A 122417-nucleotide genomic window follows, 5' to 3' on the forward strand; every position below is an offset into this window, starting at 1 on the left:
TGTTCCACCCCTCAGTGGCTCAGAGAGACAGACGTTGCTCTCAGGGGGTCACATAGTTTGTCTGTACACAACAAGCAGACAGAGCCTCCAACAGACACCGACAGAATGGAGACAGGGGACCTGGCCCAGGGCAGGACACTGTCACAGGGATGTGCCGGAGCCCTACAAGTCCCTGTGTGCTGACTGGTGCAGCCCAGACAGCAGAATGCAGGAAGACCTGCTCTCTGTTGACAAGGATCTACAAGAGAATGGGGGAGGGGGAACAGCCCACTCAGGAGGCAAGCAGGTCCCATGGTACCTAGAGGCAGATATGGGCTCCACTCCCTGAGGAAGCTGCTGGAAGCATCCACCCCAGGAGAGTTCTCTAATCCAGCAAAAAGCTAACATGGAATAACAGAACTGAGCAGCCAGACCCCCAGGTAGCTCCAGCTCTGCTACCCTCCCCCCCCCCCCCCCCCGTGGCCTCCTTTGTCCTGTCCCTAAAATGGGTATTTCCGTGTCCTCTCTTTTTCTAAGGCAGGGGATGGGGGTTATTAAGACACTTCAGATGAGAAGCAAAGGAGACAGAAATCAGAACAAGATTGTGTGTGGCAGCAAGACGGCCTGGGAAAGAGCAAAGAATGTTCCAGACTGACAGAAATGTGCTAGGTCTTGACTAGAGGAAGCCGAGCTCTTACATACATGTATTTGTCAACATTTATCCAAGTGTGCATTTAAGTACACTCTAATGTATGTAAATTCTATTTCAGTTTTTAAAGCTTGGCCACGGTGAAGTTTACGTGCCAAGGAAGTGAGAGGGACATGGGCCACAAGGGAGTCTTTCCACCTGCTCTGACCAGGACACTCCCAAGTCCACCAAGTCTCACATCGCCTCGGATGGGAGATTATTTTGAAGTTCAGGTCCAGTGGTTTTAGAAAACACATATGTTTGTGTCTAGTTCAAACTGGTTTGGTAGGTATTTAAGAGAAAACATTCGTGGGATTCGGAGTGCAGTCAAAAAGTAATAATACTTGGGTTCAGTTTGGGGTTTGGTGAATTGGAGCCGTGTTTCCCAATTTGGGGTCATGGTTCAGTTCAGTTCAAGTTCTTGGTGGGATACCCTGGTGCACACTGTCTGCACACTGACCCCCTGCAGACAGCCCAGTGTGGGGGTGACCCCCAGGACACTGTTTGCACATGGCCCTCCCTACAGAGAGCCCAGTGTGGGGTGACCACCCCCCCCAGGACATTGTCTGTACACTGCCCTCCCTGCAGAGAGCCCAGTGCAGGGTGACCACCCCCCCAGACACTACACACTGCCCTCCCTGTGGACAGCCCAGTGTGGGGTGACTACCCCCCAGGACATTGTCTGTACACTGCCCTCCCTGTGGACAGCCCAGTGCAGGGTGACCACCCACAGGACATTATCTGTACACTAACCTCCCTGCAGAGAGCCCAGTGTGGGGTGACCACTATCCACCCCCCGCCAGGACATTGTCTGTACACTGCCCTCCCTGTGGACAGCCCAGTGTGGGGTGACCACCCCCCCAGGACATTGTCTGTACACTGCCCTCCCTGTGGACAGCCCAGTGCAGGGTGACACCCCTGGGACACTGTCTGTACACTGCCCTCCCTGCCTGATCAGCCCTTCCCAGCCTTTCCAGCACCTTCTGAAAAAAGCTGGACTTCAGAGGAGAAGACTCCAGCCCTTGGTCAGGCTGAGGGCCGTGCTTTGGTATGTGGGTAGAGCAGAATTTGGTCTTTGAGATGACCCACCCGCCAAGTCAAAGAGAGCCAGTAACCTACACCCAAAGTCCCTGGCTGGCGGCTGCTGTGCCCTCCTGCAAGTGGGGGGCACTTAGGAAGGATGGAAAGCTTGGCCCAGGCCCGGGTTAGGATCAACTTGAGCACACAGCAGAGATGTAAAGACCCCGTGCAAGACCAGCACCCTCCCAGGCCACACACACCCATTGAGGGGCTTGCTCCTTCCAAGCCTCGCTGTCATAGCCCTGGGTCCGAGAGTCCTCTCAGCACTGTATGGAGCTGTGTGCCCCGGCCAGCGGGGTCTTCAAGGGAGGGCCAGTGAATGAGAGGGACAAGAGACACAAAGAATGAGAGCAAGAGAGATGTCTGATCAAGCTCCAAATTTTTATTTTCCTCTTAAGGCATATATAGGTGGGGGGGGGGAAGGGGGGTGCAAGCAGGGAGGGGACTTTAATCATGGGTTGTTCGGCCAACAGGGAATGTTGCTATGGGGATTATCTATCTATTCTTGCCTAACTGCAGTGCCGTCACCTGATTTCTGAGAAGAGGTTCTGGTATCTGTGGGAAGAGGTTCTGGTGCTATGGAGACTTAAGCAAGGTCTAGATCTAGAAAATGATCAACAGTGATGACCTATGGTTTTCACTGTTAAGACTAAGAAGAGAGCAGCCCAAATATGGCGGCATGTGTGTCAAGGGCCACTTAGGCTTAAGGCTCCCATCAGCTGTGACTTTCACTTCGGGTTCCAGGACTCCAAACAGGAGCTGGGACAATGGACAGAGGACAGTTCAAAACTTCTTTTTCTAATACATACAATTTATTTATTTTTATTTCATGTACATTCATGTTTTGCCTGCATGTGTGAGAGTGTCCGGTCCCCTGGAACGGGAGTTACAGGCAGTTATGAGCTGCCACATGGGTGCTAGGGATGGAACCCGGGTCCTCTGGAAGAACAGCGAGTGCTCTTAAACCGCTGAGCCATCTCTCCAGCTCCCAGCTCAGAATTTCTGATGGAAGTTTCCAGAAAGAACACTGATGTAGCATGAGAATAAACCTCCAGGAAAGCCTGTGAGGGGAAGGAGTCACCTCCACACCTGGCCTCTGCAGCTACTTTTGCGCTCGGGCCTGGCTCATTCTGGCCTGGGCCTGAAGTACGAGAAGCCAGGCCTCTCCCTCAGCCCCACTTCCCTGTCCCCTGTGGTCTGCACAGCCATCACTGTCCATCTGCCTCAAGGGTTTAACACACTTGTGCAAGGGTGAGTATGTTCCTTCACCCTGGGCCTTCCCTTGTCCTTGTCCTTCTGAGTAGCATGTCTGCGTGCTCTCCACGGGTACTGAGCGCTCCTTTCAGAGTAGACTGGCTGGGGAAAGTATCAGCCAGGTCGGGGTGTCTCCAGCTCACCTCCGTTCTGATCAATCCTCCCCCAAAGCTTATGGATCCTTTATAGAAAGGGGAGACTGTTGGCAAAAACACCCTGAACCGCTGTACAGATGATGCACTACGTAAATGGGCCACACTAAGGAGGTCAGTGGGAGCGAGGATCCTTTGCAGAGCTGTGCCCATCCAGACAGGGCATTTTTCTTTAATTGCCACCTGTGAAAGCAATAGTGGCCCTGCCCAGACCACATGGGCACATTGACCATCCATCTTGATGAAAGCATCACTGATCCTGATTGAAGGGACTTGCTGAGGAATCTGTCAGCTGTCCTGAAATCAGGAACACCATGCCGGCCTGACATGCTTGACACACACCCTAAACACACACTCTGCTTGGGCAGCTCACCCAGTGCCCAGGGCTGATTTTACAGAATCTGGGGCCTGGTGTGTCTCTTCACTTTGAACTCCATGCTCAGTGTCAGTCCAAGGACACACAGTGTCCTGGATCCAAATCTCAGCTCTTCCTTCCCCACGGTGTGTTGGACAACTTGCTTAGTGACTCTCGAGACACACACTCTCTCTCTCTCTCTCTCTCTCTCTCTCTCTCTCTCTCTCTCTCTCTCTCTCTCCCTGGCTGGGAGCCTTCTCTACAGCTCACTCTGTGAGGTTGCAGCCCTGCAGACCTCCATGGGGTCTTTTTAGGGAGACAAGGAAAGGGGTTCGCTCGTTCACTTATTCAGAAGTGCAGAGTGGGCAGGTTTTCTAATCTGTTGGAAAGGAAAACTTCCCAAGGTATTTGGAGAGGTCTGCCTTCTGGGCACCATGGTCCCCAGCCTGGGTGCCTTGTGCTGGGCAGCAGCGACCCCTGCTGGCCGTAGGCGTGGCAGCCCTGAGGAGGCTCCTGGAGGGACCACTGGGCAGCCCTGCGACTGTGGATGCGCACACAGTAGGTCTCTGCACCCTCAGAGAGGCAAGGATGTGTGGCCACTGCTCCAGACTACTAGTGGGAGCCTTCTCCTCTAATTTTTTCAGGAAGCTCATAGAACCCCCAAAACAGATGCCACAAAACTTCATACAAAGAACTGTCATTTTCCTCTGCTTCAATCAGATAGAATTTTTTCCCTCCAGAACCCAGTATTTTTGCAGCTTATGGGCATGGTGGGATGTGCCTAGAGGCTGTCAGCTGCCTCCCTGGAAGCCAGCTGCCCATACTTTATAGGGTTGAAGTGAAGGAAACCAGCCCTGAACAGTAAATGGTCACTAACAGGAGCGGGGACCCCAGCAGAAGGCCATGGCTAGCTGCTGGCCCAGGAGAAAGGGATCCAGGAAGAGGGACAAATGTCTCAGTGGCACTTCCCAGCCACATAGGGCAGCCGTGAGGGAGACAGCTTTGGGGCACAGAGGCAGGATCAGAAACTGGGGTGGCCCAGGCAGAGTAGGGATTTGAGGATTCTAAGGACAGATCCCAAGGACCTCAACTGTGACAGTGTTCATGTTGGGGGCAGGGGGTCCTGGGAGAAAGGGGCGACACTGGGTTTTTACTCATACATTTGTGTGTCCACATGTCTAACAGCCCGATGGAAATCCCCCTCAGCAACGGTAGTGTTCTGTTTAGGGAGCAGATCTGTGGGAAAAACCCCATGCAGGGATCAGTGGTCTAGATGCTTGTTCTCACCTCCTTCAAGAAGCCTTGCCCCAGAATTAGTGCTGTGGCTGAATGGCAGAGCACTTGCCTAGCACATAGGAGGAGGCTTGAGTTCCATCCCCAGCGTGAAAAGCTGAAGACACAGAGGAGGGCCGTCGGTAAAGTCCTTGCTGGGGAAGCACGAGGGAGGACCTGGGTCAGTCTCCAGAACCCGTGTGAAAGACCTGAGCACACCGTGGACACATATGAGCTCAGAGCTGGGAAGGTGGAGACAAGCAGATCTCTGGGGCTTGTCGGCATGTGTCGTCCGTCCGTCCGTCTGTCCCCCGCGCCCCCCCCCCCCCAGTTCAATAAGAGACCTTGCTCCAAAGCAGTAAGGTGAAGAGTAATGGAGGAAGATGCCTGTGTGACCTTGGGTCTTCACATGCACGTACACACACACACACACACACACACACACACACACACCTCATGCAGGCATAGAAGACATGGTCAGGGCTTGTGGTCACAACAAACTGATCTCCTCCTAGGCAGGGTGACCTGAGATGTAAGCCAGGTGAAGGCCCTTCTCAGGTGGTGGCCTCAGTCACCTCACCCACCCGCGCTTCGAATAGCAAACATTCAGTAAATCACCTGGGAAAGCAATGCGTCGAGCCTAACACCCTGGCATTCATAACTTCGTAAATGCTTTTTCTTTTCTTTTTTCATTATTAAAAAGGGGGAAAAAAGTTTAAGAAGAGAGCTGACTTCATTTCCTGCCCTCTCCCCATGGCAGGGGCAGGAGAGGTTTCCTTGAGGGTCACCGCAGAGTCTGTTTCCATCTGGGGGAGTCAGGCCTCGGGGGAGCAGCCCCCTTTAGGACTTTCCATGGGCTGGGAAATCTAATCCAGTGTTTTGCAGCCATCATGTAGCAGAGCGCTGTCATCTGGGTGGTTTGTTCAAGCCCCACGCTGCCTCCACCTCCCTCCCTCCCAGTCCCTGAGGACCAACTTGGTGACTCTCTTCATAGTTATGAACTAGCAGATCTGCTAAAACTTAGGAGGCCTAGGCTGAACCAAAACGTTTTCCAAAGAAACACTTTCCAGCCGAGAAAGGTAATATCCTAGAGGCCTGCCTGCCTTCCTGCAATTAACCAGAGCACCACCCAGCACGGCTTTTGTTGGCTGCCACTTCCCATGGAAATACCTCAAATGCTTTTCCTCAGCCCTAAAATGGAACCTTTGTCTCTTTCCTGTTCAAGCCACAGAAAGGCAGTGGGACCAGGGAGCCCTGCCTCCACCACCCACGGCAGCCAGGGCCCGTTGGCTGGCTCCCGGGTGGGCTCCAGGGCCAGGGCCAACCCCCAGGCCAGAAGGGGTGCTTGCCTGGAGGAGAGCCCTAGTGCATTCAAACCCAGCCTTGCCAGACCCTCCAGTTCTGGGAACCCAGGGCCTGCACCTTCCCAAAGCCTAAACTACCACCTCCTGGTCTGAGCCGAGAGAGAAGCGGAGGCTGCTGGGTGGTTGGGAAAGGTGATGTTTGCAAACTCCTGACACACAGCAGCTGTGGTGGCAGGGCCCCTGCTTCTCGCTGACACATGGTGCACTCATTAGCAGAGATTCTGGGGTGTCTCACAGAGTCAGTGTGTTACTTGGGGAATTCAGGTTCTCTCTTGGTGTTTGTAGTCCAAAGGAGGAAGATGGAGAAGAAAAAGAAGAGAACTGGCCAGGCTATTTGAGCCAAGATGGTGCGGCGCTTGGCAGGGATGGAAGAAAGAAGCTTCAGAGAAAGAGTAAGGAAGCCCAAGGCATTAGGGAAAGCAGGTTTAGATCAGAGAGAGAGAGAGAGAGAGAGAGAGAGAGAGAGAGAGAGAGAGAGAGAGAGAGAGAGAGAGAGAGGGAGGGAGAGGACTGGAGAGACGGGAGGACCCGGGTTCAGTTCCCAGCACCCACATGTCGGCTCACAACTCTGTAACTACAGTTCCAGGGCGTCCAACACCCACTGGCTTCAGCGGGAACCTGCACACACATATACAACATAAATAAGAATAAATAAATCATTTTTTAAAGTTTTTAATGGTAAATAACACCTTAGAAGGCTTTTTGCTATTATGTTTTGGTTTTTCCCAAATGCCACAGAGCCAGGCACAGGGAACCCAGAACTTGAGAGGCTGAGGCAGAAGAATTGTGAATCTGAAGTCAATCTGAATTATGTAGCTAGTCCCCATATCCAAAAAATAAAATATATAATTAATCAATCAATTAATAAAATTAAATAAATATAATAAAATAATAAAATGTCATACTGTTAAGTCTTTCAAAAATATTTTGGCTAATCCCCATTTTCTCTGAGGAATTTTAAAATTCAAAATAGAGCATGTGGAGGACTACCTGGCTAGAGTCAGATACAACAGACAAGGCTCACCTGAAAATTCCTAAAACTTAGCACAGAACTTGGAAACGGTAAGATTTGCTTGATGGACCACGTGTACTGTGACTTAGAGGATAAAGGAGAATATATTTTAATCATTGGTTACTTCCAGACTATGTGGTTTACCATGCTGCTGTACTGTTCACGGTGCCCCAGAAGCAGAAGCGGCCTAGATGCCTGTCAGCCAGCAAGCAGATAAAGGAACACACAATGGGATTTCATCCAGCCATAAGAAGAAGTGAAATCATGACATCTGCAGGAAAATGGAAGGACCTGGAAATTATTCTTTTAAAAAAAAAATGTTTTTCATTTGTTTATGTATAAGTGCTCTGTCTGCATATAGGCTTGCATGCCAGAAAAGGGCAGAGCAGATCGCATCACAGATGGTTGCGAGCTGTCATGTGGGTGCTGTGACTTGAACTTGGGTCCTCTAGGAGAGCAGCCAGTGCTCTTAACAGATGAGCCATCTCTCCCTCCCCTAGAAATCATGCTTTTTTTTTTTTTTTTTGGTTTTTGGTTTTTGGTTTTTGGAGACAGGGTTTCTCTGTGTAGCTTTGGAGCCTGTCCTGGAACTCACTCTGTAGCCCAGGCTGGCCTTGAACTCACAGAGATCCGCCTGCCTCTGCCTCCCAAGTGCTGGGATTAAAGGCGTGCGCCACCACCGCCCAGATAGAAATCATTCTTAAGCAAAGTATCCCAGACACAGAAAGACAAATTCTGCAAGTTTTCTCTCACACACGGATCCTAGACTTTAATTTTCATATGTGTATGGGTGTCTTTGCTTCTGTGTGGTTTTGCGTATATCTCTGTCTGGAAGTAAACCTGTGTTTGTGTGTGTGTGTGTGTGTGTGTGTGTGTATGTCTGGATTTCTGTGTGTCTGTGTGTATTGTGTGTGTGTGCTTCTCTGTGTGTCTGTGTGTGTGCCTGTGTGTATATTTGTGTATGTCTGTGTATGTGTCTGTATGTGTCTGTGTTTCTGTGTCTGTGTGCATGTGTGTAGTATAGTGTAGTGTAGTGTATCTGTGTATGTCTGTGTATGTGTCTGTATGTGTCTGTGTTTCTATGTCTGTGTGCATGTGTGTAGTATAGTGTAGTGTAGTGTATCTGTGTGTGTCTGTGTATAGATCATAAAGTAGAAAGGAGCACATGAGAGAGGATAAAGATGTCCTTAGGGAGGACAGGGGAGAAGAGAAAAAGAAGTGACGGGGTAACTTCATTATCATCTCAATTAACTGTTAGAAGAACAATTCCAGTCCCACCCAACTAACAAGAAAGTGTCACCGATGAGTGAGGATTTTTAATTATCTTATTAAATGTGTCATTCTGCATTCTTTTCTTTTTCAGTGGCATTTTTTTTTTTTTTAGACAAGGTTTCTCTGTGTAGCACTGGCAGTTCTAGAACTCACTCGGTAGACCAGGCTGGCCTTGAACTCAGAGATCCTCCTGCCTCTGCCTCTTGAATGCTGGGGTTAAAGGTGTGTGCCCCTGACACCCGGCTCAGCAGTACTTTCTAATTGCTGCAGAGAGGATTCTTTTGACACTCACCCACATCTTATTCAGCCTTCCCCTCCCGATGGACACTCAGCCTCTTTCCAACACGGAGCACTCCTACACACAAGCTGAAGAGTTGCTTTAGGGAGGAAAGATGGGAACAGAGCTGTTGGTCACAAGATATCAGCACCTCCCATTTCACAGAACTCTGGTGGATGACCATCAGCCATGTACATGTCCACCTTTTCCCTTTTGTGCCGTTGGTACTTGGTATTGTTACATTTCCGTTCTGTCTGGCAAATAAAAATAACATCTCAGTGTTGTTTTGCTAATTTTGGGTGGTTGATTGGTTGCTTGCTTGCTTGGCTACCTGGTTGCCTGGCTGGCTGAATGGCTGAATGGTTGGTGGCCACCTGATTGGTTGGCTGATTGACTGGTTAGTTGGTTGGTGGGTTGACTGGTTGGTTGACTGGTTGATTGGTTGGTTGGTTGGTTGGTTGGTTGACTGGTTGGTTGGTTGACTGGTTGGTTGATTGGTTGGTTGGTTGGTTGGATGGATGGATGGATGGATGGATGGATGGATGGATGGATGGATGATTGGTGGCTGGTTTCTCAGAGTTTCATTTTGTAGCCTAGGCTGTCTTGAACTCACTGTGGCCTCTCTAGCCCATAGTGATCCTCCTGCTTGAGCCTCCCAAGTGCTAGAATTACCACATCCAGCTTGTTTTAATTTTTATTTCCCCAATGACTGATGTGACTGATCATCTTTCCCTGTGTGCCTTAGCCACTGAGATTTGCTCCTCTGCAAACTTCCTGTTCACCTTTTTTCTACAAGGCCATTTGCCTTTCATTTTTCAGGTGCTACCTTTTGCCATTCTGAAAATGAAATCAAACAGACCACCCTTGTCCTTTGTGGTCAAGGGGTGCAGAGTGGTGACCTCTTTTAAGAACATCTCTCTGCCTGAGATCTTAAAAATAGTTTGCTATTTTTTTCTAATGGTTTCAAGGCTTGTTTCTCATGTTCAGTTTTTAAAACCACTGGAATTTGTTACTGTGTGTGGTGTGATGCAGGAAGGTTAAAAAGACAATAAAAGGAGATTTTAAGGGCAAGATAATAGCAATTGAAAATAATTGTTTGAAAAAAGTGCACTGTTATGAAAATGTGTCTGAGTGTGATAGTCTCACTATGTAGCCAGGCTAGCCTGAAACTCTTGATCCTCCTGCCTCTGCCTCCTGAGTGTTGGGATTCCAGGCATGTTCCACCACCCCTGGGCCCAGCTAGTTCTTCTTCATAGCTGTCACTGTGCTGTGAGGGTTTGAGACAAATGCTCAAACCTGGAAGACTCCCACAGAGTCTGGAGCATGCACTGCTCCCAGGCCTGCATGACTTTGCAGAGTTATGAACTTTCTGTCCAAATGGAGATGTGTGGCAAGTGTCAGGAGTCAGCTATGTGACTAAGCCCTCTCCGAACTGACTTCATGGCGTCCTTGGTGTAGCTGAAAGAAGGGGCGGAGGCGGGGTGGGGGGAGGTGGGGGGAGGGGGACAGGCAACACCTCCCTTTTCCAAACACGTGGGCCAGAACTTATACTCACAGGTTATTTGTTCATTCTTGTTGTTTTGTTTTTGTTTGTTTGTTGAGATCACGGTCTCATATTAGAGTCCAGAATGGCCTCAAACTCATGGCAATCCTCCCGCCTCAGCCTCCCAATCAAGTGTGCTACTGTGCTTGGCTCACACAGCTTTCTTTAGATGTGGCTATGGGTAGGCCAGGGGCATGAGGGACAGGAAGGCAGTGGAGAGGGCCTGGCTAGAGGACACAGAGCACAGCAGCTGGAGCAGGCCCTGAGGTGGAGGGCCACGGTGTCCCGTCATCTGTGGCTGCTGCGGAGCGTAACTCACTGGTGGACATTTGGGCTCCTCCCAAGCTTCACTAACAGTGCCATGTGGACTTTCCCTTGTTGGCACATCTATAGACTGATAGTAGCTACAGAGTTACTCAGAGTGTTCCTTAAGGGCTTCACATACACCCTACGTTGGCAGGTTAGGCAGAATCTGCTGCCCTGTCTTCACTGAACAGACAACCCAGTGCCCTTTGCAGCTCAGTAATGTGGTTATTTGCATCCGACTGTACATCTGAAGATACAGTAGAGAAATCAGGATCAGCGTGCTAACCCCTCACAGTTTCAACTGGGGAATGAGGAAAGTCAATGACCTCCCCACGGGCTTCTGGACAAGTAAACAATCTGTGTGTGTGTGTCTGTCTGTCTGTCTGTCTGTCTCTCTCTCTCTCTCTCAATGGGCTTTGTGGAAGTGTCCAGGTTTCATTTCCAGGGCTGGCTTAAAATAGTGCAAGAAGACTGGGTGGTAGTGGTGCACACCTATAATCCCAGCTCTGGGGAGACAGAGGCAGAGTTTGAGGCCAGCCTGGTCTACAAAGTGAGTTCCAGGACAGCTGCGGTGGGTACACAGAGAAATCCTGTCTTGAGAAACTAAGAAAAGAAAAAAAAAGGTGTATATATGTGTGTGTGTGTATGTATGTGTGTGTATATATATAATATATAGTGTTTATCTATTTATTTTTAAAAAATGGTGTGAGATATATTAGCCATCCTCAACAGGAACAGTCCTGATGGATGAATATGTATATTAAAAGGGAATTTATTAGACTGGCTTAAGGATATGGTCCAAGTAATCCAAAAATGGCTGTCTCCTGCGGAAAGGAGGAAGCTAAGAATCTAGCAGTTGTTCATGAGGCAGTCTCTCTCTGGTGCTGGAGTCCTAGATGTTCCTGGAGAGCTGCTGGTCTTCAGTCTCTGTTGGCATCCTGAAGAAGATGGATTTAATACCAACCACAGCAACAGGACAGATGAATTTGCCAGGAAGAGTAGGGAAGCAGGCAGGCAGCAAACGCTTACTTCTTCCGTGTCCTTTTAAGTGGCTGCAGCAGAAGGCAGCAGATTCAGGGTGGGTCTTGCTGCTTCAAGGACTCTAATAATCTGCTGGAGAAAATCCCTTGCAGGAGTGGCCAGCAGCTTGGGTTTTAGTCCATTCCAGATGTGGTCAACAACCCAGATTAGTCATCACAAGAGGACACTGGACTCTAACAGAAACCTGGATGTTCCCAGACAGTGGCGGCAAATCAGATACAATCCTGAGACCTTGTGGTGTTAGACACAGAGCTCAACTGCACTGGATTGTCCTAACCTCTTCCTCAATTGTCCCTGCGTTGGCACAGTAGCTACGGGACAAGAGGTCAACTGAGGTTGAAGCATGTTGGAATACACTTTCAAAGACCAATGCAAAAAACATTAGTCAGTGCCAGGACACTCACCAGCACACAGACTGGCACCTACAGCGCTGAACAGTGCATGGACAGATGAAGACCTATCTCCTGTTGACCAGTGTATGGACAGCTGAAGATCTATCTCCTGTTGATCAGTGCATGGACAGATGAAGATCTTTCTCCTGTTGACCAATGCATGGACAGATGAAGACCTTTCTCCTGTTGACCAGTGCATGGACAGCTGAAGACCTATCTCCTATTGACCAGTGCATGGACAGATGAAGATCTATCTCCTGTTGACCAGTGCATGGACAGATGAAGACCTTTCTCCTGTTGACCAATGCATGGACAGATGAAGACCTTTCTCCTGTTGACCAATGCATGGACAGATGAAGACCTTTCTCCTGTTGACCAGTGCATGGACAGCTGAAGACCTATCTCCTGTTGACCAGTGCATGGACAGATGAAGACCTTTCTCCTGTTGACCAATGCATGGACAGATGAAGACCTTTCTCCTGTTGACCAGTGCATGGACAGCTGAAGATCTATCTCTTGTTGACCAGTACATGGACAGATGAAGACCTTTCTCCTGTTGACCAATGCATGGACAGATGAAGACCTTTCTCCTGTTGACCAGTGCATGGACAGCTAAAGATCTATCTCCTGTTGACCAGTGCATGGACAGATGAAGACCTTTCTCCTGTTGGCCAGTGCATGGACAGATGAAGATCTTTCTCTTTTGTCCAGAGCCTGGACAGATGAAGACCTTTCTCCTGTTGACCAGTGCATGGACAGGTGAAGACCTATCTCCTCTTGACACAGAGGAAAACTACTAGGAACTTGTGCGCTGACTTTCAGGAAGAAACTATATGCACATTTTCTCTGTGTAAACCCTTCTTCATATAACACAAGGAGCTATATAAGCATAGTTTTATGTCAACTTGACACAAACTAAAGTCATTGGAGAAGAGGAAGCCTCAACTGAGAAAATAATCTGTGCCTGTATCACAACCCGGTGTGAATATAATATTGGAAGCTTGGTCCCCAGATAAGGGTGTTTGTTTTATCTGCAGCACAGCAGTAGGACCTGGACCTGCTTCTGCCTCAGCTGCTGACTAGACATCCATCCACAACTGCCGCCTCACTGCTGAGGCTGCAGCTGGGAAGCCATCAACCTCACTACCACCACACTGCCTCCACCTCTGCCGCTGCTCAGAGAGGCAGAGAAAGCAGCCAGCTGATCTTCCTTCTCTGCCAATGTCCCAGAAAGAGGGCTCTCCTCCACCATTTGAAACCAAACTCCTCCAACCCATGTCCCTTCTCCCTCCTCCTCCTCCCTCCTCCTCCCCCTCCTCCTCCTCTCCCTCCTCCTGACTTCCCCTGGTTGCTTGCCCCACCTCTTGACCAATGGTCAATTTAAATAACGCAATCTCAGGGTTCACAGTGTGATCAAATATGCTGCAACAGGTACTATCTGGGGAAGGTTCTGGAAACCTCAGAAAATGGGGCCTTGGAAGTGGGTACCTGGGGGTACGTCCTTGGGCACTGTGTCCTCCCCTTTCTCTCCTTGCTTCCGCCACATGCTTCTGCAGCCTCCGTGACATGCTGCCTCACCGCAGGCCAGTAAGCCACAGAACCAAGGATTATGGACTAAACTTGAGAAACGACGAGCGGAAATAAATCCCTTCTGGTCTGAAGTCGTTTCAGGAATTCTGTCACCACACCAGGAACGTGCCCACCAAATGACTTCCCAGACACAACCCAGCAGAACTTTCTGTGATGGTAGAGAGGCAGCCAGGGTGACTGGGGAAACTAAACATTGGACGCTACTTAAATTTAGATGCCCCTTTAAGCTGCACATAGCTGGCGGCTACCCTGTTGGAGAGCACATTTCCCAAAGAGCCAGCAGCTTCCCGGACCTGTCTTTCCCACCGGGTCTCTTCACCTTTGTCAAAGCACAGTAGTGGGGACTGCGGACATAGCTTGTCCCCTGCTTTCAGGCCTCTTCCACCCAACTTATCTAGTTTTCCAAGGCCAAATATTATTTCTAATAACAGAGCTTTCTCATTTCAGGTATAATTACCAGCCTCTCTGGGGAGAAGGTCTTACAGGCCAACAAATGGCCTATCCAAAGGTTTCAGGAATGACTTTTTTAAAAATGCTTTGGAGTGGATGACGCAGGGAAATTAAATAAGTATCACGTTGGTTTGAGTAAGTTATCGCCTCTGCCCGTGAGCTGCTGGGCATATTTGCAGAAGGCTTTTTTCTCTGCTTCCAAAGAAAGGACAAATTGTTCATGGGAGTGACTGAAGAAAGGGCCGAGCAGGAGCAGGAAGGCCACCACAGGGAAGAGAGTATCAATCAGATGTGAGGGACAACCAGAACAAACACATACTTCATTTTCACATATGCTGCAGCTTCTGGGTGAGGCCCGACAACATTTCCCAGATTTTAATACGCATATCACATATGCACACTCACGTGGACTTGTGTTAAAATGAGGCTCTAGGGCTGGAGGGATGACTCTGCAGTGAAGAACACTTGATGCTCTTACAGAAGACCAGTTTGATTCCCTGAACCCACAATAGGCACCTCATAACCACTTGTGACTCAGGGGATCTGACACCCTCTTCTGCCTATGCAGACACTAGGGGGAGAGGGTGTGGATGGAGCCACTAGCTGCAGCTGGGTTGGAGCAGAGCCTGGAAGCCCTCAATCCACAGAACAGTCACATAGGGCAAGTGGTGGCCTCTACACAGAATCTCAGATCCACCTCAGCATGTAGAGAGCTCGACTTTCTTGAAATGAGCATCTGGAAACCTGTCTCCTCCAAAGTATGCACATTGCTTAACAAACTCTCCCACTGCAACTAGTGAGCTGATCTCCAGGAAGTGGCCAGAACCCACCCAAACATGTTATGGAATATTTGTTTAACTATGCAAAGATGTGTTGCATCTGTTTAACTATGTAAAGATGTGTTGCTGTTTTACCTTGCCTGCCTAAAAAGCTGAATGGCCAATTTAAGCAAGAGAGGAGATATAGGTGGAACTTACAGACAGGGAGAATAAGTAGGAGGAGAAATTTAGGCTCAAGAGAGAAGAAAAAGAGACTCCAGGGAGATGCCAGGGGTCAGCCAGATAGACAGGGAAAAGGCAGGTAAGTAGGACATACAGAATAGAAAAAGGTAAAAAGCCCCAAGGCAAATCATAGATGGATAGAAACAGGTCAAATTAAGTTAAAAGAGCTAGTGGGACAAGCCTAAGCTAAGGACGAGCATTATAATTAATAACAAGTCTCCATGTCTTTATTTGGGAGCTGGTTGGCAGCCCAAAGAAAATTCCAACTACATTCGGTGCCCAACATGGGTCATGTATTTCTACACAGGGCCCGAGAAAGCTGGAAAGAAAAGAAAAATAGAAAAAAAATACATGGCTTCCTGGTAGCCTAGTGCTACCAGGCACAATTCTGCTGCTGCACAGCGAGCACCTGAGCAGCCAGCACGTTAAATAGAAACAAGCTAAGTAAAAACGCCTGCCACAGTGTGGGCACCAACTTCCTAGAGCTGGAGCAGTTAAATGTAGCTCCCAGTTAAATGCAGCTTCCAGTTAAACACAGCTCTCTGCCAGGCCCAAGGGTCATAAAGCTGAGCTCCCACAGACCAAGCGGGGTGGAGCCAGTACAAAGCCACACGGCGAGTTTAAGGTTTGGCTCACACAGAGAACACTACAGGTACACAGTAAAGCAGGTCCAGACTGAAAAATACCTCTGAACAGGTTACAGTGTGTTTAAAAATGTTTGTAGGCGCTTAAAAAAAAGAAAATGGGTATAGACAGTCATAGGAAAAAATAAAGTTTAAAAATGGTAAGTCTTTGAAGAAAGAGTAAAGTAATATAAAGGGGAAAGCCACATAAAGATGGGAAATACACAGTGAGTCTGGATCCTGTATGGTGTTGAGTTGACTTTGAACTTTTTGAATGCTAATGAGCAAATGTAGCTTCTGAGAGACACGGGATTGTAAAAGGAACAGCCTAGATACTTTAGGGATGTCTTAACTTTAAAGTGGAATTCAGAAAACATAATGCTGGGGGAGAGGTTATGCTTTTGTTTCCACAGGAAAGGCAAATGGTGGATTCCTTCAAGGTTAATACAGATCAGGTTTGATTGGGGAAGACCTCCTGAAAATCTTGACTACAGACATAAAGAAATAAACCAAGAAAATCTATAAGATGCGTGCATACTGATCCCTCTGCATGGGAACAGTTCTGAGACTGGACAACAAATATTACAAGTTTTCCAGGACTTGACCATTATCTTAATTTTCTCAGGGTCGCCTGGGGATGCTGCCAACCTTAGACAACAGAAAGCAGTCTAGAGAACACAACACCCACATTCCCAAGAGTTGGGGGTGGATAGTTTTTGGTCATTTGGTGGGCTATGGATGTTTGTCATCATTTAGTGGGGATATAGAAATACAGGATAAAAAGACAACTATTCATCTCAATTATTTTATATTGGTATGGATTTTTGTATATTGATACAAATTTAAGGTTATTTTTGTTATACAGTTATATGTTTCTACTCTTATTTAAGGTACTGTATCTATGCAGCTCATTTAAAAATGAATATAAATGCCGGGCGGTGGTGGCGCACGCCTTTAATCCCAGCACTCGGGAGGCAGAGGTAGGTGGATCTTTGTGAGTTCGAGGCCAGCCTGGTCTACAGAGCAAGATCCAGGAAAAGGCGCAAAGCTACACAGAGAAACCCTGTCTCAAAAAACCAAAAAAAAAAAAAAGAATATAAAGTTTAGTCCTTGAAAGCTATTAATACAAACTGTTTTGGTTAATTAAGAAATGCAGGTTAGTAGTTAGTCATCTACAACAATCAAACTTGCAGTCTTGTACTAGGTATGTTTTCAAGGTTAAACATATATTTTAGATAGATAAGTGATCTTCGAATGCTTCAGAGATCTAAAGAATATGGCATTTAAGATGTTTTAATAATCTGAGGCTTTTCATGACAGTGAGACACATCTGCTCCTGGCAGCACCAACTACTCCATAAAGGGATGGTGGGCATCAAAGAACATCCATATGGAGTTTGCTTTCAATGTGGCAGAACTAGCCATTTGGCCAAGAAACTGCCCTTGCCTCAAGTGCTGACAGTATACTGTACAAACTGGACAAGCAGGACACAAAAGAAGGCAACTGCCAAGACAAGGTGGGACAGTCCTTCAAAACTCCTGCTTCACAAAAAAGTCTGTCAGATATTCTAAGCCTGTAAGATGGATACCCCAACACTGCGGAGGAAACTTGGGTGACCATCTAGGCAGCCAAATGTCTTTGTCATTTCTATAGTTTTGGAAGTTGCTTGCTCTGCACTTCCTGTTTACTCAGGTAATATTATAGCCTTCTCAGGTCTCTGATGGTATTGAAGATGAGATAGTTATAGTTTTCCTTGTTACCAAAGTCAGAAAAGAAACGTATAGAAAAGATGTAAAGTTTATACGATTGAGAAACATAAAAGCTTAAATTGTTTATGTAAAAAAAAAGTTTTCTGAGGTCTAAAAAGATAATTTTGGGTTGGTAATACAAGTTAGGATAGAAAGTAAATTAGGTTCACAACTTTGGACTCACCAAGATAGGATAGATAATGGAGTATTTTCTCTGAATTTGCCAAATGCAAATGGACTGGATATTGTAAATGCAATTCTTACTTGATAATTGTTCTTATTATATAAAGTCTTACTATTTAAAGCTAAAACTTTTCTTTTTACTTAGACAAAAAGGGGGAAATGATGTGGAGTATTTGTTTAACTATGTAAAGATGTGCTGCATTTGTTTAATTATGTAAAGATGTGTTGCTCTTTTAGCTTGCCTGCCTAAAGAAACCTGACTAATAAAAAGCTGAACAGCCAATAGTGAGGGAGAAGATATAGGCAGAACTTCTGGGCAGGAAGAGTAAGTAGGAGGAGAAATTTAGGTTTGGGGAAAAGAAAAAGAGACACCAGGGAAAAGCCAAGGGCCAGCCAGCCAGACATGGAAGAAGCAGAAAGGTAGGACATACAAAATGAAAGAAAGGTTAAAAAGCTCTGAGGCAAAATGTAGATTAACAGAAACAGGTTAGATTAAGTTAAAAGAGCTAGTGGGACAAGCCTAAGCTAAGGCTTCACAATTACTAAGTCTCTGTGTCTTTATTTGGGGGCCAGTTGGCAGCCCAAACAAAATTCCAACTACACAAATATAACAGGACAGAAACCCGGAAGGACTTCTGTCTTAGTCAGTGTTCTGTTGCTGTGAAGAGACCATGACCACAGCAACTCCTATGAATAAGCATTTAATAGGGGCTTGCTCACAGTTTCAGAGTCCATTACCACCACGGCAGGAAACACGGTGGTATGCAGGCAAAAACGGTGCTAGAGAAGCTGAAAGTTCTACATCCAGATCCACAGTGACAGGAAGAGAGACAGTCACTGAGGCTTTCTCGGGCTTCTAAAAACCTCAAAGCGCGCACGCGCGCATACACACACACACACACACATTTCCTCCACCAAGGCCACACCTACCCAACAAGACCACACCTCCTAATCCTTTCAAACAGTGCCACTCCCTGGTGATCAAGCATTCAAATCTATGAGCCTATGAAGGCCATTCTTATTCAAACCACCACAACTTCCAAGTACAAGAAGCACACACACCTCCAATTTACAGTCTTCTGTGTTTCCCATGCTGTAGACACCAAGATGGCAAGCTCAATTCTGCCTGTCCCTAACTAACTCCCCACACTGGTCACCTTGGCCTTATCTCTCAAGTATGTCAATGACTCCTTTACCAATGCCACTGCTCTTGAATACTAACTTCCTTCGGGCGAACCTTCCCCACTGAGATATATCCATCACTTCACCTGCAAACGACACTTCATTGTATCAGGGTTAGGGTTTCCTATCTGTGGTGCATACCAGTTCAGAAAAATGAATAAATCAAACCGAAATCCAGCTGGCTACTTCTACCACTTACTCAAAGTGAACCGCTTCAGAAACAGACAAGGGGAAAGTAAGAAAAGGAGGTTAGGAGGCTGGGCAGTGGTGGTGCACACCTTTAATCCTAGCACTTGGGATGCAGAGGCAGGTGGATCTCTTGAGCTTGAGGCCAGCCTGGTCTACAAATGAGTTCTAGGACAGCCAGCAGCCAGGACTGTTACACAGAGAAACTCTGTCTTGAAAAAACAACAACAACAACAAAAAGAAAAAAAGAGTGAAGAAAGCCACAGCTAAGGGATGACATTCACAGTGCCATATGCTTTGTAAGGGAGTTGATGTGAGTGGAAAACATGACTGGGAGTCAGAACAATGCTCAGCAACCTTTAATCCCAACATTTGGGAGGCAGAGGCAGGCAATCTCCGAGTTCGAGGCCAGCCTGGTCTACAGAGTGAGTTCCAAGATAGCTGGGGCTACACCAAGAAAAGAAAAAAAAAAAAAAAGACACCTTACAGGGAGAACCAGGGAACTTGAAAAACTACAAAGAGCCATGTAGTGGGATATAACTTTAACCCCAGTACTTGGGAAGCAGAGGAAGGAGGATCTCTGTAAGTTCAAGGCCAGCCTGGTCTACATAGTGAGTTCCAGGCCAACTAGAACTACATAAAAAAGACCCACACTGTCTTCAACAATAAAAAAAAAAATCCAAAACTCAAAAACCTTCAATGGAATGTACATAGAATGAAGAAGAAAAGAAAATGAGTATTTTTTAAGGAACAAACAAACTTCAGTGGCCTGCCTGTAGGACATCAAACAGTCTGTTACATATCTAAGCCAACTCCAACTTAAAAAACTTTTAGAACTTTTAAATCTTAAAAAAAAAAAGTATTAATTCTTTGAGTTTCATACAATGTATTTTGACATTCACTCCCCCCCCCAATTCTTCCCAGCTCCAGATCCACCCCTTTCCCTATCTACCCAACTTTGTATCCTTTTTTCCCCCCTCCCTTTTTTTTTTACCCATCAAGACGGATTTGTGCTGTCCAAACATTCTTGGATGTGCCCTCTTCCACTAGAGTAGTCAACCTACCAGGGGCTACACTCTCAGGAAAAAAACAAAAAACAAAAAAACAACCTATGCTCCTTCATAAAGCAGCTACCAATTAATTTCCCATGGCTCCATGGTTGGGTAGGACTTGGGTCAACTCCCACCTCCGTGCTGGGGTTCGATCTGGTGTGGCTTGCACAATCTTGTGCGTGCTTCTGCAACCACTGTGCGCTCCTAGGTGCAGCTGCCCTGCTGTCTGGAAGGCTCTTCCTTGGGGCGAGCCACTGCCTCTGGCTCTCTTTCTGGCCCCTCTTCCGCAATGATCCCCGGACCTCGAGGGGAGGGGCCGCAGTGTGTACGTTCCATTTAGTGCTGGGCGTTTGGCATTCTTTCTCTGCACCTTGGCCAGTTGTGGGTCTCTACGTTAATCATCCTCTATTGGAACTAGAAGCTTCACAGAGAAGGGTTGGGAAATGCACTCATCTGAAAAGAGAGTGTCAGGCGCATGGTCCCAAGGCCCCAACCCCACATCTTTAAAAAGCACTACACCACAGAGAGGTGAGAAGTTAGGAGAACGGAAGAGCTACACTGGACAAATGCTAATCACAATATAAATGAAGACGGCTTCAGAACAAAGAATGCACCAGCTACATAATGGCTGGGGGGCAATTCCTATATAGTCGGTGCTGTATATATAGACTTTGTTTAGTTTTTGTTTTGTTTTGTTTTGGTTTTGGGTTTTTTTTTGGGGGGGGGGGGATTGTTGTTTTCAAGACAAAGTTTCTCTGTGTTAACAGTCCTGGCTGTCCTGGAACTTGCTTTGTAGACCAGGCTGGCCTCGAACTCACAAAGATCCACCTGCCTCTGCCTCCCAAGCGCTGGGATTAAAGGTGTGCACCACCACCGCCCGGTTGTATATACAGACTTGAAACTTCGTGATATCTGAGAAACCCTGACAGAACTAAGCATGTGCAAATACATAATAGTCTCTCGGCAACTTACAGAATAAATGGACAGGAAAAGCCAATTGCCATAAAGCTCAAATTCTACCCATCAATTTGACTTCAACCTTATTCCATTTAGAAAACACTGAAGCCTACAAAAGAGGCATTATTTCCAAGTGGACTGTGTTACCAAGACCATATACCAGACCATGCAAGTTTTGATCATTTAAAGCCCTGAAGTATTTAAAGCATTGAAGAACTCAGGAGTATGAGACAAGAGGACTGTCATGGGTTAAGACAGAAACCTGGGCTACATAATAACTTCTGGTCCAGCCTGGAGAGCTTTTCTCAAATAAAAAGAAAATTAAAACCCAGGAGGCTAGAAAGAAGGCTCAGTGGTTAAAAGGAACTTGCTGCTCTTCCCAGAGGACCCAGGTTCAATTCCCAGTACCCACACAGCAGCTCAGAACCATCTATAACTCCAGGTCCAGAGGATCAGACACCTCTTCTGGCCTCCATATGTACTGTTTGCGCATAGGACACAGTACATACATGTAGGCAAAACACCTATACACATAAAATTTAAGATAAAATTTTTTTAAAAATCAAAAGAATTGAAATCATGTTAAATCACATAAGGACTATTCTCAAACCATCATGCAATCAGAACTCAGTAACAAAATATTACCATAGTGTAGAGTACGGTAGATACAGAATATAAGCCACAAACATCATTTTAAAATGTACTACTACCCACAAAAGGGGAAAGAAACTGGTGAACCTGCTTATTCGGCCTAGCAAGATCAAAGGATCCTTTTTCACACCACGTCTCCAAACTCCAGTATTTGACAGTTAACAGTGCATTTCCATTGGAAGTAGCCCTGCTCAAGCGGCCAGCAGCTCTATCAGCTGGCTGGACAGCACTACTCTATACAGTAAACCAACATGTTACAGTCAGTCACTTTAATCCCACCTATTAGTAAGCTGTTACTGTATCTTTCCTCAAAGGGGGGGGGGGGGGAATCTCCCCTTATGACCCAAGAGGACCTTTAAAACAGTTAAGCCTCCCTGACAAAGCCATTCCACCAAGGGACATTGATAGCCTGTCTTCAACTCTCTTCTCGCCCACTGCTAGAGGGGGCAAAACCCCGTGTTTTTAGCCACGTGACCATGAGCACCTACCTGCTGGCTACTCTGGGGTCCTGTGGTCTTCAGGCTGCCACTCAGGGCACTGCTACCCTGCCTGCCTTCCCTACGCTGACACGAGTGACATGCAGGTCTTGGCATTTATATTACATTATGTTTATATTTTAAAGTTCGCCGGGCGGTGGTGGCGCACGCCTTTAATCCCAGTACTCGGGAGGCAGAGGCAGGCGGATCTCTGTGAGTTCGAGGCCAGCCTGGTCTCCAAAGCGAGTTCCAGGAAAGGCGCAAAGCTACACAGAGAAACCCTGTCTCAAAAAACCAAAAAAAAAAAGTTCGTGTCGTGTAGTTATGCCGCAGTTGTTATCCACAAGGCTGTGGCTGCTGCTTCTATACAGAGTGAGAAAAAAAGACAATATTCAAAACTATTCTATCATTTTCACAGAATTGGACTTGGTAAAATATACACATTTTATAGATTTCATAAAATGAACTTTGCATCCACCCTTCCCCCAAACCAGGGTCAAGGCTAGAACCGCTGAGCTATCTCCTCAGCCCTGCCTGAACTCCCTTCCTCGGCCTCATCTGTTAACATGTAGTAAAGAAAACGTGAAGAAATAATATCGAGCTGCAGGAAGGGTCCAAATAACAAGCAATCCCAACCCGAGAGGCTGGGCAGACATTAAACACTTGAATCCAAACACTAGGGAATTAAAATCGATTCAGGTAATCGCCATACTCTTAAAACTTCTGACGTGGCTTCTCAAACACTGGTAAGTGACAAGGGTGTCAGTCACTTCTGCTGCTGTGACACAGAGCTCTGATGAAAGCCACCGAAGGAAGAAAGGGCTCTGTCTTAGTTTGGGTTTTTGTTGCTATGAAAAGACTCTATGGCCAAGGCAACTCTTGTAAAGGAAACATTTAGTTGGGGTGGCTCCTACAGCTTCAGGTTAGGTCCATTATCATGGCGGGGAGCACGGTGGTGGCAGGCAGACGTGGTGCTGGAACTGAGTCCTACATCTTGACTCAGAGGCAGCAGGAAGTCAACTGACTTACACTGAGTGAAGCTTGAGAGACCCCAAAGCCCACGCCACAGCGACACACTACCTCCAACAAGGCCACACCTCCTAATAGTGCCACTCTCTCTGAGGGCCATTTTCTTTCAAACTACTACACTTGAAGTGGGCTCACAGTCCAGGTCTCAGTCCATTGTGACGGGGTAAGTTACAGCAGCTGGGCCTGGCAGCAGCTGGGCGGATGGCAGCCAGTCAGGAGACAAATTATCTTCAGTCTTTCCTCCCTCTTACACACTCCAGGATTGTGACACAAACTGCTAAACAGTCTTATTGATTAAAAAAAAAAAAACCCGGAGCCAGATACTGGGATGAAAGCCAGCCATAAGTTCTTATTGCTAGGAAATCCTCAGCCCAAGAGAGCTGCTTCCTGTATACTCACGCCTTATATATACCTTTCTGTGCTCTGCCATCTTACTTCCTCTCTCCACCCAGCTACATCACTTCCTCTTTCTACCCAGCTCTGCCACTTCCTGTCTGTCTGTACAGACCTCCAGACCTCTATGGTTAACTAGTGCTGGGATTAAAGGTGTGTGCCACCACGCCTGGCTCTGTTTCCAGTGTGCCCTTGAACTCACAGAGATCCAGATGAATCTCTGTCTCCCAGAATGCTAGGATTAAAGGCATGGGCTACCACTGCCTGACCTCTATGTTTAATAGTGACTGGCTTTGTCCTCTGATCCCCAGGCAAGCTTTATTTGTTAGAGCACAAATAAAATATCACTACACAGGATCCCTGTCCAGGGAATGGTGCCACCCGCAGTGGGAGGGTCTCTGTATCTCAATTAACCTAATCAAGATAACCCCCCCCTAGAGGCTCATCTCCCAGGTGACTGTAGATCTCATTAAGGGGATCATCATCTCTGGGTACCATGTCATCTTCACAGTCACCCTTTTGCTCTGCTTGGTCTCTGGGGCCTAACTCAGAAGCACTCCTACTTTGCAAAAGATCTCTCTGTTCCATGGAGCTGCAACAGCTACCCAAGACTGGGTAATTGACAAAGAAAAAAAAATCATTTCCTACAGTTCTGAAGGCCTGAAGGTAGGTCAAATGGCTACCTCCAGGGGCACAGACCTTGCTGGCCATCTCATAGCAAGAGATCAAAGGTCCAGAGAGCACATGCACATAAGGGGGATAAACCCATTCTTATCCTGAGCCCATTCTTATCACTTCCTTGGTTGTGGGAGCCCACAAAGGTTTCCTATTGAGATCCGAGCTTGCTTTACACAGCAGGGCTGCATTAGAGGATGGCTTGACCATGTGTGTGACTACCACGTGTTTGGCATGGTCTGCACTTGGCTGTGCTACAGGGAGGTCTTTTGCTCCACCCCTTGGCATTCCTTTAAAAGCCCTTGAGAAGAGACAGAAGGGGCTGGTGGGTTTTGACCCAGGCCCTCCCGAGCCTATCCTGTGTTTCTGTCTATCTCTCTGCTCTATATTTCTATCTAAATCTCTTATCCCTCACTCCTCAAGAGTCCCTGGGGTAAATAAATGTAGGAGCTGGCCCCCCACACTTGGTAACAGCATGAATTTGTGCATGAAGGCAGAGCTTAAAGGCCAATCAGCACTGTTGCAATAGCAATTTCATCTGCAAACCTTAACTTTAGGAAATGCATTCACGCCACAGCACCGGGGAGATCTACCTGTCAGGCACAGAGGAACACTGCTAGTGGAGCATTTCTCCTGTTCTAGCACCTCTTCTCACAGTCAACCAAATCACTGTCCACATACAGCCTTTTCTGCATTGAAGGAAGGCACATGCCCTTCAGAATTCTGCAGGTCTCCCAACAGGCATCAAATACCATCAGCAGCCAGGCAGGCTCCTCCATCTGCCTACCCTCTCCAGTGAGATGTGAGTTTCAATGTATGGGGGTAGGGAGGCGGCTCCTCCAAGCCTGTCCTTCCTGGGTACCCTCCCACAGTCCATCCTGCTAGTGCAGCAATCTTCAGAACTGGCTTTGCCCTCCCTAGAAGTTAACTATTAGTAACTCTTCCCACTGACAGGTCTCCAAATTCCCACTGTGGTTCCCATGTCCTCAGGGGATTCCAAACACTGATTAATGCTGTAAATACTTGAGAAGTTTAAAAGGATGCATTGTTTCCTAAATCACAAGGAAATTAAAGCCGGGAAATTACAGCTCCTTTAAGGAACAGAGAGGCTGGGGAGAAGGCACAGACAGTTTTAGAGGACCTGTGGGCAATGAACAGAGCCAACAGATCAGACCCAAGTAAACCGCACAGGTTCTCAACACACAACACAGACAACCCTACTTAAGAAATGAACAGAGCCAACAGATCAGACCCAAGTAAACCGCACAGGTTCTCAACAGACAACAGAGACAACCCTACTTGAGAAACCGTCCTTTGAGTGAGGTGCTCACGCCGCCCATCTCCATCTTGGGGAACAAAAGTTGGGAGAAGAAAGAACAAACCTCAAGGAGACAGACTCCCATCTCAAATCCCTACCCTAAAGGAATCAAAACAAAACAAAAAAAGCAGCTTTTCTAGAGAAGCAGGGTTAGGTGAAGCAATGGTGGAAAGTCTGTGTCTGGGCAGGGTCCCAGTCAGCCAGGGCTCTTCTTTTCTTGGGAGGGAGGGAGAGAGGGAGGGAGGGAGGGAGGGAGGGAGGGAGGGAGGGAAGGAGGGAGCGTGGCAAAGCACTCTGACCTCCTTGAACACAGGGTTTCTTGAACCTCCAAAGGATTAGAGGGTAGAAAAGCAAAAGGGAGGGAACCGGACAAGGGACAGAGTGAAGTCAATCCTCAGAAGAAACTGAAATGCTATGTCAAAGTCAGATGTAAAGAGGACAGACGATCAGACAAGCCATCATAAACATGAGAAATACTCCACTATCGAAGCCAAACTCAAAGCAAAAAGATAATCCACAGAGCAGTATCAAGATACACACAGCACAAGCTCTAGCTAGACAAACAGAAATAACTACAATAGATCTTACAATTGCACCACTAAGTGTATAATCTTTCAAAGATTAAATTAAATTTGGATAATTTAACTGAGAAATCTCATGTTCACTCACCACATGTAAACTGAATCCACAGGGGCCAGTAAGATGGCTCAGCAGGTTAAAGGCACTTGCTGCCAAGCCTGAAGCCCTGAGTTCGATTCCCAGAACCCAAGTGGTGAAAGGAAAGAAGCAACTCTCACAAGCTGTCCTCTGACCTTCATACACGTGCTGTGCATGGGCACACACATGCACACACACGCACGCACGCACGCACAGACATGCACACAAATAATGAAAAAACGTTTTAAATAAAGCATCCACAAAACACCGCTCAAAGATTCTAGGCCTCAAAATCTTAATACATTCTAAATAAACAAAAACTACTACATAAGCCATATTTTCTTTACACAATGTAAAATCGTATAAGTAACAAAATAGCAAAATATTTTTAAAGCTAGCCACACAGAAATATTTAAATATCCTTAACTGTTGAACCAATTTCTGAAACAGTGATAAGCTACCTAGAAAACAAGGTGACAGCACATGAAAATGGCCAGCATGTTCACACTGTTCAGAGAAAACCCAAAGCCTTCACCACAGCACTTCACACAAACAAAAGGAACCCCATACTCCCAGTGTTAAGAGGGGAAACAAACAAACAAACAAAAACCAGAAAATAAAGTAACATTAAATGAGAAATATATTTTAAAACAAAGCCACAATAAACCAAAACACCATTTTCTGCAGGAAAAAAAGGTAAGCTGTGATTCTTTTAGGCTCTAAGTAGGTGCACTCATCCAAATTTTAAGGACAGTGAATCTTTATTAATAGAGGGACAATTTAGCCCCATGTACTTCAAGTCTACATAAAACACAAATGAACTATGACTCTTTGTTTTCTACGAATCTAGCTGATTCCAAGAGTAGAGAGGTGGTTTCATATTGATCTATCAGAGTCAACACCACACAGCGTGAGAAAACGCCAAGGCCATCTTTGTTGTTGTTTGGTTTGGTTTTCTGAAGAGTTTCTCTGCATAGCCCTGGCTGTCCTGGAACATGCTCTGTAGCCCTAAAACTCAGAGATCCCGTCACCACTGCCCAGCTATGGCAAGGCTATCTTAACAGAAACTCAAGAGCTCTGCCCGACAAGACTCCACAACCTTCTTCCTAACTCAACCTTCTAAAAAGCTAAGACCAGAGAGAGGCTACCTCTCTATACAGTGCCTATGTCAAACCAGCCAACTTAAATGGGAAACAGTAGACATCCCCATTAAAACCAGAAACAGAACAAGACTGTCTGCCATTATCACTTAACATTGTTCTAGACATCTGAGTCAACAAAACATGCAAAAAAATTAAAATAGTATCACTATTCAAAGATAGTATCAAATATTTCCTAAAAAAAAAAATAAGCACTAAGCAATAGTGGTGCACATCTTTGATCCCAGCACTCAGGAAGCAGAGGCAGGTGGGTCTCTGAGTTTGAAGTCAGCCTGGTCTACAGAGCGAGTTCCAAGACAGCCAGGGCTACACAGAAACCCTGTTTTGAAAAAAACAAAAAACAAACCTCTGATAAAACACTGAAGATACTATAGTGATCATTTAAGCACACACGTAATCTAACTGTGCTCAAAACCAAATCACAGCCAGGCATGGTGATGTACACCTTTAACCTCAGCACTAGGGAGGCAGAGGCAGGAGATCTCTGTCAGTTAGACCTCAGCGAGTTGCCAAGGCTGTTGTTACACAGAGAACGAACAGAGAGAGAGAGAGAGAGAGAGAGAGAGAGAGAGAGAGAGAGAGAGAGAGAGAACACACTACATGACTAGATACCACCAACTCTGGACTCCTGGTCTAATCCTACAGAGCCTAACTGTCAAGTCCGCTGTGGATCTGCATCCCCAGTCCTGAGCCAGGCAGCTTCCTAGCATGTCTGGATTACTGCATCTGGCTCCTGTGGTGGCTTCCTGACCCCCATCCAGGTGAGACAGTTCACAATATGGCCACAGCAATGAATCAAACCCACAGCTGACCTGTCATCCCTCTGCTTATTCTCATGGCTTCTAATACTTAAATATTTCCAATTTCCTCCCTCATGGGTCCATATGGTCAGGCCCTGCATTAATGCCATTCCTGACACTCAAGCCACTTTCCTTTTTGCTCCCCCAATACACGGTGGCAGCATGGGGCTGGCAATCCACTATGGCAGGACTCCTTTCCCTGGACCTCACAAGGCCCTGCCTTTCTAAAATGGCGACCAAGTTGACTCTCGAGTTTCACCTCTAAAGAAGCTCTTTAATCACACCTGTGTCAGCCTTCCTCAGTTTCCTCAGAGAATCTAAACTTCATGACACTTCTTTCCCTGTGCACATCTGTCTCTCCTAACTGACGTCGCAGCAAGAGCTCTGCTCTAACAAACACTCATCTCCAACACCTGATTTTAACCATCTGTCACAGGGTGCATGGCAGCTCACGTCTGTAATCCCAGCACTCAGGAGGTGAGGCAGGAGGATACTTCACATTCCAAACCAATCAGGACTACAGAGTAAGTTCTAGACCAGCCGGGGATACAGAGCGAGACCTTGTCTTAAAAAAGCAAAAGTATCTGTCATTCTCATGAAAACAGGACAGAGCCTGTTTTATCCCTTGCTCTAGCGCCAAGGCTCTGGCACAGGACTATTTACTCAATAAATCCTGGTGAATGAATCAATGAACCAACGAACGAATGCTTCCTTCTCCCTCTAGTCCCTAATAGTCTACGGTTAGGCAAACATTTCTGCCAAGTCACACGCTGTTGGCCTACACTCTCGTGTTTGGTTGCTGGTTTTTTGTTTATTGTTGCCAGTGTTGGGGTCAACAGCCTGTAGAGTCTGCTACTAAGTCTCCTTATAGGAATTATTAAAGTTAGGTCTCCCTACATCTACCCATCCTCTAAGTTCCAAACTTACGGAAATGACATATTAAGCTAAATGCAAAGCTTTAAATAAAGCTTGATGGCCTTGTTGAAAATTAATCTTTAAAATGTCTTTTAAAAATTCATGTAAAATATTACAAGTCAAAAAAAAGCAAATCTTTCAAGTTATAATCCACAAATTTTCATGTCAGTAACTGGCAGAGAAGAAACACTCCCTAACATGATAGTTGGGAAAAACTGTTAGGTTTTAACAAGCATGTCCATCCTGCCGGTGTAGAGAAACCACCACATGGACTGCCTCCTAAGGACTTACACTTACACCGAGTCCATGTCATACAGCTTACCCAGAGGTGCTCATTAAGTGTGGCACACAGTGAATATGGCTGGAGGCTTGTGGGCACCCTAAGCTTCTAATTACTTCAAGCAAAAGGCTCCACTCTGTTTTTCACATGTTCTTTTTATTCAAGGGTTTACTCACAGGCAGTATTTTAAGTCAGGCTTTTTAAATTAAAGGCCTAAACTACGAAATTTTGCGAATGTGACACTGGCAAAGAATGAGCGTCTGGGTAATTTAAACCCTCATTATCCTGGAGTCCAAGTCTGTAACACGGAACGCGCAAGATCGGTATCATTCAAAACAAACAACTGAAAACCACAGGTGCTGGGTGAATTTGTCAATGAAGAGAAACGTCAGTTTCAGCCTTGCAGAGTATGAAACCAGCAACTAGTTCTTCTGTGGCGAGCATCAGCTGGGCTTCAGAACTTTGCCTGTAAAGTCTCTTTCTCCATCATCAGATCTGCGTACCTCTGCTGAAGCTCTTTCTCTCGATCCTGTTGCCGCTGCACATCTTCTTTCAGACACTTAAAGAGAGAAAAATAATCCAGTGACTTCAAACCTAAGTCCATCTTACAAACAGCTGTTTAACTCCCGGTTCTCGGGAAGGATACAGTTCCCAGACAAACAGTCTATATCTGCTATAAAACAATACCGCGCCATTCTTTGCTCTGCTGCTATCTCAATAACGAAGCCACTGCAGTCTTCTCAATACTCACAACACACTGCAAACAGCCCTGACTGCCCGAAGCTGGGCAGGGCCTAGAGTGCACACGAGTGAGTTAAATCTACACCCAACGGGGCCAAAGGATCTGATGTTCTGGACTGAGCAGCTAGGCTCTCGGCATCTTCAATCACAAACTAGAGAAGCTGCCTTCGCTTCCCCAGAGCCACATCGATGGCAAGCCATTAAGTCTCAGGGGAACCGGTCACAGATTTACTCATTATGCTTGAAAACAAAACAGAACGAGCAAAGTCTTCCCAGCAGCAATCATTTGCTTGTTACTAACTACACATAGGTGGATCTAGATTAGAGAGTCAGAAACCCACTTCTCACCAGGACCAACTTCAGAGACAACCTGCTCGAGCGAGGAAAAAGGGAAGTCTGAGTGAGTAAGCTCTCCACAGCTCTCCCTTCTGAGCAGTGAGGCAGCACATGCTCTTACCTCTAGCCTCCGGGGAATAGCAGAGTCTTCATGTTTCTTGAGTTCTTCAAAAGTGCGTAGCTCCAAGTGAGCCTGTTCAATTTGGTCCCATAAGTCATTCAACTGTTTCATGAGCCCCATAGCACGAGACTGGTAACCGCCAAGTAAAATTTTCATCTTCTTTTCCATCTTTGCGGCTCTCTTGGCTTCTGTTGTCATGTGACCCCTGTTTATCTGGGGAGTTGGGGAGGGAGTGGAGAATCACATCACTACACAGGAGGAAAGCAGATTACTAGCTAACAGGACTCAGTAACAAAGCACCGGGGCCCCTCTCACTTCACCGATAGAATACAGAACACAAAACTGGCCTCAGCAAGGGGTTACCTTACATCCAAATGTCCGTACCTTCACCCACAGTTCAATCCCAAAGCAGGTTCGACCTCTGGAGCGTGGGTAACTGCTGTCTACCTTGTGCAATGACTTCTGTGATCATTCTAGACTGCCACCTAGCCATCTTCTTTCACATCTCAAAATTCACTTCCGAATCACACATCCGTTCCCCTTTTATACTGAACAACATTCCACTCCTGTATAAAAGGCCCACTGGAAAAGTATTTTTATACCCACCCATCTCCCTCTTACTTTACTGGAAGTCAGAGTCAAGTAAGCTACCGGGTAGGGGAAAGAGTACTGCATGTATGTGCCTTGGAACCTAAAACGGAGCTAAAATGACTTTAAATAACGCTCCTTTAAACCCGCCATTCTTTCCACACTGTAGACAGCTCAAGCTTTCATGCTTCTGCAACTGACTTGAGCCCCCGACAACTGCTGCTGTGCTCCTGGCTTTCCTCTCGCAGTCAATCAAGTCAGCTCCACAGCAGGACACATCTGCCAGGAGGACAAGTACTGGTGCGGCAGGCAGCGTGAGCAGGCTAAGAACCACTGGACTGCCCACCATGCCACCAGCTGTTCTGATGGGGCAGGCCAGCTAACCTCTGCCTCCATTTCCCCGTCAGCAGTAAGATGGCAGTCACTGCTGACAGTCAACTGTGAAACTTCAAGTGGTTGAGACTGTACATAAAAACCCTCAGGCACCCATAACCTGCACAGAATAAGCAATCAACAACTGTGAGCTCTGATTACAATGATTGTTTTATAGATATGGAGAGCCCAACCATTTCACTCCTCTCTAATCACTAAAGGAATGAGGGAAAGACCTGAAAATCTTTACATTCCAACTTCAACAGAAGACAATGTAGACGTCTTGAGGACAAAAGCAGAGAGCAGTTGTGCTACTTTTAGGTGGTAATGTGCCTTCTGCAAACCACCATATCAAATGACATACACTGGACCTCTGTTCTACGGGGCAGTGTTATCAGAACATGGAGTCTTGGTACTCTTTGACTTGATGAAAAGGTTTTCTAACCATGAAGTTCAAACAAGGTGATGAATTCTTGAGTACTCTGAGCCAGTAATTTTCTTCCCAAAATATACCCAAGTGAAGATATGCCATGGCAAAAACATATACACCATGTTCACAACACTACTCATAACCCCACCACCCACCCACTGTGTATGGGTAAACAAAATGAGCTATTACCTACACTATGGAGCAGCACCCAGCCATAAAAAGCAGGGAAGTACTAGCACATGCTACAACTCAGTGAACTTGCAGAACTCAATGTTTAGTAAAAGCAGCCAGTCAAAAATGCCAACACACTACATGGTTTCACTTCCTTAAAGTATCAAGAATGGACCAATCTACAGCATGAAAAGCAACCAGTGCTGTCTACAGCTGCCCAGCTTAAGAAAAGGGAGTGACTGCCATGGGTACAGAGTTTCTTCCTGGGGTGAGGAAAATGTCCCAAAGGTAACTAACTGTAGTGCCATCTGCACAGCTCTGGGAGCACAGGACAAACAGCAGTCTGTTTACCCTAAGGAAGCTGCCTGAGCTGTGTGATTTACACCACAAAGAGTGCCCTATCAGTGAAAAGGTTATTTCCGAGTGAGAAATAATCCTCACCATTGGTCTGTCCGGGTATAAGCAGAACTCCCCCCTCTCCCTGAAACACAAAACAGAACTTCTGGATCTAGGTTCTAGAGAAGTGGTATGGAGAAAAATAAAACTATCCTTATGGACCTGAAGCAAAGGACCCAGCACCCAAGTCACACAGCTCACAACCTCCTCTTAAGTACCAGCTCTGGGTTACCCAATGCTTCTGGCCCCTGTGGGCACCTGCACTCAAGTACACATACCCACACACAGAATTAAAAATAAATTTTTTTAAAAAATTTTTGTTTTGGTTTCGTTTTTCGAGACAGGGTTTCTCTATGTAGCCCTGGCTATCCTGGAACTCACTCTGTAGCCCAGGCTGGCCTCAAACTCACAGAGATCCTCCTCGCTCTGCCTCCTGAGTGCTGAGATTAAAGGCGTGCGACGCCGCCGCCGCCACCACCACCGCCCGGTAAAAAATGTTAAACTCCTCCCAACTTCGACTCACTGCAATCAAGGAGAGAGACAGTATGTTACACTTACTCTCGCCCACATCAAGAGACTGTCTTCTTAAACTAGTGGTTTCGACCACGGCTAAACTTATAATTATTTGTGAAGCTTTTCAAACTGATCAGCCCCAGATCCTGATTCAGTGATCTCAGACCACTGTCTCCCAAGTCCCCAGAAAGTTCTAATAAGCAGCCAGGGTGGAGAATGGATCCAGCTGGGATCAGCAGAGAACTGGTGCCAGCTGTCTTCTCTGCCACACCCCCACAACAGTCCTCCTTCCACAGGAGCTGAGCAATGAATCCCACAGCTGCATCAAGGTCTGTACTGTATGTAACTCAACACGATCTAATACCCGCATTAGACTTCACTCACATGTGGCTTTCAATACACACCCAAAAACCCTTAAAAGCATAGAATTTCAAGTTAATATGGTGTGTCTTAAAAATTAGTTATACAAATTAACATTTTCATTGGTTAAGATATCTCAATTAGCTTTACATTGACCACACTCCATAGATATTCAATTTCCAGTTTGGTTAACAGTTTAATACCTATGTGCAGAAACCATTTAATTAGCCATCGTGGTCCATTTAGCACGGAGTCCCCTGTCTCTGGGAATTACCTCACTCATATAGTTCAGCTGTTTATTATTCCCAAACCACCAGAGACTTTAAAACTTCAAAGTTGTTAGTTTCCAGTTATTGCCAATAATTATACTTCATTCACCTCAAGCTTTATAAAAATCTTCTGGCTCAACTACAGGTTCAGATAAAATAAATTGAAACACAAGAAAAAAATTATTGTCACTAAGTAACTAAATATAGCTATATAAAGTCAGCCATCAGACATAAAAAAAATGAAAGATAGCTTTTAATATTAAATTTTAGCTATTGGACACCAGTTGTCTAATTATTAAGATGGGGAAGGAAGGTATCACTAAGACACAGCCTAGGACTGCTAAGCACACTAGAAAGAAAAGACAGCCCTCAACAACTCCAAGACCTGAAGTGCCAGAAGGTTAAGGCTGGTGGTGTACAAGAAGCCAGGTGTACAGAAGCCAGGCTGTTATCAGATCCATAACCTGAAGTCCTTTAGAAAACAGGCAAGCAGAGGACTAGGCGCAGACAGCAGGGGAGGGGCAGACAGCAGGGAGACAAACAAGAACATGCACACTGACTTGTGTATATAACTGTCATAATCAAGCCCTCTACTCTAGATGCTAACTTAATTTTTTTTAATTAGGCATCCGCAGCTGCCCTAATGAAAGTTGTTTTGAATGAACAATACTGGCTTAAGGAAATGCTACAGCCTCCTAGAGCTGATTTACCAGATGTTCTTCTAAAAGGGGCAGGGGGCTAGGCTTTCAAACCATTGCATCTTAAAGATCACTTATACTGCCAAATGTGATAGCACACAGAAGCAAGTTGACCTCTATGAGTTTAAGGTCATAGTGAATGCTCCAAGCCAGCCAGGGCTACACAGTGAGACACTCACTATATTTAAAAAAAAAAAAAAAAAGCCACTTATACTTATCAACATCTTTCAAAAACTGCTATTGAAGGGGGCTAGAGATGGCTCACCAGTTCAAAAGCTCTTGCTGCTGCTGCTGCTTCAGAGCACCTGCATTTGGTTCGCAGCACCCACCTGGGGGCTCACATCCACCTGCAACTCTCTTCTGGCCTCTGTGGGCACCCATACATGTATGCACACACTGACACATACACACTGACCAGGCAGTGGTGGTACACACCTTGGCCTTTAATACCAGCACTTGGGGGGCAGAGGCAGGCCAATCTTTCAGTTTGCCACCAGCCTGGTATACAGAGGGAGTTCCAGGACAGCCAGGGTTACACAGAAAAACTGTCCCAGAAAACCAAAGTAAACAAATGTTTTTAGTGCTATTCAATTATTTTTAAAAGATAAATATCTTCTAACTGAAAATAAGAAATATAAAATGTTCTAAACTCTAACATGTTCTGAGCACTGATATTTACCTGGATACATTTAACCTTATTTGACGGATCACAAAATTATTTTAACATTTAAAAAATACAATTCCCTTCAGGCTATTTGCATAGGATATAAGAAACTTAGAATTCCCATCCCAAGGCTTCTCACTGTGTACAAACAGAGACTCCACACTCTGCAACCCAAAACATTTGGGGTTCTAAACATTGTGGACGGGGGCACTGAGCCAGTATGCAGCAGGGCAAGGAGAGAAGCACTCTAGTTACGCCTCACTATTTAACCTCATGCCCCACCTTCAGAACAATGAGGTCAAGTTCGTTTTCGTTCATTACAGTGCATCTGGTGGCGGGCTTTTCGGCAGCTGCCCAGCCTGTCTGTTGGATCTACTGCAGAAACTGCACATGCACAAACTACTCAGGATGAGAAAAGCCCAATGAAATAATTGTCTGTCCTTGAGGTTTGCATCTTGTATAGCCAATTAGGATCACCCGTGCAGGTGGGCCAGGCTTCCACCTGTGAGAAAGTGCCCGGCAACAGGGAGCATCCATCTCTACACAAAGCACCACTCCGGCTCCCTAGAATGACAAACCTGGAGGCAGGCCTGTCCCTATGCAGGAAGAGGATTATAACTCAGTGAGAGCCTGTCTCAGAGTAAACAGCAGGCTGGAGACTACGCAGCACGCATAAGGCTCTAGGTTAGGTCAATGCCCAGGACCAACACCACCATAAAGGTGGACTCTAACAACAGGCTACCCTCTTGTTAGCCTGCTTCCTCAGCATTCCCTCTACTGGCCTGTACTGGAACACAATGCTGCTAACACACCAAATGTCCTCCCTGGGTTGAAATACAAACGTTCCTGAAGAAATTCAAACGGGGGGAGAGAGTTGCTTTATGCCACTAGACAACTCCCTTAAAAAAAAAAAAAAAAAAAAACACATTCCAGACACATAAACAAGACATGAACTTGTATGTCCCCCACATAACAAGATTTCAACGCCTGAATGAAGCTATTAAAACTTCTAGCCGGGCGGTGGTGGCGCACGCCTTTAATCCCAGCACTCGGGAGGCAGAGCCAGGCGGATCTTTGTGAGTTCAAGGCCAGCCTGGGCTACCAAGTGAGCTCCAGGAAAGGCGCAAAGCTACACAGAGAAACCCTATCTCAAAAAACCAAAAAAAAAAAAACAAAAACTTCTAATTCTTTTATTCTAAACAAGCTATAAAACTATAGAAAATACTTTCCTCCAAGATAGTTCACAGGATTAAAAGGTTACATTTCACAACTTTGTAAGCGGTAGCAAATGTAAACATAATTGGTGCTTATCCAAATTTTACAAAATTTACACTTTCCTGTAGAGTTTAAATGGGAGAAAGTGACCACAGGCCTCTTTTTTTTTTTTTTAAATTCCTATTTGCACTATCATACTATTAGGTGGAAAACATGGCACATGATCATTTTAACTTAATTTTAAAACTTTCCTTTCCCTTACATACTGAGTTTATACACAAAAGGTTGTGGGTGTGGCTGGAGAGACATTACTGCTCTTGCAGAGGACCCGGGTTGGGTTCCCAGCACCCACATAACCATCTGTAACTCCAGTTCCAGGGGATCCAACACCCTCTTCCAGCCTCCATGGCCGAGGCACACACATGGTACACACACACATATATATACAATCGTGTGTGCGCACACATACACACACTCACCATAAAACTGAATCCATTTTTGAAATGTAACAAGGCAAGTGTATGTGTGTTCCTGTGTGTTCTGGACAGAGTCTGAGGTGACCGCATCGAGAGAGCAGGCTCGTGAATAGTAAGCTTCTTTTCTTCTGCAGTTTTTCTAGTTCTCTTAAATTTTCTACAAAGCACAGGTATTATTTTTAGAAAAACGTCTAGAAATGTTATTTTTGAGTGCATAGAAGAGAAACTGTCTAAAAAAGACTGGCCAGAGACCAATGGAAAACTGATGGTCCCCAGGAGATGAATCAGTGGACCCGTAAGTGTCTCCTCGGGTCATTACAAAGGGAGCTGTATGGGACTTATAAAAGTGTAATTGTTACTTTCAAGCTCACTCAGTTTGTTAAGGTTACTAAGCTTAAGTAATTCCAAAATAAACATATTCTCCTTGGGTCTCCAGTACTGTCTGCCGTTTAAGTCCATTCCAGTGAGGTTCAGAGGCATTCAGAGCATCCCTCACTGACTAGAACTGAATATAATATGAATTCAGAATATAACCTTATATAAAAACAGGTTTAGAGACACCCAAAATAAACAGAGCGGACGGCAGCCCTGCCCAGTCTATCACTCAGTGACCCGTCACAGCAAGGATGCAGTTCAGTCACCACAACACTCGCAGACCAGTCAGGAGTGCCTCTCCTCTCAGTACCACACTCCTCACTAACAGCAGGTTTCCCAGTGACCCTTCCCTCTACGGATGACGTGCAGGTCCGAGTGATTACAGCCAGCAGCCATCAGACTTAGCAGCCATCAGACTGCACTCCAATGGAGCAAACTAACAGCAAGGCAGTCACCTGGTAGGGCAGCACAGAACATGGTGAGTCTGCAGAGGTTAGGAGGAGAGACACAAACAACCTGTAAGGAACTCAACTCATGCCGAGGACTAAAATACCACGGCTGTGCTGCTCCATCTCTGACCCGAGTTGTCCAGCTCTGATCTGAGTTCTTGCCAGAGACAGCTGAGAACTCTGCCCGTGCCCTGAAGGGGCATGACAAACAGCTAAATATGGGAAAGAGAATCACAAAGAACTGAAGAGCTTCTCTGTACCTCAAGCCACCTATTCCAGCCATCCCAGCCTCAGAACAGAAACAGCTACAGAGGAATTTCCAGCACACACTTCTCTACCCAGCACTGCCCACCAACTTAATCCTTCAGTTTTTACACTGGAGTATGAAGTACATTTCCCCTGTGTTAAAATACCTGCCTTTATAATGAAAAGCACTGAAAAATGGGATCCACTGTACAGCCAATTCTGCTGAAATATAAGCCTCAGGAAAGTCAGGGTCCTTGGCAGAGTTTCACAAATATACCAAGAAGGCCTTTAAATTGCTATCTGTGTTCTTTAAGCCACTTATTTCCAAGAAGTCAACATTACATAATATTTCTTGACTACACTGACTACGCCAATAACATACGGGGAACGGTGTCCCCACTGGGCCTGGTTTCTACCTCTGAGAAAAGCCTTTCCACTTTTATAGCTAACATGACAAAATCCACTTTCCAGCCAAGCTTCCTCAATACAGAAGTTTAGCTACGATCTCAAATACTATTAAATTTAATGGCAGGGCCTAAATTCAGACTTTTCATTTCACTTCTATACCTACTGGAAATTGCTTCACTCAAACTAATTATGCCTTCAGATGATTTCCTATTTCCACTTGAAGTGGAAACAAATTAGAACACTTCAGATTCTCTCTGCACTTCCCAAACACAAAAATGACTCAGTACCTGGCATCATCCAAAGATGAGGCCCTCTACTAGCATTTTCCAAATAAACGAAGCCCACAGACGCGCTTGTCTGTCTTGTCCGTGCTGTGTCCAGCCTAGAGCAATGACTGAACACAGCAGTACCTGCTAATCGTCATTAAATGTGTGCGTACGTAAGGGGAAAGCATTTCAACAATTTGGTGACATTTCTTCTACAATGACGACAGCCATCCTTCGTTTTCCAAGAGTTATGCACATAACAGAAACCAAGCCGCTCAGTTACTCCGGGGGAAATCACTAGAAACAGCAAAAGCTCTAACCTCCCACAGGAGCTTCTAACAGCCCAGGCACAAGACTTCGGCTGCACGCTAAGATGGCTCCGTAAGCTAGGCTTGCACAACTTTCCTAAGCTCTCTTCTCTGCTTGCCCCTTTACAAACAAATGTCTGACAAGGTTCTAGTTAATTTTGCCTCCAAAGCAGAATGGAATCCCTGTATTCAGTTACAATCCAGAAGTCTCCCACTTCTCATCTGTAACTACAGTGTGTGTGTTTAATAGGCCCTGCAGCACACCAACACACTCAACCACATTCTGTATCAAATGAAATGGTTCTATTGGTTTTAAGTTATCTTAAGTATTTTTTTTTTAATTTAAGTGCTAAGTTCCAAATATTAATCATGAGTGTGGCTCAAAAACTACTACTTCAGAGCATATTTTTTAGTACACTTAGGAAATACTAGCCACGACAACTCTTGATGTCTTCTTGCCCGATGGGCTTAAGATGGAGCCACAATTTGGACTCACTCTTCCAAAGCTCATGGCTTCAAAAGTCCAACACAACAGCACGGCACACTGTGCTTTCCCAGAAAGCCCTGAGCCTCAGTGGAGGTTTGGCAGTTAGTTTACACCATCTAATTGCAGTTCCCTCCCACAACAAACTCTGAATGATGTTTATAACTAGCAATCAACTTAGATGATGAAAGAATCACCACACAATTGAAATGAAATATTTATGTATTTCAAACCAGTACAACTTTGTCTTCAGAAGCTATGAGAATCTAGCTGTGAATTACTTTACAGAAGGAAACAAAGATAGACGCTTTGTTTATTTGGATCTCTGAGTTGCTTTTCCCTGAAGATTTAATAAACTCTCTTTTGGAATAAGAAGAATTTACTAATTGAAGAATTTAATTAAGTATTCCTTAAAAGTAACTAGCTGGGTTAACAATGAGCCAAGTTACCCAGGAGTAAAAGAAGAATTACTCAGACTGCTTTATAAATATTCTTCCAAAATCACCAATCCTTCAACAGAAATAGTTCAACAGAAGATTTCAGTTCCTGGTACTGAACTGAACAAAGGGAACCACGTGTTTTAATGATGCCCATCAACGACCCAGATAAATCTCCAACAGAAGGACAGCAGAGGCTCTTTCTGTCCTTTCCCTTCGGAATTCACAGGACTGACTCAACAGAGAAGGAAGGACGACGGTACCTGACAGCACCACTCACTCTGTGACATTTATGTGCTGTCATGGAAGTTAGTACCTCAGCAGAGTAAAGGAGATTCAGGGGAAAAAATTTTAAACAGCACAAAATGTCCTTGCCATTTGCAGCAGAAAGAGTTTACCCGCCTCAAAATGAGAAGATTTTCAAACTGAGAGATTGAAGTATTTATATATAAACGTTACAAGGAAGCATTCCCAACAGCCTACCAATCAATTACAAAGCTGGCCTTAGATCAGGATTACACTAACTACCATTTATAAGAAATGAAGCCTGCACAACACAGTCTAACCTACAATTTAACTACTCGTGTTCTGTCTCCAAGAATTTTTAACTATGAATTAAACAGAGCAACAGTACCACCTGCTGGAAGCTATAAAACTACAGCACTCGACGGCCCTGGCATTGCAAGAATTACTTTAGAAAGACTAATTTCCTAACTCAACAGGCACATAGGCAGGACCATAGATGTCTTATACCTGTGGCTGTCAAGGTTAAATTAAGATGTTCATATAAAAAGATATTGCTTTTTCCTGTTCATTTCTCTGGCCCCACACAGCCCCAACCACCCCAAGTAATTTTTGGATCTAGATTGAGGTCCCAACAAAAATACTCTCAAATTTGCTTTCTGTAAAGGAAAAACGGAGGAAATTTGAGGCCATTTTCTGCATCCAATGGTCTAAAGAACCCCTTTTTCCTCCCCCATCCCATCTTGGCCTCAAGAGACATCCCTAAAGACCACCACCATTAAGAACTCACAGGGCATACTGGATGTAGTGGTGCACACCTTTAATCTCATTCAGCACTTGGGAGGCAGAGACAGGTGAGTTTCAGGCAGTCTGGTCTACACAGTAAGTTCCAGGGTCAGTCAGAGTTACACAGTAAGACCCTGTCTGAAAAATACCAAAAAGATAAAAAAGACTCCACAAGTCAACCTGGAACCACAACCTACAGAGCTTCTGGAATTCAAACTATGCACATTGTATTAAGAAAGCACACGCCATGAACTGCTGTTACTAGGCTTCATGCTTTACAGACATAGGAAATCACAGAAGCCACTGTCTACATAACAGCCCTACTCTAACTCAAACTTCTGGATGTCAGGATGCACAAAAATGTTCTCAAGTTCTGTAAACGTGCTGCCTGGGCGAAGACTCAAACTCCACTGCTGAGATTCATTGACCTCGACTGTTTTGAGGGAGCAGCATCACTTTGGTAATTCTTTCTCCTTGTGTAAAAGGTTCTGACTGACGGGTGGGTGCTCAGTGAAGTTTTCAAGAAGGCCAAAACAATCAGCTGCCTGGGCCAAGTTTAGTGAAGTCCCTAGAGGTATTACTTGCTCACCCTTTCACTTTAGGGAGACCTCAGGGAGACTTTTCAAAGGATACTAAGGGCAGTGGAAATGGCTCACAGTGCAAGCCCCACTTAGAGGGAATGAGAGAACTGCTCTACAAAGCTTTCCTTTGACTTCCACATGTACTGCAGCATGAGCACCCACATACACATCATGCACATATACACACAATCACAATATAATATCAAATGTATAAATAAATGGATACCAACCTCAAGTCTCTTTTCAAGGGATTCAATTCTGTCCTTTTTGCTGGCAAGATTAGCTCTTGTGTAGCGGCTCTGACCGGGAAGATACAGAACTTGACTGTAGCATTCTTCCCACACCTGGTTGTAAGCTTCACTGGAGAGTTCTCCGTGGCTCATTCCTTGTTTTACCACTTCCATCTCTTGTACCAGAACATCCTGGGCCTGTTCACAGTAATAGTCTAAGTTGAAGTATACACTTTCCACCACCACAAAGCATAAGACTAGTTTATTTCCCTCCTCCTTAAACCAATGGCAGGGTTTACTTGGTCGTTTTCTAGAAGGGGATGGACAATACCTAAGCTAAACGGGTTAAGAAGCATCTGAGTAGGGCTGGGGAGATGCCCAGTGCTAATAGTATCTGCTTTGCAAGCTTCAAGGCTCGAGTTCAAATCTCTAGTACTCATGGTTTTTGGGGTTTGGTTTTTATTTTATGTGTATGGGTGTTTGGCTGCATGTGTATCTGTGAATCACATGCATACAGTGCCTTGAGAGGCCCCGCTGGGACTGGTGTTACAGACAGTTGTAGGCTTCTATGTGGGTGCCAGTTACTGAACCAGAACTTCCGCAAGAACAGCAATGCTCATAACTACTGAGCCATCATCTCCAGCCCATGTGTGGTTTTTTTTTTTTAAGAAAAGATCAGACATGACCACATATGTCTACCCTCAGCCAGCCAGCCCAACCAAAACAGAAAGCTCCTGGTTCAGTGAAAGACAATATAGGCTATATCCTACGTCTCAAGGATCTAGGGCAGAGAGTGATGGAGAAAGACACTCTGGGTGTCTCCCTCTGACATGTGCATACACACACACACACACACACACACACACACACACACACACACAGAAGGTTCTAAGATACAAACTGATTTTTAAAAGTCAAGCACCCATGGTTCTACAGGAGTACAAACATCTGCTACCACTCAATATAACAGCAACACCTCTCAGGTATGTACCAGTCACTATGGACCAGAAACTCGGTTCAAAAGTACAATCTTCATTGCCTCCAAAAATCTCCAGCATGTCAGGTGTGAAGCAGGTGGATCTCCAGGAGTTCAAAGCCAGCTTGGTCTACATAGCAAGTTCCAGAGTAGTCAGGGCTACATAGTAAGATCTTTTCTTAAAAAAAAAAAAAAAAATTCTAGCCACCTTACAAACTAGCCAGTACTGACTTCATTTTAAAGCTGATGAAACTAGGGCTCTTGCCTAAGACCATATCACAAAGTAATCAGATGAGGCAAAAACCTAAGCCAAGGGCACCAATGCTGGCTTAGGGGTGCTCTATCCAAGAGGAAGGGAACTCAAGCATCTTTGACACAAGGCATTTTCTCATTCTAAAGGAACATCCCTGGTATCCAAAGACTGAAGGCCTGGAGCTGGGCTGTGGTGGCACAGGCCTTTAATCCCAGCACTCGGAAGGCAGATGCGAGATCCAGGACAGGCACCAAAACTACACAGAGAAACCCTGTCTCAAAATATAAAAAATAAAAAATAAAAAAACTGAAGGCCTAAGTACTAAGTAGACAGTGGAACCATACCAGTTTGACTTCTCTACTAAAGACAGTTTAAACAGCAGAGAAGAGCTGGGCAGACGAGGTTTAATCACAGCTTTCCTGTTGAAAAGCAGCTGCCTGCAATCTTAACTCCTCTGAGCCCACTTCTCAACCGTAAAGTGTCTAATGCCTACCCGTCAGGATCGAGCTTAGGTAAACGGATGGTAGACATGAAGCCCAGATGCAGAGTTCCATAAGCCTATCAAAAACCTGGGCCAGTCCTTCCCATGACTCACAAAAAAAAACTCATAACCTATGTCTTTCTTCAGTCTTTCTACTAATACTGAAAATAAACAATCAAAATTACATAAAGTCCAAAGCGACTGACTGATAAACCAAAAAGATTAGTGAAAACTAAAAATCATGACTATAGAGGATAAAGACTGGCTATTTTTAAGTAACTTCTCTTAAGAAAAATAATGGAAACCAGCCAATTTTAACATACTCAATAAAATATGTTCATTTAATTTTTGTTTTTTAAGAAATGGGGTTTTGCTGGGCAGCAGTGGCGCATGCCTTTAATCCCAGCACTCTGGAGGCAGAGGCAGGCGGATCTCTGTGAGTATGAGGCCAGCCTGGTCTACAGAGCAAGATCCAGGACAGGCTCCAAAGCTACACATAGAAATCCTGTCTCAAAAAACCAAAAAAAAAGGAAAGAAAAAAGAAATGGGGTTTCACTGTGTAGCCCAGGCTGGCCTTCAATTTAAACCCAGCTACCTTAGTGATATTCTGGAACTCATAGTAAGACAAAGTGCATTTTATTCAGCTATTTTACGCAGTAAAAATTCTACAAGTTCAGCTTCTGTCATGAGAGTTACCATCAAAGAATCAGGATAAAGACTCTGGGCTGCAAGACAGCTCAGCAGGGATTTAACAAACACGGTACACCCAAACAAGGGCATAACCCACATGACAACCTGAGCTCGAAAACCTATTCCAACATAGTGGAAGGGGGAAATGACTCACACCAAGTCGTCCTCTGACCTCTACACATGCCCCATGGCACATGTCCGCTCATACACACACACAAAAAATTAATGTAGTTAAAAAAACTGAATAAAAAATGTTTAACTTAAAGAATTTTCAGGGGCTGGAAAGACGACTCAGTGATTAGGAGCATTTACTTCTCTTGCAGAGGACCTGGGTTTGGTTTCCAGCATCCTCAGAGTGGCTCATAACCATCTTCCACTCTAGTTCCAGCGAATCCCATGCCATCTTCAGGCAATGCACACATGTGGCATACAGACACACATGCAGGCAAAACATACATATAAAAAGTAAATCTTACAAAAAGGGCCAGGTGGTGATGGCGCGTACCTTTAATCCCAGCACACGGGAGGCAGAGGCAGGCCAGCCTGGTCTGCAGAGCAAGTTCCAGGACAGCCAGGGCTATTACACAAAGAAACTCTGTTTCAAAATGAGAGAGACAGAGACAGAAAGAGACAGAGACAGAGACAGGGAGAGACAGAGACAGAGAGAGACAGAGAGACGGGGAGAGACGGGGAGACGGGGGAGACAGGGGGAGGGGGGGGAGAGAGAGAGAGAGAGAGAGAGAGAGAGAGGAGAGAGACACGAGAGAGACGAGAGAGACAAGAGATGAGAGACGAGAGAGACGAGACGAGAGAGAGAGAGAGAGAGAGAGAGAGAGAGAGAGAGAGAGAGAGAGAGAGAGAGGGGAGAGGAGAGGAGAGAGACGAGAGAGACGAGAGAGGAGGAGGAAAAGGAGAAGGAGGAGGAGGAGAAGGAGGAGGAGGAGAAGGAGGAGAAGGAGGAGCTTTTTAAAGCAAATAGCTGCTTTAAACTCTTTGGAACAAAGAAGGATAAAAACAGATGAAACACAGAACATTTAGTATTTGTTTCAAATAATCCCAAAGCAATTAGAATTATTACTTTCAAACCTTACATTCAAGTTTATTCCCTATAGGAAGAACCTAAAAAAGTGACCTTACTTCATGTGTCCAAAAGTGCAATAAATTTTGGAAAATTTATTTCCTAAATTCCTTTTCTCCTATTTTTTGCTGCAAGCCACAGAAATGTGAAGTAGGAAGTCAGCTGACACTAGCAAAACTATAGGCTCTTCCAGAGGATGAAGCCAAAACTCAAGGAGTCTTGGTGACACTGGCTTTTAAATGTATTAGCTGTATCCTGCAGTGAATCTCTTGTGTGCTATTATAGCTTTCCCATTTGATTCTTTCTCAAGAACCTCTAACAGTGTGGTTGATCACTCACTGGGCACAATTTCCCCTATACTATTGGGGTATTTGGACAGCATCCCCCAACTGTGTTGACAGCAGTCACAGAGTCAAGACCTCTTTTTTCAGGCCTCTGTTCTCCCTTTTAGCATTAGACTCAGAAGTCTGCCTTGCTGTAATTACCGTCATTAGCAAACATCTGGCAGGGACCATCTCCAGACAAAAGTATTTTAGCTGAGATACTTCTCAAACATCCAAGGACAGACTGCAGATAGATAAGCAGACTTACTGCTAGTTCCTGAGATAAGGTAAACATTTTCACTGAGACAACCACCAAGGCCAGGCGGATGTTAGATACAGTTTTGTTTCTTGTGCAAATTAAGCTTAATTCCTCCTTCTTCCCATAGCCCAAATGTTATCACCAGTTCTAAAGATGCCCCCTTCAGCATTAACTCAGAAGGAAAGGGCTTTTACAAACCAGGTGCATCATGCTGTGACCCAGGTTGCCTAGCAACCCTGAAAACATCCCCTGCCAACAGATAAGTGCTGCCCCAAGCTAACCTCAAACTAACAAATCCTTAACCCTTTTCCTTTCACCTTGGCTTACTAATCAGCTTATTATCTAACCACACTTAGGAATGCAGTGTTAGATATGGATCCCCCTTTTCACTTCTTGGATTTTCACTAATTGATTCTAGGTCCCTCTCCCTTCATTTGACCTTTTCCCTTTAAGAGTTCATCCTTGAGTTGTAAAGAAAGCCTGACAGTCACTGCCTGGTGTAAACTCTTGTCTGCCTTTATGACCCTGAAAGAATTCAAGCCTTGTGACATTGCTTTGGCCCAAGAATTGCTGACTGTGTGCGCATATAAACTGGAACTTCAGAGACTAGGGGAACAAAGAACTAAGAACAATGAGAGAACAGCAGAAGAAGGGAGAGAGAGGAGCTAAGTATGAGAACAGAATTGAAGCTGTATAGAGAGAGAACTGATTCAGAAGAATAGTGAATGGACTAAGGACCTCACTGTGCTTAGATTCATTTGATACAGCTAAGATTAGATCCTCCCACGGACCCTGGGAAAAGGCTGTCTAAGAGGCTGGACCCCAGCAGTCTTTGTTACTTTTTCACTCTGGAAAAAAGGAAACTGCAAGTGCTGGTCCTTGAGTCTAACCCAACCCTAGGCAACAGTAAGACGGCACATTCCTGTCCAGCTTACCAAAAAGAAGTACCTCAAAGTCACTCAAAATCAGAGCTCTTAGCTCTTCTTAGATCTTCCTCCCTTTACTGTCTGAAAATCATAATAATATGTATCACTTATGCAATAAAGAAAACTGAAAGAAAGAACTGAGATGGGGCAAAAAGGAGTGCCCAGAAGACAAGAGGGCAAAGAATCTTGCTTGTAGTATGCCAAGTGTGCAGTGGCCCATTCCCTATCTGTCACTGCCTTCAAGGCTGCATGATGAAGGAAGACAGACTCAGGCCAGTGCTTTTCCCTGTCTCAACCCATTTCCACTGCTATGCCAGGACCACAGACTGCATGATTTGGAGGCGGGACAGTCCAAGGTCAAGGGTAACATCCACAGCAGACCTTCTGACTGAATCACAAAGTGGCAGAAAGCATCACTCAGGAAAGAACTAGCTCACTCCAGGAACAACTAACCCATCCATGAGGATGGAGCCCTCAAGAACTAATCACTTCTTGAAGCTCCACATCTTAATACTGCTACAATGTAATTAATTTCAACAGGAGTCCTAAAAGGGATAATCAAACCATTAGAGCTTCCAACTAGAAACTATTTACTTATTATATATAACAGAAATGCATTAGTCTAAACAACACTTAATTATTAAAGGAATTCAAATGCAGACTTTAGCACAGGGAAAAAAATAATTTAAAAAAAAATTGTCAACCTTGCTAGCAACACCCATGAATCAAAACTACCTGCCACCAGAGTCTCTATTACTCATAACACAGGGTATGTAAAATATATCCCAGAGACTAGGAACACAGCTCAGTGGACAAAGTGCTTGTTGTGCAAGCACAAGGTCCTGAGTGTGGAACATAAAATCTAGGTGCAACAGGGGACCCATGTAACCCCAACATGGGATGGGGGTATCCCTGCAGCTTGCTGCTGCCAGTCTAGCAAAACTGGCAAGCCCCAAGTCTGGTAAGAGAGATCCTATCTCAAAAATAAGGTCAAGAGCAACAGAGGATGACTCCTGACATCATCCTGTGGCCTCTGAACATGCACACAGGCTCAAGCACCCACACACATAAACACACACCACACACAACTAAAAGAAAAACAACATCTCCTTTTCGAAGCATTCCATACGACATTATCTCCTGGCCACGCTTCCTTTGGTTCTGAGTTGCAGCAGTGTGGTCACAGAAGTTCTGACTTGGTGACAAACAGCATCGATCAAGTGTTTAAATCTCACAATGGAGATTCTCCTGTGTACCATACCTTTTTCAGTTCTTCTTTGGAGAACTTCTCATAAGGGCTATGCTCAAGATAGGTAATGTGCTCTGAATTGTTGGTAGCAAATCCAACAGTTTTTCCTTTTTTATTTCCAGATGGCTCATAGGGGTGATGTAGCAGGTCATAATGAAGCATGGTAATCATTTCTTTTTTGATCAATTCTTCACTCTTCTGTAAATCTGTCAGAGGTGGTTCTACATTTAAAGGTCTTAAAATAGTTTCATTTACCTAAAATTTTAAAACAAGTAAAATTATCAGACATATCCATAATATACTGTGCCTGCTCTTACAGCATGAACTAAAGAGCAGTTTCATATTCTCAAGAGCAACTTCTCCCTCCATTTCTAAAACCCTCCCACTTCTAAATCCCAATGGTATTAGTGCAATATTCTCAAGACTGGATTTGAGAACCACTCTACTATATTCCAAAGCACAGAAGAAATTTGTTATAGTCTTTATGATTGAGACAAAAAAGCACTAAGACCATCTAAAGAAAGCAACTTCCTAAATCACAAGGTTCACCACTTACTTCAGACGGTCTTGGTAGATCCTTCTGAACAGCTTTGTGCATTCGTTTCATTTCCTTTACACGCTCAGCATCTCGTATGGCCTAAGAAGGGAAGTGATGTCCATTACTGGAGCAGCTGACATTTCTAATCAACTAGTTTCAAAAGCTTAGCTATTGAAATCCGTATAAGGATGTAGAGAGGTCATGTCGAGGCCCCAGGAATCAATCTATCCCTTCTCATTACAACAGACACTAAGGACACCTGAGGTACACTAGAGTGTTCTCCAGACTTATCTGGCTCTGCCTACCAGATAACCATCTTTCTTGTCTAAATGGCAAGCATAAGCATAGAAGAGATTCCCACAACACAATTACTCACTTTCACCCAAACCTCAACCAGCCAATGTTCTTTGCCCCTCCAGTTACAATGATGGGACAACACATTGATTTTCCATGCCACTTCTGAGGAAGTGAAGTAAATGTAACTGAAGTAGCTGCAAGAACAAAACAAGAAAACACAAAAAGTATCCACCTCTGTTGCCCACATTCACATAGTTCCCGTAAGGTTAGCAAGAACCACCTCAGCCATAGCCCACAGGCACTGAGGCATCTGGTGTTATAACCAGTAATGACATCATCAAAGTTTCAAATGATGTGGAAGAAATCAACACAAGAGGAAATCCAAAAAACAAAGTTGTTCTCTTCCTATTAAATGGCAGTATAAAAAGCAAATAATCACAGAGGAAGCACTGTAGACCTTGGTGGTGATACCTGTGACACTGTAGAGGACGACCCCTACACATCTTTTGTGAAGTGCCCCCGACTGATTGCCTGAATACTCTGTATAATGCCATATGGGCACCAAAGAGTCTCATAAGACAGAAGAAGTAAAAGCATACCACTATAAAACAAGTTTAGGTTACCTCTAAAGATGCCATTTAAAAGAGGGTTACAGGTTGAGTAAACTGTTCAGATGATCAACACTTGGGTATAAACCGGGAGGCAATGTAGCAATTTTACTTGAAGGAAAACAGTTATAAAATAACTGTCAAGTGCCACATGGACTTCAGGAGACTTCACTTCTCCAGTTTAGTCGCAGCAACAGGACTGGATTTCTGTTTTGTTTTCCCTCTTCACTACACCCTTTCAAGAACTGAATGAGAAAGGGATTCAGCATTCTGCCAGGTAGTGGTGGCACACTCCTTGAATCCCAGCACACACTTTCATCCTAGGGAGGCAGAGGCAGGTTGATCTCTGTGATGTTTGAGGCCAGCCTGGTCTACAGAGTGAGTTCCAGGACAGCCAGGGCTACACAGAGAAACCCTGTTTCAAAAAACAAAAAAGGAGATTCAGCATTCAAGCAGCCTGGCAATGACTGCCACCAGACTTACAAAGCTAATGATATGCTTTGCGCAAAGTACACACTACAATTAATGGGAATGTCCATGTAAACAGCTTAGAATAATTCAAAAGGCAAATGAACTGAATGTCCTGGAAGTATTAGCCACTGGTCAAAGTGCGAGTTTTCAGCATTCTTCAGAGGAACCCTTGACTACCGTTTCACGAAATGCTGGAGCACTCAGGCACCACCTGCCTTGACAACCCTATTTCTGACATAGCAGCACATATAAGATGCTATGCATTAAAGGCACTTTGTTTTGTAGTAAGTGTAACCCTCAAAGGACTGCCAATTAAGTTTGGCTAACCATCCTATCAATTGATCACAATGTCACAGTGTTTCTTTCACCTGCACAGAAACAGCTGTGGGAGCTAATGCCTTTCACAAGTTCCAGGTCCATTACTGAGCAAGGTAGGAGGCCAATGTTTAGCACATATCAAAACTAACAACAGTGTACTATTGTTCACCATGGCAGTTTCTGTACTAAAACTTTACCCAACAGTTTAGACTTCAAATGCTGCACCCTCACATCTACCCTGTTGCAAGAAAAGCTGCAGCATGTTACAGAAAAAAACAAAGCATGATCTCCAGCTGATGCTGTTCTCACAGCCACCCTGAGACAAAAGGTGGCAGAACTCAGCTGAAAGGGCCACGCAGTCTGAGCAAACTAACTGAAACCCATTTTCTCCTTGCAAATGGAGCTAAAACCTGCATCACTGCATGAACAGATGATGGATGAACAAGCAATTTTAAGCTGCATCAGTGTAGGAGGTTGATACCATTTTCTGATACACTTCCAATTCCAAACCTAGTTTTTATCAGTCTGCACTAATAGAAGACTATTCAAAACTAACCCAATTTTTGTCTTTAACATCCTTTCTTCACTAGATTGAAGCAAAGTTTAAAAGATTTATCTGTGTGTTATCTAAAAAAGTATAATGAATTTTAGTGTTTAAACACACACACATGCACACAAATATTTTAAGAAACCATTAAGCTATTCTGACTACACAATCATTCATTCATGTGAGCACATTATTGTTAAATGACATAACTTGAGAAATATTGTTAAAACATTAGAAAACGTCAAAGCAGCAACCTGGAAACACTGACAGCCACTCCTCCCTCTAGAGCAGTGGTTCTCACCCTTCCTAATGCTGTGACCTTTTAACACAGCTCCTCATGTTGTAGTTCAAACCTAGACCCCAATCATAAAATTATTTCATTGTTACTTCATAATGTAATTTTGCTACTATTATGAATAGTAATATCTGAACTGCAGGATATCTGACATGGACCCCAGAGGGGTTGAGACCCACTGAGAGAGAACCACTGCTCTAAAGCCTACCAAGATACCTGGCCACACCGATGATGCCTTCTAAAGACTCTCACCTGCTTTCGAGCATCCACATCAGCAGCATCTTCAATGTAGGTATCATCTATTTCACGCTCTTCCAGCTCCTTCTCAGCATTTTCTGGTAGAACAATCTCAAAATCATTCTTAGGTGCAGGGAGGCCCAACAACCCTAGACGGAGATGTTCACGAGATTCTCTTTCCTGTAGAAAAGAATCGGTCCTTCTCAATTCACACTTTACAGTACTTTAATGTACTGACGAACATTCTGTGAGAACTTATAAAACGCCAGGGCATGGTGGCACATGCCTATAATTACAAAACTCACGAGGCTGGGGCACGAAGGATTGTCACAAATGCAAAAATAGCTTGGGTCTCAAAAACAAAACAAAACAGTTTCTGAAACAGTTGTCTCGGGGCTAGTCAGATAGCTCGGCCAGTACAGGTGCTTGCTGCCAAGACTGACCATGAGTCTGAGTCAGAAGACACACAGAGGAGTGGAAGGAGGGAGCCAACTCCTGCAAGTTGTCCTCCAACCCACACATACATACCATGGTCTATGTGCACCCACATATACCACATGAATACACACCAAATTAAAAAATATAATTCATAAATGTTTAAATATATAAAAATAAAACAATTAGCTTAGTAGTGACTCTAGAAATAATCCCAACTTCAGAAATATGTTTTTTATTCTCTTACCTTCCTACATTAAAATCAAACAAAACCTTGACTTGTAATAAATCAGTGTATTTTGTGGTTTTCAAAATGTCTCAAAACTAATTCTTCAGGAACAGAAAAAAAACTATTAGGATCTGCATTTGATTTGGTAATACAAAAAAAAGTGTGGGGGGGGGGTGTGCCTGGAGAGATGGCTCAGCAGTTAAGAGCACTGCCTGCTCTTCCAGAGGACCTGAGTTCAATTCCAAGCACCCACATGGCAGCTCACAACTGTCTCTAACTCCAGCTCCAGGGGATCCAACACCCTCACACAGACATACACGCAGGCAAAACACCAATGCATATAAATATAAAAAACTAAGTTTTAAAATTTAGGGCTGGAAGTGTCTCTCAGTGCAGAACACTGCTTAGCAGACTGCAGGTCCCGGGTTCAATGCCAAGCACTGAATATGTAACTATAAAGAGAACTGATACTCACCATCTGCTTCACATAAGAGGGGTCACTGTAGTCTGCCAGCCCATCCTCCGGATTGATGTTTAACTTGTCTCTAAGCGGTGTTCTACCTGGGGTGGCATTAGGGACTGGCTTGGGTGTTGTTCCACTTCGGGGAGTCAGCCCTTCAGCTCCATTAGAAGGAGTCCTAGACAAACAGAAATCTAAGTCATGATAAACGCATAAAATAAAGACACAAAACCTCTATCTGCTTTCAGTGTGTTATCCATATTAAGAGAGAAGTTTGGTTTGGTGAACAACTGGCTTCTACACCTAATATCTAACATTTTGCCCTCCTGTATTAGGTCCACCAAACAATTTTCAACCTTTGATGCGTTGGGGTAACTAAGAACAGTCAGCTGGCAGGGAGGCTGGCCCCCAGTGACTCATTTAGTTCAATGTACTCATTATTTATTGCCTCCTTCTTAAGTCTTTAGCTTTCATGTCATATTCATTCCCATCAAACGTACACTTTAAGTGTTTTATGCTTTTATATTTTGTTTGGAACCCAAACACCACATTTTTAGAGTCAGATCTAAGGATGAACAGGCTCTGAGTTTAGACTTTCTTAACAATAAAGTCCAGCAGCTACTTATATTTTAATTACTCAAAGCCTTTCTGGTTTTGGGTGCTTACTTCCTGTATCTTGGCTGTGTTCCAGACTGATGATACCGCCAGACAGCTGTCCCCAACAGGTGCGGTGTTATCATTTAAGACATGGTCCCTGCCCCCAAGGAGCTTACAATCTATTTGAGAGACAAGATATACACAGGAAAATAGAGATTAGGCTCTCTAGCCTCACAGGAAGCAATAAATATTATACAAAGACTAGCTTCCAATGCTTCTTGATTCTGCTGTCATCCAGAAGTGTAATGGACTCTGGGGATAGCTATCCTAAATAACTCATGAAGGGAGGAGCTAACACCTAAAAAGAAATACCAGGGCTGGAGAGATGGCTCAGAGGTTAAGAGCACTGACTGCTCTTGCAGACCAGTTCAAGTCTTGCACACCAGACCCAGGTTCAACTTCTAGTACCCACATGGTGGCTCACAACCATCTTTAACTACAGTTCTGTGAGATCCAATACCCTCTTCTGGCCTCCAAAGACACCAGGCACACCCAATTAGGAAACATCAAAAAGACATGTTGAACACTATTTCCATTCTCTTTCAACATTCCTAAAAAAACAAAAAACAAACAAACAAAAAACGACAAAAGAAAAAAAAAATGCTGCCCAGGTCCTTAGATTCATGTTTTTCTAAAATATAAAACATGTTGATTTTCACAATACCTGAAAGGGGTAGACAGAACCGTATTTGGAGTCTGTACAACCTGCCGCTGTGGGGTCACACCAGAGAAGTCACTCTCATGCAGTGGGGTATTCAGCCCACCTTTCAATGGAGTATCCACATTGGTCAAGGCCATGAGGTTCTGAGCTTCCTGAAGATAAAGAAGAATGCACAATAGATCAAAAGGCTAGCAGAGCCCTCCCTCTGGTCCTATTACACAAACCTTGACACCGACAGAATTTGTACACATTCTACCAATGAAAACCAAGAAAATGAATACTGTGCCACAAGAGAGCTCAGTATTTTCATTCCTTTGTCAACCTAACACATCACATCAGGAGTTCTGAATAAAGTTTACATGTCAAGATATGCTACTGTCACCAGGTGTGGATGCCACATGCCTGTAAGCCCAGCACCCAGGATGGAGAAGCAGGACAGTCTGTATTCTGCATTCTCCCTCTCCCTAGCTGTCAAAAGCAAAGCAAAGGTCAGGATGCACCGTGAGGCGGCAGCCGCCATCTGTGGAAGGTGCTGACACAGTGGCCTTGCTCTGCTCTGCTCCAGTGTCTGAGCCAGCCCTGGGGACCAACAGAAGCAGCCCCACAAAGTCTCAGATACAGTGGCCACCAAGAGTCAACAACTGGAGGGGACAGCTGCAGAGATGGCTCAGAGGATAAGAGCACTGACTGCACTTAAAGAAGACCCAGGTTCAATTCCCAGCACCCACAAGGCAGCTCACAACTGTCTGTAATTCAAGTTCCAATGATCCAACAACCTCTTCTGACCTGCGCAGGGATCACACATAAATACACGCAGAAAAAACAGGCATACATGTAAAACTTAGGAGCATGAAACTGTAAGGCCTGCACCTTCTTGACAAGTACAAATGAAGGCAGAGGGCCAGGCCAGCCCAAAATGCTGTAAATAAACAGACGGTCACCACTGACCTGCTAGTTCAGCTTCTGTGCTGTAAGAAATGCTCTGGGATCATCAAGACTGGTTCAAACTGCTGGCCCTACCCATACACAACCAAACCACATGGTGTCCTCCATCCACAGTGACACTTTTAAAGAAGATCAACATGTGAAAGGCTCACTGTGTGACGTGCCAGCGTACCTGCAGAATCCTATCTTGGGAGGCCGGTGTCCTCGGTGTTCTCAGGGCAATGCTGCTGTTCGTGACATTGTACTCAGATAGGAGAGTACTGGAAGCCGAGTTTGTGATCCCAGACTCCTCTGCAGTCTGCCGAGCAACTTCGCTGGCCTGGCCTACCTTGACAACCTCCTGGAGCTCTGCATCTGAAATCTAAAAACACCATCAACCTGGTCAACTCTTCAACAGAGAACACAGCAGCATAAACTTTTCCCGTTTCAGAAGGATGACCTGGTAGAGCTGGGTCAGGGCAGACCTCACTGTTCTGCTTAACTTTGCCTGGCTTTAAAATTTCCAAAGTAAGGTTTTAAGCCTTCCTTTTACTGTGTGGGGAAAAAATTCATATTATAAACAACTGGTTACAATAGCTATATTGCCATTTTTGGTATTTTTAATTAATTCTTTCAGAATTCCACACAATGTTTACTGGTCATATTTAACACCCCAAGTTCCTCCCAGATCTACTCCACCCTCCCTACCCACCCAGCTTCACGTTTTCTTCTTTTAAATATGGAATGGATCATAAATTTGTCTGACTGGGGCTGGAGAGGTGGCTCAGCGGTTAAGAGCACCAACTGCTCTTCCAGAAGTCCTGAGTTCAACTCCCAGCACCCACATGGTGGCTCACAACCATCTGTAATGAGATCTGGCACCCTCTTCTGTGTACATAATAAATAAATAAATCTTAAAAAAATAAATAAATAAATTTGTCTGACACCCTTGCATAGAAGCCATGCAAATCTTCGTACTGTTCCAATGTCAGCGTATGTGCTCACCATACTTAGAATGTTTTATACAAATATACTGAAAGATTGCTTGCACCAAGAACATAAGTGTTTGTACAAAACTATTAATGAGAAGAAAATACTACTGAAAATCAACTATCACACACACTACACTGAACCACAAGCTATCTAGGAAAATCTAAAAGTATTACTTGTATGATATTTTGTGTTCTGACAAACAAAGCTTGTCTGGAGATCAGAGGGCAGAGCTAGCCACTAGTTAACTATAGGAGCCAGGGAGTGGTGGCACACACCTTTCCTCTCAGCACCAGGGAGGTGGAGACAGGAATTTAAAGCAGGTGTAGCCCCCTATGGTCTGAGGATTCTGAGAGATAAGAAGTGACTGGCTGCTCCTTTGCTTCTCTGATCTTTCAGCTTTACCTCCATATCTGGCTCCTGGTTTTTATTGGTAAGACTAATTAGAATCACACTCAGTTACTTCGGTAATTTTACCAAAAAAATAATTCTAAGGAATACTAAGGAAAAATTCAATTAAGAACTACCACCACTAGAAGCAGAAGCATATGACAAACTGTGTTTCTGCCTCATCAATGGACTGTCTCTGTATGGCATCTCCATTAGACTGTTTCTTGGGCCGTAAGCACAGGCCTGAGACAGCAGCCCATCAGTTTGCTGAATATGATACACATATGTAATTCACACAACCACGGGCTGATCCAATTACCTGAGGGGCAGGCAGCACTAACTTGCTTCTCTTTTTAGTAAACTCCGAGACACCACTAGTTTGAAGAATAGCCGATGGCAGATCAGATTCTTTTTTCCTTTTTAAATGCTGTTTGTCTTTTTTTCTATCTCTTCCTTCTTTTTCACTATCATGGATCAAGACAGAAAAAAGATTTTTGAATTATACATAGGTAATCATATCAAAAGCTATATAAATATTAAGACTTTAAACAACTCCATTTCTCAGAAAATAATTTTTAAAAACAAAAATAATATGTTAGGCTGTCCTGACATCATAACTGATCTAGAATATTTGAAAAGAATATAAACTTAACAGAATTATTAACAACACACAGGACACTAACTTAAGTACTAAAATTTAAAACTTAAAACTATAAAGATAAGTAAAACATTATATATGTCAAAAATTTAACAACTGTTTATATTCACATAGAAATATATGTGAACGTAAGAAAATAATGGAGATGAGTATGCAGAAAAGGATAAACGAAGGAGACAGAATTAAAATACATCATAAATGTTTCAATCTCCCATTATTAAGCTATTTTGATTTTAAAAGTTCATACAACATTTTTTTAACATTGTAACTATTTATTTTGGGGGTTGGCAATGCACCCATGTGCAATGATGTATATATGGAATTCAGAGGACAACTGGTAGGAGCTGGCTCTCTCCTTCCAGTATGTGGGTCCCAGATACTGAACTCAGGTCGTCATGTTCGACAGCAGGTCCCTTTACCCACTGGGCCATCTTGCTGCCCAACTAAAGAAAAAACTATTGAGAATATGTTCATAATAACAAATGATACCCAAAGGTTGTTGGAAGCCTAACCCAGCCTCAGGCACTCGTTTAAAGCTCTACCTGTATTCTTCCCTACCCCAGCCACATCTACTCCTTCCAAATGACTAGTTTTCTTCATTTTGATCTATTTGAAGAGCCCACATAAACAAAGGTCCTAAACATTCAAGAAAATTATGTTTTATAATGGTCATAGAATACATACATATTATACACTATAATATGTATACTATCATATACTATATAATACATATTCTGGTTTATGGTAGTATAGCTAAGTAAAAATTCCTATCCACAGCCAGGTAGCAGTGGCGCACACCTTTAATCTCAGCACTTGGGAGGCAGAGGCAGGTGGATCTCTGTGAATTTGAGGCCAACCTGGTCTACAGAGTTCCAGGCTCCAAAACTACACAGAGAAATCCTGTCTCAAAAAAAAAAAAAAAAAAAAATATTCTATGGATAGAAATGAAAAGTGATCTAAGTAGCAAATAAAAACCCTCCGGCTGGGCAGTGGTGGCTCATGCCTTTAATCCCAGCACTTGGGAGGCAGAGGCAGGCAGATCTCTGTGAGTTCGAGACCAGCCTGGTGTACAGATCCAGGACAGGCACCAAAACAACAGAGAAACCCTATTTCGAAAAAAACAAAAATAAATAAATAAAATAAAAAACCTCTGGCAATCATAAAGCCCACCTTACAACATGCAAATAGTTTAAGACTCACAGAAAGTCCTAGATATCTCTAAAATGGGCAGAGAGACAAAAACATAAACAAATCAATGTAAAGATTTAAGAATGCAGCAAATGTTTGTTTTTTTTTTTGTAAGAAAGAAAAAAAGCAAAATTTTTTCACTTTAAAAATAAAGCAGGTTAGGCCAATGAGCTGGCTCAACACACGGGCATTAATGGCCTGAAGTGATGGCAGGAGAACCACCTCCACAGGGAGGCTTGTCCGAGACCTCCACACTACTCGAGAGTGAACACACACACCTGACCGGGACCTCCAAACTACTCGAGAGTGAACACACACACCTGACTGTGACCTCCACACTACTCGAGAGTGAACACACACACCTGACCGGGACCTCCACACTACTCGAGAGTGAACACACACACATGACTGTGACCTCCACACTACTCGAGAGTGAACACACATACCTGACCGGGACCTCCACACTACTCGAGAGTGAACACACACACCTGACTGTGACCTCCACACTACTCGAGAATGAACACACTCACTTGGAACTCCCAGAGCTAAGGAGATGGAGTCAGGTGGGTCCCTGGAGCTCAAAGATCAAACACTGGTGAGCTCCAGGCCAACGAGAAGGCTCATCTTACCCAACAAGGTAGGACTGAGATTATAGCTCCACAGTAGAGCGCCTGCCTAGCGGGGATGGAGTAGGCAGGATACAAAGGAAACAGCTCCTGAGGCACAGCACTCAGAGCTGATCTCATCTCCAAATACTCAAGCATACACTCACATGCACCCACCAATGCAAACACACACCCACACATACACAAGCAAATGATGATTAAAAAAAAAAAAAAAAAAAAAAAGCCAGACTACATTTTGATAAGATTTCTTCAGGTCTTTAGCAAAACATCTAACTTGTTTACAAATGTACAAAAATATTAAGATGTCATTAGTAAAAAAAATAGTAATAATAATAAGTGGGACATAGTGGTGTTAAATCCCAACACTAGGAAGGCAGACGCAGGCAGATCTGAGTCTGAGGACAGCCTGGTCTTCCTGATCTACATAGTGAGTTCCAGAACAGCCAGGGATACATGGTGAGAAACTGTCATACACACATACATACATACATACATACACACACACACACACACACACACACACACACACACACACACAAAGGTAAATAACTAAAGTCGTCATGAGTAATGGTAATCAGTGGGGAAGGGCACTGGCTGCTCTTCCAGAGGACCCCCGTTTGATTCCCAGGACCTGCCTCCCCAACCTGACAACCCTTGACTCACATGGTAGAAGGAAAGACAATCCTGCCTTCTGACCTCCACACGAGTGCCATGACATACATGCCACACATACACACACTTACAGTAAATAGAGAAAAGGTTTTTTTACAAGAACTGCACATCATATTATATCTAAAAACATTGACAGCCTGGGTTCACTGATGTTCTCACAAAGGTAAACCCATTAAACAAGCAAGAGCATAAGGAGGCCCCATCACTCTAAACCCAAAAAACCTGGCTGACAAAGCAAAGGCCTTCCCAAAGTCCTACTGCACCTATTTCCAAATTCAAAGGGACTCACGATCTCAGTTCCCCATCAAGATCCTGCTGCCGTAATTTCCTGAAATCTGCATCAAGGGCCTGGTAGTTCTCCTCTGAAGTATCATAAAAACCAAGAGCAGGCTTTTTCTCAAATGGGATTTCGGCATTATAATCAACTCCTCTCTTCTTCTTCCTCTTCTTCTGGATCTCTATGCCAGCGGCTCGAAGCTCTCGTCTTTTCTGGAGGGCAGCAAGGCGCCTGGAGAAAGGAATGCAGAGTCACTTGAAAACCAGCACTGCCGGGCAGAGGTGGGTTAATCCAACAGCGATAAGAAAACTGTTACTTGAAAAAGAAGTATTTACTCAAACCATTAGCTCACACCATGTGCCAAATTCCAGTTCTGATTTAAAAATACAATAAGGCAAAAAGGGAGAGCAGAGAAACTGTGAGTATGTACCTTATCTCTCTGAATAAGAACATAGCTACTAATTAAGTAGCAAATTTTAAGATTTAAATTTTCTAACTATATCACAAAATTCATAAAACAAAATTAAAATAAAAAATACTTGCAACTAATCAAAAATGGTTAAATATAATTTATGTACAAGGTGGGGCTGGGAGGAGTTGGAGGTGAATATGATCAAAATATAGTGTATGAAATTCTCAAAGAATTAATAAAACACTATTTTTAAAATTTATGTAAACTTTTAAATACTTATTATTTTTATTTATGCATATGTATGTCTGTGAGTGAACATCACATGCATGCAGTGCCCAAGGAGGCCAGGAGAGGGCGTTAGGACTCTTGGCGCTGGAGTCAGAGGTGGTTGTAAGCTGGCAACAGAACTATGGTCTTCTGCAAGAACACTGAGTCCGTCTCAAAAAAGGGGGGAGGGCCCAGAGGGCAGACAGTCTCCAGCAAAGGTAAGGAGAATCAAATAGCTTTCTTCAAAACAAATTTAGAGCCAGGAGGTAGTAGTGTGCACCTTTAATCCCAACACTCAGGTGGCAAAGGCAGGTAAATTTCTGAGTTCTGAGCCCTGAGTTCGAGATCTACAACTAACATTTTTCATATGTTTAAGCCACTTCTCTGACTTCAACTTAACTGAATTTACAAAAGATACAAGGTATTATGCAGACTTTACACAACTTCTGAAGTATATAACTTCTGTATCATCTTAAGAAAACATTTTATACAAAAATACTCTTTATACAATAACACTCTTACACAGAAAGAGGCTTAAGGCAGAGCCGAGTAAAATGGACAAATAGAGAAGCATGCAAAAGTTACATGCATTTCTATGAGCCAGTGTGAAGAAGTCAAGGACAATATTAACAGTGGCAATCAATGGAGGGTAAAATTCCATTTAATTCAGGTTTTCCTTTGTATTTCCCAATGATGCTACAATTTTAGTGAGTTGATGAGAAAAGTCATTCACAGTATTAAAGATAGAGAAACAAATCATAAACTACAACACAAATCATATCACAAAGGTGATTACCAGTATAAAAGCACAAAGAATCCAATAAACAGTCCTGAGAAAAAAATAAAAGGTCATGGCAAATATATAAACATTCAAGAAAATCTACCTAAACTTGGTGAGAAAGGCAAGCAGTTAATAGCTGCAAAGAGACCATCTTTCTTCTACCCACCAGCTCCTAGAGGAGGAAACACCACTCAGTACAGCCAGTGATACGGTTCCCTCTCCCTGACAGCTAGTGTCACAGGCTTTCAGTCCAGAAGAACCAGGACAGGACATCAGCATTTCTCACCCTACCACCAGACACCCAGCTGCAGGGGTTTCTTCCACCCAAACAAGGGTTCTCCCCTAAGCACACTAGCTGGGAATACAGCCCTGAGAGCTTTTTTTGCTCCAACTTCTAGAATGGAGATTCCACCCTGGGAGAGAATCAAGGACTGCCTACCAGCCCTGCTCCCCGGCACATTCAGCTCCTTAAGCAAGAGTATCAATCAGAAGTGCACAGTCCGATCCCTGAAGAAGTCAGACCTAAAGCATCATCACTCCAGCGAAAGGAAGGGCAGAAGCAGCTGTGGTAAACAGCAACTGGGAAAGGGAATGGATTCCATTTAGACCGAGGTCAATCTGTGGGCCTACTAGCTTGACAGAAACTGGAAGATAGAGGACAGAGCTCTCCTAGAGTGAGAACAAATCTTAAAGGCTGATCTCAGAACTTTCTCTTCAAAGGACCCCAAACTAGACCAGATCCGTCGACAGTACAGTCCACACACAACCCAGAACACCGCTCAAAGCACCGCAGCAGACTGCTGCTGTGATCAGGAATTGTCACTGAGAAACCCGCCCAAACCATGCCTTCCCAGTGACGGTGGGCTCCAAGGCTTTTCTCTGAGCGTGAGCAGCAACACCAGAGCTTGCTGCTCTCTTGACGACAGCAACAGAATGGACTTCACTGAAGAATGAAAGAGTGGATCATAAAACAGATAAACAATTACCAATAAACTGGAAGGGGAAGGAGTACAGTACCCACATCTATTATAATGCTACCATATATAAAACACGCAGTTTTCAAGAAAACAAATGAGACTTGTGAAGAAATCAGACAGTTACAGAGGAACCCTAGTAAGACTAACAAATGACTGTATATGAGATGTGATTATATATGGAATGATCCAATTAAGTATATATGTTAAGAGGTTTACAGCCATGTACAATGAAAGTATATATGTTAAGAGGTTTACAGCCACCTACAATGAAAAAGAAGTCTTAAAGGATATATTCCAAAAGTAAATTTCATTCTTTAAATAACAGAAACAAAGACTAAGCACAGTAGAGAACATTCCTGACATCATGCTAAGTGAATCTAACAAAAGCATATGCTATTGTATCAATCACAACCTAAAATGAAAAGATTAGCCGGGCGGTGGTGGCGCATGCCTTTAATCCCAGCACTCGGGAGGCAGAGCCAGGCGGATCTCTGTGAGTTCAAGGCCAGCCTGGTCTACAGAGTGAGATCCAGGAAAGGAGCAAAGCTACACAGAGAAACCCTGTCTCAAAAAAAAAAACAAAAAAAGAAAAAAAAAGAAAAGATTAACAGAAGTGGAAGGAAAAGCATACTCATTTATAATCAGTGAAAGTGATTTTTAAGTTGTAAGAAACAGATAAGCAATTAACATCTGGAGTAGTCTTGTACCGTGCTTCACACACAGGTCAGTCCTACCTGTTGTAAGATATATGCAGTGCACAGCTTACATAAACACACAGCTGCTACAAGAAACAGTAGGGTAAATTAAAATCTGCACAGATGTACTTCAATCAATCAATCCTAACCAAACTTAAAAGACTTTCACAGATGCAATTACTGTATTCTTTGCCAACTCACATGAGAAAAAGGCTTTCAAAAAACTGAGCTCTCAAAGAGCCTTAGACAAAATCCCAACCTTACATTACTTAACCCTCAACAGTATACAGAATAGGGAGGTAGCTAGAAATGTAGCGCCTCCTCTTAGTTCTGTTCACTATCCGTGTGTCACACTCCTATCAAACCTGACTACACTAATGAATGGCTAGCTACGCCAAAAAGCATCCTCCATCCCAGGATTTGGGCACTGTGAATACGAGCACAGTGCTTACTACCCACCAGTCAAGAAGCAATTTCTACACAGTACAGGAGCCAAAAAAGGCCCTGGGTAGACTGTGAGGTGGGAAATTAGTCCAGTACCCAAATCCCACAAGCTAACAAGCTGCACACAGTTCAGATGGCATCGTTACCAAATTTATCTTGGTTTCTGGGCAATAGAATGGTATTATGAATTTAACCAAAAGGAAAAAGAAAAGGTGGGGCAAAGTCTGAGTAAAAGACAATGCCTAATATAGTTCACTCACTTTTTAAATAAAGATTTCTGAGAACCTAGAATTTGGTTCAGCTGAGATTCCTGCCTCCCAGTCAGTAGCTCACACTAATCAAGGAGGGTGAGGACCTGGTAACTGACAGTCATGTAAAAGTCACCTAATACCAAGAAGTTACAACAGATCAAACAGCATGCTGGCTCAAATGCCCAGAACTTCTGCCATGCTTTGCCAACTTTTAAGCGTATTTTTCCTATAACTACTCTGAAATGGTTAGGGAGATAATACAGAAGTTGTTTTTGTTTGTTCCAGAACAATAAACTGAGAAGTAACAGCACAATGGGACTGGCCAGTTCAGAGAGTCACCACCACAGCTGACAACCATACAGTTTTCCTGAGTCACGGATGCACAACTAATTCTTGGACATGGACTGAAAAAAACATGCCTTGCTTCTTCCAGCTGCTTCTCTCTTGCTTTCCTCTTAGCCTTCTTTCCTTGAGTATTGGCCAGGCGGGCTCGAGCCTCAGAAAGCATCTCAAGTTCATCTGCAAAAGTAAAGACAAGAAAGTGTAAGTTCCTCTCCAACATCAGCAGTCAGACAGACAAGAACATGAATGCACTCACCACTGGTACAAGGTAAAGAAAACTTGTGAGGTCAGAGAGAGTCAGGTTACAAATCATCCCATCACTAACCTGCTAGCTATGTAAACCTGGTCTCATATTTACCTCTGCGAATGTTTCCCTTTACTTCAGAGGTGCTGAGAAGAGCTAAGGGAAATGAGTTATCGAGCATGCAACCAGTATTCCCTCCCTGGAAACTCTACTATAACATCCTATCATCAACAAACCGGCACATTAGAAGTGGAGAAACACTGTACCAACTAACCATCCAAGCAACAAGTCCAAGACTTAGATTCCACTCACATCACTCCTCTCTCCATTCTTCCCTCGGTAAGAATTGCCAAACTCGGTAGTTCAGGGGAGGGCCTGGTGTCTACAGCTTTAAAAGTTTCCTAAGTCACAAGGACATCTACAGCCTAGTCACTGACTAGCTGCCCTTGGGAACTGCTGCATTCAGACTTTTAAATCTGAAAAACTACTGAGTGCCTACAGGAAGGGAAAGTAGATACTATTCTCTACCCAAAGCATGGAAGACTCAAGCTCAGAGAGCCTGTATTACTCGGCTATGGTCAAACAGCTAATAGAGTAGAGAAAGGTCCAAAGCCCAATCCCTGACTCCTGCCTCACGGAATCATAGTGAGTCTCCAGACTGTGATGCAGTACAGCCCTTCGTGGACAGTACATCAGCCTAAAGCTAAAGAAATGCTGAGGTCCAATATGCTAGCTTGTTGCCTCCCTTTCTAGAAAGGGAATGAGAAACAGGGTCCACTCATCTCTGAGACATCTGCCTACTACACTGCTCAACTCATCAAATGAAATGAAAAAATGGAAAATAAAGGGGTATCAGCCAAAAAAAGAAGTTACTCTGGAATAAAAAATGGGGGCAGACATATCTGAGGAGATACTTAAGATAATAACCACTGACAAAACTGGGATTCTAAAAAGTCAGGAGCTCAAGAAGGAACTATAAAGACTATAAGGCAGGCCTGAGTCACCTACAGTTACCAAAGAAACACTGCCAAGTATCCTCTTACCTTCATCCATATCAATTGGATCAGGCCGAGCTGGTTTTGTTTCTGGATTTGGATCTATCTCTCCAGGTTTAAGTTTTCGGGGGTCATCTGTTGTTTCCTCTTCATTGTCCCTTTGGGCAGTTTTGTCCCTTGTGGAGGGAAAAAGCCCAGATGAGTTCATCAGAGTATCACACCATCTGGTATTAGAGTTACCAAGGTTCCTAGCTCTGGCACTCTTTCCTCGCTAAAATATAAGAGATGAGCATTATGGGAAAACATCATCTTTACTAATGCTTCCTGTGAATAAAGTGGCATGAAAGTTCTCCAATTTCAGTATTTTCACTCACAATGAACCAGGCAGCCCTTACTCACAAATGCACAACATTCAAATAAAGAAGGTTCTAGCAAATTCTCAGCAGCGCTGGTGACAGGTGACACGCACTCACTCCGTCTCTCATTTTCTAAGATGAGTATGACTTGCACATTTGGTAAATTATCCTTTCAAGGGGTAACAGAAGACATAATATACTCAGCCACGTGACATTTGGAATACAGGATTCCATGACTTTAGTTTCCCTCAATTTAATCACAGTCGTCATTAAGCTGGAAATGCTGTAAGTTTGTTCAACACAGTAACATATACACATATTCTTCACAATGCTCTAAGAGGTCCACTTACAAGAGGAATTCATAGTGTTCCAAGCACTGGGCTGCTGTTCGTCCAATGATTGGAGCAATGGTCCTCCACTGCGTTGGCATCAGCTTGGCCAAGTGCAAGAGTTTCTCCTCCTCTTCTCTAGACCACTCCGTTTTTTTAATACTTGGGTCCAGCCATTCATACCTAGTAGAGACAACATTTGAAACATTAGTCAGGTACCCAGAATAAATCTCCAGTTTACATATCAAATGTACTGACTGTTAAAATCACATGCTTTCGCCTGGGCAGTGGTGGTGCACACCTTTAATTCCAGCACTTAGGAGGCAGAGTCAAGGGGATCTCTGTGAGTTCGAGGCCAGCCTGGTCTACAGAGTGAGATCTAGGACAGGTACCAGAACTACACAGAGAAACCCTGTCTCAAAAAACAAAAACAAAAACAAAAAAGTCAGTTCCAGGACAGTCCAGGCTACAGAGAAACCCTGTTCCCTGTCTTGAAAAAACAAAAAACAGCACCTTGTTTTTTGTTTTGGTTTTTTTTTTTTTTGGTATGTAAAGCATCTGGCTTAAGCCCACTAAACGTATGCTTTCATCTGCTGTACTTTTAAATTTAAAGTAAAACTACTATGGCATCGTCTCCCTTCTAATATCTGCCCAATCTGCCTTGTCTATCACATGGTTAGCTGGGTCAGAGTCTATCCAAGTTCCTAAGTCCTCACCACTACTGGGGTCAAGCTGGGCTGGAGATTAAAGCCACTGACAATAGGGAATCAAACTACTACAACCTGAGAACCACTCCCCTGCTGTTCTGCATCTGACTATTCCCACCATCCAGAAGCCTGAGAACAGGGTCACTTCCTACAATCCAAACTATATTCCTCAAGGGCTACAGTGGGGCCTGTTCACTCAAGCCAAGAACACATGCTGGTATCCACTACCTTGTTACTTAATAAGGTGACAGCACAGGTGGAATGTTGGTGTCTGATGCATTTTCATGTAGCAAGTATGAAATATTGCCACCTTATTACAAAGAAACCAACCACTGTGACCTGGCCTAGAAAAAAAAATCAAGCATTGTTTAGCATTACCTCTTTGGGAAAGTAAATAAATGCTAAATCAATCAATTCATAAACTTTCAGAATACAACTCATTCTCTGAGCTGAGGGTCAGCTATCTCTCCTAAGATTTTGTATTTTGTCTCACAAGGCATTCTCAAATAAATACATAAACTCACTTAGATTGGGCATCACAACTGATCAGGTAGTACTAAGCATTATTACGCTAAACTGTGAGAAAACAGACATGGTAAAGAGCAGGGAAAATGGTTCGTTTAAGAGCACGTAGGAAGCCCATCTCTTTCCATACTTCCCTCCCTATCACAGCTCTTGCTCTTCTGTGGGAGGTTTCAAAGAGACACTTCACTCATCACAATCAGGACCACTTACTGGTGGGTACGTACCATCTGGCTTTGCACTGCTTTGCTGATTTCCTGTGCAGCAAGGAGGCAATCCTAGACCACTGGTTTTTCCCATATTTCATTACTGCTGCTTTCAGAATTTCATCCTAAAAGAGTGGCCAAAGAGAATGCATTCAGTCACAAGCCTCCAGATGAGGAAAGACAAAATTTAAATTAACCCCTGCAGATTTCCTATGGAGAGACACACAATCATTTAAAAAAAAAAAAAAAAAAGGCACGAAAACTTCATTAACAGTTAATGATAATAAACAGCATAAAAAAAAAATCAGGAGATGACTGGAGAGATAGCTCAGCGGTTAAGAGCATGTGCTGTTCTTTGCAGAAGACCTGAATTCAATTCCCAGCACCCACATCAGGCAACTTACCTGTAACTCCAGTTCCAGGGGGATCCAAAGCCTCTAGCTACTGAGGGCACCTGTACTCACATGAACATGCCCATACATGGACACATAATTTTAAAAATGAAAATAATCTTTTTCTTTTTAAGAAAAAGAAAAAAAAATCCCTTGAAGGACATCTTACCTGCTCCTCAACAAACTGGAAGTGGAAAAAAGTCAATGTTGAAAATACTACTTTATACCAGACTTACAGAAATTATTCACCAGTATGCACCTATCATTCTCTTCACAAAGGTGAAGTTCGCATGTATATCTACTCAAAAAAAAAAAAAAAAAAATTCTGAACATCTACCTTGAACCAGGTCTGTGTACTCCAGGAAAGAGAATCAAAGATGATTTACCCAGATCTCAAGAAGCAACCTGAGACTCTGGTACAGCATGACATTTCCTCTCCAGCATCCTACTCACCACAACAGTCCAGGAACCCACAGCTCCCTCTACATCAGTCAGCTCACCCTGCCTACTCCAATCTCCAATTCTATTTCACCAGAGTACCCAAAGCATGCCCCAATCCCAGGACAACCTGCCAAGTGAACTCAGACACCAGAGGTCAGAGAGCCACAGATGAATGCACCTGAGCACTTTACTTTCAGGTTTTTCCCACAACGAACTTGAACTGCATGCCTTGGACTTGAGCCTCTCCACTCCATATTCTCTCTCATTACTAGCTGGTAGAATGCTCACCAAGTATGCACAAAGTCCTGGGTTAGATTCCCGTAAAACTTTGCATGGTGGTACACACCTGTAATCCCAGCACTGGAGGTAAAGGCAGGAGGATCAAAAGTTCAGAGTTATCCTTATCTACATAACAAGTTCAAAGCCACTCTGGGCTACATGAGACACACATGGGCAAGGTTCTGACCACTACAGAGGAATCCTGCTGCTCCTTGATTTTGTGATTCCGCTTCTCTCTCAGAAGTCATCTCTTCTCTAATTTAAATAGCCTCAGTGCAAGCAAGTCTCTTTCAGTGCCTTCATTTGTAACTTTAATAGAATAGACTTTTATAGTTTTTCTATACTTCAACGTATCTTCAACCAAGAATGTATGGCAGGTACCTATCCTACAATATGGATTCCCAAACATTACCAAGCAACCTGCTTCATACTAGGTTCTAGAATACCAAAGCCTGGTCCTCTTTGCAGTGATGTCTGATGAGGACAACAGCAACCCGTTTTTGTTGTTGTTGTTGTTTTGTTTTGTTTTTTTCTAAGAAAGGGTTTCTCTGTGTAGCTTTGGAGCCTGTCCTGGATCTCACTTTGTAGACCAGTCTGGCCTTGAACTCATAGAGATCCACCTGCCCCTGCCTCCCAAGTGCTAGGACTAAAGGCGTGCGCCACCACTGCCTGGCTCAGCAACCCGGTTTTACTGAAAGTCTACTAATGTGCTCAGCTGTGTTCTCAATGTTTCAAACTACTAACTCACTGCCAAGAGGTAAATACTATTTGTTTTATAAAAATGAGTAAACTGAGGCTTTGAGAAGTTGAAACTTAGCTGGAACCACACACAGAAGCGCTTGCAAAAACAAAGTAAGCTGCAGCAAATGAAGATGGGTGCCACAAAACCACTAGACAACTAAATCCAAGAAGTGTTCTGAGCTAAGTTTGAAGGACGGTCAGAAAGATGCCAAGCAACAGGAAGACATCTCAAGAAAGCACAAGACTAAAGCTATTCATACATTCAGTGCATTCGATCAAAGGCACGGAAACTTAATTTCTATTTTCCTTCCTTTCTTCTCCCGTCCCGTTTACCCGTGGCATGATCTACTACATTTCTGGAAGCAAATACGTAGTTTGTCCTAACTGGCTTCTATCCCGGCAAGGGCGGTGCGACTGAAAGGTAAGAGGAAAGACCTTGGGAACTGCAGAGAGGACCCATGATGCGCCGGTACGAGATAAGCAGAGAGGTGCAGACGTGAACCCGCCGCCCGCCCCACTGAAAGGAAGTCAATGAAAAACAAAGTTGCGGCCACCACAGCGACTTCCATCAGGGCGAAGCGCTGTGCACGAGCTAAGAAAGGAAGGGGCTGGAGAAAAACCACGCTCCCGCCGAGGTCCCGCCTGGGCGGCCACGGGGTCCCCGGGGAGAGCGAGGGGGCGCGTCCCTACACTGAACAAATAAGCGTCCGAGGGCCTAGCAGATGCCAGACGGGGCGCGCGGGGCGACAAGGTGGCGCAGGTCACCGCCCGGCCGCACGCGGGCCCGGCGGGGGTCCCCGGGGTCCGCACAGTTGCGGTCCCCCCGCGGAGACCCCGCGGGACAGCCGCGGCTCCCCGGACCTCCCCGCGCGTGCGCACACGCTACCGGACCCGGCGGAGGGCAGCGGACGGCGGGAAAAGCTGTCTCACCTCGGTATTTCTCCACACGCCCCCCTTGATCATAATCCGAGGCATCTTGGCGGCGGGGTGTCGCGGCCAGCGGCCGAGAGGAGCTTCGGGAAAGTAGTAACGGCGCTCCGGTCACGGGGCGCAAAGAGGCCACTTCCTCCAAGAGCGACCTTCTGCTTTGAAGAGATCTGCGCAGGCGTGGCTGGAGGGTGGAGTGGGGGGGGCGGCAGCCCGGTAAATCTCGCGAGATCTCAATGGCGGAAGGGAAAAGACACGGCCTGTCTGGAACCTTAAGAGTGACAGGAAATCATCAAACCGCTGGGGCCGGAGCGCCCGCCGGCGTCGCGCGCAGGTCCGAGGCAGGTGGGAGGAAAACTACACTCTCGCGAGATGACCGGGGTGGGACCTGGCTGGGAGCGCCGTGCCGGGATTGGTCCAGGCGTCACGCGGGGGGCGGGGACCGGGACTGTCGGGGGGTGTGGCGCGCCAACCCGGGGTGAATCCGAAAGGAGGCGCGTTGTTGTTTGCCGGAGCGCCATGTTGGGCGTCCCGGCCGGGAGGACTCCGCGGGATCCCGGGGGACGTGCCACGGGCTGCGGCTGTTCGCGTCCGGGAAGTGCCACCAGCCGGGCCGACTCCGGACGTGCCCGCTCCCCCACGCGTTCGCTGCTGTCCCCGGACGGGCCACGCTAACTTGAGCTCCGCCCCCAGGGGGCTGGGGAAGATGTCCTGGAGACCCGCGGGAACGTGCGTCACGCCCGCGCGTTCCGCTCCTCACTCGTGGTTGGGTCTCTGCGGGGCAACCTGGGTCGGTGGCGGGAGTCTGGCCCCTGTCGTCTGTGTTCTCACCTGAAGAGTGGAACTGCGGACACACGCACACTTGTTCGTAAACTCAGACCGCAGCTGCGGTTCCACAAAAACTCGGTAAGGTGTCAGCTGTCCAGCGCTCTGCCGTCTCCTCTCCCCGTTACCCGCGCAGACTTCTTCACTCCTAGACCAGAGCAATTAATTATTTGACGCCACCCCGGGTCGCTAGGGAAATAGTAGCTCTTGGTTTTTTTTTTTGGTTGGGTTGATTGTTTGCACTTCTGTTTGCCTCTTCTAGAAGACATGATGAATTTTCTGATTCGATTGTTGTTGTTTTTCCTTGAAATGGGAAAATCAATAAAATGTCACTGCTTTCTGTTGAAAGGGAGGCAGTTGTAGTGTAGCATTAAGAACATATGGGGCCGGGTGGTGGTGGCGCACGCCTTTAATCCCAGCACTCGGGAGGCAGAGCCAGGCGGATCTCTGTGAGTTCAAGGCCAGCCTGGGCTACCAAGTGAGTTCCAGGAAAAGGCGCAAAGCTACACAGAGAAACCCTGTCTCGAAAAAACAAAAACAAAAACAAAAAAAAAAAACATGGGCCGAGCGGCAATGGCACATACCTTTAATCCTAGCACTTGGGAGGCAGAGGCAGGTGGGTCTCTGTGAGTTCGAGGCCAGCCTGGTCTACAGAGACAGTTCCAGGACAGGCTCCAAAGCTACACAGAGAAACCCTGTCTTGGAAGAAAAAAAAAAAAGACTTAGAAGTAGGTCCTGGCCTCAACATGGTCCCTGGATTGAGAACATTCCCAAGTCATAGCTGCTTCCATAGTCCCCTTTGGGATTTGGCCATTGGAGTTAGGTTTCCAATATTTGTAAGCAAGAGTCCTAATAAGTCCACAGTTGGACCAGTCCTCTCCCAGAGTGCTTTCAAATAGAATATTCCAAAGGTCCATGTTATGCCCATATTTTGGGGACCCCCAAAAGACCACTGTGGAGACCGAATCCCGTATGTAAAAGCAAAGAGCCTTTATTTCAAGCTGCGAGCTTGGTCTCTCTGTCCTACGCAGTGGTGAGAGCAGAGAGCCCTGAGCCCACTCAGGGCAGGATTTTTATCGTAGCAGAGGTTGGGTTGGGGGGATTTCCAGGGTCCAGGACCCTGATTGGCTGACAGTTGTCTAGGAATATCTGTAAAACAAAAAATAGGTGTGTGCTAGACTCAAGGAAAGAGTGTCTCTTCCATAAGACATGATAATGTCATCTGCTAGAAAATTGTCTCAAAGGATTGGTGTTTTGAGAACAAGACACTCTTCTGCAACTGATGTAGATCTCCCATGTCCGTGGTGAGAATTAGAGTCAGACGCACCAACCCTGCCCCTTTTATCATGTGAATTGGGCCTCCGAGTCTTACCCAAAATACTTTTCCCCAAATGTCCCTCAGGAAATCAGTCACACAGAAAACTCCATAAATAAATGTTTCATGATTTCACTTCAAAAAAAAAAAGCAGCCGGGTGGTGGTGGTGGTGGTGGTGATGGTACACTCCTTTAATCCTAGCACTCAGGAGGCAGAGACAGGCGGATGTCTGAGTTCAAGGCCAGGCTGGGCTACAGAGTTAAGTTCCAGGAAAGGCTCCAAAGCTACACAGAGAAACCCTGTCTCAATCCCCCCCCCAAAAAAAAAAAAAAGCACACAAACAAAACCAGCATTCCCTGTCTTCCACTTTACCAAATTAAAGCCAGTAAGACCTTGTTAGATAAGGAAATCTGTTTCTCCCTGTTGTATGTTGAAATACATCTCCAGATAGATATATTCACATCCTAACCCCTGGATGTACATGTGAACTCATTTGGAATACTGTAGATCAAGTTCAGATGAGATTATACTGATATGGACCTAACTCTTTAGCCAGTGATCAGTGTCCTCATAAGAAAAGTGGCATGCACTTCTAATTCTTACCCCATTCACCAAACTTCCTCTTATTACATTGTGATTTTTAAATTAAATGGTGATTCTAAGATTTTTTTAAATCTTAGACAAACAATCAGTGCCTAGATTCCTGTATGATTGGCCCGTGGCATGGGGGATCTGCTTTAAAACAATTTAGTTATGCACCAGAACATATACATATGAAAAGATTCATTGGAATGATTATGGCAGTTATTATAGCTGCTACAGTTACCACTGCAACTGCTACAGTGGCTTTAACTCCTTCCAGCCAAACTATAGCAACTGTAAATTCCTATTTTCAGAATAAATATTTTAAAATGGTGTTTGATAACTGACTGAACCCTTCTATGGTTTTCAGGACTGTGATGACTATTCTTAGTTGTCAACTTGACTATATCTGGAATGAACTACAATCCAAAAATGGAGGACACATCTGTGAGAGATTTTCTACTTGGTTTGAAGTGGATGAATCTACTTCTTGTCCAGACCTTTGATCTGGGTCTTGAGGCAGGAAAGTACACCTTTAATATGGTCCATACCTTCTGTTGGAAGTCTGTATAAGGACATAGAAGAAGGAAGCTTTTGCTATTTGCCTGCTTGTCCTCACCTTGCTAGCCCATCCATTCTTTCACTGGCATTGGCACCTACTTCTTTGGGATTACAGCATATGCAGAAGACCAGGTGAAACATCCAACCCTGTGGGACTGAGCAACTGCTGAATTCTTGGACTTTTCATTCACAGCTAACCATTGTTGGAGTAGCTGGACTGCAGATTCTAAGTCGTTCCATGAGACAGAGATTTATTCCATAAGTTCTTTGACTGTAAAGAACCCTAACTAATACAAATTTTGGTACCAGAAGTGGTTCTAGAGAAACAGACATATAAAGATGAATCTTTTAAGTATCTGGAATAGGCTTTTCAATTCACCAGCACCTTCAGCTACAGTCACTTCCTCTCCTGGGAGCTTGGAGAATGCTGAAAGCCCATGGTGTGAATTATATTACAAACTTAAAGAGTTAGATGCGTTTGATTATCCTGATTCACCAGTTGTAAGTGGCAATGGATTTGATGACTCTGTATATGAAACTTTTGACAGTTTGGGGGAAAACAAGGAAAATGATGCTGCTGGTTGGTTGCTCTTAGCATCTCTGGATAAATTAATAAAGGATAGGAATGAGCTCCGTGATAAAATTAATCAACTTCAGAATATGATGAAGGACAACAAAAAACTTAGTGATAAAATTGACCAGCTCCAGATGCAAGTAAACATTTTAAAGGTTTCTAAGTGTACCTTGGAAGAAAATCTTCTCTCCAGCAGCCACAGAGCTCAAGTAGTAGAAAATCAAACTGAAGCCCTCATAATAAGGTTGGCTGAACTACAGCAAAAATTCAAGTCTCAGCGTCAGAGGGTGTCAGCAGTTAAAGTAAGGGCATTAATTGGTAAAGAATGGGATCCTGTAACTTGGGATGGGGATGTGTGGGAGGACCCTATTGAAGCTGAGAACTTCGAACCCTCAGATTTTCAAGGGTTTATCTCACCAGAGGAAATAGTACCCTCAGCCCCACCCCTTGAAATACTGCCTATTTCTCCTTTCATTGAGGAAATTAATCCTTCATTGTCTGATCAACCAGCAGTGACTTTCTCTGAAGAAAATGCCAGGCAAGACAATACTGCTGTACCTCAAGGCCCACCAATAGTTGGCTCTAGACTTTTAACTGGACCTAAAGCAAAGCAGGCTCCTCAAGGGGAGATAGAAAGTGTAGTCCATGAGGAGATGCGCTACACTACTAAAGAGCTGAATGAGTTTGCTAATTCATTCAAGCAGAAGTCTGGAGAATATGTATGGGAATGGGTTTTAAGGGTGTGGGATAATGGTGGAAGGAACATAAAACTAGATCAGGCTGCATTTATTGAGATGGGCCCTCTTAGTAGAGATTCTAGGTTTAATATGGACGCTCGCACAGTTGAAAGAGGTATCAAAAGTTTGTTTGAATGGTTGGCTGAAGCGTTTATCAAAAGATGGCCTACTGAAAAGGAGTTGGAGATGCCTGATATCCTTTGGTTTAGTGTTGATGAAGGAATTTTAAGGCTCAGGGAAATTGCTATGCTGGAGTGGGTATACTGTGTAAAACCTAATCCTCCTCAATGGGAAGGTCCAGAAGACATGCCCTTCACTAATCCCATAAGACGAAAAATAGTGAGAGGGGCACCTGAACATTTGAAGAGCTTTGTTGTCGCCCTTCTCCTTGTGCCAAACCTTAGGGTTGGAGATGCTGCTGCTCAATTGGATGAATTAAATACAATGGGTTTAATTGAGCCTCCAGATAGCAGGGGACAGGTGGCAGCACTGAATTACCTGAGGCACAAAACAGGTCTCATAATAGACTAACCAGTAATGGTCAGCACAGGCAAAGTGAATTTTATTTTGGCATGACTCATATGGACCTTTGGTACTAGCTAATCAATCATGGTATTTCCAGGCATCCAATCAATAAGAAGCCTACTGTATTTCTGTTTGATCTGGATAAGCAGAAAAATTCTCAAGTGAAAAAAGGCTGCATTGGATCTTGACAAAAGGCAGTCTTGGCTAGTGAATCAGTTTCCACTTTGAGCCAGTTTACAGACCCAGAACCTCTTGAATGAAGGGGTGGCCAAGTTCCCCTGAGGAAGGACCCTGATAAGATACCTAAAAGTTTTACAGTTAAGTCTTTCTCCAGCCCTTTCCCAGAGGGACCTGCGGTCTTTTACAAGGGTAACTGTACACTGGGGGAAAGGAAACAATTAGACTTTCTGGGGTCCGTTGGATGCTGGATTGCTGCTGATTCCAGAAGATCCCAAGAAACACTGTGGCCCTCCAGTTAAAGTAGGGGCTTATGGAGGCCAGGTGATTAATGGAGTTTTGGCTGAAGTCTGACTCACAGTAGGTCCCCAAACTCATCCACTGATTATTTCCCCAGTTCCAGAATGTATAATTGGGATAGATATACTTAGAAGTTAGCAGAATTCTCATTGGTTCCCTGGCCTGTGGAGTGAAGGCTATTATGGTTAGAAAGGCTAAATGTGAAGCCTTTAGAGTTGCCGATGCAACTGCCAAGGAAAATAATGAATCAAAAACAGTATGGCATCCCTGGAGGAATTGCAGAAATTAGTACCACCATCAAGGACTTGAAAGATGCAGGAGTGGTAGTTCCCACCATATCTCCTTTTAACTCTATTTGGCCAGTGCAGAAGACAGATGGATCATCATGTAAGTGCTCAACTAAAGGTGACTTCCTGGTAGGAGGAGTTAATCAGGTAGATAGCACAACCCATTCTATGGACTGTTAGCCTCTTTCCCCAGCCATTGCTGTCGGGCCCATGAACAAAGTGGTCATGGTGGCAGAGATGGGGATTATGCATGGGCTCAACAACATGGACTTCCACTCTCCAAGACTGACCTGGTTACAGCCTCTGCTGAGTGCCAGATCAGCCAACAGCAGAGACCAACACTGGGCCCCAGATATGGTACCATTCCCCAGGATGACCAGCCAGCAACCTGATGGCAGGTTGACAACATTGAACCACTTCCTCTGTGGGAAGGACTACACTTTGTCCTTACTGGAGTAGATACTTATGTTATGGATTTGTCTTTCCTGCACATAGTGCTTCTGCCAAAACCACCGCCGTGGACTTAGAGAATGCTTGATCCACCGACATGGTATTCCACAAAGTATTGCTTCACCAAGGAACTCACTTCACAGCCAGATAAATGCAACAGTGGGCCCAAGATCATGGAATCTACTGGTCTTATCATGTTCCCCACCATCCTGAAGCAGCCAGCTTCATGGATGAAATGGCCTTTTGAAGTCACAGTTACAGGGCTAATTAGGTGGCAGTAGCCTGGAGGGCTGGGCCAGGGTTCTCCAAAAGGTGGTATATGCTTTGAATCAGCGTCCAATATGTGATACAGTTTCTCCAATAGCAAGGATCCACAGATCCAGGAGTCAAGAGGTGAAAAAGGGAATTGTTTCTCTCACTATCACCCCTAGGGACTCACTAGGAAAAGTTTTGCTTCCTGTTCCCGTGACCTTCTGTTGGCCTAGAAGTTTTGGTTCCAGCGGGGAGAGTACTTCTACCAGTAATCACAACAAACATTCCATTGAACTGGAAGCTCAGCTTCCCTCTGGCCACTTTGTCCTTCTGATGTCCTTAAACCAACAGATTAAGAAAGGAATGACAGTGTTAGGAGGGATGATTAGTCCAGATTACCAAAGGGAAAATGGATTGCTTCTCCACAATAGAGATAAGAAAGATTATGTCTGGAATGCAGGAGATCCTTTAGAGCAGCTCTTGGTGCTACCATGTCCTGCGATTAAAGTCTGGGAAACTACAACAGCCTAATACAGGCAGGATGACAGGATACAGACACATCAGAAATGAAGGTGTGGGTCACTCCTCCAGGAAAGAGCCCAAGACTTGCTTGCCGAGGGTGGAGGAAGTACAGAATGGTAGTAGAGGAAGGTATTTATAAATACTAAATACATAGAAGGAAGGCCATGTGACCAGTTGCAAAAAAAAAAAAATTATAGTTGACATGAGTGTCTCTGCTGTATTTTGTTAAGAACGTGTACAGATATTTGTGTTTTCTTTTAATTTCTTTATCATAACATCAATTAAGAGAATACTAATAGGATGTCCCCCAAGGGACACTGCCACCTGTTCTTAAACTTATAATGTATTTTCGGTTGTATGAGGGACAGTTTTATCAAGTTAGGTGTAATTATGACCTGATTAAATATATAATGCATTTGTGATTGTATGTGGGATAGTTATGTTTAGGCATTTATTATGACCTGGTTGTTGTTTTCATTTGGAAATTAATCATGACATAAGGAGATATGTTTGTGTGTCAAGTTGACAAGATGGACTTGTAATGGCTATTCCTGGTTGTCAACTATATCTGGAATGAACTATAATCCAGAAATGGAGGGCACACCTGTGAGAGATTTTCTGCTTGGTTTGAAGTGGATGAATCCACTTCTCATCCAAACCTTTGAGGTAGGAAAACACACTTCTGATCCAGATCTTGAGGTAGGAAGACACACCTTTAATATGAGCCATGTCTTCTGCTGGAAGTCTATATAAGGACATAGAAGGAAGCTTTTGCTCTTTGCCTGCTTGTCCTCACCTTGCTAGCCCATCCATTCTTTCACTGGCATTGGCGCCTACTTCTTTGGGATCACAGCATATGCAGAAGACTAGCTAAAACATCCAACTTTGTGGGACTGAGCAACTACTGAATTCTTGGACTTTGTATTCACAGCTAACCATTGTTGGAGTAGCTGGACTGCAAGTTCTTAGTCATTCCAATAAATCCCCTCTATATATATAGAGAGAGAGAGAGTGAGATTCATTCCATAAGCTCTCTGACTCTAGAGAACCCTGACTACAAAGGACTAAATCTTAGGGTGTGATCTTTTACAGGTACAGCCATTCTGTTTGTCTTCCTTCTCAAAAGTCTTATCGTGCCTTTGCCAACTTTTCAGAAGGAAAAATGAAGTGGTACAGATTCAGGCTGTCCCTATAGTACACCATGCCTTGACCAGTTCTTTACCAGTGGCCACCTAAATCAACATTTTTTTTCTTTAATAAAACAAAAAGGAGGAACTGTGGCAGTGCATATAAAAAATACATTCTAAGAGAATGGAACTTTTACTGGACCTCAAAGCCAGAGTTGTTAATACACTTTGAGGTTACTTAAGACTGCTATCCTACTGTGTGCTCAGCCTGTTTAATCTGCCTTTAAGAGAACAATGTAAAAGCCAACTTTACTTGCCTTGGATTTCCCATGTGATCAATTGTTTATTGTTGAGTTTTTTGTCCCACCTATTCCCAAACACCCGGCAGCCACTTCCCAAATTACCACACAGAGGCTTATATTATAAATGTTCGGCCATTAGCTCAGGTTTATTACTAACTAGCTCTTACAACTTAACCCATTTCTATTAATTCATGTACTGCTCTGAGGCTCATAGCCTTTACCTCTATCCCATTTTGTATGTCTGATTTGTACTCCATCTGGCTCAAGACTCTCAACCCCGCCCTTTTTCATCCCCCCCTTAGTTTGGTTTTTCTGCCTAACCTTATCCTGCCTGGCCAAAACAGCTTTATTATTAACCAATTAGAGTAACACATTCCTAGTGTACAGAAGGATCATCCCATGGCATTTCCCCCTTTCTGTCTAATCAAAAAGGAAGGTTTTAACTTTAACATAGTAAAATTACATATAACAAAAAAGTTATCAAGCAAGAATTATAGTTACAATATCCAGTCTATTTTTATTTGACAAAATTAAAGAAAACATTCAATTACCGTCTTATATTATCTTGGTGAGTCTAAAACTTTATCTCTAACTTACTCTTTCATCATAACTAAAAAAATTATAACTATGACTATCTAGTCTTCAACTCCATCAAAGACCCCAAAAGGATGAAATGTTACCTAATGACAGACGTTAGGCTGCCTGGACAATCACCCAAGGCTTCTCTCTACCTTTGGGGCATCCATCTTCAGCCTGCAGGCCTAGAATATCTGACAGACTTATCTGTGAAGCAGGAATTTTGAAGTACTGTCCTACTTTGTCTTGGCAAAGTTCAGCAGTCACCTTTTGTGTTCTGCTTGTCTAATTTGGACAGCATACTGTCAACAGTCAAGGCAAGGACAGTTTCTTGCCCAGTGGCTAACCTTTTCCACAAAGAATGTAAACTCTGGTGCTGCCAAGAGCAGATATCTCATCATGAAAAGCCTTAGGTTATTAAACATATTAAATGCCATATTCTATAGGTCTTTGAAGTGTTTGAAGACCATCTATCTAAATATATCTGTGTATAACTTGAAAACATATCTAACCTGACTATAAGTTTGACTATTATAGATGACTATTAATTTGTATTTCTTAATTATACATTACATTTTTTTTATTTACTTTTGTATACAGCATGTATGACTAGAAGAGGGCACCAGATCTCATTACAGATGGCTGTGAGCCACCATGTGGGTGCTGGGAATTGAACTCAGGACCTCTGGAAGAGCAGTCAGTGCTCTTAACCTCTGAGCCATTTCTCCAGCCCCCTATACATTACATTTTTAATTGAGCTGTATAAACACAATACCTTAAACAGGAGTAGAAATGTACATACAGTAACAGAAATAACTTTAAATTTTTATCAATAAACTAAAATCCATACCAGTGTAAAATATGTAAGATTAACAGCTGTTTTTTGGATTAAAGTAGATTTTTTTCATCATAATAATATACCCTTTTCCCCATCATTTCTGTATCATATCCCGCTTTCTTTTAGAAAGAGATTGGCAATGACCAATAACAATTTGTAACTAAACCCCCTAAACAAAGACAAACATCCATAATCCATTTTGGGGGTATGTAGGTGTAGTTTTTTAGGCTACTTCTGGCTGATTGGGGGTACTGGTAATCTCCTGAGAAAATTTAGGATTATGGTTAAGTTCTGACTGGAGTATTCTGTGAGACTGGACTGGATCATCTTAGTAACCTTGAAGCTGTTCTGGATGCTGGATCATCTGGGCCATCATATTCATTGGTGTCTCGTCCTCTTGCTCTGAAAATATATAAACTTTTAAAGGTAACATACATCTCTGTATTAATACAAATATAAACTGCATTGTACATAAGCCAGTCAAACATAATTTTTTGTTTTATGTCTGAACAGGTAAAATACACGTCACATGTTTTGTAGTTGCTTTAGGTTTATTTTTCCATGTTTGTAGTTAGGATTTCAGGGGGTCTTCCTCAATCAAACCTGACTTTTCTTAACCTAGAATGAATCCATAGCCTCTCAATTCCTGTGGAAAGAAAAACATAACCTCTTCCCCAAAGTAACATATCTTATGACTTAAACTTTGGAATCAAGATTTTTTTTAAATATATAGATTGGTTTAATTTAGTACCTTTTACAAACAAATGTCTGTTAGTAGTTACCATTTGCCCATTAATAGTCAAAAATCTAAAGAAAACACAATAGAATATAGAATCCAGACTTTCTGTGTATTTCCATCTTTACATGGCTTCTAATTTTATTACTCTATTTCTTTTTTAAAGACTTTATTTTTAAATTATTTTTTAAACATAGAACTGTCTCTACCTTTTCTCTTTCCCAAGCCTACACATTTTTCAAACATACCTATTTAGAGGCCTTTTTGTCTAAATCTGTCTTTACTGTGTATCTTTAACCCCTTTTGTCTGTGTGAGCAAAAGCCCTAAACCCACTGCGCACTCTGTACTGCGACTTGTGGGAGACGGATAATCAGCCATGTTGCAGTTCAAGCTGCACTGCACAGAGCAGCCAGGGGATGGGGACACGTCTCTGTACTATGGCCCCCATGAAAGACATGAACTAAGAAGCTGCTCTTGGCTCCATTTTTGTATGTCTAGAAAACCCCCCCTTTTTTTTTTTAAAAGCTTTTTCAGGCTTTATGTGGATGAACATGCGGCACATTGGAGTGCCATATGTAAATGGAGGCTGAGCTTTTTGTCCTGCCTGTTCCCAAATACCTGGCAGCCACTTCCCAAATTACCACACAGAGGCTTATATTAATTATAAATGTTCAGCCATTAGCTCAGGCTTATTACTATCTCTTACAACTTAACCCATTTCTATTAATCCATGTACTGTCCTGAAGCTCTTAGCCTTTACCTCTATCCCATTTAATTTTGTGTGTCTGACTCGTTCTCCATCTGGCTTGAAACTCTTTCAACCCTGCCCTTCTTCACCCCCCACCTCCAGTTTGGTTTTTCTGCCTAACTTTGTCCTGCCTGGCTACTGGCCCAAACAGCTTTATTATTAACCAATTACAGCAATACACATTCACTGTGTACAGAAGGATCATCCCACAGCACACAGCTGTAATCTTGAGTTATCTACTCTTCCATGCTCCTGACCCAAGAATCATGCATGTCTGTTTGTACATGTATTATGATAACCATTTGCTGGAAACAGCTGATAGGCTGAAAGTAATCTTATAAAATGAATATCCATAAATGTTGAAGACAACATTCAGATATTGCTTGATAGAAATAGAAGTGACTTGGATACACAACATAAACAGTATGTGGAGAATGAGGCAGTTGTAGGGGATGATGGTTCAAAGACAAAGAGCACCTAATTTTGCCACCAAACACTAGAGCAGTGGTTCTCAACCCTCCTAACACTGCGACCCTTTAAATACAGTTCCTCCTGTTGTGACTCCCAACCATAAAATTATTTTCTTTGCTACTTCATAACTAATTTTGCTACTGTTATGAATCATAATGTAAATATCCGTGTTTTCTGATGGTCTTAGGTAACCCCTGTGAAAGGGTCACTTGACCCCCAAAGGGTTGTGAGCCACAGGTTGAGAACTGCTACACTAGAGGTAAGAGAGTCATGAAATGCACTCTTCCCCTGAACCTCCAAGAAGGACCCAACCCTGTGAACAACTTGTTTTCCAACTCTTTCTCTGAAGTCAAGAGAGAATCCATTTCTTTTTTTCAAAGATTTTTACTTTTTTTTTTTTTTAAATGTGTATGGGTGTTTTGCCTGCATGTATGTCTGTGCACATTTGTGCAGTACCCAAGGAGGCCAGATGATAGCTTTGGATCCCCTAGAATTGAAGTTACATACTGTTGTGAGCCACCATGTGGGTGCTGGGACCAAAACCTGGGTCCTCTAAAAGATAAATCATTGCTTGTAACAGCTGGGCCATCTCTCCAGCCCAGAACCCACTTTTCTTTTTTTAATGCCATGGCAGCTCTAGAAGATAATATACTTTTCTTTTTCATTTTTAAGATTTATTCTTTTTATTTGAAGCATATGAGTGTTTTGCATGCATGTATATTAGATGCTCTGGAACTGGAATTACAGACGGTTGTGAGCTACCAGGTAGGTGCTGGGAATCAAACTCAGGTCCTCTATAAGAATGGAATACACTCTTAACTGCTGAGCCATCTCCCCAGCTCTTCTTTGCTTTTTTCAAGAATTTCCAAATTGATCTGACACAGAAACCCTTTTTCACATAATACCTATGCAAGAAGCACAATTGGGGAGAGTCCAGAAATTTGGTAAGACACTAGTGGTCTCCCTAACTTAAAAGGAAATCTGGAAAGACACTAGTGGTCTCCCTAACTTACAAAGGAATTTTAGGCTACATCTTTCTCCATTTTGCCACCGTAATCACCTGGAACTGGATCTGACTAAATTGACATTTACTTACCTGAGGAAAATACCTAAAATATCTGTTTCTATCTCACCTGTTGTTTTTTTGTTTTGTTTTGTTTTGTTTTACTATTTTCAATTTTATTTATTACTGGGGAGGGATGCTGCAGCCACAGCATATATGTGGAGGTCAGAAGAGAATTTCCAGGAGTTGGTTCTTCCCTTCCACATTGGCTTCCAGAGATCAAAATCATGTCACTGGGCTTGCTCGGTAAGTGCTTTTACTGTTGAACCATGTTACGAGCCCTCACCTATCTTTTAACACCAAGAAATTAAACAGAAAAAGGCTAAAATTAGGGATGAAAGTCAACAGCAACATCAAGGCATAGTTAGGAAGAGTATTAGTCACCACCCATAGTCCTCATAATCTCCCCCAAATAAGTGTACTCAATTTAAGACAAGCTCTCTAGCTCCACCCCCAGCCCCCAGATTGGCATTCCTAGACCCTTCCTCTCCTTTACTCATTAGCCACCACTGGGCAAACTGGTGTCCTAGTGTCTTTACTGCAAAATGAATTGCATGCACCCTGCCATGGTAATTAATACCATATTGCAAAACATTCTTCAAGATTTATTTTTTATTTATGTGTATATGTGCGTGCATGTGTATGCAACACGTATGAGGATATCCGATGTGGCCAGAAGAAGTTGCTGGAGTTACAGGGGGTTGTGAGCCTCCCGACTTGGGTGCTGACAACTGTACTCTTGTCTTCTGGAAGAGCAGCAAGCACCCTTAACCGTGGAGCCATCTCCCCAGTCCCTGCAAAACAGTCTGAGTCACCTAATCTGGCTTGAGTTTCAGCTACCAGCCCTTCCTTGTGGTGGTTCCAGTTGTAGTTTTTCTTTTTTTTCTTGAGTTCATCTCTGTGGGTCTCATTTCTAGAGTTTCCTGTGCCCTGAGGTGGGACAGTGTTCCCAAAGAGAATCTGCTTTTCCTCAGGCCCTAGGGATTCAAGAGTCATTTGAATTCATTCTCTGTTTGGGACCAATGTCCTAATCTGGTCATTAAAACTAGACCCCAAAACCATATGTCTCACAGGGGGTTTCTTTTTCACATGCATATACTTAGCCCCCAGACTTTTATGCCAACTGTATCATAGGCCCTTTCATCAGTGTATCACAGGCATTTTAAAATCAGTTTGCCCAATATTTGTTGCAAAATATTTGTTTAACTATGTAAAGATGGGTTGCATTTGTTTAATTATGTAAAGCTGTGTTGCTGTCTTACCTTGCCTGCCTAAGGCACCTGATTGGTCTAGTAAAAAGCTGAATGACCAATAGCAAGGGAGGAGAGATAGGCAAAAATTCCAGGCAGGAAGAATAAATACGAGGAGGAATTTAGGCTCGGAGAAAAGAAAGGAGAAAGAAAAACAGACACCAGGGACAGACAGACAGACAGACACAGAGGAAGCAGGAAAGTAGGACATACAAAATGAAAGAAAGGTTAAAAGCCCAGAGGCCAAACATAGATGAACAGAAACAGGTTAAATTAAGTTAAAAGAGCTAGTGGGACAAGCCTAAGCTAAGGCCTGGCATTCATAATTAATAAGTCTCCGAGTCTCTATCTGGAAGCTGGTTGGTGGCCCAAAGAAAAGTCCAACTACAGATGTTGAACTTCTCCTGGAAAACTTGTAGTTACACATGAATTTCTTATTTCAGGAAATAGTACCAGATTGATGTTTGTGGGTATATAGGAAGCTTACTCAGCAATGGGTAAATAGGGGTTGAGATTTAGCTTACAAACAGTTCACTTGTACATCCCCCAGCTGTGCCCAATGAGAAAGAGGTGTGTTTTGTTTCCTAATTATGCAGTGATGCACTATGGGCTACACAGGATCCTATCTCCCTGTGACCACTTTTCCTCCCCTCACCCACAACTAAATCATCCCAAAGGCTCCCTTAGGCCCTCCATCTCCTATGTCCTCTCTCTTATGGTCACATTAAGCTGCTGAATCTGGATAATATGAACACAGAATTCTGAGTTCTATTTGAAATTCCATTAAAGAAGAACTCATTTTAGTGCAGTTATGCTTTGACCATCCATTCTGGCCTCATTTTCTAGCAGAAATCTCTGTTTTTACTCCAGTCTCTCACAGAGTTTTTGGGGAGGAGCCTCGGCATACAGAAACTCAAGGCAGCAGTAGTCTTCCAGATACTTAGTGTGAGATCAGACCATCACTCTGCATTGGAAGGACACCAGCCATCTGTCTGACTTCCCTGTCCTTTTCCAAATCCACTGGGAAGCTGGCCCATCAGGTCACTAAAAAGTGCACCACCCATGTCTGGCATATTCCTCAATCAAGGTGTAGGTGTTCATGTGTTCAGATATATTGTCTGGATTGTCCAACAAAGCAAGAAGAGTCTCTGAAGAGCTGCTGCATGGCATTGGGAACAAAACTCTAAAATACTTTGCCATGTCAAGTTCTGTAAACAGTCCAACCAAACTAATCCTTCAAACCAAAAACTTGGAAAGTACTGTGGGATGCTATAGAATGTCCATAAATCTTTTATGGAGTTGTGGAGTTTAATGTTGCTATAGTTTGGATATGGCTTGGTCCCTATAGTGATTGGCCATATTGTGGTGATAGATTTAGAAGATTGTCTGTTTCTGAGGATGTTTCCAGAGACATTTAACAGAGGAGAGAAACCCACCCTGCATGTGAGCAATATCATCCCATGGGCTAGAGTCATAGGTAAAATAAAAATGAGAAATCCAGCTGAGCACCAGCGTCCGTCCCTCCCTCCCTCCCTCCCTCTCTCTCTCTCTCTCTCTCTCTCTCTCTCTCTCTCTCTCTCTCCTCTCTCTCTCTCTCTCTCTCTCTCTCTCTCTCTCTCTCTCTCTCTCTCTCTGTTTTCCCAGTTGTAGATACAATATGACCAGCAGCTTTATAGTACTGTTGACGTATGTTCCCTGACATGATAAGACTATATTCCTTCAAACTGTAAGCCAAAATAAACCTTAAGTTGCTTCATCTGATACAGCAATGAGAAATGAAACTAATACAGACACAAAGACATGGAAAATTGACTAGAGGCTTGCATCACCACCATCCGGCACTCAGGAGGCAGAGGCAGGCAGATCTCTGAGTTTAAGGCCAGCCTGGTCTACAGAGTGAGTTCCAGGACAGCCAGGGCTACACAGAGAAACCCTGTCTCGAAGGAAGGAAGGAAGGAAGGAAGGAAGGAAGGAAGGAAGGAGGAAGGAAGGAAGGAAGGAAGGAAATTGTATAGGACTTTGACAGTGCAAGGTGTAAAGGGAAGCAATTTAGTGGGAACCGTCCATGTAAAAGGTAATGCGCTGGTCTGGTCTCAAGGGGTCTTTAAGGAGGAGATTAGATCCTTTAGGAGGGGAGCATCAGGGAAGGAAGTGGGTCACTGGAGCAGACCTCCTGGCTTTATGCCCTAGTCCTTCTTCCTGCTCACATTTGGACTGTGGATACAGTGTGAGCAGCCAGCCTCCAGCTCCCACCACAGTGCCTTCCCTGCCTGCTGCCATGTCTTCTCCACTGTGGCTGACTGGATCCCTCTGGCACTGTGAGCCAAATAACCCTTTTTCCCTTAAGTGGCAAGAAGGCAGTGCCTCACCAAATACCAAATCCACCAGCAGCTTGGCCTTGGATTTCCCAGCCTCTAGAACTATGAGAAGGAAGTTCCTTTTGTTTATAAACTACCCAGTCTCTAGTATTCTGTCGTAGCAGTCTGAGGAATCTACCTGTTACCACTGACCTACAGGCATTCTTCAGAAAACAAATGAGTAAAACCAAATGTGAGCTGTATATTAATTACTGTCAGTGCTAAATACCTTGCATTGGAAATTTGCATACCCTGGGTAGAAAATACCCACCACTTTGAGAGAGACACGCTTGAGGTATGAGGTCTGAAAGTGTAAAGGATTATGATGTGTGTCACTAGCTCTCAAGTGGGTCAAAAAACAGTAAGAGGGAGAGAACTGGGATAAATGCTGTCAATGGTAGAATCTAGATGAAAGATATGCTGCTGTCTACTTTATGGTTGGTGCAACTTCTCTATACATTTTGAAAGTTTTTACAGTTGACAGTTAAACAAGGCAAATCATAGTGATACCTCACTAGAGTCAGATAACTGGTTTAGGACAGAGACAATGCCAAAAACAAAGACTATAAAAACCCAGCAATGGCAGAGGCTGGCTGGAGGTCAGTCAGTGCATGCTTGGGGGCTCATTTCTGCTCAGGGATGTCTTGGAAAGTTGGAAGCACCTGTGGATAGAGGTACAGCATTAAAGAGTGTGTTCCCTTACAAGCCCAACAGCTCTAAACCAACACATTCAATGCTCAATGCATGGTGGGGACCTCTGCCCAGAGGACCCCTTGAGGAAGAAGACACACCCACTCCAGGAGAGGCTCTGCCATCTCTGAGCTCCAAATGAAGCCTCCCAAAAGACTGTTCTTCTGAACTCCAGGTTTTATCATTTTTTGAGATTTCTTGAACCTACCAGAGGAGAAAAAACTGTGTAGAAAGGGTGGTGGTGGCTGCCAGTTGTCCAGCTCCTCGACTTCTTTGATCTCATTCTTCAAGTTGTTGGCCTTCTCCTTCTCCCAGAAAGGCAAGCTGGAGGAAAAACACAATCCTGATGAGTTTGAATGTATGCCATGTTAAATTTACAAACACCACCAATAGATAAGGCACTACATGCCCACAAAATTAAGGAGGCCTCCACATCAGGGGACTGGGGTAATTGAGTAAAGTGTAGTCAGACTTTCCTTTGGGCCACCAGCTCACAGATAATGAAATGGAGACTTGTTAATTATGAAAGCTCAGCCTTAGCTTAGGCTTGTCCCACTAGCTCTTACAACTTAAATTTGCCAGCTTTTATTAATCTATGTTTTACCATGTGGCTTTTTACCTTTCTTTCATTCTGTATATCCAACTCTCTCCATGTCTCATTGGCATCTCCTCTGTGCCTTGATTATCTCCTCCTATTTCCTCTCTCTGCCCAGAAGTCCTGCTAATACCTCCTGCCTAGCTATTAGCTATTCAGCTCTTTATTAAACCAATCAACAGCAATATATCTTCATACAGTGCACAAATATCCCACAACATGTCCCTCTTTTGTCTAAATAAAAAGGAAAGGTTTTAACTCTAACCTAGTAAAACTATATACAATAAGACCAATTATCAAGTAAGAATTACATTCACAATGTTTATTACATATGTATTTGGCAAATTCAGAGTCATTATTGTATTATCTATCCTATATTGAGTCCAAAGGTTTATACCTAAACCATTTTCTATCATAACTTGTATTACCATCCTAAAAATATATTTTTAGACCTAAAAACATCTTAGATAAACAACTTAAGCTTTTATGTTTCTCAACCTTATAAACGTTTTATCGCTTATGTAAGTTTTTTTTCTGAATTTGGTAACACTGAAAACTGTATACTATCTAGTCTTCAATCCCTATCAGAGAACCAAGAAGAATAAAATAGTACCTGAGTAAACAGGAAGTATAGAACAAGCAACTTCCAAAACTATAGAAATGATAGAAACAGCTGGGTGCCTAGTCAGTCACCCAAGGTTCCTCTGTAATGTTGGGGCATCCACCCTTGGCCTACAGGCCTAAAATATCTGACAGACTTTCTTGTGAAGCAGGAATTTTGAAGGATTGTCCTACCTTGTCGTGGCAAAGTTCAGCAGTTGCCTTCTTTTGTGCCCTGCTTGTCCAATTTGGACAGCATATTGTCAGCAGTCAAAGCAAGGGCAATTTCTTGCCCAAATGGCTAGCTTTTGGCACAAAGAATGCAAACTCTATATGGAGTCTTTGATGCCCATCATCCTTTTTTTTTTTAAATAAATTGGTGCTGCCAGGAGCAGACAAGTCTCATTGTCATGAAAAGCCTTCTATTATTAAAACATCTTAAATGCCATATTCTGCAGGTCTCTGAAGTGTTTGAAGACCATATGTCTATATAAAATATATCTGTTTGACCTTGAAAGCATACCTAACATGGCCACAAATTTGATTGTTAGATGACTAACTACTAACCTATATTTCTCTAATTATCCTAAATAGTTTGTAATAATAAGTTTCAAGGACTAGAAATTTACGTTACCTTTTTAAATGAGCTCATGTGTACAATACTTTAAACAAGAGTAAAAACATATACAGTATAACAAAAATAACCTTAAATTTGTATCAATATACAAAAACCCATACTAATGTAAAATATTTGAGACAAGTTCAAAAGCAGACTCAACAATCCACCCTCTTATCCTAGCATTTCTGTATTATAACCCCCATTTTCCTTTTAGAAAGAGATCCCTGAATTTAATCTCCTTTGTTCAGCTTCTTATCTGACCATGACCAACAACTGGTAACCAACAGCTCCCCTTCACCCCCCCAAACAATGATAAACATCCACAGTCCATTGAATGACCAAAAACTACCCACTCCACCTCTTGGGAATGTGGGTGTTGTGTAGACTGCTTCCTGCTATCTGGGGGTGACAGCATCTTTAGGGGACCCTGAGAAAATTGGGATAATGGTCAAGTCCTGGGAAAGCTGGCTTGTCCAGTCTCAGTGTAATGGGCTTATCTGAAGTTCTGGCTGGATAGTCTGCGAGGCTAGACCATCTCAGCCAGCAGCTTTGAAGTTGTTCTGGATGCAGAATTTTGAGGAAACTTCAACAGAGGCATTCTGAGAGCTGGATCACTTGGGCTACTTGTCTTTATTGGTTCTAGTTCTTTTTTTCTGACATAAACTTTTAAAGGAGAATATATATATATATATATATATATATATATATATATATATATATATGTATTATCTCACAACAGTAAAGTGATTGCCATGCAGCCACAAGGACCTGAGTTCAATCCCCAGAACTCACATAACAAAACAGGATGTAGTGGTGTCTACTTGCAATCCCAGCACTGGAGAAGCAGAGAGAGGCAGATCCTAGTGGCTCTCTAGCCAGCCAGCCTAGCCTAATCAGCAAACTTCAGGGCAGTAGAGAGACCCTGTCTCAAAATAAAAAGATGGCCAACACCTAAGGTTGACTTCTAATCTCCACATGCACATGTTCAAACGTAAGTGCACACACACACACAGATGAAATAAGTAAATTATATATATAAGTATTTTAAATATATATATATGTATATTTAAAAAGGCAGACCTAAATACAAAAGCAAAAGACTGACAAGATATATCAGCTAAATGCAATTGAAAGAGAATGAGAAGTGTAATCTTAATATTTACATATGTGGATAATGAGAGTAATGCAATTATATAAAACTCATTCATCCAATGACATGGGAAATAAAAGACCACCTGCAAATTTTGTTTCATAATTGAGGAAATGGACAATCCAAGCAGACAGAGCACAATGTTCTCAACAAGCCAGAGATAAGTCATTAGAGAAGCTTTGAGGTACGGAAACAGCAGGGCAAAGCTGTGGGAAGGGAGGAGCTGCATAGAAAATGAGCTTCCAAAATGTATGCAGCAGTCCCCTTGAGCTTTGCTGGATGTTAGGACATGCATGCATAGGGCAGGATGCCATAGAACAATAAAGTAGTCTATTGTGAGCTGTGCTGGATAGTTTTATGTCAACTTGACACAAGCAAACATCATCTGAGAGCAGGGAACCTCAATTAAGAAAATGTCTCCATAAGATTGGTTGTAGGCAGGCCTGTAAGGTATTTTCTTAATTGGTGACTGATAGGGGAGGGCCCCCAGACCATTCTCGGTGGTGCCATTCTTAGGCCAGTGGTCCTGGGTTCTATAAGAAAGCAAACTGAGCAAGCCAGTAAACAACTCCCCTCCATGGCCTCTGCATCAGCTCCTGTCTCCATGATCTTGCCCTGACTTCCTTTGGTGATGAACAGTGATATGGAAGTGTAAGCTGAATAAACCCTCTAACTAAGATATGAGCTGAATTCTTTCCAGCTCTCACAGAAGACTGAAAAAACCTTCTATATCTCACCAACTAAGTTGAAAACTCTTCATTGATTACTCCAAGCATTTTGTAGAGACTCCAAAGGGAATGGTTAGTTACTCTAAACTTAGAGAAGTCCTAACAATAGTCAAAACATCCTCAAAAGGCTTTGCCCTGGAGGAGGTGGAAATGGGGGGTGGGCTGGGGGGAAGGGGAGGGGGGAGGGAGGGAGGAGAACAAGGGAATCCGTGGCTGATATGTAGAACTGAACTGTATTGCAAAATAAAAAAAAATTAAAAGAAAAAAAACTATCAAGATATCATACCAAATTGCAAATGATTGTCAGAATAATAACAAAGCCCAGATACTCAACACCATAAAATCACAATGTTCTATATCCAAACAAAAATTACTAGTCTTGCCAAGAATCAGGAAACTGTGATCAATAATCAGATGAAAAAAATCAGTAACAACAGACCCAGCAATGACAGAAATCATTTATCAAACAAAAATACCAACACAACTATGATAACTGTGCTGAAGTATTTAAGGAAAACAAGTGAATCAATAAAAGATATAAAAAAAATCAGATGGGGAGCCAGTCAGATAGCTCAGTCGATAAGGGCACTTGCCAACAAATGTGACAGCCCAAGTTCCATCCCCAGGACCCACACATACATACACACAATAAATAATGTAAAAAGTCACAAAGAACTTCTAGAAATTAAAAATATTAAGCCAGGTATGGTGGTGCATAATCCCAGCACTCAGGAGACAGAAGCAGGTAAGTCTCTGTGAGTTTGAGACCATCCTGGTCTACAAAGAGAGTTCCAGGACAGTCAAGGCTGCACAGAGAAACCCTGACTTGAAAAACCAAAACCAAAAAAAAAAAAAAAAAATACCAGTGACAGAAGGAGGTGTAGCTCAGTTGGTAGAGTGCTATTGTAGCATGCAGGAAGCTGTGGCTTAATCCGCAGCACCACATAAACCAAGTATGACAATGCCTGTAATCCCAGCACTTGGAAGGTGCAAGCAGGAAGATCAAAAATTCAAGGTCAGGCTGGAGAGATGGCTCAGCTGTTAAAGGCTAAGCTCACAACTGAAAATGCAAGGTCATCCTTGGCTATATAGTGAGTTTAAGGTCAGCCTAATCTACATGAGACCCTGCCAAAGAAGAAAAAAAAAAAAAACAATAGGCTCTAGATAAGATTTTTCAACTGCATAGAGACACAATCTCAATATAGTATTAGCTAGAGCAATAAGACAACAAAAGATCAAAAGGATAGAAATTGGAAAGGTAGAAGTCAAATTTTCACTATTTGCAGACGATATAATAGTATACATAAGTGACCCCAAATATTCTACCAGGGAACTCCTACAGCTGATAAACTCCTTCAGTAAAGTGGCAGAGTACAAGATCAACTCAAAATCAGTAGCCCTAATATATACAAATGATAAAAGGGCTGAGAAAGAAATCAGAGAAACATCACCCTTTACAATAGCCACAAATAATATAAAATACCTTGGGGTAACACTAACTAAACAAGTGAAGGACCTGTATGATAAGAACTTTAAGTCTCTGAAGAAAGAAATTAAAGAAGACATCAGAAAATGGAAAGATCTCCCATGCTCATGGATAGGTAGGATTAACATAGTAAAAATGACAATCTTATCAAAAGCAATCTACAGATTCAATGCAATCCCCATCAAAATCCCAACACAATTCTTCACAGACTTGGAAAGAACAATACTCAACTTCATATGGAAAAACAAAAAAACCCAGGATAGCTAAAAGAATCCTGTACAATAAAGCAACCCCTGGAGGCATCACCATCCCTGACATCAAGCTCTACTATAGAGCTATAGTAATAAAAACAGCTTGGTACTAGCATAAAAACCAACATACAGACCAATGGAATCAAATTTAAGACCCTGACATTAATCCACACACATATGAACACCTGATTTTTGACAAAGAAGCCAAAACTATACAATGGAAAAAAAAAAGTATCTTCAACAAATGGTGCTGGCAAAACTGGATGTCAGCATGTAGAAGATTGCAAATAGATCCATATCTGTCACCATGCACAAAACTCAAGTCCAAGTAGATCAAAGACCTCAACATAAATCCAGTTACACTGAACTTGATAGAAGAGAAACTAGAAAGTACTCTTGAATGCATTGGCACAGGAGACCGCTTCCTAAATATAACACCAGTAGCATAGACACTGAGAGCAACAATTAATAAATGGGACCTCTTGAAACTGAGAAGCTTATGTAGGGCAAAAGACACAGTCAATAAGACAAAAAGACAGCCTACAGAATGGGAAAATATCTTCACCAACCCCACATCTGACAGAAGGCTGATCTCCAAAGTATATGAAGAACTCAAGAAACTAGACATCAAAATACTAAACAATCCAATTTAAAAATGGGCTACAGAGTTAAGCAGAGAATTCTCTAAAGAAGAATCTCAAATGGCTGAAAGACATTTAAGGAAATGCTCAACATCCTTAGTCATCAGAGAAATGCAAATCAAAAGGACTCTGAGTTACCACCTTACACCTATCAGAATGGCTATGATCAAAAACCATAATGACAATCTATGTTGGAGAGGATGTAGAGCAAGGGGAACACTCCTCCACTGTTGGTGGGAATGCAAACTTGTACAACCACTGTGGAAATTCATATGGCAGTTTCTCAGAAAATTGGTAATCGATCTTCCTCAAGACCCAGCCATACCACTCTTAGATATATAACCAAGGAATGCTCAATCATACCACAAAGATACATGCACAACTATGTTCATAGCAGCATTATTCATAATAGCCAGAAACTAGAAACAACCTAGATGCCCGTCAACTGAAGAATGGATTAAGAAAATGTCGTACATATACACACTGGAGTACTACTCAGCAGAGAAAAACAATGATATAATGAAATCTGCAGGCAAATGGATGGAACTAGAAAATATCCTGAGTGAGGTAACCCAGACTCAGAAGGACAAGCATGGTATGTACTCACTCATAAGTGGGTACTGGATATAAAGCAAAGGACAATCAAACTGCAACCCACAGATCCAGGGAGGCTACAAAGCAGGGGGGACCCTAGGATGACTGTAGCTTATAATAAGTTTTGATTTTGCCCAATCACTGGGAAAGCTTTAGTGAAACATTTCACTATTAGGATAAGAATTTGTACCAGATCAATCTAATGAAAGAGTATACTGGATATACTTTCAGGAGGGGAGGATAAAATTTTTTTAGAGTATGAATTAGCCTATAGAAAAATGTCTGCTGTAAATCAAACAGTGAAGGGGAATATGAATAGGAATCTCACTTATACTACTTAAGTAAAACATAGCTCTGAACAGATGAAGATAGGTTTCTTCTGTATCCCAGAAGCTAATCAATATTTATATGTATAATTCAGCTATTATTTGGCTTAAAAGGGCTTATTGGGAAATGTTATCATTTTTACTATTATCTACAGAGAAAATGTTTTCCAGTTTCAAATAACCCTGGACTTTTAAATTATAACCTGTTTTTATGTTCAAGATATCTGTGTATTATTTCTCCTGCAGTTGTACATAAAATGTTTTTACATTCAAAAAAGGACAAATACTATAGAATTGTATTACATGAAATATATGAAATATACAAATTCATAGAGACAGAAAGATTAGACGTTATCTCAAGATGGAGAAGAAAGGAATATAGAGCAATGATCTCTTAAATACAGAGTTTCTTTCTGTTTTGTGTGATGGAAAAGCCCCACAAACGGACAGTAGTATCAAGACATATCATGAATGTAATAAATCATATCATAAATATAGTTATTGAATGAATACTGAGAATGTAATCAATGAATACCACAAATGTAATTAATATGAGTGTAATTAATGAATATAATGAGTGTAATTAATATCTTGAATGTAATTTATGCCACTGAATTGTGAACTTAAAAATGGTTACAATTGCAAATACTATATTCATTTAAAAAAATAAGGTGGAATGTAATCACCATACATTATATGTGTGTATGAAATTGAAGACAGCAATGTTCTAAAATAGAAAGTGGTGATGGTGTCATGGGCCTATGAGGATGCTGGACTAAAGTCTATCAAATTGTGCAAACAAGCCGGGTGGTGGTAGTGCACGCCTTTAATCCCAGCACTCGGGAGGCAGAGCCAGGTGGATCTCTGTGAGTTCGAGGCCAGGCTGGGCTACCAAGTGAGTTCCAGGAAAGGCGCAAAACTACACAGAGAAACCCTGCCTCAAAAAACTGAAAAAAAAAAATTGTGCAAACAGGCAAATTGTATACTATGTAAATTATTTGTCAATGAAGATTTTATAAAACGTGAAAGGAAAAAAAAAGATTTTCGACTACTTGTGTCCTGAGGGAGTAGGAGACTAAATCTAAGAAACAGTAAGTAGTATTTGCAGCAACAGCTCCTGAAACGGGAGCCCTTTTGTCTCCTGATGAGATCAGTTGGTTAGATGACTTCCAGGTCAATGTGCAATGAAGAAAGCCCAAGTCTCCTGATTCTAGATTGTCCCCAGTACAAAAGAGCACCTAGGGCGCACGCCTTTAATCCCAGCACTTGGGAGGCAAAGCAAGCAGATCTCTGTGAGTTCGAGGACAGCCTGGTCTACAGAGTGAGATCCAGGACAGCCAGGACTATACAGAGAAACCTTGTCTTGAAAAACCAAAAATAAATACAATGTAATAGGTTAGAAAAACCATACTGCTTGGTATTTTATGATTTATACATACAGATATATTTGCATATATTTACAAAAACTAAAATAGTTGGATAGAATGGTAAGATTAGGCAGTTGCTCGTATTTTGAGTATTCTAGAATAGTGTTTATAAAAAAGAAAGTACAGACATGAGGAGCCTGATTACATGTTATAAGGAATAATGAAGTATAATGAAGGCATTAGAGGTGCCAAGTTTAGAATCAAAGGTTTTTATTTCCTCCGAGCTCTGAGGTTGGGTACTCCCACTGAATCTCAACGTGTGAGACTCAGGAACATGCGCCTACCTCACCATACTTACATGAGACTATATTCGAAAAGAGAGAGAGAGAGAAGAGGTAAATGTATGAGGTTCAGACTGGGGCAGAGCAAAAGTGTGAAATCAGGGGTGGAGAGATGGCTCACAGTGGTTAACACTGGCTGCTCTTGCAGAAGACCCTGGTTTGATTCCCAGTACCCACATGGTGGCTTGAAATTCAGTTCTAGGGAATTCAAAACCCTCTTCTGGTATCTCTGGGTACTGGGCACACACATGGTACACAGATATACATGCAGGCAAAACACCCACACACATTTTTTAATTTAAAAAATATTTAATTCTATAAGCATGAAATTAGGGCCACTGATGGCTCAGTAAATAATGACCTCTGCTGCCAAGCATGAAAATCTGAGTCCAGTCCTTGAGACCCTATACATAGCAGGAGAGAACCAATTCCCTCACACATGGCACGTGTGCCTCCATGCACGCATGTCTTTTTTTTTTAATTTTAGTATAAAAACAGAGATTGTCCTTCCCTTAAATATAGGGGTGTTCTATTGGGTTTCTCTTTGGTTTTGAATCTCTAACTGAGTTCCCAGTTACAATCATTAAACATGTGCTTTTCTTTCCCAGAACACTCAAATGTGATAATACTCTGAAAACGGGATATTATCAGCCCTTTTGCTCCATGTTAATTCCCCTCCCATGCATACTTAAGCATACAGTGGCATCTGGCAGTTAGCTAGTGTCCTATGTAGAATTTGTCCCCCTCTCCTTGCCAGATGCCACAGACACTTGACCTCTGTGTGTCTCTCCAACTGTCCACCTTATACTTATACTGCACTGACCCTGCTGTTGAGACACAAAGGGTCCCCATGGTTCGACGTTCTACAGGCTCTTCCATGGGAGGAAAGGGTGTCATTTTCTCAGAGATAGTATCATAGAAACTTGGTGAGAAAACTCACTTGGGAATTTGTGGAAGTGGCTCCAATGGGATAAATGTATCAAATTTTTTCTCATAAGGAACCCTGAAAAGAGAACAATAAAAACAACCATAAAATGGCAATGACCACTTTAAGCATGGAGAGCAACACATCGCCATTCCCAAACCATGATACCTACCTTCTGGTATCAGTTCTCACAGGTGGGCTTCAAAACTGGACAGGGAGCCGGGCGTTGGTGGCGCACGCCTTTAATCCCAGCACTCGGGAGGCAGAGCCAGGCGGATCTCTGTGAGTTCGAGGCCAGCCTGGGCTACCAAGTGAGTTCCAGGAAAAGGCGCAAAGCTACACAGAGAAACCCTGTCTCGAAAAACCAAAAAAAAAAAAAAAAAAAAAAAAAAAAACTGGACAGGGAATAGTGTTTAATTTTTTTGTTGTGTTTCATCAAGATCATTGACTCTCAGGTGACTGGTTTTCTAGTTATTTTCAATATAATATAACTACTGTTTTCCTTTTAGTTGAATGACTCTTCTCTTTGATTGTATTTTTCCAAGTTCACTTCCACATTTAACGTCAAGCTGTATACTAGTCACTAACAGTCAGACTGGGTAGGAAAGCTCCGAAGCCTTCAAGTATGTGATAATAGAAATCAGACCAATAAACAACTACTTCTTTCTTGTTCTATCAGCTTTTAAAAGTACAGTATAATGGGTCTCATGACATTTCTATACATGCGTATCATTGGAGTTGGCTCATATTCAACCTTCTATCCCCCTCTCTTACCCCCTCCCCACTGTTCCTCTTCCTTCCCCCACCCAGTGATGCACTATACAGACATACATATGTACATATGTATAGACAGACAGACAGATAGATAGATAGATAGATAGATAGCTTCTTTAAAGTATAGTGTCCTTTTTGTTGTATCGGGAGTTGAAATGAAGGCCTTGCCTTTGTCCGCACCACCAATAAGCTATATCCCCAGTCCTTCTTGTATCCCTTATCATGTCAATTCCACAGTGTGTATAGGCACAAATGAACTAAATGAGAACTTTTTAACGAATTTTTCACTCCATCACATCTTATGTGATCCACCCCTTCAAAAATAATTTCTATGCAAGGACTAGGGAGATGGTTCAGTAGGTATGAGACTTGCTACGAAAGCAACAGGACCTGAGTTTCAAATCCCCAGAACCCACATAAAAGCCAAGCACAACTGTGTTTGCATGTGACCCCAGCGTTAGGGGGCAGAGACAGGCAGATCCCAGGAGCTCACTGGCGAGCTGGCCTGGCCAAAATGTCCAGCTCTGGGTTCAGTCAGAGAGAGCTAGTCTAAAAGCATAAGGTGGAGACAGCAGAGGAAAATACTCAATGTCCTCTGGCCGCCACACACACATGCGTGAGTGTGCATGCTTGCACAAATAGGTGCTTATAACACACACACCAAAATACATATATAAATAATAATAATAATTTACATACGGCAGAAGAAACTTGATCCCTTTACAGTCCCTAAAGTTCCTCTGGAATAAGCATGCACTCACAGTGAAAAGTTGACAGGTGGAAGAGTTGCTCCCGCTTTGAAGAACTCTTTACTCTGTTCTGGGAGCATGTACGGATTATCCCCTGGTGTTAACTTTGGGATTCCATTTCTGGGATCAATATCTGTGGGAAACGTTTGAAAACATCACATAGAAGGCAGAAGCCAATGCCCTTTTGCTATGAGCAGCAACAAGACAGTGAAAGTCAAGTATCTTCGTGCTTATTGAGAGACGGAGTTCTCGTTACCCTGCCTTAGGAAAGTCGAGTTCACTACACTGGGTTATCAGACATGACTATTTTAAAACATGGACGGCTGGGGAAGAGGGAGTGGAAAGAAGGTCAGAACCAGAGGGTAGGAGGAGGGCTGTGAAATACCGTGCCCTGGAGGTGGTATGGCTGTGGCGCATGGACTCGCAGCAGCTGGCAACATCTGCACAAGATCAAGCCAGTTAAAATTTCACATGAATCAGGGGCAGCTTGAGGCCTTAGAGCTGAGGATCTATTGGCAGCAGATAGCTGCAGGGAGAGGGAGAGTCACTTTTATTTAAGAGCATGGCCACTGGCAGGTTCCCCGCACCCGTGGATGACCTCATACATATGGGCAGCCCCAGTTGAAGGTTAAAAAATAAATAATTTTTTTAAATTTTTTAAAAAAAGGTTGGGAAGGGCTGGAGAGATGGCTCAGAGGTTAAGAGCACTGACTGCTCTTCCAGAGGTCCTGAGTTCAATTCCCAGCAACCACATGGTGGCTCACAACCATCTGTAATGAGATCTGGCGCCCTCTTCTGTATACATAATAAATAAATAAATCTTTAAAAAAAAAAAAAAAAGGTTGGGAAGAAGATATAATGGGGGTCCAAGAGGATTGGAGGTGGGGAGTGAGGTGAGGGCATGGCCAAAACACACCATGTGCATGTGTCAAATTTTCAAATCATAACTTAAAATTTTTTTAAAAAACATGGAGGGCTGGGAATATAGCTCATGCAGCTAGCATGTAGGTTCAATTCCCAGCACCGTAAAAAAATGCAAAGGAGTCAGGCGAATGCTTTTAAGCCCAGCTCAGAAGCAGAGGCAGGTGGATCTCTGTGAGTTCGAGGCCAGCCTGGCCTACAGAGTGAGTTCTAAAACAGCCAGGGCTACAGAGAGAAACCCTGTCTCAAAAAACCCTAAAACGAAAAGAAAAAGTATTCTATCATTATAGATTATAAAACATTACACACAAGCCAGATAGTGGTGGTGCATGCCTTTAATCCGAGCACTCCAGAGTGAGTTCTAGGACAGCCAGGGCCACACAGAGAAACTCTGTCAAAAAAAAAAAAACAAAAACAAAAACAAACAAAAACTATACACATTTGCTTGCTTGGTGGGTTTTTTGTTTGTCTGTTTGTTTGATTGGTTCGTTGGTTGGTTTTGTTGGATATGCAAAACATGTAGCTTTTATTTTGATCTTTTAACATTTTATTATTTTGTGTATATGAGTGTTTTGCCTGCATGTCTGTCTATGTACCAGTGTGTACAATGCCCTCGGGGGCCGTAAGAGGGCGTCAGATCCTCTGGGACTAGAGTTACAGATGGCTGTGAGCCACCATGTGGGTGCTGAGGGACAAACCCAGGTCCTCTGCAAGAGTAACCAGTGCTCCTAACCATTGAGCCATCTCTCCAGCCCCTTGATTTTTTCAATGTTTTTATTTATTCTTTAAGAATTTCAAACAATGCATTTTAATCATATTCTTTCCCTTTCCCTTCCCCCAACTCCTTCTAGATTCTCCCTAACTTCATGTAATGTCTTTAAACACACACACACACACACACACACACACACACACAGAGAGAGAGAGAGAGAGAGGAGAGAGAGAGAGAGAGAGAGAGAGAGAGAGAGAGAGAGAGAGAGAGAGAGAGAGAGAGAGGACTCTAATTTGTGTTGGCTAAGCACTCCTGAGCATGGGGCCTGCCCTGGCGTGTGGCTGATATGCCCACTGTCACTCCATTGAAGAAAACTGATTTCCCCTCTCCCAGCCACCAGTTTCAGGCAGCTTCTTGGCGAGGGTGAGAATTTATGCCCACCTCCGTGCTGGGACTCTTGTCTGGCTTGAGCTTGTTCAGGTCATGTGCATGCTGTCTAGTCTGTAAATTCATATGCGCTTCTGCCCTGTCGTGTCAGGAAAATGCTGCGTTTTGGAGACATCCAACACCTCTGGCTCTTACAGTTTTTCTGCCCCTTCTCCTGCATGTATCACTGAGCCTTGAGAGGGGGAGCATGATACAGACACCCCATTCAGACCTAAGCACTCCCAAGTCTCTCTCTCTCTCTCTCTGCGCCTTGTCCAGCTGTGGGTCTGTGTGTTAATTTCCTTTTATTTCGAGAAGTTTCTCTAACGAAGACTGAGCCATGCACTAATCTGATGTTCTGGGTGGAACTCTGTTTGTTTGGGGAGAGAGCTTCATATGTCCCAGGCTGCCCTCAAACTCACTGTGTAGCTGAGGATGACCTCTAACGCCTAATCCTCCTGACGACGTCTCCCAACTGCTGGGAGTGCAGGAAATAGAGCCAGGGCTTGGTCCATGCTAGGCAAGCACTCTACCAGCTGAGCACCATTTTATTCCATGATTTATATTTTTAAAACTAAAAACAGAAAAGTGATTATCACTAGGTATTGAACGTTAGGTATTTGCTAAACTCATTAAGTTCTGCTTATCATGGTGGTCCATCTGTATAACACTCTTGCTTCAATTCTAAATAACAAAAACAGTAAAATATTTGAGTGAGGAAAAAGTAAATTGTATACATTCTGGATCTCAATTAAATGTCATGCATTTCCCTTTCTAAATGTATTTGGGTGTGTAGTGTACATACATGTACGTGTTTATATATGTGCACATGAGTGCACATGGGTGCACAATATGCATGTGTGGTCTCGCACGTGGATGCCAAACATCAGTGCTGGATGTTGTCCTCAATTGCTCTCCACCTTATTTTTTCACTCAGAGTCTCTCACGGATCCGCCTGTCTCAGCTTCCCCAGTTCTGGGGTTACAGGAAATGACCATTGCACCTAGCTTTTGTGGGGGTGCCGGGAATCTGAACTCAGGTCCTCACACTTGTGCAGCAGCCATTAGTTTAAAAGTTAATTTTTTAAGTTTATGTGTATGAGTGTTTTGCCTGCAGGTATGTCTGCACTACCTGTGTGCCTGGTGGCCACAGGGACCAGAAGAAGGCATCAGATCCCCTAGAATTACAGACTGGAATTACAGACAGCTGTGAGCCACCACGTGGTGCTGGGAATAGAACCGGGCCCACGGCAAGAGCATCCCAGGCTCTTCACCACTGAGCCATCTCTGTGGCTCTGCATTTTCTCTTGAATGGGAAGTTTAGGATGTAGGCAAGGCATGGGACTCCTGGGAGGCTCCACATCAGGGACCATGCTTGGGGCTTCCCCAGGATGGCCCTTTATCCAGATAAATCCAAGCCTCAATCTGAAAAATCCATTTGCCCTTTGCATGAGTTTTACAAGAGACGTTGGTACTTATTTCTCTTTGCATAGCTTCTGCAGAAATCTTAGTCATCCCTTAGGCGCTGGCTGCCATCTCCTACATGGGTATTCCTATAAGAAAATGCCATAAATGGCCCTCTGGTGCTCAGCAACCTCTCAGGATCTTTTGAAAAGTATATTCTGAGGGAGTTGGAGCAAAGAACTCACCAAGTTATGAACCAAGGTGATACATGGCTTAGATATGGTGTTTGTATAATATTTTTACCTTCGTTACCTTTAATTAAATTAAAAATAACATTGTATATGACATGCTAAGGCTTACTTTAAATGTACATGGCAGGTGACATCTAACAAAAATGTACATGATTGTCCTTGGACTTCAATGAGACATCTACTAATAAGGATCTGAAGTGACTCATTTGGTGACTTCAATGCCACATTAGCATTTTATAAGAGCTAGAGAAAGATGAAAGTGAAGTTCAGCATGCATTCCAAGCCCTTCACAGAAAGTCGTCACCTGTGAACTGGGCTCCCTGTCTTCCTGTCTGCACTGTGGGCAGCAGGGTGACCCTGCAGAGCTGTCCCCAGCCAGAGAAAACAGAGTCACAACTAAGGGCTTGCTGGGTGTTTGTTTCATCCTTGATGGGATGAGGCACGTTACCATATTTCTTCCTCCCAAGGCTCTTGTCCACCGTCTGCTCTGCCACAGACCTCCTGTTGCCCCGGAAGACCCCACTGAAGAAGCACTGCTTTCCAACGTGGTAGGTGTGGATATTGCTGCTAAACCTTGGATAAAATGTCCACTCAGGACGCTGCCCATCTTCTGCAAGATAACAGAAACCTTTCCGTTAGCCCTGCTCCCTCCCTCAAGACAATTAGATGGCAAGATGTAAAAACTCCCCAGGTTCTATTGGCCTACAGCTTTCTCACATGTACACTTTAAAAAATGTGTGTTCGTCTGCAAATATGTATGTGCACCACAGGCATGCGGTGTCTGCAGAGGCCAGAGAGGGCCTTGGATCTTCCTGGAACTGAAGTTACAGGCAGTTGTGAGCCACCATGTGGGTGCCACGAACCAAATCCAGGTCCTCTGATAAGCAGCCAGTGCTGTTACCACTGAGCCGTCTCTCCAGTCCTCACACTCTCTCGGCTTTTAGAGATAATCTCACTATGAACTCACTTGTGGGGTCTGTATGTGTGTGTGTGTGTATACATGTATGTGTGGATGGAGGTGTGTGTGTTTATGTACCAGAGGTCAACATCAATGTCTTCCTCAATTGCTTTTTCATCTTTTTTTTAATATTTATTTTTGCTTTTATGTATATGGGTGTTTTGCCTGCTTGTATGTCTGTGTACCACGTGCATGCCTGGTGCCCATTGGGAGTTAGAGAAGGGCATTGATTCTCTTGGAACTGGAGTTACAGTTGTTAGCCACCATGTGGGTGCTGGGAATTGAACCACAGGTTCTCATGCTCACACGGGCTCTCGTGCTGGCACAGGCTCCCATGCTCACACAGGCTCCCATGCTCACACGGGCTCTCATGCTCACACAGGCTCTCATGCTCACACAGGCCCTCATGCTCACACGGGCCCTCATGCTCACACAGGCCCTCATGCTCACACAGGCTCTCATGCTCACACGGGCCCTCATGCTCACACGGGCCCTCATGCTCGCACGGGCTCTCATGCTCGCACGGGCCCTCATGTTCAGCTTTTTACATGGGTGCTGGGATCTAAACTCTGATCCTCATGCTTGTGTGGCAAGCACTTTGCCTACTGAGCCATCTTCTCAGCTCCCTCAGCCCTCTAACCCACCCCATCCCAATCCCTAATGAAGGAAGTACATTACTGGGGGTTTATGGCTTTGCCCTGTTTCCTGTTCCTTGCCCCCACTGCTTCCTATGTCGGGGTGAAATGGGACCCCTCTGCTTCCTACTCCTTGCCTCCCCCACCATGCCTTCCCCAACATTCTGGAATCCATCCCTCTGGAGCTGTAAGCTATAATAAATCTTTATTTTTGGTTGTGGCATTTTATCACAGCAACAGATATATAACTAATACTGGGGCTGGAGAGGTGCCTCTGTGTTAAGAGCACTGACTGCTCTTCCAGAGGACCCAGGTTCAGTTCTTAGCACCCACATAATGGCCTACAACCATCTGTAACTCCAGTTCCAAAGAAGATGGTATAGTGTAGTACACTAAATATCTAAACCAGTGGTATAGTTATTTATCTGATACCCCCTTTCTGGCTCCCATGGGCACCAGACACAGACCAGGTGCACACACATACATGCAAGCAAACACTCATATACGTAAAATAAAAATGATCTTTTAGGAAAAGAAAAATAACTAATGCAAACAGTCACATGGACCTAAAGCGTGGATGCAGGAAAAGGTCTGTGATCTCCGCGGTTGAAGGAAAACACTGTATATACCACAACTCAGTTTTTCTACACGTGTGCCACTGAGTGACTGGGGAAATGTGTCATTAGGCTGCTTCATTCTTCTTTGAACACCCCAGTGTGCTTACACAGACCTACACAGAGAGGTCAGCGAGGTAGCTGCTGCTGTCAACTTGATGAGATCCAGAGTCACCTAGGAGACACATCTCTGAGCATGTCTGTGAGAGTTTCTAGACTGGGTTAGCTGAGATAGGAAGGCTGGGGTGTGGACTAAATCCTGGATTGAATAAAAAGGAGAAACAAGCTGAGCACCAGCCGTTCCCATCACCACCCCTCTCCTTCCTGACTGTGGACACAGTGTGAGCAGAGAGGCCGTTCTAACCCTGCCACTTGTCTTCCAGCACAGCTGCAGAGATGGGTCAGAAGTCCTCCTCCTTTTCCTCCTCCAGACTCAGACTCGGACACAAGGGCCTTTGTCCGCTAAGCTACCTTGCCCAGGCCCCCTTAACTTCTCGTAATAAGTAGAGAGAGTACACTTCATAATGATGGTATAGTGTAGTGCACTAAATATCTAAACCAGTGGTATAGTTATTTATCATTATCAGATATGATGTGTGTGCTCTGCCTTTATGTAACTGGTCACCAGTATCACCACAGACTCAAGTCTCGTGCGTGTTACCATATTAGGAGAGTTATGACATCACCAGACAATGGGAAGCTTTCAGCCACATCATATTTTGGTGGAACGCTGTCATATATGCAGGCCACTGTTGGCCAAAGCTGCATCATACAACATATGGCTGCTTTTGTATTATGTGCGTACATACATACACAGGTGTACATATTTCAAAAGTCAGCTCTTCACAGCTATGGGGAAGAATATTGTTGGAGAATACTGAGTAAGAGGGGTTTGTAGTCTATACACTTCTATATTGCTTTAATACTTTTTATGGCACTTACACTAAGACCTTTCACCTGTGAAAACCTTATGACTATACATACCTCCCACACAGCCATGATGGGGACCCAAGAGGAAACATGCCAGAGCTGGCACTGGGCAGGGGAGGTCTTCCGTGACTTGGCCCATAATATGACAGATTTCTGAAAAGGCCCCAGGAGCAGAAGCCTATGGAGGAAGACCTGGGGCCTACTCACTTGTCTGTGACTTAAGCAGGCTGAATTCCTCAGGATATTTTTCCTTCTGGAATCCAGGCAGTGAAAATTCAGAGGAGCGATTAGACTGTGCAGAGGAAGGGGAGGAGGAAGAGGAGGAGGAGGACTTCTGACCCATCTCCACAGCTGTGCTGGAAGGCAAGTGGCAGGGTTAGAATGGCCTCTCTGCTCAAACTGAAAAATCAAACTAATCTTACATTAGCAGCACATGAGTTCTCAGCAACAGGACTGGCCTCAGTCTCTATAAAGTCCCTGAGCAGTTTTACTGACTCACAACTTGAAGGTACTAAAACTTACTCAAAATATCCATGCTTTAAAACAATCAGGTTAGCTGGGCAGTGGTGGCTAATGCCTCCCAGCACTCAGGAGACAGAAGCAGGTGGATCTCTGAGTTCAAGGCCAGCCTAGTCTACAGAGTGAGTTCCAGGAAAGCCAGGGATATACAGAGAACCCTGTCTGGAAAAACCAAATATATAGATAAATATAGATAGATAGATAGATAGATAGATAGATAGATAGATAGATATAGATGATAGATAGATACATAGATACATAGAGATAGAAAGAACAAACAATTGGGTAAATGTTATAGAATATTATCCGAAGATGTGTTACATTTGCTTATGCTGTGGAACATTTGTTTAATGATGCAAAGATGTGTTGCATTCCTTTATGTTGCATTTGTTTAACTCTGTGAAGCTGTGTTACTGTGCCTGTCTAAAACACCTGATGGGTCTAATAAAGAGCTAACCTGTCAATAGCAAGGGAGGAGAAAGGATAAGCGGAGCTGGCAGGTAGAGAGAATATATAGAAGGAGAAATCTGGGAATAGAAATGAAGGAATGAGAAAAGGAGAGAGGATTCCAGGGGCCAACCACCCAGCTACACAGCAAGCCTTGAAGTAAGAAGGAAAGAAAGGGATATAGAATAGAGAAAGATAAAAGCCCAGAGGCAAAAGGTAGACAGGACAATTTAAGAAAAGCTGGCTAGAAACAAGCCGAGCTAAGGCCAGGCATTTATAAGTAATAATAAGACTCCGTGTGATTATTCTGAGAGCTGGGTGGTGGGCCCCCAAAGAGTAAAGAGTGAAAACAACCAACAGCAGGTAAAGCTGTTTGCTGCCTGAGGACCTGAGTTTGATCCCTGGTAACCCATGTTTCCAGAAGGAAAGAACCAACTCTTGTTAGTGGTCCTCTAGCCTCCAGGCATACACCCAGCCACACACCAAATTAATTAATAAATTAAATGTAATTTTTAAAAACAGGCTGGACAGATTGCTAATGAGTTAGGAGCACTTGCTGTTTTTATAGCGAACCTGGGTTCAATTTCCAGCACCCACATGGCAGCTCACAACCACCTGTAACTCCAGTTCTAAGGAATCTGGTGCCCTCTTCTGGCCTCCACAGGCACCAGGCATGCACATGGTACACATACATACATATTTAAACCAACATTTTTTAAAAAGCAATCAAAGTACTAGCTCCTCATACAGTAAAACATGGAATTGCTCCATGATCCAGCAACTCTACCCCTATGTATATACTCACAAGAACAGAAAACAAAAACTCAGGAAGACACTGGTCTATGGCTGCGCATTGCAGAAAATAACTCCAAGCATCCAGCAACAGTTAGGTGAACCGATGAAGTTCAGCTTACACATAGGAATAAAACTCAGCCTACAGAGAGTGGAGTTCTGCAACATGCTACCACGTGGGTGAGCCTTGAAACAATTATCTGAAGTAAAAATTAGCCAGACATAGAACAAATCGATATGACCCTACTAATACAAGGACAGAGTAGCTGAGAAGTTTCCAGGAGCTGAAGAGGAAAGAATACTGCTCAATGGATACAGAGTTTGTGTTTGGATTGATGAATTGTTTTGAAAATAGACAGTGGTGGGCTGGAGAGATGGCTCAGCAGTTGAGAGCACTGGCTGCTCTTCCAGAGGACCCAGGTTCAATTCCCAGCACCCACATGACAGCTCACAACCATCTGTAACTCCAATTTCAGGGGATCTGACTCCCTCACACAGACATATACATGCAGGTAAAACACCAATGTACGTAAAATAAAAACAAATAATTAAAAAAAATATATAGGCAGTGGCAATGGTTGTAAGACACTATGAATGTAATTAATGCCACTTCACTGTGCAGTTAAAAAGGGATAAAGTGGGGCAGTGGTGGCGCTTGCCCTTAATCACAGCACTCGGGAGGCAAAGCCAAGCGGATCTCTGTGAGTTCGAGGCCAGCCTGGGCTACAGAGTGAGTTCCAGGAAAGGCTCCAAAGCTACATAGAGAAACCCTGTCCCAAAAAACCAAAATAATAAATAAATAAATAAATAAATAAATAAATAAATAAATAAATAAATAAATAAATAAGGATAAAATGCCTCTGTTTTGTTATATGTATTTTAAAGATTTATTTTTTGTGTATGAGTGTTTTACCTGCAATGAAAGGGTACCATGTACACACAGTGCCCATGGCAGCCAGAAGAGGGCATCAGACCCCCTGGAACTGGAGTTCCTGGTGGTTGTGAGCCACCTTGTGGGTTCTAGGAACCAAAGCCAGGTGAGCCATCTCTCCAGCCCTCCGCGCTGGAATTCTTGGCTCTCAGCCAGTGAGAGACTTCAACCAGAGTGCAGGTGAGGGGCTCCGTTCTCTTCCCATGTCCACTTATGTCTTCTTACTTTTTCCTGTCTTCCTGTATTGCTTGAAGGAGCGACGGGAGGGAGAGCACTGGAAAGTCTGTGGTCTTCATAAGAAGTATGCACATCTCTCTATCACTCTGTTTTTTTCTTTTATCATTTTTAAAAAGAAGGACCCAGGTTGGACCCAGGGCCTTGGCATTCTGGCAAGTATGTGTTCTGTGCTGAGCTACATTCTCAGCCTTAAGAAGTTTGTTGTTATTTGTTGTTTAAGATTTATTTATTTATTTATTTATTTTATGTATATAAGTGCTCTATCTGCATGTATGCCAGAAGAGGGCATTAGATCCCACTATAGATGGTTGTGAGCCGCCGTGTGGTTGCTGGGAATTGAACTCAGGACCTCTGGAAGAGCAGCTGGTACTCATAACCACCGAGCCATCTCTCCAGCCCCGGTAATTATAGTCTTGACTGTATCTCTTAGGATGCTCATTCTTTATTTTCTTTCATTCTTTTGTATGTTTGCGTGTGTGTGTGTAACTCTCTCAAGTTGTCCCTTTGACCTCCACATGTTCATAATGGCATGCAGGCACACACATGGGGAGAGGGATACATAAATAAATGATTCAAAAAAACCAAGGCCTAGAGAATGATGCAATTTGCTCGAATTCACACAGACCATTAGTGGAAGAGTTGGGATTTGAACCTGGGTAGCCTAGCTCTAAAGTTCTTGCCTAGCAGGGCACACTGATCTCAGACTATCCGTTTCTTGCTATAGTTCACCCCAATAGTCAAAATCTCAACAGACACCCCCATACACACACACACACACACACACACACACACACACACACACACACATACACACACCATTACTTACTCAGAGTGAATCACCACCCCAGTGGGTCCCGGAGGCTCAGTGACTCTCAGACCTGCTTCATCAGAAGACGAAAGACTGGCCCTTCTGTCAGAGGCCATCTTGTTGGCCAAAGAACTCTTGGATTCTAGGACATCACCGTGCTTGGCATCTGTAACACAGGGTCTCCATTTAAGTATATTGATGAAATACCTGACAGTCTATTTTATTTCCTAAATTATATTTGAAAAATGGGGGAGGGGTATCTGGTGAGGTGGCTCAGTGGGTAAAGGGGCTTGCGGCCAAGCCTGACAACCTGAGTTCAATCCCCAGATCTCACGAGTGGCAAGAAAGAACTGACTCCTAGGGTTGTCCTCTAACCTCCACATGGGCACCAGGCAGAAGCACACCTATACTCACACACACGGGAAGTACAATTTTAAAGCAGCTAGTATTTAGTATTTATTGTGTCCTGGGGGTCGTGTTAACACATTATCACATCTAGCTCTCATAAGTGCTCACATTCACACACACACACACACACACACACACACACACACACACACACAAACAATGAGGAGGAAACAGGTTCAAAAGATTATGCACATGCCTGCATTGAGGGAAAAACTAAACATCTAGACCCAAGTTTGACAACAATACTGTGGTGCCAGAGTCTGAAATCCAGGGCACTAATCCAGACTGCTTGTGCCTCCACACAGCTCGCCTGCTCTAAACTGAGTGGAGGAGAGCTCTGAAGCAGCTAGGTGTCGCTATTCACAGTGTGGACACCTTGGCACATTCTCCAGAAGTTGGCTCATGACCTGAAGAAGTGCCTTCCGAAACTTCCACAGGTCACCTCCCATTATCAACCACAAACGTAACTTTGCCCCCAGTGGCATCTAGAAGAGCACCTGGCAAAGGTGAGTCAGCTCTCAAGCAGCATCTGAGTGAATAAATGCAAAGAATTACGTGGGCTGCGGCTGTAGGTCAGTTGGTAGCATGCTTGCTTGGTGTGCAGGAAGCCCTGGGTTCCACCCCCAGCACAAGAAAGCAGGCATGCTGCTCCATGCCTGTGATCCCAGCACTTGGGAGGTAGGGGCATGAAAATCAAAAGTTCAAGGTTGCCCTCAGCTACATAAAGAGTTCAAGGAGGAGAAGAAAAAGAAGGAAAATAATTCTAACCCTCCCAGCCACCCATAATAACAAAAGAGCCCTTTAAGTCTGTGGCTGTCATATGAACAGATGAACCATTCTTTTTATTCTGCTGTATGATTTATATTTTATAAAAGTCAATCGGTTCTTTACCATTTTACATCAGCATGTGCCCTGTTTAATTACTTTTTTAAGATTTATTTTTATTGTTGTTAATTATGTGTACATGTGCACACCTGCATGTCTGTATGTGCACTACATGTGTGCTGCTGCTCATGGAGGCCAGAAGAGGGCATCAGATCCCATGGAGCTAGAGTTACAGATGGTCGTGAGCCGCCTGGTGTGGACTCTTCTGCAAGAGCAGTAAGTCCTCTTCCTGGCCTGAGCCACTTCTCTACCCCTCAACCAAATTTTTTAAAGGTCAGATGAGTAGGCACTGGATTTCTTTGTGCATAACTTCATAGAGCACAGAAACTCAATAACACAGTGTAATCGCTTGTGATAAGAAAATCATACAGGCCAGGCTTTGGTGGTGTACACTTTTAATCCCAGCACTCGGGAGGCAGAGGCAGGAGGATCCCTGTGAGTTTGAGGCCAGCCTGGTCTACAAAGTGAGTTCCAGGACAGCCACAGATACACAGAAAAACCCTGTCTCGAAATTTTTCTTTTAAAAAGTAGAAGAAAAAAGAAAGGAAGGAAGGAAGAGAAAAGAAAAAAGAAAAGAAATGAAAGAGAGAAAGACAGACAGAGAGAGAGGAAGGAGGATGAGGAAGAGAAGATGGAAAGGGGGAAGGGAAGGGAGGATAAGTGAAAGGAGTGGACACACACATCACACCCTTCCCAGATCACACTGGTGAGTGAGATAGGATGGACACACATCACACCCTTCCCAGATCACACTGGTGAGTGAGATAGGATGGACACACACCACACCCTTCCCAGATCACACTGGTGAGTGAGATAGGATGGACACACATCACACCCTTCCCAGATCACACTGGTGAGTGAGATAGGGTGGACACACACACCACACCCTTCCCAGATCACACTGGTGAGTGAGATAGGATGGACACACACCACACCCTTCCCAGATCACACTGGTGAGTGAGATAGGGTGGACACACACACCACACCCTTCCCAGATCACACTGGTGAGTGAGATAGGATGGACACACACCACACCCTTCCCAGATCACACTGGTGAGTGAGATAGGATGGACACACACCACACCCTTCCCAGATCACACTGGTGAGTGAGATAGGATGGACACACACCACACCCTTCCCAGATCACACTGGTGAGTGAGATAGGATGGACACACACCACACCCTTCCCAGATCACACTGGTGAGTGAGATAGGGTGGACACACACACCACACCCTTCCCAGATCACACTGGTGAGTGAGATAGGATGGACACACACCACACCCTTCCCAGATCACACTGGTGAGTGAGATAGGATGGACACACACATCACACCCTTCCCAGATCACACTGGTGAGTGAGATAGGATGGACACACACCACACCCTTCCCAGATCACACTGGTGAGTGAGATAGGATGGACACACACCACACCCTTCCCAGATCACACTGGTGAGTGAGATAGGATGGACACACACCACACCCTTCCCAGATCACACTGGTGAGTGAGATAGGGTGGACACACACACCACACCCTTCCCAGATCACACTGGTGAGTGAGATAGGATGGACACACACCACACCCTTCCCAGATCACACTGGTGAGTGAGATAGGATGGACACACACATCACACCCTTCTCAGATCACACTGGTGAGTGAGATAGGATGGACACACACCACACCCTTCCCAGATCACACTGGTGAGTGAGATAGGATGGACACACACCACACCCTTCCCAGATCACACTGGTGAGTGAGATAGGGTGGACACACACACCACACCCTTCCCAGATCACACTGGTGAGTGAGATAGGATGGACACACACCACACCCTTCCCAGATCACACTGGTGAGTGAGATAGGATGGACACACACATCACACCCTTCCCAGATCACACTGGTGAGTGAGATAGGATGGACACACACCACACCCTTCCCAGATCACACTGGTGAGTGAGATAGGATGGACACACACCACACCCTTCCCAGATCACACTGGTGAGTGAGATAGGATGGACACACACCACACCCTTCCCAGATCACACTGGTGAGTGAGATAGGATGGACACACATCACACCCTTCCCAGATCACACTGGTGAGTGAGATAGGATGGACACACATCACACCCTTCCCAGATCACACTGGTGAGTGAGATAGGATGGACACACACATCACACCCTTCCCAGATCACACTGGTGAGTGAGATAGGATGGACACACACCACACCCTTCCCAGATCACACTGGTGAGTGAGATAGGGTAGATGGACACACACATCACACCCTTCCCAGATCACACTGGTGAGTGAGATAGGATGGACACACACCACACCCTTCCCAGATCACACTGGTGAGTGAGATAGGATGGACACACACCACACCCTTCCCAGATCACACTGGTGAGTGAGATAGGATGGACACACACCACACCCTTCCCAGATCACACTGGTGAGTGAGATAGGATGGACACACACCACACCCTTCCCAGATCACACTGGTGAGTGAGATAGGATGGACACACACACCATACCCTTCCCAGATCACACTGGTGAGTGAGATAGGGTGGACACACACACCACACCCTTCCCAGATCACACTGGTGAGTGAGATAGGATGGACACACACACCACACCCTTCCCAGATCACACTGGTGAGTGAGATAGGATGGACACACACACCATACCCTTCCCAGATCACACTGGTGAGTGAGATAGGGTGGACACACACACCACACCCTTCCCAGATCACACTGGTGAGTGAGATAGGGTGGACACACACACCATACCCTTCCCAGATCACACTGGTGAGTGAGATAGGGTGGACACACACACCATACCCTTCCCAGATCACACTGGTGAGTGAGATAGGGTGGACACACACACCATACCCTTCCCAGATCACACTGGTGAGTGAGATAGGGTGGACACACACACCATACCCTTCCCAGATCACACTGGTGAGTGAGATAGGATGGACACACACCACACCCTTCCCAGATCACACTGGTGAGTGAGATAGGGTGGACACACACACCACACCCTTCCCAGATCACACTGGTGAGTGAGATAGGATGGACACACACACCACACCCTTCCCAGATCACACTGGTGAGTGAGATAGAATGGACACACACCACACCCTTCCCAGATCACACTGGTGAGTGAGATAGGGTGGACACACACACCATACCCTTCCCAGATCACACTGGTGAGTGAGATAGGATGGACACACACCACACCCTTCCCAGATCACACTGGTGAGTGAGATAGGATGGACACACACCACACCCTTCCCAGATCACACTGGTGAGTGAGATAGGATGGACACACACCACACCCTTCCCAGATCACACTGGTGAGTGAGATAGGATGGACACACACCACACCCTTCCCAGATCACACTGGTGAGTGAGATAGGATGGACACACACCACACCCTTCCCAGATCACACTGGTGAGTGAGATAGAATGGACACACACCACACCCTTCCCAGATCACACTGGTGAGTGAGATAGGATGGACACACACCACACCCTTCCCAGATCACACTGGTGAGTGAGATAGGATGGACACACACCACACCCTTCCCAGATCACACTGGTGAGTGAGATAGGATGGACACACACCACACCCTTCCCAGATCACACTGGTGAGTGAGATAGGATGGACACACACACCACACCCTTCCCAGATCACACTGGTGAGTGAGATAGGATGGACACACACACCACACCCTTCCCAGATCACACTGGTGAGTGAGATAGGATGGACACACACACCACACCCTTCCCAGATCACACTGGTGAGTGAGATAGGATGGACACACACACCACACCCTTCCCAGATCACACTGGTGAGTGAGATAGGGTAGATGGACACACACCACACCCTTCCCAGATCACACTGGTGAGTGAGATAGGGTAGATGGACACACACATCACACCCTTCCCAGATCACACTGGTGAGTGAGATAGGATGGACACACACACCACACCCTTCCCAGATCACACTGGTGAGTGAGATAGGATGGACACACACCACACCCTTCCCAGATCACACTGGTGAGTGAGATAGGATGGACACACACCACACCCTTCCCAGATCACACTGGTGAGTGAGATAGGATGGACACACACCACACCCTTCCCAGATCACACTGGTGAGTGAGATAGGATGGACACACACACCACACCCTTCCCAGATCACACTGGTGAGTGAGATAGGATGGACACACACCACACCCTTCCCAGATCACACTGGTGAGTGAGATAGGATGGACACACACCACACCCTTCCCAGATCACACTGGTGAGTGAGATAGGATGGACACACACACCACACCCTTCCCAGATCACACTGGTGAGTGAGATAGGATGGACACACACCACACCCTTCCCAGATCACACTGGTGAGTGAGATAGGATGGACACACACCACACCCTTCCCAGATCACACTGGTGAGTGAGATAGGGTGGACACACACACCACACCCTTCCCAGATCACACTGGTGAGTGAGATAGGATGGACACACACCACACCCTTCCCAGATCACACTGGTGAGTGAGATAGGATGGACACACACCACACCCTTCCCAGATCACACTGGTGAGTGAGATAGGATGGACACACACCACACCCTTCCCAGATCACACTGGTGAGTGAGATAGGATGGACACACACACCACACCCTTCCCAGATCACACTGGTGAGTGAGATAGGGTGGATGGACACACACCACACCCTTCCCAGCATTTTACTTGTGAATACAAACATCAAAGTTCAGCTGAGCTACTTCCTCTCTTCAAAATCCTCCACCCCATCTTCAGGTTTTCTGGGGTGTGGCACAGGACTGCAGCCTGTGGCAGCTATAGACCCCCAGAGCTCTGGGAGCCAGAACCCAGAGTAGCCTTAGTACACCGAGGCCAACGGTGGCCAGAGGGCTGAGTAGCTGTGATAGCCAAGGCCAGGGAAAGGGACAGAGCCGTGAGGAGGGCAAGACAGTCTCCAGCAACCAGAGAAGGAACCACCTTTATACTAGGCCACGAAAGAGCCAAAAAAATAGCATATAGACTCCACTCAGACCTCAAAGCAACACAATTAGAAATCAATAATAGAGACAGCCCCAAGCCAAAACCCCACCGTAAGCCTGGGAGCTCAAACCACACTGCTGAATAATTCATCAAAAAGAAATCATAATGGAAACCGCATTAACGTTCAATGAACTTAGGTCCTACACATCAAATCCTGTGGGGCTCAACTAAAACAGTAATTAGAAACTTGGATCCTTACATGCAAATACTGTACTTCACTGAGTATAAGACACCATCTTTTGTTGTTGTTGTTGTTGTTGTTGTTTGTTTGTTTGTTTGTTTGTTTTGTTGGTTTTCCGAGACAAGGTTTCTCCATGTAGTTTTGGTGCCTGTCCTGGAACTCTCTCTATAGACCAGGCTAGCCTCGAACTCACAGAGATCAGGCCGGCACCATCAATTTAACAACATTGTTTTATGTACCACAAAGAACAAGGGCTGTCAATTAAGACACGATGCTTCATGGCCTGGAATTCAACCCTTTTCATTTTGTTTTATTTTATCTGTATGTACGTGTAGCATGTGGGCCAGAATAGCTTGACCACACAGCTGCCATGACAGGCTTAGGGGCCTAGACACAGCTTCTGTGACAGGCTTACTGTCAGGCAACACCCAGACCCACGAAAAGCTTTAAGCTGATACCACACAGGGATCCACCCAGGGATGGGAAAGTACCTAACCTCCCAAACATTCCAACCACTAGATAAGGTGACCAGATGTCCATGAATCTAGCACACACATGTTTTTGTTTTACACATACCCTAGACAATTGTCAGCCAATCAGGGTCCTGGACCCTGGAAATCCCCTCACCCCAACCTCTGCTATGATAAAAACACCACCCCACCTGGGCTCAGGGCTCTCTGCTCTCACCACTGCGTCCGACAGACAGAGAGACCAAGCTCGGAGCTTGAAGAGAATAAAGGCTCTTTGCTTTTACATATAGGATTCAGTGTTCGTGGTGGTCTTTTGGGGGTCCCTGAGACTGGGCATAACATAGCAGAGTGTGTTTATGTGCCATGTGAATGCAGGTTGCTGAGAAGGCCAGAAGAAGGCATCAGATCCCCTGGAACTGGAGTTACAGGTGGTTCTGAGCCACCATGTGGGTGCTGGGAGTTGAACTCAGCTCCTCTGAAAGAGCAGCGAATGCCCTGGACCACTGACCTGGAGTTTTTACTTTATCCATATTGAGGTATTCTTTTAGACTTGGATATAGGTTTTAATGATACTGTCACATGTGCACATACAAAGAATAATTGGTTATGGTATGCTTACACCGTATTCAAAAATCTGGCTTCTCAATCATTTTCCAACTCAGCCATTGATGTCCACATTTTCTACCTAATAGTGACCTCAGTGCAGTAAAACATGGATACTTCTTCTCCCTTGTCTCCAGAATGTTCTTCCAAGCTATGGAGGTGTTTTTCAAGCCTCGGTGCTCACACAGGAAGGACATGGATGACGACTGCACACCTCTCACTACCTGAAGATCTGGTGATGCTAGCTCTAACTCAGAAATGCAAGGTGGCTCATCAAAGGACGAGCACTTGTCCTGTAAGCCCAGTGACTTGAGTTCCACCCCCAGAATCCTCGTCAACTAGGAAGGAGAGAGCTGACACCAGAGAGTTGTCAATTGACTTCCTCACACTCATTGTGAAACACACACCTACACACACACACAAATATACACACACAATAATAATAACTATACAGTTATATAGTTTAAGCTAGATGTGGTGGCATGCATACATTTTTAATTCTAGAACTCCTTCAGTAAGATGGAAGACAGAGACAGGAGAATTGTCCATATACTCACAGGCCAGGTGGTCGGGGGCACAAAGAAAGGAGACCCTGTCTCAGCAAGGTCTAAAAGTTGTCCTCTGACCTCCACCACACACACACACACACACACACACATACACACACAACACACACATACACACACTGACACATACACACACACTCACACACACATACACACACTCACACACACATACACACACACATACACACATATACAACACACATACCACACATACACACATACCCCACACACACACATACACACATACACATACACACACACAACACACACACACACATACACACACAACACACACACATACACATATACACACACAACACATACACACACACACACTCACTCACACAGAAGTAATTGACCCCTATGAATAACGTCAGAAGGTCTTGTCACTTCACAAGTATTTTGTCTGTGTTGGAATTTGGGAAGGATTTTTTTTTTTTTTTTTTTTTGGTGGGAGAGTGGTTGGAGACAGGGTTTCTCTGTGTAACAGAGCCCTGGCTATCCTAAAAATCCCTTTGTGAACCAGGCTGGTCTCTAAGTCACTAAGATCCCCCTGCCTCTGCCTCCCAAGTGCTAGGATTAAAAGTGTGCACCATAATAACCAGCAGGATTCAGGGAGATCTTAAAAGTCCTACGTCCCCCACACCAGTGAACAGTGAGTTACACCTATGAGTTAGGGTACTTCCTAGCTTTCTTACTAAGTTTTACAGTAGCAACACTCTAGTAAAACAGTGACCCAAAGCTTCTGGGATGGGAAAGCTTGTCTGATGCAAGGATGGTCAGAGCCATTTCTCTGCTAAATGTCGTGGTCCCCATCTCAAGCTGACTACAGGATCTCCCTAGGAGTATCCCTGTGTCAAAAGTGGGCTGGAGCATTGAACACAGCCTCAAGATGCCTCCCCTGCCCAGGCACAGGCAGAGTGCCTTCCGTTACTAATGTTGGCAGACCTCCCCATGCCCAGCTCCCAGCTCCCGCCACCTTTTGCTGCCTAGCTCAAAGGCTGTGGTGAGGAATAATAAACTTGGGATTCATACGCTCCTCCAGAAGTTCACCATTCCTCAGGAAACCTGCCGTAATGAATGCCAAGTAAGCCATGACTCTAAAACACTGTAGGATGAGAAAAGATGATACTATCTAAAAAAGCAAAGTGGGGGGTTTGGAGAAATAGCCCCGGGGTTAAGAGCCCTTGCCGCTCCTGTGGAGGACCTAAGTTTAGTTTCCAGCTCCCTCTTCAGGAGGCTCCCAACCATCTGTAACTCTAGCTCCCTCTTCTGGCACCCATGTGTGACTACACTCATTTTTGTGACTACATAAACATTTTTGGCTTGGTTTGATTTGGTTGGTTTGGTTTTTCAAGACAAGGTCTCTCTGTGTAGCCCTGGCTATCCTGGACCTCACTCTGTAGACCAGGCTGGCCTTGAACTCAGAGATCCGCTTGCCTCTGCTTCCTGCGTGCTGGGATTAAAGGCGTGCGCCACCACTGCCCGGCCACATTAATTTTTTAAATGGAAATTCTTCTTTTTAAAGACCAAAGGAAGGTTTTGGAAACCAGAAAGGAATTCAGGGGGAAAGGGAATTTGGAAGAAAGTCTATGTCTTTGGTGCCATCTGTGAAACTCATGGAGATTTCCACATCTTTGGGCAGAAACAACACCTTACGCAAATGAAGTCTGCTCCTCACACTTGTCTTCTCGGCTAACTCAAATCCCTCTGTCGGACAGGGGAAGAATAATTCAGCAAACTATATTGGCTTAATATGGAGTGTTTTTAATTTAGAAAAAAAAAACAGTTTCCTACTTCCTGCTTTTTCTGCTCAACAAGCAAGCTAAAGATCTGCAGTAGTACGGGAAGTCACGGCCCTCCCTGCTGGAAAAAGGCACACACCCACACACTGTACAAGTGGCTAGCTTGGCCCCTCCATTCCACAAGACCTGGACTCCCTGGTTTTCTGTCTGTCTGTTTGTTTGTTTGAGACAGGGTTTCTCTGTGTAGCTTTGGTGCCTGTCCTGGATCTTGCTCTGTAGACCAGGCTGGCCTAGATCTCACAGAGATCCGCCAGCCTCTGCCTCCCAAGTGCTGGGATTAAAGGTGTGCACCACCGCCCAGCCCTGGACTCCCTGTTAAGCTGAACCTTAGACGTGTCTTCTGAAAGGACTTACTGAGAGTAGAACGTCCAGTTAAAAAGCACGGGTCCTCCCTAGATCACCCTCAAAGTGGCTTCCTCCTTATTCCAAACCAAATTGGAAAAACAAAGTTCTGGAAGCTTAAAGTTAAGTTCCCAGGTAGCTCTGTTGGCAGAGCACTTGCCTGACATACATGAAGCCCTGGGTTCAACACTGCACAGGACCAGACAATGGCGGAGCATGCCTCTGGTCCCAGCACTACACAGGACCAGATAATGGTGGAGCACGCCTCTGATCCCAGCACTCAGGAGGTGGGGCAGGAGTTCAGGGGCACCCTCTGCTAATATGAACCACCTGAGACTGGGAAGGAAGGAGGAAACGGGGTGCAGGGAGGAAAGGTGGGATCCCAGCCCTCTTTTCTCCTTGCTATCCTAGCCATGTTGGACAGTTGATGGTTCGAAATCCTCCAGCTCCTTCAGCCCAGTTTATAGTTGAGGCTAGGGATCCCTCCCACCTCTCTCTAAGTTATGAAGGAGAATCGGATATGAAGACCTGGGACCTAGGAGACTGGGGACAAGGCTCAGCTGGGCCAAGACGAGACTTCTCCAGCTCCTTTTGCAGCACTCTGGCTTGAGCCTGGATTCACCCTGAACGGGTTTTTGGGAAACTGTGGCTGTCCTCTAGCCTCTGCGCCCTCAAGAGAACCTTGTTTTCATCCTTCCTCTTCCACCTTAAGAGCCAATTACGGAGTAAGAGCCATTATTTAATTTAATGTAAACCTGCCTCAGAGTGCTCACAATTTCCACCTTAAGTGCCCCAGCCAATAAGCAGTACCATATATCTACTAATATCTGAGCAAGAAAAAAAAAATGGATGTGGACAGGCTCTAGAGGCAAGCAGAATCAGGCCGAAGACCAGCCTCGGTATTTACTAACCAAAGCCCCGGCAGCTCAAACCCTCTGACTCCCTTTACTCCGTTACAATACACTTCCCAGCTGTTTGGAGTTCCTCCAGTCAACAACACATTCAAATCTCTGCTTTGTCTCTGTTGGTGAGACAGGGTCTCAGGTAGCCGAGGCTGGCCTCGAAGTTGCTATGTCACTGAGGATGACCTTGAATCCATCCTCCTTCCTCCACCTCCTGAGTGTGGGCATGGCAGGTGTGAGCACGCCAGCTGTGGCTCCTCCTTTTGCGCTATTCTCTGCCTGATCAGATCTTGAATATAGACGTGAGTTGATTGTGTACGTCCCCTAACTAGCTCCCGTAGCTCGGATCTGGAATGTTCTCCAGAAGCCCGTGTTTTAAAGACTTAGTTCCCTTAAGTCACACTGTTGGGAGATCGCGGAGGTGGAGAGACGGCTCAGCAGTTAAAACACCTGTTGCTCTTGCAGAGGACTGGATTCCTACCCTCAGTACCCTCGTGGTGGTTCCCAACCATCCATAACTGCAGTCCCAGGGGACCCAGCGCCACCCTCTAATGTCTGCTGGCACCGGGCGCGCAAGCAGTAGACATCCATGCAAACACACATATAAAATAAAGACCGTCTTTAAAAAACAATTGTAAGAGGCCATTGGGGGAATCATCGTTTCTTGACCAAGAGGGGAGATGCTTTGATCTGACATGTGACGTCACTACATGATACGCCACCAAGAAGTCCAAAGTAACAGGGGCATGAACAGAAACTCTAAAGCTATGAGCCAAGCCTGGAACGACAGAGGCTGTTGACGATCCCAGCACTTGGGGAATTGAGACAGGAGGATGGAGAATTCCAGGCTAGCCTGGGCTACATAAGGGGGTAGCAGTGGTGCTCGATCTTGAGAGAGGAGAGAGAGAGAGAGAGAGAGAGAGAGAGAGAGAGAGAGAGAGAGAGAGAGAGAGAGAGAAGACTATAAAGCCACAAGCCATGAGGTTATAAGCCCACCCAGAACTCAACTGTATCTCCTTTCCACCTTGGTCATGCCCAAGTCACTTTTCTCTGGAACCTTCTCCAGCTCTCTAGCACAGGCCGCTCTTGAAATGGAAGGAAGCTGGCAGCCAGGTTTGCCGTTTCCAGCGCTCATGGGCTCCCCTGCGCGCGTGGTGATTTTAAACATGAAAAGCAACCGAGACAAATAAAGCGTCTTGTTAGAAAGGCTGTCTTTCAAAAACCAACATACCCCTTAAGCCTTTGAAAGTCAAGAGGCAGAGCAAGGGGCTCTAAACCTCGGTGGTCCTCCTAGCGGTGTTCCTGGTTTGGATGCCAACTCTCCCTACCCCCACCACCCCGGCCGCCCGCCCTCCCTCCCGACTCAGGGCTGCAGAGAGTCCTCGTCCCGCCCAGCCCCAGAGTCTCCCTTCCACCTCCGAGTCCTACACCCACTGCCCTGGGGGAGCCCTTGATCTACCCTTGGAGGACTCCATGGAGGATATGGCCCCGATCAACGCTCCAACCGGCAGCCGAACTGCCGAATGCCAGGATGCGAAGCGAAAGCACGGGCGCATGCCACCGCCTGCAAGGCTCGGTCCAGGGTTGCCAGGACGACCCGCCCCTTCCTGCGGGCTGGGGCGCTCGTCTTGGCGCCTCTCTCCCTGCACCCCGCGTCCTGGCCTGGCTTAAAGATGGGGGTCTCAGGCCTAAGGGCTGCAGAACCTCGGGATTTTGTTTCAACTTGTGGGTCTTTTCCAAGCCACCGTCACCGCTAGTCCTGTAACCTCTAGTGGCCGTGAGCGACGCCTCCTTCACAAAGCTTGCTGATGCGGGTTTAGAAAGGGCCCTGATTAGGCAGGGCTCACCCACCATTCACGGTGCCTTTTTCTGGGCCAGGCTCCCTGCCGGATCCTTCAACAGCCAGCTGCGTGTTTCAAAATAGAAAACTGACTTTGAGCAAAGGCTCATTCAAGGTCACCCAGAAAACGGAGTCACCCTCACAAATCCATCATTCTTTCCATGGTATAGATCGAAATTTATCTTTCTAACCCTTTTCCCTAGTAAATCTTACATAGAAAGTTGTTGGGTTTGGGGATTTTTTTTTTCCTCCAAATCAAGCTTGGTCTCTAAATTTATATTGAGACCTACTTTCTCCTATGGTTAAGTGGGAAAAAAAATACGAATGTTTTAATTAATTTAAATACTCATTTGTGCGTGTGCTGCATGCATGTGTGTGTGCACGTGTGTGTGAGGCACACTAGCCCATGCACGTGCATGCAGCGGCCAGAGGTCATGTGTCATCCTCCATTGTTCTCCACCTTATTTTTTGAAACAGGGCTCCTCACTGGCCCTGGAGCTCACCCACTGTTACAGCCTGGAGGGCCCAGAGTCCCAGGGGATCTACCTACCTCTGCCCCACCTAAGCAGGGCACATGGCCCTTAGTGGGCTGTGGATCTGAACCCAGTACCCACTGGGCCATCTCCACAGGGTGGTTTATATTTAATATTTTTATTGATTGTGGAAAGAAACGACAGACTGGAACTCTAGAAACTGTGCCTGCCCAAATTTGCATAGATGGGGGAGGTGCTCTCCAGGCCACGCCCCTCACTGAGGAGCTGTCTAGTGGCCCGTGTTATAAAAAAAGACTGAATGGCCGGCCACCTGTGAGGTCAAACACGGTTGAATATTGTC

General features: G+C 44.3%; 3 protein-coding genes and 1 long non-coding RNA gene across 5 annotated transcripts; 2 read left to right on the forward strand and 2 right to left on the reverse strand.

Annotated features, from left to right (window-relative positions):
- Positions 1-29448: 29448 nt before the first annotated feature.
- Positions 29449-69797, reverse strand: Cdc5l (cell division cycle 5 like). Its single transcript, XM_059244044.1, has 16 exons — positions 69501-69797; positions 66739-66842; positions 65304-65465; positions 64646-64773; positions 63436-63535; positions 59202-59420; positions 56088-56232; positions 54582-54770; positions 53468-53616; positions 52162-52324; positions 51038-51202; positions 48268-48348; positions 47724-47966; positions 41477-41674; positions 30512-30724; positions 29449-29872 (listed from the first exon to the last, which is right to left on the reverse strand). Exons 1-16 carry the CDS (start codon positions 69543-69545, stop codon positions 29768-29770), a joined length of 2409 nt encoding a protein of 802 aa, XP_059100027.1. The 5' UTR covers positions 69546-69797; the 3' UTR covers positions 29449-29767.
- A 150-nt stretch (positions 69798-69947) lies between these two features.
- LOC131893912 (Friend virus susceptibility protein 1-like) lies at positions 69948-76796 on the forward strand. Its single transcript, XM_059244045.1, has 2 exons — positions 69948-70403; positions 72591-76796. The coding sequence occupies exon 2, from the start codon at positions 73121-73123 to the stop codon at positions 74621-74623; it is 1503 nt and encodes a 500-aa protein (XP_059100028.1). The 5' UTR covers positions 69948-70403; positions 72591-73120; the 3' UTR covers positions 74624-76796.
- Positions 76797-79645: 2849 nt separating this feature from the next.
- Positions 79646-121294, reverse strand: Spats1 (spermatogenesis associated serine rich 1). 2 transcript variants are annotated; one of them, XM_059244073.1, is made up of 9 exons: positions 121203-121294; positions 120752-120886; positions 108513-108660; positions 104968-105116; positions 102072-102233; positions 97923-98043; positions 96403-96465; positions 86973-87088; positions 79646-79850 (listed from the first exon to the last, which is right to left on the reverse strand). In XM_059244073.1, the coding sequence occupies exons 1-9, from the start codon at positions 121216-121218 to the stop codon at positions 79777-79779; spliced, it is 984 nt and encodes a 327-aa protein (XP_059100056.1). In that variant the 5' UTR covers positions 121219-121294; the 3' UTR covers positions 79646-79776. The 2 variants fall into 2 exon arrangements, with proteins under 2 accessions (XP_059100056.1, XP_059100057.1); XM_059244074.1 differs by lacking the exon at positions 79646-79850 and adding an exon at positions 85757-86736.
- Positions 82387-85222, forward strand: LOC131893934 (uncharacterized). The gene is made up of 2 exons (XR_009374770.1): positions 82387-82713; positions 84588-85222. It is a non-coding gene; the product is annotated as an uncharacterized LOC131893934 (long non-coding RNA).
- Positions 121295-122417: the final 1123 nt, after the last annotated feature.

The sequence above is a fragment of the Peromyscus eremicus genome, chromosome 16_21 (genome assembly GCF_949786415.1).
Source record: "Peromyscus eremicus chromosome 16_21, PerEre_H2_v1, whole genome shotgun sequence".
Lineage (NCBI taxonomy): Eukaryota > Metazoa > Chordata > Mammalia > Rodentia > Cricetidae > Peromyscus > Peromyscus eremicus.

Coding starts and splice junctions, on each gene's coding strand:
- Cdc5l (XM_059244044.1), bottom strand. CDS start 69,545: ATGCCTCGGATTATGATCAAGGGGGGCGTGTGGAGAAATACCGAG. Junction 54,771..56,087: donor TAGTGCTGCCTGCCCCTCAG/GTAATTGGATCA, acceptor TGGTGTTTTTAG/ATTTCAGATGCAGAGCTCCA. Junction 48,349..51,037: donor ATGTGGATGCTCGAAAGCAG/GTGAGAGTCTTT, acceptor TTCCCTTCTTAG/GCCATACGAGATGCTGAGCG.
- LOC131893912 (XM_059244045.1), top strand. CDS start 73,121: ATGAATCTTTTAAGTATCTGGAATAGGCTTTTCAATTCACCAGCACCT.
- Spats1 (XM_059244073.1), bottom strand. Junction 105,117..108,512: donor GGGGTGGTGATTCACTCTGA/GTAAGTAATGGT, acceptor CTTGCCTTCCAG/CACAGCTGTGGAGATGGGTC. Junction 87,089..96,402: donor CCACTTCCACAAATTCCCAA/GTGAGTTTTCTC, acceptor TTTTTCCTCCAG/CTTGCCTTTCTGGGAGAAGG.